The 128,424-nt window shown below is 47.8% G+C and overlaps 6 protein-coding genes across 10 annotated transcripts; 4 read left to right on the top strand and 2 right to left on the bottom strand.

The window, feature by feature from the left end:
• The first annotated feature begins 9,826 nt into the window (after window positions 1-9,826).
• Window positions 9,827-17,082, top strand: LOC131559390 (uncharacterized). The gene is made up of 12 exons (XM_058807716.1): window positions 9,827-9,941; window positions 10,183-10,288; window positions 10,780-10,902; window positions 11,396-11,651; window positions 12,570-12,593; window positions 13,386-13,508; window positions 14,052-14,239; window positions 14,966-15,165; window positions 15,463-15,554; window positions 15,863-15,917; window positions 16,599-16,696; window positions 16,832-17,082. The coding sequence occupies exons 1-12, from the start codon at window positions 9,835-9,837 to the stop codon at window positions 17,044-17,046; spliced, it is 1,587 nt and encodes a 528-aa protein (XP_058663699.1). The 5' UTR covers window positions 9,827-9,834; the 3' UTR covers window positions 17,047-17,082.
• An 822-nt stretch (window positions 17,083-17,904) lies between these two features.
• GSTZ1 (glutathione S-transferase zeta 1) lies at window positions 17,905-26,405 on the bottom strand. 4 transcript variants are annotated; one of them, XM_058807185.1, is made up of 9 exons: window positions 26,295-26,374; window positions 23,963-24,012; window positions 23,351-23,418; window positions 22,450-22,530; window positions 21,874-21,999; window positions 21,230-21,305; window positions 20,391-20,443; window positions 19,082-19,131; window positions 17,905-18,331 (listed from the first exon to the last, which is right to left on the bottom strand). In XM_058807185.1, the coding sequence occupies exons 1-9, from the start codon at window positions 26,372-26,374 to the stop codon at window positions 18,205-18,207; spliced, it is 711 nt and encodes a 236-aa protein (XP_058663168.1). In that variant the 3' UTR covers window positions 17,905-18,204. The 4 variants fall into 4 exon arrangements, with proteins under 4 accessions (XP_058663168.1, XP_058663167.1, XP_058663164.1 ...); XM_058807181.1 differs by having other exon boundaries at window positions 17,907-18,331; window positions 23,963-24,014; window positions 26,290-26,405; XM_058807182.1 differs by lacking the exon at window positions 26,295-26,374 and adding an exon at window positions 24,546-24,641 and having other exon boundaries at window positions 17,907-18,331; window positions 23,963-24,014.
• A 139-nt stretch (window positions 26,406-26,544) lies between these two features.
• On the top strand, window positions 26,545-54,243 carry POMT2 (protein O-mannosyltransferase 2). The gene is made up of 21 exons (XM_058806684.1): window positions 26,545-26,611; window positions 27,185-27,269; window positions 28,056-28,160; window positions 29,306-29,414; window positions 30,286-30,394; window positions 31,825-31,984; window positions 34,462-34,568; window positions 35,475-35,557; window positions 36,495-36,604; window positions 38,565-38,631; window positions 39,438-39,510; window positions 40,925-41,003; window positions 41,760-41,911; window positions 43,522-43,613; window positions 44,715-44,791; window positions 45,926-45,997; window positions 46,204-46,263; window positions 46,441-46,546; window positions 47,521-47,661; window positions 48,348-48,462; window positions 49,009-54,243. Exons 2-21 carry the CDS (start codon window positions 27,210-27,212, stop codon window positions 49,112-49,114), a joined length of 1,983 nt encoding a protein of 660 aa, XP_058662667.1. The 5' UTR covers window positions 26,545-26,611; window positions 27,185-27,209; the 3' UTR covers window positions 49,115-54,243.
• Window positions 54,244-55,671: 1,428 nt separating this feature from the next.
• On the top strand, window positions 55,672-64,897 carry NGB (neuroglobin). 2 transcript variants are annotated; one of them, XM_058807766.1, is made up of 4 exons: window positions 55,672-55,844; window positions 61,698-61,809; window positions 63,312-63,431; window positions 64,572-64,897. In XM_058807766.1, the coding sequence occupies exons 1-4, from the start codon at window positions 55,759-55,761 to the stop codon at window positions 64,716-64,718; spliced, it is 465 nt and encodes a 154-aa protein (XP_058663749.1). In that variant the 5' UTR covers window positions 55,672-55,758; the 3' UTR covers window positions 64,719-64,897. The 2 variants fall into 2 exon arrangements, with proteins under 2 accessions (XP_058663749.1, XP_058663748.1); XM_058807765.1 differs by lacking the exon at window positions 55,672-55,844 and adding an exon at window positions 60,319-60,425.
• Window positions 64,898-68,901: 4,004 nt separating this feature from the next.
• Window positions 68,902-100,754, bottom strand: TMEM63C (transmembrane protein 63C). Its single transcript, XM_058806906.1, has 24 exons — window positions 100,674-100,754; window positions 82,530-82,643; window positions 82,034-82,254; window positions 81,496-81,575; window positions 80,298-80,385; window positions 78,374-78,411; window positions 77,814-77,956; window positions 77,454-77,505; window positions 76,922-77,030; window positions 76,416-76,489; window positions 76,231-76,311; window positions 75,974-76,094; window positions 75,724-75,857; window positions 75,383-75,505; window positions 74,689-74,842; window positions 74,068-74,174; window positions 73,221-73,307; window positions 72,636-72,701; window positions 72,349-72,511; window positions 72,027-72,132; window positions 71,660-71,827; window positions 71,270-71,385; window positions 71,051-71,122; window positions 68,902-70,970 (listed from the first exon to the last, which is right to left on the bottom strand). The coding sequence occupies exons 3-24, from the start codon at window positions 82,229-82,231 to the stop codon at window positions 70,758-70,760; spliced, it is 2,493 nt and encodes an 830-aa protein (XP_058662889.1). The 5' UTR covers window positions 82,232-82,254; window positions 82,530-82,643; window positions 100,674-100,754; the 3' UTR covers window positions 68,902-70,757.
• Window positions 100,755-116,568: 15,814 nt separating this feature from the next.
• On the top strand, window positions 116,569-123,469 carry ZDHHC22 (zinc finger DHHC-type palmitoyltransferase 22). Its single transcript, XM_058807624.1, has 2 exons — window positions 116,569-117,127; window positions 121,229-123,469. The coding sequence occupies exons 1-2, from the start codon at window positions 116,569-116,571 to the stop codon at window positions 121,492-121,494; spliced, it is 825 nt and encodes a 274-aa protein (XP_058663607.1). The 3' UTR covers window positions 121,495-123,469.
• The last annotated feature ends 4,955 nt before the right edge of the window (window positions 123,470-128,424 follow it).

The raw sequence follows: 128,424 nt of genomic DNA, 5'->3' as shown, positions 1-128,424 counted from the left end.
AGGTCGAGCACAGGGAGACAGAACAGTAGGGCTTGGTATCTGTCAGAGCAAGTGCTCTTTCAGGTAGCAGCTTGGAGAGGGCTATTCCTTCCTTTAACCTCTCATGGATGAAATGAAGAACCATCCTGTGGCCTTTCTACAGCACTTGAATCAGGCCTGAGCAATTTAGCTAAGGTGTTTGGGTTTTTTCATCCTTTGTCTATCAAGTTCCTAGATAATGCTGATGGAGTGACACTCTTCACTTCTAACAGAGAAGCAGTAGTATGTTTGCTGATAGAAAACATCAATTTACAACATTTCATAGTTGATGTGTTTTGTATAGACTAGGGAATGAGAGGTTGGAGAGCAGCACTGCAGAAAGGGACCAGGAGCTTCTGGTTGATGGCAAGTTGAACCTGAGCCAGCAGTGCCCTGGCAGCCAGGAGGGCCAGCCCTGCCCTGGGGTGCATCAGGCACAGCATCAGCAGCCAGGCAAGGCAGGGGATTGTCCTGCTCTGCTCTGGGGCAGCCTCACCTCCAGGGCTGGGGGCAGTTTTGGGTGCCACAATATACAAAAGACATTAAGCCATTAAAGACCATCCAAAGGAGAGCCCCAAGGATGGTGAAGGATCTGGAGGGGAAGCCATAGGAGGAGTGGCTGAGATCACTTGGTCTCAGCCACTTTCCAGTTCAGACTGGAAAAGAGGAGACTGAGGGGAGACCTCATTGCAGTTACAGCTTCCTCATGAGAGGCAGGCACTGATCTCTTCAATCTTGTGACCAGTGACAGGACTCAAGGAAGTGGCCTGAAGCTGAGTCAGGGGAGGTTTAGGGTGGGTCTATGGAAAACGTTTTTCACGCAGATGGTGGTTGAGCACTGGAACAGGCTCCCCAGGGAAGTGATCACAGCACCAAGCCTGACAGAGGTCAAGGAGTGTTTGGACAACACTCTCAAGCACATGTTCTGATTGTTGGGGTGTCCTGAGAGAGGAGCTGGACTCCATGATCGTGATGGACCTCTTCCAACTCAACATACTCTATGATTCTATGAGCCTTTTGTACCAAGTCACTGGAAAACACCTTAAAACACAGAAAACACTATGGTCCAATGCCAGAAGAAAAGTTGCACATAAAATACAGAAGTTGGTCATGTCCCAGAGTAATAAGATGAGCCACATACATGTGTGGTCAATGCCAGGGTTCTTCAGGCTGTTCTGCAACCTCTGGGAAAACAGGGTGGTGTTGAAACTCAGTGGTGAAGTTCTGCAAGACTGTTGAAGGAAATAAAAAATAGGAATTATATTTTTCTTAGAGGTTTCACTAGGTTGTTCGTTACATTATTTTTTACGTTGTTAATTTGGAAAAAATGCTTTCGTTCATCACTCAATGCTTGTCAGGGAAGTGTTTTTGTAAAAGTGGGTACAATCTATGAACTCCAACTGTGAAATTGTCCAAATTCCAAGTTTATGGAATTTCACTTAGATCCATTACCTAAAAGACTGCATCAGATAGAATCTTACAGTAGAGGATTAGACTAATAATTTTCTTCAAACAGATGATGTAGGAAGTAAAAGATACCAACAACAGGGAAAGGGCAAGTTTATTTAGTAAATTCTTTAACAACACAAGCCAGTCTCTGAAAATAAGGTCAGTACTGGAATTAACTGTCCCAAATTGTCAGGAGATGGGACTGTACTTCTTTTCCAGCTTCAGTGGGTCCTACAACATAGAGGGAGAAGGGTCTGTGTAGCCTTACAAATTATGGTCTATCCATCTGATACACACAATAATTCACATTCAGACAGAAATTTCAGAAATTCTCAAAAATCTTCAGGCTCTTCAGGCCTTTAGACTCAGAAAAATAACTGGTTTTAAGAAATGAGGTCTTTTTCATGGGCTGTTTTATAAAAAGAAACAAACATTTCATTAAAAGCTTACTGAAACTGTCATTGCTAATGAAATCTGAATTATTGAAACCTCTAGAAACACTCTAAACACAGTAACAGTTTCATTGTATTTTGGACAACTCTTCATAGCCATATAGTAAAGTATTTCCTTAAAAAGCTGATAACCACGTCCAGCAGTAGCAGTTGAGTATTATGAAGGCACTTCTGCAGCTCAGGCCACCTGAGTTACTAATCACATTCTGCAATTGACAGTATCCTTTCATAATTTCATAACATCCCTTCTGGTTTAAAGGAGAGTTGAGTTAAAAAAGCAAATCATAAGCAAATATGTTTGGGATTTTACTCCCCCACCCTTTTTAAAGTATTGGTTTGTGAGTAACAAAAGTTGCTGATTAAAAATGTAACAAAGAGATTAATGAAGCATCCATCAGAAGGCAGGCATCAGTCCTGTCAGTCAGCTCACACACATATGGTACAAAATACTGGACAGACAAGGCCTGTGCAGCAGGGCTGTGCCAGGACCATCAGACAGGATGGTGACACGGCTGCAGCGTGCGGCTCCTGCAGTGTATGGAGTACAGTACACCTGGGCTCAGGGAGCACTGCATGCAGCAGGAACTGGAGCATGCCCAGCTCTCCCCACATGTTCTAAAGGCTGCTCTCATCCCCCACTCAGGTCAGTGCTGTGATCCAGGTGTAATCCATCTCCTGCACACACACAGCAGCACAGGTACAGCAGCCCAGCACGTGTAGCCTGTCTCCCACACAACCCTGCAGGTACAGCAGCCTGGTCTAGTTGAAGGTGTCCCTGCCTAAGGGAAAGGAGTTGGAACTGAATGATATATAAGGTCCTCTTCCAATCCAAACCATTCTATGGTTTTGTGAGTAAATGTGACAATAATTTAACAAGACATGATGGCAAGGTATACTTAGCTGTTCACTGCAGAGAGGACAGGGTCAGACAAACTGTCAGGCAGACCCTCTGCTGAGTCATGAGGTTCAGAAAGGACCTACTTATTTTTTAAACTCCTTTCTTAAGGGAAATTTAGGTGTGTCTGGATCCAGACTTAGTCCCAGACTTGGCCAGCAATTTACATCTAAAGGATTATGTGCACAGTCAATCTTGTATCTCAGCTGAGATTTCAGTTTTGTATGCTATTAAGCACTTGGTGAGAATTCCTGAGCAAGGGATCTCAGCCTCAAGAAGTTAACTCACCCTAGTTGAGTGGAGATGCTGGGGTACAGCCTTCTGCCATGCAGGAGAGGGTAAAGAGGCCCTGGACTGTCCACTACTTAGAGTAATATGATTGACTTACAGTCATATTTCCATATAGGCTGTATTCTGGTTTTCCTTGTGCCCAACTGGCCCTAAGCTGATGAGCAAGACTTATGGCCCTTAACTATTGTGTTCTTATCTGTCTTCTCAGAGTCCAGCTTAAGCCAGATACAGTCCTCCTGCCCACCACTGGTGGCTGGCTATTGCTCAGGCAGAAGTGGGAGGGGAGAGCACACTGTCACCTGAGGCACTAAAGAGAAGAAGATGGAATAAACCCTTCAGTGTGACCACAATGTCAGCATTGTTGGTCCTTGGATGTGAGATCTGCAGAACCCTGTGTGTGTGTGCTGGTTAACATGTGATGTACTATTTGGCACCTACTCCACCTTCTAATTAGGATTTATTTCTGTTGAAGGGAACTCTGACCTGTATGTACACGAGATATTCCAGAATTATGGATCCTCAGCTGCACAGCTTGTTGCATGCTAGTGGGTTATCTCCATTTAAAAATACACTGTGGTTTTGATCACAAAACCTGCCTTACAACCAGTTTTGATCACTTCCTGACACATAGATAGTATGTCCCAGTTTTCAAGCCATTAGTTAATGGTTTTTGTTAAGATAAATTGCACTGTAGATGGAAAACCTATATTCAGTTCTTGCTTTCTGAAATGTGGACCAATCTTTAATAAGGCTGGGGTCACTCTTTTGGAACTGTGCCCATCTACCTGGTCTCATTGATTTGAGCCCAAAAGCAGCATTGAATGTGGAATGTCATCCCAATGAGTATGTGCCCAGCCTGCAAATGCAGCCTGCCCACAGACAGGCCTGCTGCAGTGGAACTGAGAGTATTTGGTGCGTGTTGTTTCACTGCTTATGTTTCCCAGAAGTATCCGATATCTTTTATGAACACAGGATAGTTTTAGGAACATTTGATCTTCAGGAAAGCTTCACAGTTGTACAGGATAATTCCTCTTTTTGTTTATTTTCTCACATTATACAAGTATGTTGTTTCTCAGGTATTCAACTAGCATTCATTATCAAAGTGACAACTTCTTTTTGGAAGGATACACAGTTTTTATTAGTTCTCTGATAAACAGCTTGGCTGTGTGGCTAGTGATTAACAGCAGCCATTCCTGTTCAATATCCAACCCATAGTTGTTTCAAAGAAAAAATCTTGTTTTGCATGTGTATTTTTTCAGTTTGGTATATTTCTTGGATTTGTATTTAATCTTGCTAGCTGGCTTGGGCATTTATGGAAATCCTTCTTATTTAAATAGAGATCTTTGGTATTAGACCTTGGGTCAAAAAAGAAAAATAAAGTTTAAATGCAGCTGCACTTCAGAGAGGGAAATTAATCCTCAGGAAAGGAAAATTTTTTTGTTTCTGTGGAAGGAAGATTTCAAATAGGTTTTTAATATATGTTTCCTTTTCCTCTAAATTGTCTCTCGAAATTCAGAAAGCTAAATCAAGAAAGAAGCTTCTTTTGCATTTTGGGCTTGCTTTTGTGAAAGCACATAATTGTTTTCCATTTTGTTTTGAATATAATTTAGGTCTAAATAAAATTTACATGTTCAGTCAGAGATATATCCTTTAGCAAAGGACCTGTATAAAAATTACCTTGGATAAGTGTTTAGTTATGATAATGGTATTAATCTGCTGGACATTTTTCATGTGAGAGAAGGTAATAAGCTCTCCATTGTTTCCTCTTTTTGCTTTAGGTGTAATGTAGCAGCAGAAGTTTAAAATGTATGTGTTTTATTGAGAACAGAGAGTTAAAATTGCTTACATCAAGGACCACTACTGGTACTGCTTACATTTACTCAGACGCTTTGGAGGCCTGTAATGCATGTTCTCAGGAAGGGTTACTGGTGTCAGACACAGGCTTGTAGCAAATTAATGCTTGAGACCCATTTAATATGCACAAACAAGTAAGATGAAAATGTGTTGAGGGGAAGAGCTTAGCTACCCGACTTCAGGTGCTGGGAAAGTCAGGTTACTGTGCACTGAGTCTGGAAGGCAGCCACATGCCTCTCTGTGTGGCTGTACCCAGTCAGCTTATCTCCTTGTACCTGTGTGTGCATGGAACCTCCATCTGTGGCCTGCACTGGGTCAGCTGCTGTGGAGCTGGACCTGCTGAGGTGAATTTGAGGTAAATCTTATTACAGGTCTAGCTGCTGAAAGACTTTGTTGTTCTTGTGGGGAATTAAGGGAGAGAATGAATCCCTAAATGAGTTCACTTTCATCCCCACTGCTTATACTCTTCCTTCTTGTCTCACTACCCCTATAAAAGCCACTCTACAGAGGATTTATCACAAGGTGCCTTAGGAACAAACAGCATGTCTGAAATGAGAACCATAGGTGTCATTAATACAAGAGGTTTCTTCTTATTTCACTGCCCATTTGGGTAGGGGATGGTCCTTGCTAAGGTCAGGCAGGGAGAGCCCCTCTAGGCTGTTGCTGGAGATCTAGTCTGTTCATAGACCACCTTGTTGCTGTAAGATTAGTAGTACAATGGTATTTGAATTTCCTGGTGCCATACATTCTTTGCCTTCATATGCTGCTGTCAGATGTCTAGGAACACCAGAGGACTGCTCCTTTTGATATGCTGACACTAAACCCAAGGACCAGAGGAACACTAGATAGACGTAGAAGAGTGTTTCTTATGGCCATTCATCATTTTCTCTAAGAGTGTTGAAATCCAGAGTTGAGAGTGTTGTGTGCTTATGCGTATTGAGTATGGATGAGAGACCAAAGCAACAAGTTTTTTGTTTAGGGTTTTTTTATATCTACAAGTGTAAAAGAAAAAAGAATTTCTCTTTCTCTCACGTCTGGGAAAATATTGGATGTGACAATATCATATAGATGAATGAGGACTTCACAACTGGCAGAATTAAAAACTGGGAACTGATTATGTTAAATACATTGCTAATTAGACTGTGAAAGAAGGCAGGAGTTTAGCAGGAGTCAAAGTGCTATGGCATTTATCTAAAGAAGTTGATTTTTAGTAAATATCAATTAAGTAAAGTTTTAAAAGGTACATAAAACACCAGACTTCAAATGTATATTACAAGGAGGAGAGTGTTCTGGGGGGATAGTCCACATTTGCCTGGAGTGAGTCTCTGGCTACTTATTCCCAAACTGTGGTGCTGTTGCAGCTGAAGGTGCATCAGTACAGGTGGATGGTGGATCTGAGTCCCCTTGACTTCTCTGGGTTCCATTCTGGATTTTACATGTTGCTCTCTCAGAATCATCATACATTAAATGTAGCCTTTATTGGGAAGGGAGAGAGGAAGAATTTTCTGATCCATCAGTGAGGGTTATTTGTTTCAAACCCATCTGGATTGGTGAGTCAAATCCCTTGGGCAAGAAGCAGGATGCCAGCCACAAAATTCAGAGCTAAGAAGACCTTGCCAAGTAATGACCTTGATGTTTAGCAGCTATGTTTGGAAATGATAAATAGCTGGAGATGACCACCCTGCAACCTCCAAGATGCCCTGGGAACAGCTCTCCTCAGAGGGAAGCAGGCTGCTTTCCACTCACAGCTCCAAACCATTAGCACTTTCAATGGGGAGCACCCTGTAGCTTGTCATAACTTTTTCAGACCTATGTTCTTGTGAACTGTGATGGTTGTTTGTCAGTCCTTATCTCTGTGATGTGAACATTTTTGATGTCCTGTGATTTCAAAATTGAGTTCTCAGTGCCAGCTGTTTGCTTTCCATGTGCTCACCAAGAGGTGAGTTTAAAATGCTGAAGAGGATATTTTAACAAAATGTGTCACTGGACTCTTTCTGAAGGGCACGTATGAAGGCTATATTTATAGTGTGCTTGCATTCCTTCTACAACTGGTTTGTATTGTTTATATTTGATGTATTGTGGTTGATTTGTAATAATATATTGGAACTTACTCCCTTTAAATAAACTTCACTATGCAACCAAGAATTTTGTCTTCTGTTTAAAGCAACTGAATATCTTGATATGAAAAATTCAACTACAGACCTTCCAACAAAACAAGAATGCAGTTAGTTCTAGGAGCAAAGAAGAAGCAAATATGCAAAATATACTTTGCAATGTACAGGAGATTCTGATGCAAACAAATAGGAAAATGCTCTGTTATCAGCTCATGATGATGATGGTTCCAGCCAGGAAATCTTTTGTCTATTAAAATGACTCACTGGAATATTTTTCTTGAGATTGTACTGAATGCTTGAGGAATTTGAGAGGAACAAGCAAGTAGCCAAGCTCATATAATGGACATAGGTAGAGTCTGAATACTTTACCCTCCAGTTTTTCATACTGGTACTTGTCACCTCCATTTGCAGAGATCCCCTCACTCCTTTGTTACTTTGGCTTTCAATCTGGAGGATTTAGAAACATCTCTTGATTACCAGGTACTCATTAAATTGTCTACAGAAAAGTGTTTGCCCTTCACAGCTCCTCACAGCTGCTTTGCCCCTCAGCTTTATCATACTACAAAGGTTCTACTTACATGTCCTGAGAGAAGCACTTGCTGGTCAAAATGAGGAATGATGGCTGTAGCAGGAGTCATCTTCTCTCACCTATCTCATTTCAAGTTTGGTAGGACAAATGCTGCAGAGGTTCAATTCTCTGTTCTAGTCCCTTGGAACACTTTTATAAACTAATTGATGGGCAGGAGCAATCATAAACCAAGCTGATCCAAAGGATAGATGATTCTGCCAAGTTAAAGATGTTTCATTGCATTTTAAGACCACCAAAGAGAAACAGTGCTACAGGTACTTTATTATGATGCATTCACAATACATCCTTGTGCTTGGCTTGGGTGTATGGCCAAGAGGAAAATTAAGGAAAACAGTGGGGATGCAGGGCAGTGGTGCAAAATTTCACATTAGTTCTTCCCATCTCTGGAAGTTCCACCCCCACTCTGCCACTCCCCCCTTCTCTAACTTTTGTGCATGGACTGCAGCAGAAACACTTATTATGAGGTGCACTGTGAAGGCCTTGCAGCAGGCTTTGTTGCCTCTGCCAGGGAAGTGGCTCTTCCCTGTTTCAGGTGAATAGGGGGAATATTGTAGTTTGGCCGCTGAAGTCCTGTCACTGCTTTTAGTAGTCCTTGATTACCAACAGCAGTTTTAAGCTTAGCAGAGCTACTCATTGTTATACAGGTGGTATCAGTTACCCAGTGGAGCCTCTGTAGTAACACACACACACACACACACACACACACACACACACACACACACACACACACACACATGTAATTACTGTTTAAGGAGTATGTGCCACCATCCTACCTTCAATATGAGCCCTGACTGCAGAGTAAGAGAAGCAAGGTTCATACCTGCTCTTTTTCATGAAGGCTACAAGAAATGTGTACAGATACCATCATTTAGGAATTGGAAAGCAAATTATCCCTCTCTGGAAAGGGTCATGTGGCTTGGGCTCTAGAAATGGTGACTGTCTGGAACACAAGTTCTTTAAGGAGCAGCTGAGGGAGCTGGGGTTGTCTAGGCTGCAGAAGAGAAGCCTCAGGGGAGACTTACCACTCTCTACAACTACCTGAAAGGAGGTTGTAGGCAAGTAGGAATTGGCCTCCTAACCCAGGCAGCCAGTGACAGGACAAGAGGACATAGTCTCAATCTGTGCTAGGGCAGGTTTAGGTTGGACATTAGAAGGAATTTCTTCACAGAAAGGGTGATTATATACTGGAATGGACTGCACGGGGAGGTGGTGGAGTCACCATCCTTGGAGCTGTCTAAGGAAGGACTGGATGTGTAGTGCCCATGTCTAGTTGACATGCTGAAGTTCGGTCACTGGCTCTTCTCGATGATCTCAGAGGTCTTTTCCAACCAAATTAATTCTGTGATTCTACAGAGGCTGATTTGGTACGAGGCAAGGCTGGTCCCGGCTTCGGAGGGCCGGAGCAGCGGGCCCTAGTGCCCTGACCTCCTCCGGCCTTGGCAGGGCTGCCGCCGCCCGGGCCCCTAACGGGGATGGCCGGGCCCCTAACGGGAACGGCCGCGCCCCGGGCGCTCCCACCGCGGGCAGGGCGGGTCCGGCCGGGCCCCTCCGCAGCTGTGGGGCCGGGCCGGGCCGGGGGATGCCGGGGCCGCCCCCGCCGCGCCGCGCTGCTCAAATTGCGGCCCCGGCAGCCCGGGCCGTTCACCAGGGGCCATGCTGCGCGCCCGCCGCCGGGGCTGGCCGGGGCCCGCGGGCAGCGCCCGGCACGGCGGCCTCGCCTTCTACGTGCTGTGGGCTCTGCGGGAGCCGCCGCGGCGGCTCGGCAGGTGGGGCCCGGCCCCGCTCCGGCGCTGTGCGGGTGTGGCCGGGCCCTGTCGGGGCTGGGCTCCCCACGGGCCGGGCACCCCCACGCCGTGCTTTGGCCCGCTCTGGAAACGCCGCTGCCCGCGTCGCTGAGCTGCTCCAGCCCCTGGCGGCTCTCCCTTCCCACCGATTATCTCCTTGCCTGCATCCTTGCATGGTTTCATCTTTAAATGACACAAGCCCTCTGCTTTCACCATTTCCCAACATAAAAGTGTTTTCAGAAGTTTTCATATAATTTTTTCACCTTTTATTTTACTCCTCGATTACTATTTATCGCTTTTCTTCCCTCCCCTTTGCAGCCATTCCAGCCAGATGGCTTTCCAGGCTTGGCTTCCCCTGCCATTGCCGAAGCAGCTGGTGGTGTTCGGGATGGGCGACTGGAGCTGTTACTCTGCGGACACGAGCATCGCCGTGGATGTGCTGGTGTCCTCAGGCATTGCCCCACAGCGGGTCGGCAGGCTGGAGCCCACCCGCAGGTCACAGCAGGAGGGGCATCCTAGAAAAGCTTTCTGATCTCTGGTGCTGCCTGGTTCTGCTGCTGTTACCCAAATCCTGCTGGTCCTCCACCATGGTGTTTCCCTCTAGTGGTGGTTCCTTTTGGCTGCTTTCAGGACTGGATCTCTTATGGCTTTGGGCTGTTATCATCTAGTATGGGAGCAGGAATTTCGTCCTGGTCAGTGTCACTTGTGGGCTGAAAAGCCATGGTCCCTTGTGCAGGTCTCTGGTGTGGGAAGGCGACTGGAGAACAGATCTTTTCATGGCCTCGTTGAAAGAGATGGACAAAGGCAACCCTGTGAGGCTTGTTCTGACTGTCAATGGACAGGTAAAAGAACTGACACTCCTCTCTTCCTGTCCAAGGTCCCAAATGCCACTTCTCAGCCCCAGAATCTCCTTTTTTGCTCTCCTTTTCCTTCTCTACTACTCCAAAGTAGAGCTGACATACATGAATCTGTTAATGCATGTCTGTGCTGAGCCTGAAAGCTCTGTGATGCTCCAGGCCTATCCTCTGAACACAGTTTTGCCAGAACACCTTGCAGAAGACAGGAGACAGGCAGCCAACAGCTGTTCACTTCCAGTCTCACTCTCTCCTGGGTCTTTGGCACTTACATAGTTGTTTTACCTTGAGCTGAAGCCACTGGATTTAGCATCTTACAGTGCCTGGCTTTTCTTCTCCTTGCTTGTTTTGTTGGTGTGGGAGATGAAAGGCAGATTATTCATTGCAGAGAATCTGTCCCTTGCAGGACATGATTTTGCTCATCCTTTGTGTGGCTGGAGGATAACATGCTAAGGGTTCTGTTGCTGTTTCTGCTGCAGCTGCTCCGAGGTGTCTCCAGCAGTACACCTGTCCATCCCTTCCTTGTACCAGAGACCAGCCAGTCACCAGTGCTTCCAGCAGATGATAGGACCCTTGGCCAGGACCTGGAGGATCCTACTGAGGTATGGCTATTTTGGAGTCACTTTTCACTTTTTTCTTAGTGTTTTCTCCCTCACCAGTAGTGATTCAGTTCATGTCTAGCTGAAACATTTGCTGCCGTTTTTTTTTGGTGGAGATGTGGATAAGCAAGTTCTGGAGCCAAAGTTTCTCTTGTGCTGAAGAAAGATATATTCTCCATTGAAATGCCTTTTTAAATGTTGAATATAGTAATCCTTGGTGGGATGGTCAACCAGCCCCTTCATTCCTAGTACAGATAGGCTTTTTGCCCTTCCATGTTTTAGCTGTGCCCAGCAGCCAGCAGTCTGAAAGCTGACTACAGCACAGAGCAGCAGATAGCTGCACTGCTCAGCATCTGTTTGGCAGCTAATACTGATGTCATGTTCACCCTTAAAGCTCAATGGGAAGATGAGCCTAAGCACAGTTACCACATCTCTGGCCCAGTAAGATGCAATTCACAGTAGCCTCAGGTATCTTTCTTTGGGGCTGATTTGGCAGGGGCTCATGTCACAGGTTAAGAGTCAGAGCTCAGAGGTGGCTGCCAGAGCATCCAGGGCTGTGAAGGAGGACATCCGGCCACCGCTGAGGACCATGGTGGTACCCTGTGCTCTGAAGCCCCCAGCTGGAAAGGTGGAATCCAATGAGGCCTGGAAGAAGAGTCCTGACCAAGGAACATCACCAAGAGTCCACTTCAAAAAGCCCAGAAAGGTTTTATTTGAACCCGCAGCATCTGAAAGAGATCTTGATGAAGAAGGTAATTCTGGTAGCTTCCAACTTTATTTTACAGATCTTGTCTGAATGATCTATCAATGCTGCTGGGCTGCACCTTCCCATTCCATTTCTCTATGCACCTCCAAGGCATGATGGGCTTGTATGTCTGGCTTTGAAATACTAAGAATGCATTTTATTTATTTAGCTGCTCAATGAGTTTTTGCCTGCTGGGAAAAGGCTAGAAATGGAACATGGGGTATAACATCTTAGTGCCACCACTTTTTACTCTGACATAATGCCTATGTTTTCATACAAGTAAAAGTCTTTTATAAACTAAGGCAAATATTGTATCCCTGCTAATAGCATACCACTTGGTGTATGGAAGACACTGGTTATTATTATAGTATAGAGAATATGAAAAGGAAAATAAATAAATAAATATATATGTAATTAGTGTAATTGCACTAGCTTTTGAGTAGTGAGAAGGTAACTGCCAAAGGGTTTGGAAACAAAACCTTAGGCTTCTGGAGTGGGAATTCCAAGTCAACTCCTGAGTATGACCAAGTTTATGTGTAAAGGTTTGGCTATAACTTAGTGGTTCCCATAAGAAATTACTTATTAGGACTTGCCTTGCTTGTCATAAAGGTAAATATAGCTTCATCATGAAGTTTTTTCTGCTGCAGGCAGTGTGAGAAGGGGGGAAATGATCTATCAGAGGGGTAAAATGCAAAGGTGACAGTATTTGGCAGTCAGAGGAAGTGTGCCCTGCTCTCACCTATTTTCTTCAGATGAGACTTAATTCATGATTCTTGGTCTTGCACCTTGTTTGTTGCAGTGAGGTAGCTTTGTGCTGGAGGTTGGAGGAAGGAAGGTCAAAGGGCTCTTACACAGTGGAGCTGAGCACTTTTTACAGTATGTCTGCTGGCTGCTTTATGGGGCCATCTCTGTGTTCCCTCTGCAGATCTGGCAGTGAAGGAGTTGGAAGGTGAGGATTTGGTTCCTAGACCCTGGTTTGTCTTATCAGTCACTTAGTGATGATATTTCTTCCCTTCAACATCAGAAGCCTCCCATGTTTCATCCTGTATCTCCCCAGTGATCAAGAATAACAAGTAGGTCATGTGTATATACTGTTCCTCTTCATGTAATTGCCATCAGTGCTTCCAGTACTGTCAGGCTCTCAAATATGTTTCTTTAGCCCCTCTGAATCTCAGGCACACCTCTGGGTACATAGCTCTTTGAGGAAAAAAGGTAAGATATGAAATAGACTTCGATTTTAAAAGTGTTTTTTTAGCTTGCTCAGCCAACTGCAGGGGCCTGGGAGAGGAAGGGAGGAGGAACAGAGCAGTACAAGGAATACCTCTGGAAGCAGCTCCAGGCTTCTGATTGTTCTGTCTTAGGCACTGATGAGCTGTCCCTGGGTAGCCCTCCCTCACAAGGTGCAGGGTGGGTAGCACAACTGAGATACCCACTTCTGGAGGTGGGGTAGTAAATGGCGACATCCAAGCCTGTCTGAAGTGGCAGCCTGAATGCATCCTACATCCAGCTGCTCCTTGCTCCTGAGGTCTCTCTAAGTACAGCAACTATTCCCCCAAGCCAACTGAAAATATTCCTCAGGGAGGTATGTCTTTCTCCCCTGCAGAGGGCAGGGAGCAGGGGCCCCTGTCTTACCTTTTTCCCCCTGTGGGCATTCAGGTGGCTTGTTCTCCCCAGCAGGGAAGGGAGGCAGCTGAGGGTGTGCTGTCTGACTGCTCACAGGCCTGTGCTCTTCCCTCCCCAGGCAGTCCCAGCCCTCGGTGGTGCCATGCCATGTGCCTCAGTGACCTGGGGACAGCTGTTCTCATTGGTGGAGAAGGTGTCAATCAACAGTCCTGCAGGGATGCTCTCTGGAAGCTGGAAATTGGTGGGGACTTTAGGGGACTTTAGACTTTGTGAAAAGCAATGGGGACAGTGGGACTCAAGGATAGCTCATGCAGATGGGAGGGGGTACTTGGGCATCTGTGCATATAGAGGGGACAGCAAAGGCATCACATCTGGTGTGTCACCAGGCAGAGCTGACAGCATAGAGTGCCTTATGAGATTCTGGGATTATACTTGAGAGCACTCTAGGAGCTAAGGTACAAGTTCTGGAAAGAGTTGGAATTTTAAGGGGTAAAAGCAACAGTGCAGTTTGCAGTCTGTGTGTGGTGACTGGTGGAAAAGTGTGAGATAGAATTCCAGTGCCTTGTGTCTTTCTGCACCTCACTGGTCTTCTCTTTCACCTTGCTATTCCCCATCATTCCTTACAGAAACCATTCTGTAGGAGTTCCCTCTAGCTCCGAATCAAAGGAGAGGAGGAAGCAAAAGGAGCAACATTTTGAGTAAAGATTTTATGGCATATTCTTTAAATCTAGAGCGATCAAGGACATTTTTGAACTCTCACACTGTGTCTGCTGTTGTTCCACAGACAGTGATTTATGGCTTCCAGTGGGTCTCCAGCTACAGAATGCCATGCCATTGTGCTTGCATGGTCACACAGCCACCTACGACCCTGACACCAAGCGGATCTACATCTTTGGGGGCGTAAGGGAGGACAAAGACTACAGCAGCATTTACATTCTGGACACAGTCACCTGGAAATGGCTCTTTGTGGCTGTGAGTACTGCATCTCTTCCAAGACAAAAGTGCAGGAGTAGTGGCAGGTTCTGCCTGAATGTGACAGTCCATGTGCACGTTTCCTTAGTCCAGTGGTCTTGGTCCACTGTTGGTGCATGCTGTCTGAGGTGCATAGCTGGGTTTGACAGGTATTAGGAGGCTGTGTTGCAAAGCCACATGCTGAACAGAAACCAGGAGCTGTGCCTACAGTGAATGAAGCAATGGGGAAAAAATGGCTGCTGCAGAGGGCTCTGCCTGACCAAGGTCAATGGTGGGAGGTACTGTACAAGTAGTGGAGGGAAATGGCCTCTCATTTTATATGGTGTAATTGAGGGCAGCACCAGATGCTGAGGTGCAGAGCCAGTCTTCTCAAATCAGGAACTGCCCTGAGTACAGCAGAATTCTGAGCCCTTGTCAGCATGGGACTGTCTCTTTCCTGGTAAAGCACAAAATGGCTTTTACAGAGTAAGCCTGGATGAGATCTTTCTGTTCCCTGACATCTTCTGAGGAAGGTGTGGGAGGCTGACTTCCTTTTCTTATCAGAGCATTCTGGTGCAAAGAATGCAAAGAATGTACTGTCTGCCTGTGCAGCAAAGATCTGGCAGGGGGGCCAATATAGTGAAAACTGAGACTTGTCAAACTCATTGCATGATGTGAGCCCCTTTCCTATGGGTCATGCAGCAAATAATGCACTTCTTGTAACAAAAACATATTCAATCTTTCTAGGCTAAAGGGAGGATACCAGTGCTCGCCTACCACAGTGCAACTATCTACAACAAGGAGCTCTTTGTTTTTGGAGGAACTTTCCCCAGAAAGGCATCGCTGGCAGTTGCACCCTGCAGCAATATGCTCTATGTCTTCAATCCAGAGCATGAAATTTGGTATCAGCCCATTTCAGAAGGGGAGAAGCCTCTTCCTAGACTTGGGTGAGAGTGCTTTAATTCCAGCTATCCAAAATAGTGCAGGAAACCTCTACTTATCTTCCCTCCCACACCAGTGTGATTTCTTAAATATTAGGTGATTGCTCTCCACCATGTATTCTTTAAGATAGGGCTGTGTTTAGAGCAATGGGATTTTTAGTACCTCTTGTTGTGAATCCTGATGAGATTTTGTCCCAGGTGTAGACTGAAGCTGTGGCAGCCCAGTAGAAGAGGCCAAGGCTAAAATGGAAGTTTTGGGAACTTGCTGAAGATGTTTTATTAATTTGCTTGCTCTCTGCCCAGGCATTCAGCTACTCTATTGAAAAACAAGCTGGTGATTTTTGGGGGTCAGAGGACTTCTGTCTACCTCAGTGACATGCACATTCTGGATCTGGGTAAGAAAGTCTGTGCCTCGAGAAGGTCTGTTCCAAGACAGGTACTTGGGAGTGAGGTGTGCTCAATGGGAAAATAGCAAGAGCATTATACAAACTCCTGTCTAGGCAATGGAGATGAAAAACTGGGGGTTAAAAAAAAACCTTTCTGGGGCAATAAGGGAGGGAAAGAAAAAACAATGGCTTTTTTGGAAGAAGTTGGGTAACAGATAAGGCAGAGGCACTGTTGATGTGGCAGAGTATCTAAGTTTTTGTCTACTTATGAGGCTGAGGTTTTTGGACATTTCACCTGCCTTTTCTCTGTCTGTCAGGTTTCATGGAGTACACATCAGTCCCCCTCCTGGCAGGACAGCCTTCTGCACGTAGGTAAGACTCTCTTGCAGACCCAGGAGTTATCTTCTGTCATTTCTCTTTGAAGCCAGGTTTAAACAGTACTTGTAATCAGACCCAGCTGCATATCTCTGTTCCACTAGTCAAAATACAGTGGATCTTCTCTCCACTGTGGGGCCAGGAGTTCCTGTGCTGTTGGTGCCTGTATGGTGTGCAGGGATATTCCATAGTCTCCCTGGAAATCTCTCTTTCAGGCTAGGGTAAGGTTTCTGCTGTGTGCTAGTAAACTGTATGGCCTGCTGTTTGGTCTTCACAGTGCCTGGACAGGTGTTGTGCCACACAGAGGAAGAAGCTCCTGTACCAGGACTATGTTGTTCCTAAAGGGACAGAATTGCTCACTAGAACAATGATCTAAATCTGTGCAGAGCCTAGCTACCCTGCTACCTCACCCCACAGAGCAAAGCATAGGAGTTTTGATAGCTCCTTCTGAGATAATGAATTGCTATTCAGACCTGATTGTGGCCTGACCTGCAGAGGCAAACATCTCTCTTTTAGGGTTATTCTGCAAGTCAGGGTTGAGAGAAGCAGAAGTCAACTTTGTTCCTGCAGCTTAAGCCCCCAACCTCCTAATCAAGTTGCCAATCCCTGCCCATTGCTGACTGAGGCCATCCCAGCAGGTTTTGTTGCAGTCACCTTTTGACTTTGCTTTGGTCACAGCTTTCATGCAGCTCTGGCTGTGTCAGACCAGAAGGTTCTGATCAGTGGAGGCTGCAATGCCAGAGGAGCCTTGCAAGATGCCTTTGTCTTCCACCTAGGTGAGTGACTCTCCTGCACTGTTTTGATAGCTCTGGGGCTGCAGTGGTGTTTCTGAACACCTAGCCTAGTCCATTTGTCTCATCCCTTGCACTAGGAATGGGCTTGTCAGTATTGATATCCCCTTTCCACTTCAGACACTCTTTCATGGAGCACAGTGATCCACCACGACCTCTGCTCTGTTCCCCGAGCTGGCCACACACTGCTTGACCTGACTCCTGCCCACGTGATGGATATGGACAAGGAGAACAAAGAGGAGCAGAAGCTGCACACGGTGTTGGTCTTTGGGGGCTCCAACAGTGCTGGGACCTTTTATAACAGCACCCTCAAGATCCAGCTGGACCTAGGGTAATGCATGATTCACAGAATGAGCCTGAACAGCAAGGCTCTTCGCCAGCCTAGATACAGATATGGATGGCAATAAATGAGTCCAAGCAACTTGGCAGTCCAGGTATCTGTATGTAGGTGAATGGCACCTTGGTACAAGAGACTGTGGGTCTATAAGGTCTGAATGCCATGGGTATTGTTTTCCTAGGGTGCCTGTATACAGTATCTGGGCTCAGGTGCCAAAACATTCAGTGGGATCTGAGCTGACTCTGCACAAGAACACAGACAAAGGTTATGGGTTCCTTTTTTGCCCTACAGGTTTTTAGCTGGAATTCCCAGGGCGCTTTCAGCTTTGTGGGTGACTTAAGTGTTTGGTTTCATTTGGGATGAGTGAAATGGTATTTATTGCTGCTATTTTACAGTAAAAACACAGGCATGGTTCTGGTTTGGAGGGAATCTGGGGTGGGATTTCCTTGGGCAACAGTCTGCAGCTGAAGGCCAGGAAACCACCTAGAGCAGTATCTGAGGATGAGAAAAAGAAGAGAACATAATTTTCATTGTAGGGAAGAGAGCTGGTTGTGCCTTGCTGTCTAAGGCACCATCACCTAGCTTTGCTCTAGGCAGACCTTTTATAAAATCCATGTGACTGCTTTTATTATTGCAAGGGGTGACAGAGCTGCCAACTTGGCTCTTTCAAGACCCCAACAAGGGTTAAGCTATCTTCCAGCAGAGATTAGATCTGATTTATATCCACGGAGCTGATGACTGTGCTGTGGCTCTGAGGCAGCTCCAAGGATAAGCACACTGTGTATACTCATTCCCTGATGCTCTTTCTGTAGATGGTAGGAAGAAGTAGCCCCTGTGGGGAATATAGAATTGACTCAATGCCTCACAGTTGTTTGTGGTCACATTCCCCAGCACAAAGCCATACAGAGGGAACTGCTGATCATTATGGATACTTCTGCTTTAATCTGCTTCATGGAGATAGACTGCATAGAAAAAACTAGTAGCTGCACGTATTCCAGCACACGCATAGCTCCTGTAAGTCATCCACACTATTTCCAGGTCCTCTGTCCTTCCCACTCAGATGAAAGGGAAGGCACTGGCACTAAAGTCATACTCAGCCTGTAGGTGTTGTCTTCTTTATCATGGCAGCTTTGTAGATGTAATGAGCAGAAAGGCTTCAAGCTCGCAGCTCTGCAGGAGTATCTGGCTGCCGGGAAGGGTGGCTTGTTTTGAAGGCCTCTAACTCCAAGAGAGCTTTATTTATTCTGGTTATTGTGGGATATGGACCCATGTCCACTTTGAATCTGTAAAAGGAAAAGAATTTGTGAAGTACTAGGAGTTGGAGAGGCAGTGCAGCAGTGCGCAGAAGTGCAGAGCAGTGTGATAGGCCTGCCTAGTATGGGAGAATCTCACAGGCATGTACACTAACAGAAAAGGTTCATCCTTGTAGGTTCACAAATAAATGCTAGAGAGATTAATTAGTGCCTGGAGAGGTTGTAAAGTTTCCTTCTCTAGAGATACTCAAAACCAAGCTGGATGCAATCCTGTGCCACTTCCTCTAGCAGGGAAATTGGACTGGGTGACCTCCAAAATTCCCTTCCAACCCAAATGATTCTGTGATTGTGTGATTTTCACCAGATTTTTACATAATGTGCAGGACAAGGTAGGAAGACCCTGCTTTTCCTGGGAATCATGCAGCCTACTTGTATGGGTTTAAGGCTTTATTTAAAGTCTGATTAATCTCTTCTTCCTGTGTGCAGTGTAAGAATAAAGGAAACAGGTACAGAGAACATGGAGTGTGGGCAACCTCAGCTTTTCTAAGGCCATAGATCAGGTTTCCCCAGGGGCCTCTAAAAGGAGACCACAATTCATTACTTCCAAAAGACACAGTATTTATGAAGTAGGAAAATTTGTAGAGAGAAGAAACAGAGGTGGATAGGGCAGGCAGGAGGGATACTTTCTAACAGGCATAAGGAGCAGCAGAAGGTAAGCTCTATCTTAAGCCCAGCATAAGTAGGTGTGTTGAAGAATATCTCAAACTCAGCCTTAATTACCTTTCAGCATTGGCAACTTGAGGCGCTAAACACAGATCAGCCATGGAAACCTGCAAATATAGCAGAGAAAAGAGGTTAGAATAACTCACAGCCTGTCCCCCTCACACTGCCCAGTGGTGGCAGACTTTAAGACCAGGACAGGAATTATTTTATCAGCCAGTACAGAGGAGTTGTCATGATGATCTAATTATTTAATTCAGCATTAATACTACAGCAACAGTACAAGAAAAAGAACTTCATTGCAGTTACTAGGAGAAGCCATAAGCTTTTAGGGAGCTTTATATTTACCAGCTGATCATTATGACCTCAAGGACACTGTGCTTCTATGGCAACTACCTCTAAGCAAACACATCTGCTGGCAAGCTGCAGAGGGAGGTGATGGAGGGAGAGGGGTGTTTGCATGGCTGGAAAAAGTTAAATAAATTTTGCTTGTTTGCACTGCAGGAGTATAAAGCAGGTCCTGCCAATGTCAAGACTTGATATGTGATAGGGCCTCTGTACACAGGCTCAGAGACTTGCAATCTGAAAGGAAGACTTAATGGCAGTGCTGCTGTCTGCACAGAGGCAGCTGCTCCCACCCTTCTCCCCAGGTCACAAGGCCCTGGGTAACTCTCAAAGCACATGTTATTCTCCAACATTAGATCTTGTACGTACCCTTTGCCTACCAAGGGCTCCATAAGGCTGCTGCTATACAATTCTCTGCATCCCACAATAATGCAGGAGCCTTCCTTTTTTCTAAGGCTTTTATAGGGAAGATCTTTTGCCTGGCAGCAGAACTAATAAATGGAAAAGGCCTGAGATACCTCTAGTTTGGTAAGGGTCAGAACAGCTTTTATGTGAGCTCTGTGAAATCTGTCCATGTTAAAACTGGATGATCAGAGCAGAAAAATACAAATTGGTTAAAGGTTCCATAGAGCACAGCTAAGAACTGAACCAAGTTTCTTGAGCCAAGCTTTGTCTGTATGACAGGACATGTTGAAGTTCAAATCCCATAAAGATGAAATTATAGATGATCTTTTTCCACATCCTCTAGTACCCCAACCATATCCTAGATACAGCTGCAGAATCTGGCCACCAGCAGGTTATAGGCAGGGACAAGTAAACATCTCCACAACTCTCTGCCAGTCAGTAATGGCCTAACTAGCATCCATGCAGCTGTTCTTTGTTATGGTGAAGGCACTACATGTAATTCTAGGCACTGGATGGGGTTGTGCTCTTGTCTCATCAACTAATTTTCTTTCCTCATTTAGGGGAAGGTACTGGGCTTTTCAGTCCTGCAGTAGCACACAGGGCTCTCTCAGATACTTACTTCATCCCCCACACAGTAGCGTCCAGCAGTGTTCTGCAGAATCTGCTCCAGTGCTGTTAAGAGAGGTGGTACACTGGAATGAGTCAATTGAAAGGGACACCAAAAACTTTCTAGACTGGGAATTAAGTACAAGGGCATCTTAACCCCGAGCACAGTATGAAAAAGGAGTCTTTTGGGAGAAACTAGAAGGAACGGAAATCTTATGGGAGTCTTTAGGGTTCTTCAGCTTTTTTGGACCCACGGTGCTTTCAGCTGCTTTAGACAATGCACTTGAAATAGTAGGAGATTAATGTAGACATACATGATTGGGGAAGGGAAAAATGCAAAGGTTCAGTCAGTTTGTGTCTGTCAGGAAACAAAGATGGGCTTGTCATTGTGGCACGTGGGGGAAAGGATTTTGAGGGAACCAAAAGCACTTTATTTCTCTCAAAAAGGCAAAGAAATACTCTGCTACTTGCTAAACTCTGTGGGAGTTTGCTATTAGGTGTCCAATTATGAAAACCTATCTATGTATATGAAGTACTTTAGAAGTGCTGTGAGCCCTGGTGCTTCAGAATGAATCAACTGCTGCAATGTGCAGGATGGCATCAGGTTCCCCTCTTCCATGTGCAGCAGTGGAAGTGTTCTGGGCACATCTTTCCTCTGAGATTCTGGGGAGCTACCAGTCCTGGACAAGTGACTCTGGGCAGGGAGAGCACTGTCTCTGCCAGCAAGGCAGGACCCCAGCACACCAGCCTAGGCATATCTGTGGTTCTACTTGAAAAAGATGACTAGAATGCCAGGGTGTAGCATTTTGTAAGGTCAGGTGAAATACTGATCATTTTGGATGTGGGATGTACCTTGAAAACCAGACATGATACAGTTCTGAGCCCATTCCATTTTTTTCTCCCCCATTTGTTTCAGGACATTCAGGTTCTGTGAAGGCAAAGCAATCTCTAGGTTAGATAACTACTGCTGGCTGGATCTTACCCACTGTGTCATCCAGTGGAGGAGAGGGGAGATGAGGGGTTGCCAAGGCTGGACTCCTGAGTTCAGGGGTTGCCTGAACTCAGTTGCCAAGGCTGGCCTGTGTTCACTTGGTTGGGTCAGCCCTGACCTCACCTGCACTGAATCATGCACCCTGCTGTATCCTTCTCTTGGCACTACCCTTCTGTAACAGTTGCCAGGGTATCCCTTTGCCTCTTCCCTTTCAGCTGCTCAATTATCTTCTCCCTAAAACATCCTAGACTCAGCAGTAAAACCATATGGCTTCAGCTCTTTTTGGAAAGAACCCTCGGATGCTGTAGTATTTGCTGTATTGGAAATACAGTATTGGTGCCATTGATCTCTAGATCAGGCAGAGGTTAAGCAGATTTTATCTGCTAGCACCCCAGTCTGAAATTCTGACACCTGGTTGGCTGGCAACAATTTAAGGAGACTGAGAATTTCAGAGACAGAAATCCTTTCTGATTTTCTCACTTGCATGGATCTGACATGGCAGTACCTGGAGTGGCTGAATGCCAGAGGCAATGTGATCAGCGATCATTCTGACTTGGGCTCTCTTCTTTGGATCTTGGGGCAGGAGCCTGGGGTTAGGATGTGTCTCTTCTAGGTAATTAATTATAGCTAGCTGTAATGAACAAAGAGATAATGGGAGGTTATTGCAGAGCCAAGGAAAACTTCACATCCTGGACACCTGGGAAAGGGGAGCTGATCCAAGACAATACAACAGCTTTTGAATGCAGTTTGTTACCAACCCAAAGAACAGAATAACCCCTGTGACATCTGCCTGTGACCTTGTCATTTCATCCAGCTGTAATTTCAGGCAAACCATGGAACAGCCATCGAAGTCAGATTACAAACTGCTTAGTGAAAGGTGGAGAATTGAACTTTAATCCTTGACAGTAGTTTCCCATCAGGGAATATGTGCTATTTCTGTTCCCAAGTGGGACCATAAATGCCACCTCTTTTCCCATGTATAGGTGAGAGCTCTGGGGAAAAAGATGGGACAAAGCTATCCCATTCAGATTGGGCAGCAGGCTGGAGTGAAAGGTTAACAGGGATGTGACTCATAACTCACCGACTGAGAAAGGGTGATGCCATCAATTTTCAAGGCTGGGACTTGCTGCATTGGATTCAGTGCCTTGAATTCAGCAGAAAACTGTGGAAACAAACCTGAAATTACTCTACAGCAATAAGAAATTCTTCTTCCTTGTTTTCTTCTCCCAGAACCCAGTTACCAAATTTTTTTTCCTTCTTCTTTTTCTCTCTACCTTTAATATTAATCTTTGCAGTAAATTATGCTGTACTATTAGCCTACTAAGCTCTCACTAGGGCTCAGGGATCACTGCATCCTGGCCCAGACTGCATTATCTCTTGATAAAGCACCACTGCAATGCCCAGTGGTACTGCATCAGTGCCACCATTACTGTCCCAGTTGTCCAACTCTTCCTTAGCCCATACCAGCCCATTGAGCCCATGGTACCACGAGGTGCACAACTCCCTCCTATGGATCCCCAAGCAAGGCCTCAGTGAAGATCTCTTTTGGGAAGCCACCTCTTCCTTTTGCAGGCCCTTTTCAGCCTCCTGCAATATATTTTAGCATCTCTTGGATATCCCTGCCTCCCTGCATCTTCTGTTGCTAATTGAATCAGGCTGAGTCTGTTTAAAGTGTGGGGCAGCTTCTCTGAAGTCTGTGCTTGAGATATATTTAGTTGTATCGTGGTAAGCAAAAGATCTTCAGCCTTAGGGACTCAGTCACAAATGTTTGAGAGAGGAAAAAGCCTCTAGTCTCCTGCAGTCATATTCTCCTCCTGTCTCCCATGGCAGGGAATACTGGCTGAAAGCAACTATTAATTACAAAGAAGTGGTGAGGAATTCAATAACATTGCCTGTGAACTTTCTAGTGCTAATCTCAAGTCTCCTAATGATCCCCAAGTTCAGTAGTACCCTGGAGAGAGCAGTGGTATATTTATCCTTACCTGCTGTCCTCCATCCTTAATGAGGTTCACTGGGACCAGGTCATAAGAAATTCCTTTCAGAGCCAGTGCTAGGGAGAGCAGAGTGTACAGCTTCAGACAGCTACACTGGGACCAGTTTCATTGGTAATGGGCTCAGGAGAATGTTAGCATCTACATTTGGAAAAATGACCCTCACAGTGCTCTGGCACACGAAGGACCAAAGTACTAAAGACCAGTCCTGCCAAAACCACTGCATTTTTCAAAATAAGCTTTGCAACTCTTTGCAGCACAGCCCTTCCTGATTCAGCTTATAGAGGGCAGGACCATGTGCTCAGCTTTAAAACCTTTCTGTCTCAGTACAAGTAAGGGACCATTCCCAACCCTGCTTAGCTCTCATGACCTGGGCAGGCCAGAGTCTGAGGCAGTATCATGAAGCCCTCTTATCTGTTCCCCTCTATTCCACCTGCTGCAGGTAAGATGCTCTCTTCCCCATCCCCCCATGGGGAGATGCCTCACTGTTCCAGGCTCATGTTTGCTGACCTCTCTGTTAATAAGTGATTGATTAATTGGGTAAGTGGAGGATGCTGCAATACTGAGACAAAAAAAAAAAAAGAGATGAACACTGGTTCTTACCGATTCGCACTCTCCAAGAACAGGAACTTCGGAAATAGCTGTAAAGTATTGGCTGGGGAGAGAAAGATAAAAGGTTATATGCTGGGAGCACCAGGGTATTGAATGTAAGGAAAAGAATGCATGAGCAGAAGGCATTTCAGGGACTCAAAGGGGAGAGCAATGTTTGGAGGAGTGGGCTCCTTTCTGAAAGTAACTGCCCCTGATTTGGGCATACAGGTAGCATCACTGTCTCTCATAATAGCCTTCTCATTATCCAGTTGCACCTGATGTTTCCAGCAATGCAGAAATGAGCTTGAAATTAGTCTCTGTAAAGCTTCCCTCTTTGTCCCTATCCAATATTGCTAACTTCTGTCCCATCTTAGATTTCTGAAACAATTTCTGTACTGATTGTGCCAAGCACCTGGGTATTTGTATGATATGAAATAGCTTTTGCAGCCATGCAGGCAAAAGACAGATTTTTTTCCAAACAATAAAACTTTCTGCTGTTTGAGATGAAAGCCATGAAGACAGACAATTCATCTCTACCTGAACTATGAGACTAAGGCAGACTTCCCAGATGCTTCTACCCTGTCCAAACTCTCACCTTTTCAGATGCCATGGTAAGTGTGTGCAGTTGCCTCCACGAAATAAAAACAACCTCTGTGTTTTCCCTTTTAACTCAGCTGGCATGGGGAAAGGCTTCTCTCTTAAAACCAATATAGACTTTGCCCCCAGTCTGTGCCCAGGACACAAAAACCAGCCAATTGGATTCAATCCTGAGTCACTGCAGTCACCCTCTCCCAGCCCTGATATCAAAACCATTAACAAGATTTAAGCTTGGAAGCACATTTGGGAACCATTCTTATTTCCATAGCTTTTCATCCAGAAATAAATAAGGTGTCTGGAGAGCCTCACAAGCTGTCACCAGTTGCCAATGCAGAAATCTAACCCTGGAGAACAAAAAATTAAAACAAAAGCTGCATGCAGAATTTATTTTTCACTAGGGAATGATTGCTAGCTCTGGGAGGACCTTGCTAATGATTTTTTGGCTCAGAAATTCATGTCCTTCACTATGTGTATTTTGGACTCTGGCCTCTCAGCCAGCAGAGACATTTCTCCTGATTCTCTCTGCAGTTCTTTTTGGGTTTTACAGCCTATGCTATCATTTTGAATAAACTGTGCTATACTAATTGCATTGCTCTATAATTTCAAGGCCCTGGGGATTTCACCAAAAAGAACATGGAAACCAACCCATCGTTCAGCTGGGAACTGTGTCCAGAGGCTGGGGCATGGAGTGATCTCTTGAGTTCATGCTATTTTGCTCCTAGCAGCAGGGCAGATCACAGGCAAAAATAATCAGCTAAGTAAAGACTACAGACAACAGAAATGTTTTGTCCTTAGTGGACAGATCCCAGAGCGACACTGTCAGCATTTCCTCTGAGGAAATGCTGAGTATGGTCCAGGGAAGTCTCAGGAAAGAATTTCCTGCATTTTCAACCCCGTGGGATAAAATCCCCAAACCCTGCAGTTTAGCCTGGTTGGAGCTGGGATGATGCGGGAGGACAGAGTTTGCTTGATGTCTACTGAGAGTTCTGGTTTGGTTCTGTTTTCATTTCTGGCAATCAGTGAGGAAACTTTGGGCTTAAATACCAGTCCAGAGTAAAAATTTGGGAAACACACTTCCCTGTTGTGAAAGCCAGAAGAAACGCCCCTAACTTTGTATGTGGACCTCTTAGGTTTTCTGTCTTCTTCAGAGCAGTATGGTCCACTCTGGGTATCACCTCTTTCCAGGCGATATATGGGATGCACTTGGAAAGGCCAAATCTCTCACCTTTCCTGAGACCCACCAAGCCCAGCAGCCTGCACACACACACGGCTCCTTGGGGGCTGCCCTAGGGGACACCTCGGTGCCCGAAAGGCACAGCTTGTCCTCTGCTGGGTTCAAATGGAAAGCAGAAAGAACAGATTTGCTCCTAAATTCTCAGTAACTCTTCAGCAGCAATTGGTGTGAACAGTGCACGCCAATAAAATATGCTAAGTAAGGAGCACGGCTAAAAGCACCAGCACACTGAATCATTTTATTTAGCACGGGGTTAAATTCCTTGCTTTCCACTGCGACAGACACACGGGTGCCGGCCGGGGCAGCGGGGGCGCGCTCCTCCCGGGACCCGCCGTCCCGGCCTTCCCGGGGCACCACAAGCCACAGCCGGCGACGAGGCCGAACCGAGCGAGGCCCGGGCAGGCCGAAGGCGGAGAGCCGCCGCCCCAAGCCCCACTCCCACCGGCCGTCCATCGCCCCCCCGCTCCCCTCCCGCCCGCGGGGAGAGCGCGGAGCCAGCGCCGCGTACCTTGGCGGCGGCGGCGGCGCTCATCGCCGTCCCGGCCTGCGCTCAGGGCTCGACGGCTGCGGGCACCGCACGGCCGGGACTGCATCCCCCGGCGTGCCCCGCGCCCCGCCGCACTCCGGCCCAGCATGCGCCGCGCCCGGCGCGGTGCAGCGCGCGGCGGGTGCCCGCGGATGCCGCCGCGGCAGCGGGAGCCCCGCCGGGGGCCGGGGGTGCCGCCGCGGCCCGCCCCGCCCGCCGCCGCCCGCCCGGCCGCCCTGGCCCTCGTCACCCTCCTCAGCTTCGCCTCCCGCTTCCACCGCCTGCGGGAGCCGCCGCACGTATGGTACGAGCCGGGCGGGGCGTGCGCCTCTCCGGCCGGGCGCTGCCCGGGCCCCGCGGTGCGCATGGGTGCGTGTCCCTTCTGCCGGCCACAGCGGCCGGGACTGCACCCCCGGCAGGTGGGGGACGGCACACGGCAGCGAGGGCCGCAGGGCAGGGCTGCGCTATCCGGCCAGCCCCGGCCGGCCCCCGCGCCCTCCCCGCTGCTCTCGGGCCGTGCTGCAGGAGGGCACCGGGTACCGGGGAGGGCGTCTTGGGGATCTTTGTGCAGCAAGCAGACTTTTAAACCTCGCTAAGGTCAATTTGAAAGCAAAAGGGCAAACCTTTTGGCAAACCTTGGAGGTTTTGCAGTGATAATATAAAACTTAAAAAAAGGACCTTTGCCACAATGGCTGCAGTGCTGTCCATGATTTCCCACTGAGTATAACGCATTGTCTCATATGGAATGTATGACAGTATCCCTCTATACTATAAAAAGCATAAGTAAAAAGATCTTCCTGGATTTTTTTTAAACTCTCTTCAGCATTGTAGGTGATTGGTTATTGTGGTTTGTGTTTTGTTGATGTGTTTTTTCCAGCTGGGATGAAACTCATTTTGGGAAGATGGGAAGTTACTACATTAATCGGACCTTCTTCTTTGATGTCCATCCCCCTTTGGGGAAGGTAAAGTGCTTTTCTGTTGCATGTTTCAGAAGCCACAGGAGTGGGAGTGGGCCAATAAAAGTCTCTGCCTTCTGGCCAAAGGATGTGGTGAACAGCAAAATCCTTCCTAACTGTTGTTGTTGACACCACAGCAATTTGCATTCTGTATCCAGAGCCTCGACTTGCAACTTTTTGTTCTCACAAAAAATGCTTCAGATATAAGAATACCAAACAGTATTGTATGTTGGGTTTTTGAAAGGCTTGACATGAAAAAATCAGTGTGACACTTGGGGGACATATGTAATAGAAGCCTACATTTTAAAGGAAGCAAACAGTTCCTGATAACTTATGAGCAAATGAGATGCCTGCCACAAATGACCCTGAGAGCATTGATTCCTGTTCTGTAAATGAAGTTGTTTTAGCAACAGTGTGTAGTGTGGATGGAGGTGCATCCTCCTGACTTGTCAAAGTTATCTTTCTTTCAGACTGAGTCTCCTGAAACTAAACAGATAGGGATCTATGGGAGACTTAACAGATTCTCTCTGCTCAATTCCACACTTGCTATTTTCCTTGAGCTTGCAGTCAGCCTTATAGTCTGTTGCAAAAAAAAATCTGATTTTGCCTTAAGACGAAGAGCAGTATGGATGTAAATGATTTCTGTAAATAAACTCTTTTTTGGATGATGTGTCTGAATTATTTGTCCTCTGAATCAATGGGCCTTCTATAAAAATTTTACCTGCTGCTGGCCTGGATACTTTTTCCTCCAGTGTGATTTTCCTGACCAGTTTTTTCATGTTTTCTCTTCAGATGCTGATTGGACTTGCTGGCTACATTAGTGGATATGATGGTACATTTCCTTTCCAGAAGCCAGGGGATCGATATGAGCAGCACAACTATGTAGGGATGAGAGGGGTAAGGCTCTGCAGGCTCCTGTCAAGCTGGTTAGCTGTCCTGTGCTTTTCAGTACAGTGTTCCATCATAAGAACAGTTCTCCTCGATCAGGTCAGAGGTCTGTTTAGCCTTGTGCCTTGTCTTTAAGCTCCTTTAAAAGTGTTAGTGGTTCTACTGTGAATAAGTCTTAATGTGTCTCTGAGAGGCCAGGTAAGAAATTAAGGTGAAAATTGAGGGCAGCTCTTCCTGCTAATTAGTGAGACTACACTGCTGCATGGGATGGATACCTTGCCTTGTCTGCAAAGCAAACATTGCTGAGTTTGAGCTTCTCTCACTCCATTGTGCCTGGCTAATCTCCTGGGGAGCCAAGGGTATCAAAAAGCCAGGGTCATCCACTGTCACCTGCACTTTGCCACCACTGGTGACACTAAGCTGAGTATGCTGATGGGGCCTAGGACAGCAGGGCAGAATTCAGAGTTGTATTTGATCTGAAACCCTGGCTCTACTGCTTTTTAGGAAGATGAAGAGCCATATAACTGACAGCACATAAGTCAAAAGGAGAAACAGTGACCAATTGCTACTACCTAGAAAGAAAACTAAAAACTAGGAAGGCATGTTTTCTTAGTTTAGTTTCCAGAAGTTCATGGTTTTACATTTCCCTGAGCCAAAGGTGGGAGAGGTACTAGAAACAGACATTAAAGATAATAAATTCTACTGTGGTCTTGCTTTCTTTTGTTTTGATTTCTTCTCTTTCTCCTCCAACTATCCTTGGTATGATTTGTGTAGGAGAGGGGAATCTGGTCTGCTAAAGATATAAGGTGCAAGTATATTTTGTTCTTAACTTTCATACTCTAGTATCTTGTTAAAAAAGACTGTAATGGATATGTAGTGCACCTACTTGATGCATCCATTTATGAATATCTGGTGTAGTCTAGCAGGAGTGTGACTGGCTGTTGTTACTGACACCACTGCAGAACAGAGTAAGCCTCTGTCCTCTGAGCAGTGTCTTTGTTCAGTTGGCGTTTGTCCAATGTTCTTTGAGACTTGGGTCAGCTGCTGCAACACCTCCTGTTGTTGTAGGCATGGAAGATAAAGGAAAGGAAATGGTGTGAGCTCTTGTCCCACATGGGTGGGGTTATAATTTCTGCTATGATCTTTTCTTGCAGTTTTGTGCATTTCTTGGCTCCTGCCTGGTTCCTTTTGCCTACCTCACAGTGTTGGAACTATCAAAGTCACTGCCCGCGGCCTTACTCACGGCTTTCATCCTTATTTTTGGTAGGTGTTCCTGCTACAGCAAAATTGAGTATCTTAATTGTTCAGATAATTTAATTTCTGCATTAGCACGTGTTACCTAACCAGGGGATATTTGGGTTAATGAGAGACTTTCTCAAAGCAAAGTAATTTCACTTTTTTAAAATGTATATGTGTATGAGGCTTCTTACTTGGTGGTCCCCTTAAGAACTTCACAGTCTTGTATAGTTCATAGGTGTACTTGTGTTATTTGCACAACCACAGAACTGGGTTAGACTGCACCTTATTTTTATAAAGAGGGTGGTCAGGAATGATTTTACCCACCAGTGAAATATTGATGTTTCCTGTATGAATTATAGAGATCTTTAACAGCCCCTGCATTACTTTAGAAGAGTTCACAATAAGAAATTAATAAAGTTCCTTGTTGAATTGAGCCAAGGGGAGAAATTGACCTTGCAAATGAAGTTAACCAAAATAGGAGTTTTGTAAGGACACACAGGTATTGAGAAATGGAGACTTTAAATATCAAAGCCATATTCATTTTTTATAGGTACCATCTGAAAGATGACTTCTCCTCTGGCACTATGGTGATGCCTTAGGTAGATAATTGCTGGCTGTAGTCCTCTGCATCTGAATATGTTATCAGCACTTTCCAAATGGTGTTTCACAGATACTGCTGTACTGCCTTTTGTTCTTATATTTGTTTTTATTTTTGTTTTGTTGGGTTTTTTCCTTTGTTATTCAGGTAAAAGATGAAATGTTATGATCTCCTTCTGTTTCTGAAATTTCCTGCCTTCTTCTTGTCTTGACTACACTGAAGAAGCTGGATTCCCACAATCTAAGTTTCACTTTGGAACTGCAAGTCTTTCTGACATTGCTGTGTGTCTCTTTGCAGATACAGGCTGTATTACATTATCCCAGTATATTCTGCTGGATCCCATTCTAATGTTCTTTCTCATGGGAGCTGTTCTGAGTATGGTGAAATGTAACAGCTGTGCAGACAGGTAAGATAAGGATGATAATTTTGTTAAACTATAGGTATTTAACTTTCACACAGTTAAAGTAATAGCTGCCATTGGTGATGTGTGAGTGTCTGAAATGAGATTATTTCAGGAAATTTGAAGCTGAAAATGACTGTTGGTAGCAGAGAGAAATTTTTACTCTGAGGGTCTGTGTAGTTACAGAGAAAATATTGTGCCTGTAGTACACAAATTTACCTGTGACTGTAAGCACCTTTAAAAGTCCTGCTGTCTGAGGTAAATAGTGTAATTTGTTTGGTTTAGAGCAATGGCTACAAAAACTTAGAGGAAAATATAGCCAGGATGATTCTGAATAAAGTAGTCAAGTTGCTAAGGATATTTGCTATAGACCCATCCAGAAAGGGGGGTGGTTTATAGGTATTGGGATGTGTCAGAGGGCTTCTTTGTGGCTGGGCTGCACAGGGTAGTTTCCTTGAAATGCATACCAAATTCAAAGACATAAAAAGTTGAAATTCTGTGTTATATATGAGCAGTTTTTATTTCATGAAACATTCAAGAACTGATCGTACCCATCTTAGTGTGTCTGCAGTTCGTGTGGCTGAAATGCAGCCTGCAGCATCATGTACAGCTGTCCAAGGCCATCCTTATCTACTGCATATTCCCCAGGAAATGCAAGCACTAAATTACAAGGCAGTGCTTGATCAGCTCTGTGTGCCTTGATGTGAATTTGTTTTTCATATCTTAGAATTAATCCTGTTGTCAAAGTAGTTGATATTCTACAAATTAAAAGCCAACTCTAGCTCTCGTGTTGCTTAGCAGGTCATGGGGATTTTGTCTAGTTGAAATAAAAGTGTCAAGGCATTAGGAATCAGAAGGAAAAAGGTTTTAAATTCTGCTGTCATTTTTTCTCATCTCTTTTCTATGGTTCAGTTTTATGTCAGTTTATAATTTGTTTGCTTTTTGCTGCAGTTTTTGTTTGTGTTTTGGATAGATGTTTTCTGCTAAGGCTTTCTTGCTTTACTACAGTAGGCTGCTCTTTGCCTCTTGTTCTTCCCCGTGTCCCTAAATTTCCGAGAGAAGTAAGTTTGCACTTTATGGAGCAAAGTTCTTGTTTCTGTGTCCAGAACATCCATGTAGTCAGACTTTCTTCACACTAGTATTTTAGCTTGTACCTGCTATCTGTGTTTCCATCCTTGAATGGGAGATCTAGGGTTGCCCCTGGCTTAAGTGTACCTGAAGCCAGTATCAAGGCTTCACAAGCCTCTATCTGAAACCAATATCCTTGTGTGATTCTAAACTAAATGAAAAATTTGTTTTTCCACTTCTTATGGGTTCCTGAGAAGATGGACTGTAATTTTGTGGGGTAACTGATCTGTTACTTATTTTTGTGATCATAGGCTGCCTGTTCATGTAGCCATCATTTTATTTACTGACTCGCTCTACTGGTCCTGCAGGCCATTTTCTGCCTCCTGGTGGTTCTGGCTGAGTCTGACTGGTGTGAGCCTTGCTGGAGCAATGGGGGTAAAATTTGTTGGCCTTTTTGTAGTCCTCTTGGTTGGCTTGAACACAATCTATGACCTATGGGACTTGCTGGGGAACCTCAGCCTGTCACTGGTGAGTTTCAAAGGCTTTTCTTTACTTTAAAGGTTTATTTGTTTTGTTTGCTTGTAATTTTCCTGGTCTTTGACAAGCCTGCAAGTACCCAAACAGAGATACTCTGTCTGCAGCAGAGAGGGGCATCTGATGTGGTGATGAAAAAAGGAAATTAAGGTTATAATGAAAAAATTATTGGCACACTTTTGCAAAAAGCCACATTCCTGAGAGAAACTGTTACCATTCCAGTTGGCTACATTTTCAGTCTAAGCTAAAAATGCTCATTGGGAATGGCTTTACAGTGGCCCAAAGCAAGATGTTGCCCAGCACTGTTACCTGTACTTCCAAGGGGTATGTGCTCCCTGGCAGACAGGTGTGTCTTGCAGCACTTGGTTTGCATAAGCAGCGTGAGCTCAGGCTCTGCTGCCTGAGAGTAAGGGGGCAGAGGCTGCAGAGCAGGAGCATCATGAGTCACAGAAATGCTCTGCAACCTGCAGTATCCATAGCCAGTTGAGAGGATGAAGACAGCCATAGCCTGCTTGATTTCACACACATTTAGTTCTTCTAAGCTTTAAAAAAATTGCTAGTGGGTTTGAGTGTCCTGGTCTAATATATTGCATTTTATGTTTGCCAAGTGTGAAATCTGCCATTTGGAGAAACGCCTTGATGTACCATTTGCTGTCTTGCAACCGGCAGGAAGACAAATTCTTCACTCATATCTTTTAAAAGGTGTTCAGTTCTTCTCTTGTCTCAGCCTCTTTTGAAGCTTGAAAATTCTATTTTTTTCACTTACTGTTTTTGTCTCATTTGTCCTATAAACAGTGGGAGCATGGGAGGGACTTTTTCTATTCCTCCTGTGTGATTTGTTTTCTTTGATTAATGTGAACAATATGGGCTGCAAAGATTCAATGTTCCAACTCCAGAGAAACACTTCTTGAGCAAAGTCAGTTAATTGCATTTGAAACAGAACAAATCCATCATGTCTAAGCTTTGTGCCAGCAGACAGCTGCACAGTGATTTCATTTGTGCTACTGGCAGCAAAGGCAGCAAACCCCCGGGTGTTAGAATATGTAAAGAAATTTACTCCAGAAGGTAGATGCATTCTGAATAGCTGTTTGGCAACCTTGGTGCTTGAGGAGAGGGGGAAAAAAAAGGTGAGGATTAATCTCCTGAAAGCCTGAATAACTTACCTCTGCATTTGTTAGGGAGCTTCTCATGATTATTTATATGCAATTTTTTGGGGACTAAGTTGATTGCTAGAATTCTCAGGTTGTGTTGATCCATTGTTCTGGTTTGCTCACTGCTGTCTTTCACATGCACTTTCTTTTCTTTGACTTTGCATTGAAGTCTTTGAAGTTAAAGAAAACCATTTCATGAAAACTGGAGCATATTGAGGCTTTTCTAAGTAGGGAACTGGAGGGTAGTTCATGTTCCTCTCCACTGCCTATATTTGGTTATGTACCATCAATCACCATTAGTTTCTAAGTGTCCAGTGGTTATTAAGTTCTGCTGAAGTACTTGAACTGAACAGCTCTTTCCTTTGTTGACTTCACTGAGTTTTGCAATGTGCTCAGCTTTTTCCATTCCTTCTGAATTAAGTGGTTCTGTTACTAAAGGATGGAGAATGATCAGCTTAATGATTATATGATAGGTATGTTAAAGAATATGTAGAATAGCAAGTGCATCTGCTTTCATCCACTTTGAAGTTAGTCTGGCCATTTAGCAAACAGTTTTTGCTATTTAATTTTTTTCTTCTTCCACAGCTATTTATTATCCACCCTCTATTTTACATTATTTACTCTACTACCAGCAGTGTCAGTAGGATGTGAAAACGTAATAGCTTCTTTGGCATCTGTTTGCAAAACATATTTTCAATTGGTTGAAATAAAATATTTTGCTTTCATTTTGGGACATCTGAAGAACAGGTTTTGCTGCTGACTTCTCTGTAGTTTCTGGCTGAGCAGCACTAGAAGTTGCAGTGTGAGAGCAAGATGATTTCTGTAAGTGAAGCATATCTAGATCCCCACGATGTTCTGGTTACATTCACATTTGCATAGACTTATTGGGGGAACAAATTTTCATTTTCCCTCTTGCTTAGCTTTGGTAGTTAGTATTTTGGGAGCCATCTCTTTGCTGGGATTTTGGGTCAAGATGTGTACCACTGATAAACTAGTTAAGGTCCTTGCTCTCCAAGTATTTTCAGTGAGGGCTGCCCAACCTCCTTGCCAAAGTTAGAGATGCTCAGCACTTCGGAGCACTAAACTCTCCTATTGCCTATTTTTGTCTTTTTTCCCATGACCCTAAAATTTTGAGGTACCATAGCTCCAGCTTTTGGAGATACACAGCAAGGTCTGCCTCAGCTTTTACCTCTATCTGGGCCTTTCTGAGGTAATTCTACAACCTGGTAAGCTCCAGCCACAGGACTGCTGCTCAGAGTCTTGTGAAATCAGGAGTGAAGTTGTTCCTGCACTGTTTGATGCAGACTGTGTTTGTTACAGGTGATGTTTGGGAAGCATTTACTGGCTCGTGTACTCTGCCTCATCTTCCTCCCGCTTGCCCTCTACACGGCTATGTTTGCTGTTCATTTTACAGTGTTAAATAGAAGGTATTTCACAATGTTTTTTCCAGAAGAATTACTTGGTTTTGCTTTGAATTAAAGGCTATTGGTTATATAGTAGTCCACTTTCAGTGTCAGAAGCACAGCCACAAGCTGTGTCTTTGTTTAATCCCCTTCCCCAACTCTCTGGCCAAGATGACAGTGAAATTGAATTTGAGCTTGAGACTTTCTGAAATGCCAAGCAAGTAACCTAACGAAACTTCCTGTCTTATTTTTTTCCTCTTCTCTTTCTGGGACCTGAAAAATGTCTCAACTCCATTCTTTATCTTTTTGTAATTAAAAAGTCATTGCATTCCTGAAAAATGGCTGTGATTAAAAGAGTCTGAGTGTGCTTGAAGGAAGGGCTTTTTCCTGAATGCTTGCAACCAAGGGATGCTTTTTACAAGGAAAGAGCTAGTAAAATGGCCAAGTAATGTTTTCCATATGCCAGCATTAAAACATGAGGTGAATAAGCATTTCACTGTAGAAAAAGAATAGAAAAATAAATCGGGTAAAGTCTCCTGGTCTTACCACTAACCTCTTAGCAGAAATAACACTACAGGAGTCACAGAGAAAGGCTTTGTTATATCTGTCCTGACAGTGGGTCAGTTTATTTGTTGTAAGCGCACCCCCAAAGACAGTTCTGATGCTTTGTGCAGTGCCAGCATGTACATTTCTGTGACCTCAAGTCCTTGCAGCTCTGGACAATTTCCTGCAAGACTGTCTCTATCTACTGTGATTCCCAACATTAGAGAAGTGTGCCTGTTAAGGGAGCTGCTCCCACTCTTCTTCTTCAGATGCCCAGTCTGGTTATATAATTTTTCTTCTATAAAAACAACTTGGTAATGCATGACAGAGGTATGTATGCTGCTTAGTGAGACCTCTAATTGTCATATTCTTTGCTATCTTTTGTAGTGGTCCTGGGGATGGTTTCTTCAGTTCAGCATTTCAATCTCAGCTGATTGGGAACAATCTTCATAACGTCTCCGTTCCAGAGCGTGAGTGTCCACATGAATAAAGCACTCTGAATGTTGTCAGTGTACATGAGAACTTGAAATGGTGTCCCTGTGACTAAGTGCAGAGCAGTGGGAATTATGCCTTCCATGGTCAAGCTCAGATCCACACTCTTCTTCTGTGCAGTTTTATGAATTGACAGAAAGAAAAAGGCTGAAAATATCACCATGTTCAGTGCATGGTCACTATCTGTTTTTTTCCTGTTCACCTTAGATTTGTGAGTGTTCAATGTGGGATTTGTTTACAAAATATGTGTAAATGGAAACTGTCAACTTTTGTGACACAGCATGCCACTGGTCCAACTTTGTTTTATTCAGAATGCATCTGAATTTAGCAAAAAAGAAGGCTCTGTGGTTGTTCCGTAATCCTCAGGTTGGCTAGGGACTACTGAGCCTTTAAAATGGTTTAGCTTTCTGATTACTTCAGCTTTTTTGTGGCTGTACCCAGCTCCAGAGCTGTCACTGGGGGAATATCAGGTCTGATCTCTCAAGGCCGAGTTGTGTTGGGGGGCTAGGAGGGAAGGTGTCTTAAGCCAGTGTATATCTGCTATCCAGTAGCTGAGCTTGCCTCCCTTCCCTCTTGTCTTGCTGTAGGGGTCAGCAGTGTTATACTCTTAGGGAAAGCTATCTCAAAACTCTCATGTTATTACAAACAAAGGAATGCCTTACCAGGTCTGTTTATGTTAAAACTTAGTGGGAGAGTCTGAAGTGTTTCAGCCAAATGTTACATAACAGTTTCACTGAATCCTGGTTAGGGGTGGGAGATAAGCATGCAATGAGCCCTGTGGAGTAACCTGTCAAACAGGAAACAAAATTCCATCAAAACAATGGGGAGTGTATGCTTAATCCAGCACTGTAGACTAGCTGGGGGAGATACAGGAGAGCTGTCTTATGTCTTTTTTCCTCCCCCTTTCTCATGCAGATTTGGCATATGGGTCAGTGGTGACAATGAAGAACCTTCGGATGGCAGGGGGATACCTGCACTCCCACTGGCACCTCTATCCCGAGGGCGTTGGGGCTCGCCAGCAGCAGGTTGGTGCTCTGGGGTATTGCCTGTGTCTACAACCCTGGGTTACTCCCTTTGTATTTGGCATTAGGGGCCAAACTGGTAGGAGCTGTGTGTTGACTCAGCATCTGTTCCCCACTCAGTCCCACAGCTGTGCACTTGGCTTGAAGAGAGCCTACCACACTGCACCAGAAGAGTGGCTTACAGTAACAAGGCCACCATCCATAAACGGAGTCCAAGAAAACTTCAGAATAGTTTTCCATAATGAAAGTTACCTCAAGGAAGGCTGTAAAACTTTGTTTAAAACAAGTACATTATCTTACAGCTTTTCTGGCTGTATATTAAAAGCAAGGGAATAGAACTGCTTTATATTGTTTTTACTCCAGCCACTGGCCTCTGTGAACTTACATGAATCCCTCTCCTTTTTGCCTTGCTTTCCTCTTCTGTCACCAAAGAATTTGCTCAATAAATGAGATACTGTGCATTTGTAAGCTAATGTAGCCATATGGAAACCATCTGAGCTAAGGGCTTCTCATTAAATGATTAAGCAATAAGTGAAAGTAGAAATCAGAAATCATGTAACTATCTCTAATTAAGAAGTATGAACATTAAGTGGATTTCTTATTTTTGTCCATCATTATCAAGCTTCACAAATCTTTGCTGCTTCTGCACTTTTACCAAGATGTATTTCTGCAGTTTGATTATTGGTGTCTAAAAATTGCTCTGAGATTCTTGAAAGAAAGTTGCCAGAGAAACACAAGTGTTTGGTTTTTAACTCTCTGCTGTCTCTGTGGCTAGGATGAAGTTTTCAGAAGTAAAAACTTTGTCTCAATCTTTTTTCCTGCTGCTTGTCACAATCAGAATTTCTAATACTCTAGCATGACATTAATGTTTATTACAGTGTATGGAGATGCCATGCTAAATTGCCTCAAGCATAGGCAAAATTGGAGTGCAGATCATGCTTTATGACACTATAAGCAGGGAAGGGCAATTTGGAGAGGACACTAATGGGAGTTCCTTGTGGAAAGTGGGAAAGGGTGGAGAGTTCCCTGTCCTGATGGTAGGACAGCAGTAGGGTTCTAGGGTAGTTTCAGGGCTCTGGAGAGGGGAAGAGAATTTAGAGAGGAATTTGGAGGAGATTTGGAGAGGAAAAGTGATTTCTCTGCTTCTACTTTCTCCTCCTCTCCTAATGGCTTGACCCCAAGGTATGAGGTTCTACCTCCAGCTCTCCCTTTTTCCCCATGGTCAGACACTCCTGTGTTCTGCCTCTCACCCACCCCCTGGGCCATCTGCTCCCACCCGAGAGAGAGGCCCAGGTGGGGCACTGGGCTGGGGTTCTACAGAGCAGGGCTTGCTGCTCTCTAAGAGGAGGGTGGGCAAAGGGAGTACAGTTGCACGTGCTCTGGGCAGCAGCAGCCTGGAATGAGATGCTCTCTGTGTCCGTGGTAGCAGTAGGTGCAGCTGCTCTGTGTGAGCTGAGCAGGCTGGCAGGGGTTAGCCGTGTGGCTGTAATGGGTGATCCCTGAATCCTTACCTTGCCTGGATCTTTTGGCAGATGTTGTGGTTGTCACAGTCAGCCTGTTGTCAGCAATCTCTACTGTCTGTAAAGCCAGTGCTGCTTCTGTGTCCTGGTTCAGATAGTGGTCAGTGATTATGCAGGAGCTCTGGTTTGGATATCCTGTTGTTGTAGAAGGAGCCTCTGAAACAGGGTGAGGGGAGGTCAGGCTGTGTTTGGAGGCTCTTGGTGCATGTGAACTGCCATGAAGGGTAGTGCTTCTGAGTGTGGGCTATGCAGTGGCTAAGAGGTGTCATCTGGGTTAAGGAGTGCCCCATAACTGGTTTTCTAGGGGGCACTGTCATAAAGGTAATCTCAGGACTTCTGTGTGGTTGATGCATTCATGTGGGGCTTTGAATTGCTGGTGAATGTGTGACTGCTATCAACAGCTTTTTTCTTGTTATGTAAAATAATGAATCCTGTCATTTCAGGTCACTGCTTACTTACATAAAGATTTGAATAACCTGTGGATCATAAAGAAACATGACTCAGATACAGGTAACAAAAACCAGTTAAGTGCCTTTTATAACTGCTGCTTCTGTTTTTTACATGAATATTCTGAGTTCTTTCCAGGGCAGAGTATCCTTCAAGGATATGAGTAGGAGATGAGGAAGAATGAGGGGAAGCTGTCTCTTGATTTACATTGTGTGTGTGTCTACTGTGCTTTTGGTTCTTCTTCAGATTGTACAGCTGAAGTAAATAAGCTTTTCTTAGCTGAAGGTTGCATTGACAATTTTTCAGCTGTGTAGGGCTGCAAATAACAGCAGAGAGGAAATTTGTCTGAACTGAGTTAATATTTATTGCAATCTGTTATTGTGGCTAAGAGTCTTGGGAAAGCTGGGTCCTGTAACAGTCTGGTACATTGTGTTTGACAGATTTTTGTGGGTGATTGCTTGGGACAAGATAAGAGTACTGAATGTGATTATCTATGGTTTGTGCAGAAAGCTGTTGGTTTAGATCAGGTAGTGTATGTAGCTGAGGCATGCTTGGTCTGGCAGTTTCCTTTTCTTTACTTGATGCATGTGTTTATAAAAATTAACAAGAATTGTCTGAATAGCAAAAAATGTAAATAACGTAGATATATAAGAAAAATTATTATCAGTGTTGCAAGAGTCATTTATAGTTCACATTCTTTGGAGTAGCTCTCAGGATTAGAATTTAGAGCAATGTTTTACATCAGGCTTAGGGTCAACGCAACTTTCTTTGCTTTATTATCTGCTTGAGGCACAAGCATCAGCAAGAAACTTTCTAAGACCCTGGTAAGTTTGTCAGTGCATTGATATGATTAGTTTGTCTTTCTTCAGCAGATCTGTCTGACTCCTCAAGCCCTGTGGAGTTTGTGAGGCATGGAGATATTATTCGTCTGGAACATAAAGAGTAAGGATCGTTTCTGGGATTCAAAGAGATTGTGTGATTGAACAGAACTGGTGGGAGACTTGTCCTGCTAGAGACTGTGGTTAGACAAGCACAAGCAGGCCGTGTGACAGAGGTATCTGTATATCTGAGTTTCCAGTGTGAGGTCTGTAGAGTTTTTCTTCTTAAAAACATCATTTGTGTTTTGAAAAGTGTATATTAAATGAGAAACTTTAGAGAGAACCACTCAACTTTATTAGAACTACCTGCCTAAGCAGCAGGGAGATTTCTTCAGTTGTGTGAGGTGCAATAATCAGGGTAATTCTTCCAGAGAAGCAATTTCAAAACCCTCATTCTGTTGCCTGTCTCCATGCTGGATTTTCTAGACAAAAGAATATAGAGGTTTTTTTCAGTGTACTGCAAGTATCCTGTCTCTATGTTCATAGGAGGTACCCACCTGCTGAAGTTCTCAACAGCACTGAGATCATAGCAGTTAAACACTTTGAATGGAAGTGGAAGCTGATCCCTTCCCTTTCTGCAGGGAATAGCTAAGAGGAAGCAGGGTAACCGTAGTGACTTGATATTTAGTCTTTATCTAGTGTAATGTTAGCTTTGATCTCTTAACACAACCTCTAACTCCTGTGCCAGGAAATCATGTTGTACTGTATTCAGTATGGTGTATGCACAAACCATTGCTTAGGCTTCCAAAACGATTGTAAGACTTATTTTTTTAAATTTTGAATTTAGGAGTTTACTATCAAATATGTGGTAATGAGGATGATAACATCTTGATTAGGCAAAATGGGTTAAGGGCTGCTGAGGTCCCTGGCACGGCAGTGAATCGGTGGTGCTGGGGAAGGATCCGGCAGGCGGCACGTGGGGCTGGACTGTGGCACATCCCATGGGACAGCAGTGTCCCTGCAGCTGGGCAGCAGCAGCAGCACAATGGGTACTGTCCACAGCATTTTTGGCAAGGACTGACAGGCTGTGGCCAGGTTTCTCTGCTTGCCTCAGCTGGCAGACCCTGCCAGCGTGGGAGGCTCACAGGTCTGCACTGTGCTGGTCCTAAGTGGTGGCTACTGATTTCCACCTAAATGGTACAATCTTTCCCTGCAAAAGCAAAACTGATAATCACAAAAGGTCAGGATCTTGCTTTTCTTCTTTCCAATCTCTTTTCCTTTTAGTGATGGTAATCGTATTTTGAGGGTTGGATTTATTTATGCCGTCATCCTTTTTCGTCACTGCCCAGTGTGGCATAAGCTCAGAGTCATGTGCTGGAAAGTGACAGTTCCACTCCATCCCGTTAAGGCTGCATCCTGCTGTGCCCTCAGCTGGAATTCAGTGGTTAGAGTACTGGCAGATCTCTGAATGGCTCAAACCAATGTTTTTATCACAAATTGACAAGGGTTCAAAGGTTTGACTTTTAATTTCATTTCAGAACTTCTAGAAATCTGCACAGTCACCAGCATGAGGCTCCCCTGACAAGGAAGCATTTTCAGGTCACTGGCTATGGAATAGTAAGTGAAGGGAAGACAAAGCAAAAGCTTCTTTTGGGAAGAGTTCATATCATGCCAAGGGAATTTATTGTTGCTTTTTTTAGTTTGTTAGCCAGGATGATAGATGGACATCTGCCATCCTCAAGGAAAAAACTGATGTAGTATGAAATGCCTTCTCTCATATTTAAGGTCTATTTAATGTGAACACAGATAAAAAAATAATTTAAACTTTTACTGTCAGTCTAGCTTTGGCAGCATTCAACTCCAGAAATGACAAACTGAGCAACCTTGAAGTTGCTCTGACAAGTATTATTTTATGTATTTGGCCTTGTCACATAGACAAGAGTTTTTTTGACAGAATGATGACAGAATTTCGAATCACAAAGATGGAATATGCTTTGAGGGCTGAATTTCTAAATGCAGAGATCTGTTGCCTAAACCCCTTTTGTGTAGCAGCCAAGTTGCCCCTGTTTATGCTGTAACTCTGAGCTACAGTCAAGAATGAATTGAAAGCAAACAAAATTAAAGTTGGCAAGATAGAGATGTGTTTGTGAGTAGTTGCTTATGTCTAGAATGGTGTCTTCCTGATGGGGAATCTCTTCTGTGAAGTGTGAGTGAGGCTGGTCTGGGTGAGTTTTTTTGGCTTTGCACCCAGTGGAGTTTCAGAATTTCCTATTTGCAGTGCTTCAGTTCTGTGTGTCTTCTAGTTTGGGCATTGTTTCGTTTCTGCTTTCTATTTTTGTAATTATTTTTCTCGAATGGCATGTTTGCTGATAGAATGGAACAGGAGACTCCAATGACTTCTGGAGGATTGAGGTGGTGGGCAGAAGGACTGGGCAGCTCATCAAAGTCCTACGCAGCCAGGTCCGGCTAACCCACGTGGCCACAGGCTGTGTATTGGGATCTTCTGGAAAGACTCTGCCAAAATGGTAAATATCCACCCTCTGCAGGCCTTTGAGATGCCATGTTCCTTTACTCAATGGTACTTTTAGACTAAGCAATAAGTACCTTTCTTCCATTTCTATAAGAGAATAAAAATGTAAGTAGCAGGTATAGGAGTATGGCCAGAGGGGAAAATCTGGGTTAGGATTATGCAGTCTGTTACAGTGAAGGTATGCAGCTCTGAAAAATAATATCCCTTACTAAGAGATCCAAAAGTGGTATGGACATAGATCTTGTCCTCTGGTAAGGCCAGGAGGGGATGATAGCTGTGTTATTTAGCATTCTATTTATCCTTGGGGTTTGCAAAAAGCACTGGAAACTGGGGCAGTTAATGCTGTTCTGTACCACAATCTTGAAAATTGCTTTCTGTTGGTATTAATCTTGTGATTAGAAGATCTTTGCTATTTTTGCATGCAGTATCTAAAGCAAGGCAGTGGTTACAAACTGCTATTAGCAGGTGTTGGCGTTTTATATGTCCTTGAATTATGCATCTTCATCATTCAGATGAGGTGTATGCAGAGACATCCAGGCTGATGGAAGCAAGCTGCCCTCTCTGTAAAGCTGCACCATGGGGGATGCTGACATGGATCCTGAGGCAGAGGTGTGCACTCATGTTGCTGCTGTTTTGAGAGCTGCCTCCCTAGGTTTCCCTAGGAAACACTAGGTTGTGGTAAAACCAGATTCTAAAGAATCCTATGGATGCTGAATCACAGAGCAGGCAACTGCCTGGCCAGGAGTGCAAATGCCAGTTAGACATCACCATAAAGCTGGGCTCATGGACACATAATGGGTTCAGTTAACAAAAAAGGCAACCTCCATCAAGAGCATTCAGAAAACATTGTAGATTGGATTTCTTCTTTTTTTTCCCCCACTAACAGTTTGCTATGTGAATGGAAGTTATTGTCACAAAATGTTCATGATAGTAACAGCTGAGGGCAAAAAAATACTTGTTAACTGCAAATAAAGATGGTTAGACTACATTTTATATTTTTATAAAAATGAATTTACTAAATTAATGAAATTTTAAAATTTCATTAATTAAGTAATGGATTACTTAATTAATGAAATTTGCTAAGTAGTGATTGACAGAAAATTCCCTATTCATCTGTCATATTTCTGTCAGATTTGATGCACTTTCTCCCAAAGTCTTTGATGTGACCTGCTAGACATAGGGTGACAGACTAAAGAACAGTTATTAGTATCCTCTAAGGTAGTTGTTTTGTTTCTGTATTGCAGTTCTTGTAGATATGGATTGACTTAAATTCACGATGGTGATTTTCTTTGGAGGCACTGTAAGCGTTGATATGGACATAGATTCTTTCTTGTTGGCAAGGTGCATAATTTTCAAAAACCCACATATCCACCTAGGGCTTTTTAGGTGAGAAAGTGAGAAATGTGGTTCAACTTTTCCGTAGAATTTTGGTGTCAGCTGCCTTGCAGATCTGTTTTGGTTTCTACATGGTTCCTATAGCATGTAAGAATGCAACTGCTGAAGCATTATGGAGAAATATAAAGCTAAATGGGCAAAAACTAAACACAAAATGGAAATATTGAGTGTTCCTGTGGGGTGGTGGTGAACTGCTCTGCTGATCCTCAGGGGCTGGGAACAAGTAGAAGTGACCTGCACACCATACCTGAAGGAGACACCCAATTCCCTCTGGAACTTTGAAGATCATATTAACCCTAAATGTAAGTAATTGATTTCCTTTTTGATAGAGAGTGCATCTTGGCTTACTGTTTAAAAGAAGGGATGAGCTATCAGATAGCAGTAACTGGCATTCTGCATTTGAAATGTATGTGTTCTTTCCCAGCCAAAGTGCAAACTTGCTGAACTTGAGTGTGTGCAGGGATGCAGAGCCCTTTTCTATTTCACTGTTTCTACTGGAAGCTGGTGGTAATGCTTGAAGTGTAGTGGAAATATAAAGACTTTCTTAAAGATTTTGAGATTTTAATGTGTTACAGAAGTGTGAAGCACTCCAATACAGGCTGTTATTTCTAACATTGTTTATTTGGGAATTGTTGTCATTGATATGAGTATGTCATATATATTTCAATGATTTTTAAAAAAAGCTTAGATCCAGTCTGTTCTGGTGTATTTTTTCCTTCTCCTGCTGGGGGTGTGCTAAATGATGGCTTCGTAGTACCATCAAGAAATTAATAGTGTGTGACAGAGATCTGAGTTTGCCAGTAATGGCAGGTGGGCCTTGCAGGCTTATCCAGAAGTTATGCTTGTTTCACAGGCTCATCTGGCTTGGGCTGTTCAACACAATCTTCATCCCATGAATTTCTGGTGACTTGGGCTGAGTTCTGAGTTATTAGAACACTTACTGTTCTTCCTCCTGTGAGAGCAACTGTGTGCAAACCAAAGGAGAGAAATCCTGGGCTGTTGACTTGGTAGAATTTCTTCTGTTGTAATGCATTTTATATTCCCATACTTATGGCTCATTTACAGATAAACAGCAACCTATGAAGCCTGTGTCTCTTAATAGCAGCCAGAAATACAAATCTATTTATTTCATGTTCTTCTATATATTTCTGTTGCTCCTGGAAGTAAAGGAGGAAATTTAGAAGTACAACAGTAGTAAAGTTCACTGGGGGATACTTCTGACTGCAAGCCACTGTGTTTAGAGTATGAATGAATTGCATAGAGAATTAAAAGAGGTTCTGGAAGCAGATTTGTTGTAGGAGGAGAGAGTTTAGTTTATTATGAAAAAGGTAAATAAAAAGAAAGCATACAAACTTATAATCTATTTTTCTCCTTTTTTTTTTTTTTTTTTTCTTTTTTTTTAGTGCCCAATATCAGCCTGGATGTTTTGAAGCCTTCTTTTGCAGAAATTCTGCTAGAATCCCACATGGTTATGATCCGGGTATGATATAACTGATTCTAGATTATCATTTTCTTCCTCCTCTCTCTTGCATTCAAAAACAAACAGCACTTTCAGAGAGATCTGGGTGATGGCTGCATGCTAGGGCAGAATTTGCATGCCCAAGCAACCTACTTGAATTTATACTTAGAATAAAGGATGATCTTGGAGCTAAATCTTCCAAGTCCAAGTTTGGAAGCCCTGTGCTTAGTGCCTGGCTCTCCTGTTGGTGTGATCTAGCTACAGCCTAGTTATGTAATGTTTTCCCTACCTTCCTGTAAGGCTTTAAAGGAAATTTAGTGTTTGTAAGGGAGGAGGATATTACTGTGGTCAAAATAAGGAATATCAGCTAAACAGACACTTAAAAAACTAGTAAGTGTTTGGATTGAAAATGGAAAACTTCTGATTTTTTTCAAGTTCATCAAGAAGCTGTGATTTCTGGTTTCCTTTTTATCTCTGAATATATACTTTTTCTAAAAAGCGGATTTAATATTTGCAAGGTGGACAGCTCTTGTAGTCTTTTCCTATGCTTGCTCTTTGTACTCTTGGCCACAGCCCTTCTACCTCCAGCTCCTCAATGAGAATGAAGAAGGAGAAGTTAATATTTTGAGAAAGGAGTCTAGGGTTTTCTTTGCTATTGTTTGTGAAGCTCTTCTCAGATTTTAAAGAGGAAAAAGTAGTCAAGCACGTTATTGTTAGTACTTGTAAAGTGTTTTTGTTAAGTGTTTCCATGGCAATCAGTGATAATGCTGTCTCAGGTAAGGAAGCACCTGCATGAGTTTCCATGGAAATAATCTTTGAGGCTTTTTTTATGTAGTGGAGAGAAACCTGTCATAGCAGTCGCTTAATGAAAAAAGGTCTTGCTTATGCAACATGTATCCTTAGTGACAGAAAGCTGGAGAAATGAAAGAATACTGCTTCTTTTGCTACCCAAAACCCATTTTCACTTGCATAATAGTAGTAGAACATTCAGAGTCCTAATTGTGACCATTGTGGATGATGATGTGTTTATGTAGGTCAAAAAGGAACTTTCACTCAGGAAGGGTATTGATGTATGTTTTTGTACACAGACATTTCTGGGTAGACATTGCAGCATACCTGCCTGCTCATTTAAATTTTATGTTCATTTATCTGTAGGGAAACAGTGGCCTCAAACCAAAGGACAATGAAGTCACATCCAAACCTTGGCACTGGCCCATCAATTACCAGGTATATTCATCAATCCATATTCCTTTCTATTTTCAAGTGCTTTTGCAGTGCCTTTTGAAGCACACCACCTTGTAATTGCATTGAAGATGTTGTCAGCTTTCTTTTGGAGCACCTGAGATGGGAATTTGTCTCACCTTAGATGCTGTGCAGAATACAAACTGGACTGATGAATATCCCTGTTTTTCTCCCTTCTGATCTCTCCTCAGGGACTGCGTTTTTCTGGTGTCAATGAGACAGATTATCGGGTTTATTTGCTTGGAAACCCGGTAAGTTGGAGTGAGAGGTTCCAAGCCAATGTCTTTAACAAACTTTAGCTTAGTCTTTCTTCTGCCAGTTCTCTTCCTTCTCTTTTGGACTGTCTCTCTAATTGTACTCTTTATGTTTGCATGTCATGTGCACACACCCAGCATAAAGTCCCAAATCTTTCTTTTTCTCCTGTGTAGGTGATTTGGTGGCTGAATCTGGTCACTATTGGGTTATATCTTCTGATAACAGTTGCCACTGCAGTGGCACTGAAGAGAGGTGTCCAACTGACATCTGAACTCAAAGGTGAGGTCAGTCTTCCTTTTCATAGATGCCTTTTGCAGGAACCTTAAAAGTGTGTGGATGGCAAGACTTGGTGTGTCAAGGGTGGGAAACCATTGAGCTTGGATTATCAAGCAGTGTCCACAGGGAAAAGCATGGGAAATCATAGCTGTAGTTTAATAGTGAACACCACAGATCTGCTACAACAATAGTGCATGGCTATCTACATTGGCTACAAGGGATACAGGCCAATTAATCAATACCCTGCTGTCAAGCTCTGCATGTGCTCGGTAGTTTGCACAGTGTCTTAAGACAAGAAATGTTTTCTGATATTTATGCAAAGCAAATGACAAATACAAGAGATAATAATGATCCTTTATTATGTCCATTGCCAAGGTTTTGAAGCTTTTCACAAGCCCTAATTAGTCATACTTTCATCATTCCTGTTTAAATCAAGGGTTGCTTCATTTTTTAGATCTCCTTATGGGAAGTCAGTTCTAAAATGTGATGGGAAACCACTCAATTATACAATAAGTTATTGGCTAAGCTGTATACAGACACCAGAGCTCTTTGTCCCTTCCCCAGGCTCTGAAAGCTAGGCACCACTTCTTTCCAGGAAGGGCTGACAAAGTGGTCATCCGGATGGCTCTCATTGCAGAGACAATGAAAATCTTCAGAAACCAGAATCAACTGATTGGTCTGATGCACAGATGGAGAAACTGCATGTTTGGTCTTTAAATTTAGAGCATGGCCAACCTCCTGCCATGCCTTGAGCCTTAGGACTTTGTATATCTTTTCTGGCAGCTGTTCTCCTGAAGAGTGCTTGTATGTTTATGAAGAATGCAGCTAGGATGTTGCAGAGGCTTGAAGCAATTCCAGACCAATTCATGGCTTCCTGAAAAGATCATTCCTGTTGAGTTTACTTAGTGGTTTAAGGTTTGCAAATGGGAACTGTAGCTGAGTTTTTCTCTGCTGAGGTGTGTTTATTTGTGTTCCAGAACTGTCCAGAGTGGTGCTACGTGCTGGAGGGCAGATCGCACTGGGCTGGCTCCTTCATTACCTCCCTTTTTTTATGATGGGACGAGTTCTCTACTTCCACCACTACTTTCCTGCCATGCTTTTTTCCAGCATGTTGACAGGTAAATACTAGAGTCTTGGAGAAGACAAGGTAGGGAAAAAGGTGATACTCTGTTAAACTGAATGCTTTTCAGCCTAAAAGGTTTATTATTTTTATAGGCTTTGTTTGCTTGTGTGAAGTGCTTGAAAGCATTGACTTACTCAAAACTTTTTTCACAAAGCAGCTTGCGGTGCAAATTTTTTGTTTGTCTGTTTGGTTTTGGTTTTTTGGTGGTGGTTGGTTGGTTTTCTGTTTAAAAATTTTTTTGTTAATTTTGTTAAAAAGTCAACCTGAAGAGGCAGTCATGTCTAGTGCTTACGGCATTTAAATTTAGAGATGGGATTCCTGGTCTCTGCTATTTCACTGTTCTTATATATTCTTGTATATAAGTTACTTCCCTCTTTGTTTGCTGCCAACACCATTCTGTCATGTCTGTTTATAATTTGGCTTTGGTCATTTTTCCTGTGAATTTATACCAACTTCATTAGCATCTGGCACCCAGATCTCTTTTGCATTTATTCAAATGGAAAGGTAGGGCAAAAAGAACCTTTCTGATACAAAACAATTAACCTTCTGTGGTTCAGAAGGTTACCAAGGTAAATGAATTCAAAAGTTGACATGGTCTTTTGGTGTTAACAGAGTTTTGTCAGCCTAGTCTGTGAACACAGCACCTCTGTTCTTCTGATTTCTACCTCTTCCTTCTCCTAGGAATCACCTGGGATGCACTACTGAAGTTCTGTGCTGGGTTCTTGTCACCCAGCACTACAGCAAGAAAGGTATATGGAGGTGGATTCCTGGCTCTGGTTCTGCTCATCCTGTACAGGTGAGTACAGCTGAACTTTTCATGAATGGAGTGTGTGACAATTGCCATCTCAATAGAAACTTTGCTGCCTGTTAATTATCCTTAGCATTTGTTCCCTTTTTCCTTCTCTGCTGATTTGTTAGACATCCTCAAGCCTAATCCTAAACCTTCAAATTTGTTTAGATTCAGCATCTGTGTCCCTGTAATGCATTATAGAGCATCTTTCCATTGCAGGGAATCTGTCTTTTGTTGCAGCACACAGTGTGAGTACTCTGTTCTCCTCCAAACCTCCCAATCAGTGGTTTGTGGTTCTATTCCCAACGATGGTGACATATTCCTCAAATACAGGCAAATTGTTCATTATTGTAGCTTTTTTCAGATTCTAAGAGAAAATACCACGTGATAAAACTATGTGCTAGGTATATATTGGATTCAGCAGAGATTAGAAGGTTCCCAGTAAAACTTAGAGCAGTCCAAAGACAAAGGTCCCATAGGCGGGAATTTCTTGAGACGGAAAACTGTGCTGTGTTTGATTTCTTTCTTTCTGCATTTGGTATCTTTCCACAGCTTCTACCTCTTCCATCCCCTCTCCTATGGGATGATAGGACCCATGGCCTCCCACCCGAGCAGCCCCATGGCAGGGCTCCGGTGGATGGACTCCTGGGAATTCTAGAGCAAAGGAAGCTTGGGAACATGGATCACAAACATGGGATCTGCTGCATGCCAGGCTGATTCTGGTGCTTTGAGGACGTGACTGTAAAAGGCCTCTCTGGAGGACTCTGGGTATCGTAACCCTGTTGCTTTGGCATTTGTTTGCACTGCCTGCATTGGAAGATGCAGAGGATGACAAGGTCCCCTTAAATTAAAAGACTCATGTCCTGAATCCTTAGGTTGTATTAATGGACAGCTGGCTGCCTGAATGCCAGTTCCTTGAAGCAGTATGTGTCAATCCAACAGCAGTGGCATTCCAGCAGCCAGACCAGTACAAGTTGGAGGCTGTCTGCAGTTGCATGTGCACTCTGTGCATATGTGTGTCTTCCTTCTTGTCATCTAAGCACCACTACAGTTTGAAGCACTATAGGACTTCTAGCAAGATTAACAACCTTTCTTATGATAAGGTTTTTGAAAGCTTACTGTAAGTACCTGGGGACTTCATTCTACCTGCCTTGGCTGTCTAAAGGTTTGTTTGTTCTGACCCTGGATTTTTAAAATTTGACTGAAATTTGTCTGTTTGAAATCTCCTGAGCCATTGTGCCTTGCCTGTCTCCCAGGCCCATTGCAGAGATGGAAATTGTTTATTTCTATGTACTGCCTTTCTCTCTGGTCACCTTTAATCAGTTCTACAACTCATCTAGCAGGCCTGTTTTCAGGGCCAGACTGTTCCAGCTCAGCTCTTTGTAGCTTCTTTCAGTTCTGTCTGAAGGTGCCAAGGAAATTACAGTAGAAATGACAGGTGGTTTATTTTGAGTCCCAGTATGCTGTGGAGACCAGCATGAGGATGTACTGGAGACTGTAATGATCGCTTGGAAACCTTACAGACAGCTGTCATTCAGCTTTTGTTCCCAGCTATTTCAGTGCCAGTGCCTGTGCTTTCAGGGGAAGGCTGCATCTCAATGCATGTGGCATCTGCAAAACGGGCTGCTGGTGCCAAAGTATCTGCTCAGTGTTCCCAAATTGAACACGTTCCTTCTCTAGACTGCTGAACATCAAATTACAAGGAAATTTGAGGCCAGGCAAAAATTCTTTGTCTGTGAAGTGTCAAGAGCCATTGAATGTAAAATCCACCCCTTCCAAGAAAGTGGAATTTGATTTATCAGGTGCCTTTGTCCTGTGTTAGGTCTATTTCTGTCTGTGTTTCTTTTATTCCATTTCCTACTCTTCATCCAATGTCAATTTCTTTTTACAGTTCAAGTTGCTACCTTGTAGTATCCAATGTGAATGACACTTAGATCACAGCTGTATTCCTGTCTCAGGAAATAATTGAAAAACTCTTTTATGTATGTTTCAATGAACTCATGCCTTTCATTTCAGAGTTCTTGCTTTGCTTCACAGCCTTGCATCAAAATTACAGGTAGAGGGAGAGTAAGAGGTAGGTGTGTCTGCTGTTAAAAGTGGACTGTGCATTTATTTCTCTTACCAAATCTGGGATTCCAATCCATTTCCTACCACATGGATGGCCTGCATTAGCACAGTTGTTCTGTGTGGGGGACTAGAGTCCAGTCAGACTTGCTTTGGGATCTCTCTAGTAGAGATCCACAGCATTGTTCAGCAAGGCAGCTGCTTTGTAAGGCTCTGGCTTGGTGTGTCACATTACTCCTAGAGATACTAGCTCAGGTAGGATGGACCTGTGCTTTTGATTCTCAAGGTTTTGAGTTGATCACCTGCTACTTATACATGGTGGGAAGCCATTGCAATAATTAGCTCCTGGGTTTGATGATTTTTTTCCACTTGTTATTGCAGGAAGTGCTCCTACCTGCATGAGCCAGGAATTCACAGAGGTGATATATAGGCAAGAAGGATGTGGGAGAAGGCTGCAGACTTCTTCAGAGCCTGCCAGATGTGACAGCAGCAGCAAATTGTTAACTGTTGGCAATGTGGAAGGCAGACAGCACAGTGCTGCCTTGTAACAATGTGATCCACCAATCTCTTGGTGAGATTATTGACTTAATACATTGCTGTCCTCAATATGAGCTTTCCCTAAGGGAATCCCATTGTCATGGGGAGGATTTGCCAGAAGAGCTGGCAAAAGCTATGATTTAAAGTGCATTTTTTTCCAGCACATACAATTACACACTTCCCCTTAGCATTAGCAACAAAAAAAAACCCAAAAATCTAAGAAGCTTGTGTTTTGGAATTACTGTTTGTAACACCTTTATTCATCATATTAAACCTTGGGAGTGCAAAAATTGAGTCAATAACCTTGGTTTCTTCAGTTATTATTAAGGGGTCAGTTTTGTAGGAGTTGCCTGAGGAAGATGAACTAGTCTGTTTCTTGGCTAGGATTCTTCCATCCTTTATTAGTAATAATCTTTTGGATGTGGATTGGCAGCTGAGTGCTGAAGGTGGCAAATTTAGTGCTCTCATCCCACTTTCCTATGCACAAATCCAGCTTCTCTTTCAACACAGACAAAAGGTTTATTTTTCTTCAGGATTGTCACTTCAGAAATTTTCTTGAGAGCATTTGATTGACATTGAGACTGTTTCTTAGGTCTTGTGTGCTGGTAAGTGGTTGGAGGCATACAGTGAAGAAAAATCTAGCTATTCCACAAGAGGGAGCAAGTTCCAGCAGAATTTTTATTTTTGATCTGGAGTTTAAAGGATGGAAAGGTCTACATTGAAGACTAGAGGGCAGACATTTCCTCTGCACTCTCTGGACTCCAAGGGTTGGGTTTTCAAGTAAGTGTACATTGATGTAGCTCTGTCTTCATTCAGGAGAAAAATTACTCCCATTGGAATTTGACCTTCAGTATTTGCTTCTTAAAACAAAATCTGTCAGGCCATTACTGAAACATAATAGTAACTGATATTTTATGAGGTCAGTAAAATACAATAATTTGGACTCCCTTCCTGACTCTGTCTTGAAATGTCTAAGTGGTACAGACATGAGGCAGTGGGTGCAAGGCACTCTTTGTTTTTGGGATGGAATTTGGGCTGCTTTGGCTCAGTTTTACCCATTGTGCTTGTGGAATGATTTCAGGTTCTTTTTGAGAGCTGCTCATTAGTCCTCTTCTCCAGTCACATGGAAATAGCTAATGGTGCTTTCTGGGGCCAGAGGTGCTGTGCTCTGGAGCAGCTGCTCTCTTTGAACCCTGCTTGACAGGGCTCGTTTTATCACTGACAAAGTATTTCATCAAACTGTATCCATGGATTCAAATCACAAAAAGCCGCAGGCTGCCACGTTCCCTGCTTCAAATTCTTTTTTGTATGTAAACTCTATTTTCAGCTCTTCAGTCTCTGAAGGATAGATAGAGGGGCTCTGGGCTCATCTAGCTTTATCCTAGGCAATCCATCCATCTTAAAAGGTTTCTGCTAATAGTTGCTTCAGGACATCAATAGGCACACATCTATTCCAGCAGCAGGGCCTGGCCTATTTCCAGGAACTGGACCACTCATGCTATGAGACACAGATGTGACTGTGAGGAGGATTTGAATGGAGATTTCTGTGCCAAGGTTGCCCTTGGTCCAGGTGGAGGACTCTGTGTCACCCCTGTTTACCACCATTGTTTGCAGCCCTGGGAGCCACCACCACTCTTTATTCTGCACAGGGTTTTCTTTTTGCATCTTGATTGGAAAGGCTGATTGCTGCACAAAGGGCATTGACAGAATATACTTTTTTATATCTTCCTTCTTCCTTCTGGTTCTTGAGGAATGCCCAAAGTACAGGACATGTCTTTGCTTCCCCTAATTTTTGGGCTTTGCATCCATTTCATACAGGTGCCTGGACAAGGGGTAGGACAGGACATCTTCCTCTCAGACCTGTCATGTGTTCTGAGAGGAAAACCAGAACCTTGTTAGGGAAAGGTAAACAAATGTGTTATGTGATAGTTCCCTCCTGTCCCTCCTGAATCCTTCAGAGATTGTTTTTAAGGGGCTTGAGAGCAAACCAGCTGCTATTGTGGAAACACAAGGCATTTACCTGAAATTCTGCATTGCCACTCTTAGCAGCTTCCCTTCCATGCTGTGACTGAGTAACCCTCTGGGCTGGCACCGTGTGCACAAGCACTGATTCCTCCTCTCAGGATCCTGCTGGCAATGTGAAAACCTCCTTAGCAGTGCCCTGTGTCTCTGCCAGCTGGGGAATGGAGGTAAGATATTTATTTTTCTCCTTTACAGCAAGTGACCCCATGACCCCACACATGGGCAAATGTGTCATAAAGCAAAAATGTGGGGACTGTTAGAACAACATAAGGCTCTTCCCTGCTGGGAAAGGAAGGCTGAGGGTAAGAACACCCCCCCTCATAGCATACTTTCTTTGGGACAGGGCTGTTGGCTGCAAGCAGTCAGAACTGAAAATTCTCTGTCTTCTTTAAAGTACTAAGACCTTAGTTGTGTGGTTGGTTGCAAGTAGCTTCACTTTTTGTAAACTTTTTTATGCTCTTTACTTGAATGTCAAGGGCTATGGTTAACACAAATAATATCTGTGGCTATCACATGCTAGCATAGATAGCACTCCTGCTGAATTTGTAATTGATTCTAAAACTTTGCCAGGTGAGCTTACTGTGTTTTACAAGAGACAAGGTTCAGAGCCATCCTTGAAGAGCTTGCTTCTGGCTAAGCAAGAGTTTGGAGCAGCAGTGAGAGGGGTTCTTTGGTAATTCTGTTCTGTATCCTGAACCTTTCTTACTAATGCGGGGGGATGTGTGTGCATCTGTCTGAACTGAACTCTTTTAACTACAATGGTGCAATTACTGTACCATATGGTGTGGATGGGAGAATGTTCCCTTGAGCTATAAATGCGTTTTGTACAGGTGATAATGGAAAATGAGGTAGAATTTGGAATTTAATTTTATAATAAATATCTCTTTGAAGCAATCTCTTTGTGTCCAGATTTTGGGGTGGGTTTTTCCCCCCTTTCATTTATTCCTCACGAAGTAACAATATGAACTTTAAATGGGCCCATTGGAGAATTTAATCTAGGATAGTGATGATGTACAACAGCTTTTAGCACACAAGTATTGCTGGACTGCAATTCTAGGAGATCAGATTTTACTGCAATCCAAGCAATGTATTGGTAAGCACAACAGGAAGGGAAACATACATTTGGACAAGAATAAAGTACTGTCTGTCGAAGCAGGTTTACACTTTGGAGTTGTTTTCTAATACACCATCACTGACTGTGCTCTAGGCCATGTAATGCATGCTCTGGAAGTAGAAAGTTTGTGCTTTATAGAATGGGTGTAAGTCTGACAAGCATTATAATTGTTGTAAATTGCTTTTCCATTTTTATCCTTCTTGCAGTCATTGCTTTTTCTCTATATTGCGTCCAAAACCTGTCATCTTGTTGTCATGCAGCTGACAAAAGGTAATCTTAAGGCTTCATTCACCTGACCTATTTTTTTCACCATGTATTTTAGGATGAGGTGGTTCTTAAGTACCTGGGTTTCTCCATTGACCAGAATGGGAGTTTAGATTATGTGTCCTTATGAAAGCATCTGTGTTGGATCAGCTGAGTCACACCCTGGCAGTGTGCTGGTGCCTTGCAGTGCTTTAGGGACAATAACTGTTCCATTACAAGGTGGAGAATGGAAGCAGCTGAGGAAGGGGGGAGCATCAGTTGAGAATGTGAACATGCATTAAGGTGGTACATTCTTAACATGCATCAGAAACAGTGTGGCCAAGCAGGACCAAAACAATGATTGTCCCCTTCTCAGCACTCACACCTCAAATCGTGTGTTCACTTTTGGGATCCCTCACTGCAAGAAAGACATTGAGGTACTGGAGCGTGTCCAGAGAAGGGCAACAGAGCTGGTAAAGGATCTGGAGCACAGCTCTGATGAGAAGCAGCTGGCAGAGCTGGGGATGTGTAGCCTGGAGAAGAAGAAGAAGCTCAGGGGAGACCTTATCTCTCCCTACAAGTACCTGGAAGGGAACTGCAGCAAGGTGGGGATCAGTTTCCTCTCAAGTCACAAGTGACAGGATGAGAGGAAATGTCTCAAGTTGTATCAGGACAGGTTTAGATTGAATATGAGGAAAAAATTCTTCATTCAGAAGGTGGCCAGGCATTGGAACAGCCTGCCCAGGGAAGTGGTGGAATTACAATACCTTAAAGTGTACAAAAACCACATAGATGTGACACTTGGGGACATGGTTTAGTGGTGAACCTAGCAGTGCGGTTTGCAGGTGAAAAATTAATCACTGAACAGGAGAATTATTTTTGACAAAGCCTCAAAGCTTTAATGGCTTAGGTGAGGAGGAGAAGGTCTCAAGCCAGAAGTGTCTCACACACAGAAGGAATAATACAGGGGGTTTGCTTTGAGACCAGATGGCTGAGTGCAAAGCTGAAATGTGGGAATGCTGGCACAGCCCTGACATGAAGGAATGGGTGCAGTGAAATACACAATCTTTGTTTTAATAGATCATATCCAAGATGCTATTCCTGGAGACAACTGCTGTAGGTCAAACATTTATCAGAGATGGCCTAATCAATAGTGTCAATTAAAACTGCAAGGAGGGAGAGAACAAAGAGAGTTGAGATCAGAGAGAAGACGATCGATGACCGCTTGAGAGACCAACAGTGCTTCTGAAACAAGAAATCCAGGGGGGAAACTACAGAGGAGACTCCACAATGAATAAAGCACTCTTTTACAAGTTTTTGCCATGATGTTTCAGCAGCTGAAGGATGAGCCAGTCCAGATGCATAAGGACAATTGGAGGAAAATCCAAGACCATGTGCATCATCCCAGGTAGGACAGAAGCCAGGTAACTGTGCTAACACAATGCTTGCCAAGTTGCCAGGCACATTAGCTAGAGCACCATGTTGAGCTAATGAGGCTGCAGAGCTTTTGCTTGCATCCCACCAGCCTGGGGTGCACACAGCTGCATAGCCATGTCTTATGACCAAATTCAGCTTGTGTGTCAAGACTGACATGGTCTTGAACTCTTTGAACTCACTTTGGCAGAGTGCCTTACAAAAGGCAGAGGTTGCTTCTTGGAAGAAACATGTTGGTGTTGGGTTATCACTGTGCTCGGGAGCCCAAGGTAAATAACATCTGGGGTAAGGTCTGAGCATCTGCAAGTGCCAGACCTGGTCCAACAGCTCCGTGTGATCCCCTTTACTTTTCTCTCCATTTTGTGTCTGGTCATCCTATGACTGTTTTCACCTGTCTGTACAAATATTCCCTAGCTGGCCACAGGATATTCAGGATAAAGCTGGGGACGTCTAGCAAATGGAATTCAAAAGAAGTTTTCATTATATTCTACTGTTGAATCCCCATCTGCCTGTCCCTGTCCTCTTAGCCCAGATCCCCATCACTGAGGGTGTAGTGCTGCCCTGTTCTCTCCACAGGCATGGTGACAGCAAGCAAGCTCTGCAGCTCATCTAAATAATGTTATGGACAAGACTATCACCTCCTGCATCACTTTTGATTCTTGTTATGCAACCATATTTCATGGCTGGCTTTGCTACTGAGCTGTGCTGCACCATGGCCTGAGGCGTTGCTTGAGAAGAATTCTGGGAACCTTGCATGACTTTTGCCCCCACCTGAGGATGGGATGGGAGGTGAAGGGAGTCTGGGAAAAAGAGAATTTGTCATAATCTGGCTTTGAGACTGGGGAAAAGGGGAAACAAAGGGGATTAGCCAAGCCCAGGAGTCTGTATCCTAAGTGAGCAGGGAGCCTGAGGCAGATAGATCAGAGTGTCATTATTTATGAACACTCACAGATGCAGAATTGGAAATGAGCAAGAGTTCAAAGGGAGATATGGGTTTGTTAGTGCAGCAGCTGGGATGAGAACTGATGGTGCCACAGCAGCACAGGCAGAGCAGTCATCCCTGGGCCAGGCACACAGGGCCTTCCTGGGCAGGAAGGGTTGTTCTTCAGGGGCTGTGAACCCTGAGTGCTGGGCTAGGGACTGGGCTCACTTTGTGAGCTTACTACTAGTTCTCTCACTCTGTTTTATGAGATTGGGCAACTTTCTTTCCCTGTGGGTAAACCGAGGCACTGAGCAAGTAAAGCTGACACTTGGCAAGGAGGTTAAGAGTGTTGGTACTGTAATTCGAAGTGGGTGTAGATTACAATAATGAAACCCAGTGCAAACTAAAAATACGATAAATTTGTGTTCTCCCAAAGCACAAAAGAGCATTATCATTCTCTGCATCTCAGTGAATTTCTCCAAAAACCTCCCTCCCCTTTCTTCGAGAGGCCTACAGATGGAGCAGTCTGTGCTGCTGACCTGGTTGTTCTTCACTCCTGAGAGCTCCAGGGACAGTCTTGCAGGAATCCAAGAGGAGCTCAGAAAAGAGCTGAACTGCCGGTTAGGTACATGGAGCCAAGGGAGCTGGGAACCATCACAGGAAACCCTCAGACCTCAGAGCATTGCAGTGCTCAACCTCTTGCTGAGATTCTCATGCTTGAAGGCTCACAAAACATTTGGAACAAGAAGAAAGGTTTTCTTGTTTGCTTCCTTGAACTTGAAATCCTCTCTAGACCTGTGCTCTCAGCACCTTGGTGCTGTGACAGGAGGAGCTCTGACAGCCACATAACTGCAAGGGAGAAGCTGCTTTGCACACAGGCAAGAGCGCTGTCTGTCCCAAACCCTCGCTCTTTTCAATCCTTTGAGTGGTGCTTTGAACATTTCTTATCCCTGAGCTCTCCCTGTCTCCCTTCTCAAGTCCCTCCTTGCAGCTCCTTCTACCTGTGCTGGAAGACCTATGCTGTCACAGGGGAAAAAATACTGGGCTTTTCAGGAGAGTGGGGATGTATCAGTGCCAGAAGGCAGCAAAGGGGTGGATTCACTGTTCAGACAGTCAGGGGAGATGGGGAAACTGCTCCTGAATGTATACTGCCCAGAAGGAGCTGTTGCTGGTGGGCAGGGAAGAGTTCTTGGACTCTACTGTGTGTCATACCTGTATAGGGTTTGGATGCCAGTCTGGGTACCAACAGGTGGGTGGGGATATGGCCAGACCATTGCCCCTTTCTTCAGCTGAGGCACTCCTGTTTTCCATGGAAGGAAGGCATATCAGTCTCAGCCCTCTCATTGCTGCCCTTATATCTGATCTGTTCCGACACTTGTGCCTTGCCTATAAGTGTTCTGCTGCTACCTGCAGAACAGAGCGAAGGTGCAGGGACATAATTTTGGACAAGAGCCACCGTTTTCTTTTGCCATCCCAGCTTCACTGCTATTGTCTGAGACACCCTTTCTGTCAGAAACAACGGCTGAACCTGTACTTTGTTCTTGCCCTGGGATAGGGTAGCTGATAGGGTGCCCTATATGGATGGGAGCAAAAGTGTCCCACATCCCAAAAAATCTTCAGGAACTGATCATTCTTAACTACAACTTGCTTTTGTGAAGTTTCTCCTCCTTCACTATCAGCCAGCTCCAATGTATTAAAAATGTTCTTAAGCAAGTAATCAGCCTTGGTTGCTGCTGTGACTGCACATATGTACTTCAGCTCTGCTCCTCAGCACCCTGTGGCCTGGGATGACTCTCCATGCTCCTTTCCAGCCCGCTGGCACCACGCCACTGCCTGTCTGTTCTACCTTTATTGTTAGCAGGGCCGGACTGAACCGTCCAGCCAGGCTCTGTGGAGCTCCGTGCCTGTGACAGGTGGCTGGGATGTCAGAGTACCTTGCTCAGAGGACCAAGGATGACACTTGGGGCTCGTTGCTGGCTCGCTCCCGCAGCCGCAGGACAGCTGAAGGTTCATGTTCACGGTGTTGCTGCCGGGCTGCTCTCCGCCCTGCTCGGGTTAACCCTGCAGCTCCCAGCTGCCCTCTCGGGCTCCTTGCCGCTTCAGCGGTTATCACGGCAGTGATTTATCATCAGCCCCTGGTGGGAAGATGCCCTTTGAAACCACACAGCCAAGAGGCTGTTTTAGCAGACTCCTCAGTCCCATCAGTTCTGACTCAAGTGTCCAATTTTAGGACAGGATTCTTTAGCTTCCTTTAACACATGTGGAGCTTTTCCTGCACAGCATCTCGTCTGGTCTGTGCTGAGAATGTGAGGTCTCAAAATCCTGAGAAAACAGGTAATTTATCCTGGCACTTGCAGAGCCATCTCAGGTGGCTTCCTGCTGTCACTTCAGTCGGTGCTGTCACTCCAGCTCTGTAGGAGAAAGGCCCCTGGGAGACAAGCTGGGGCTGAAAACATAACATTGAGCCTTTGAACTTGTCTCCTCCCAGGGCATGTTCTCAATTCTCCCACAAGAAGAGCCTCCTTTGTGCCTACACTTAGTCAATGTGCCTCTGGGATGGGTCGGAGGCTTCTGTCTTTTCTCCTGATTACCAGAAATAAGTCTGATGTACAGAAGCAGAACTTGTAATAAGATCAGCACAATTGTCATTTTGGTGCAGACTGTGATGGTTTCAGTAATAGTTGCACTTTTGTATTGCTCTCTCCTTCTGAAACCTTAACTTTCCTGACTTCCCTTGTGCTGCTTGGGACCTCATTTGCCATTTCTTGCTTTGTTTCCTCTGTTCTGCGTAAATCCTGCGGCCAAATTAAGCAGTGTCTGAACAGCAAAGAGAGTCTGTGCATCCTGAGCACATTTGACAAAGATGTCATATCTTCTCATCCATTATTAACAACTTTGCCTGCTTCAGCTGGCATAATTAGCCTTAAATTAGACACGTACCTTGCAGTGTCTAGACTGCATCTGCCTGTGGAGACAGCAGGTGGCTGTGTGGCATCCAGGGTCTCAGTGGAAGTGGCCAAAAGCAAGAGGATGCTGTGGAGCATCGCTGGGGCCCTCCCAGGCAAAGTTTCGCTCAGACGGAGCTGTGCTGGTGGTGAGCGAAGGTGGACAGGTCCCGGTGGTCTTCTCGCTCGTACGGCTCTGCCCTGCTGCTTCACTTGTAAAATCAGGACGACGGAAAATGTCAGCCGTGAACCAGCTGCACTTTCTGCTCTGCCCCGCGGGCCCGGGATAGGGAAGTTCGGGCATTTCGAATTTCTTTTTTCTTCCTTCCATCCCTCCTTCCTTCCTTGTCCCGAGTGAGAAGCACTCGGTGCGAGGTGAGCTCTCCCTTCCCGGCGGGGCGGCGCGGCTGGAGCGGGCTCGGCGGTGCCGGCGGGCGGAGCGCGGCTGCGGCCGTGGCGGGGGCGCGGGGGCAGCGCTGCCGCTCCCGGCGGAGCGAGCGAGGGCGGCCGCGGCTCTCCGGCCCCTCCGCCCGCGGAGCCAGCGCCTCGCCTCGGGGCAGGGGCAGCGCCCCCGGCCCGCCATGGAGAGCGGGATGCCGCTGTCGGGCGGGCAGCGAGCGCTGATCCGGGAGAGCTGGCGGCGGCTGAGCGGCAGCCCCGAGCAGCACGGCCTCGTCCTCTTCAGCAGGTGAGCGGCGCGATGCGCCCCCCGCACCCGGCCCCGGCCGCGCCGACCCGTGCGGGAGGGATGGACGGGCTCCGCTCCTCGGGAGGAACGCTTCCCTGCGCTCGGCACGGCTCCGGCCCGCTCCCGGCCCGGCCCCTGTCCCCTGTCCCCTGTCCCCTGTCCCCTGTCCCCTCCCGCGGGGAGCCGCAGGTGCCGTGGGCAGCGGGTGGGGCAGGGCCCGGGGGCTCCGCTCCGCGCTGCTGTCCTGCCTTGCCCGTCCCTCGCCAGGGAGAACTTTCCCAGCCGAGACGGAGAGCGAGAGAGGCGGCGGGCGGGCTCTGTGCGCTCCTGCCGCTGATCCCCCGCCCTGACACCGCCACTCCTGCTCTCCGAGGGGCTGCGAACCAGGGAAGGGCCGTGCGGCCCCAGGAACGGACCCGGCCGCCAGGGAGGGATTCAGTCGCAGGGCCGAGGAAATGGTGTGCCGGATGGAATGGCTGATACCCAGCTTCTTGCCTCTCCCCAGCAGATTAATGTATTAATTATGTGAAGAGAAAAAAGGAAAAATCAATGAAAAGTCGTTTAAAAAGGGCAACTGGAAAGTTGATGAGCAGCTTTTGGAGCGAGAGGGATCCAAATCTCCCAGAGCAGGACTAGGGCAGTGACAAGAATGTGGGGGAGAGGGGTGCAGTAGTTTAATGTGCAGGATAAGGAGAAGACAGATGTGCCTGAATTACTGGTGGCCAGTTGTATCTACCTGGGTGGCTGCTAATGAGTCCCTTTTGTGCCTGACGCACCCTAGCAAGGGAGATGGGGCAGGGGGAGAGGACATGGGAGCTGGTAATGGTGCTGGGCAGTGGGGCATCAGCTGAGTTTGTACATTCCTCCCTTGGTCCAGATGGCTGCTGGAGCTTCCCCGATTTGGGAGCTTTTGGGTTCAAGAGCATCAGAAAGTGGGAATGGGAATAGTTGAGATAACAGCCAACTCTTTGAGGATCAGAGCCAGGCTGGAAGACACTGCAGAGGGTTGGGCGTCAGTTCTCAAGTGCCATAAATACCTGTCTGAGAGCTGGGGTTATGGGCTAGAGAAACAGAAAGGTTTTTGTCTATAGGCAGTCTGGATTGCCCCAACTAAAACTTTTCAGAACTTTTGGACCTTTTACAGATGGAGATGGACCAGTAGGTGGGAAGAGAGGCAGAAGTAGGCTGTGAGTGTGCTGCTGATGGGGTGAGTGGCACTTTAAATAAAGCCAAGGAAGTAAGAAGATGGGGTGTTCTTTCTTGCTTTTGCAGGCTGTTTGACTTGGATCCTGACCTGCTGCCCCTTTTCCAGTACAACTGCAAGCAGTTTGCCAGCCCTCAGGAGTGCCTCTCTGCCCCTGAGTTCCTGGATCACATCAGGAAGGTGAGAGAGGGGCTGAGGCATGGCTGGAGCACAGCCTCCACGGAGGATGAAACCCTTAGGCAATGATTTGGGACTGTAGTGTGTCTGACGACATGGAAGTCTCCTCCTGAGATGGTAACTGCAGGGGTTACTCATGCTAGCAGAAGGCCAGGACAAAGTGCCCTACAACAGTGGGGAGGGAATGAGAATGCAGGTCATGGTGACTAAGAGGCACCATCCTGATTTCCATGCCCATCTGAGAGTGGATTGCTTCCTGTGAAAGCTGAAAGAATCCTTCTGCTACTGTGGAGGTTCCTCGGGAGCTCACCTGTGTCCAGATGAGGAGTGAAGCTCCCTGCTTGGCCCACACTGAGCAGGAGCTGGCACAGACCTGGGCAGTGGGCCAGGCCACCCTGGGCCTGCTGCTGTGGAGGGGCTGCTGGTGCAGCTGCAGGGCCAGCAGGCCCACAGCACCTCTGAGGGGGTGCTGCAGGGCACATTCCCCTCCTCCCAAACACAGAAAGGAGCAGTGCTGGGGAGAGGCTCTTGCATGCACAGCGCACCTGGTGCAACACAGACCCTTTGCTGAGCCCTGAAGAGAAGCCACACTGGGACAAAGCACAGCCTTGGCTTGCAGATGCCTTCATAAACTGCCTGGCTCCATCTTTAAACCACTTTGGTGCTTTGCTTGCCTGTCTTTATTCCTTGTTAAGAGGCTGTTTCAGGACTGAGCTCCTCTGATAGCTGAATCTTTTTGTTATTTTCCAGCCTCTCTTTATTGGCAACGTTAAGATTATTGCCTTGAGCTGAAATAGTTTTTTGCTCTTGTTGGAGATGAATGGCCTGTTGAAATTACAGTGCACAATTCTATCACCTCTTGGCTTTGCCAAGATAACCATGCCCTGGCTTTAATCTCTTCTTCTAATTTGTTGTGTCTGTTCCCTTCATCTTTCATTAAATCTTTTCTGTCCTGTTTCCATTTGACTCTTAATGGTCCTGGGAGACTATGGTATGTGTTTTACCACACCAGGTCAAGAGACCTGGCTGTACTCCCCATCCCATCTCTTCAAAGTAGCTTGGCTGATCTTAGAACTGAAGTGGCCTTATTCACAAGTGCACCATTTTGGCAACTTCTAATTGGAAACTCTGGTCCTGGCAGCTTCTGGGGTTCCCATGCAGTTGTCCTGGGGTCATGGGAGTTCTAGTGACTGCATCAGCATTAGGTCTTAACCTGCAAGTGCTCTGCTGTGTGGCTGTTTATCCCCTCTGGGACAGGGTGGTCAGCAGTGCTGCTTGCTGTGCAGCCCTGGTGGTGTCCCATGGAAGGATGTGGTGTGTGCTGCTGCCAGCCTCACTGATGGGACACATGGATCACAGCAGAGCAAAGAAAAGCTCAGAGGGCATCTGGCCTGGGAGGGGGTCAGGCTGACAAGGGTGAAGTAGAGGATCAGACACTTTGTTTCCTCTGGGAAGGAAGCTGAACCTTTCTGTAACGCCATTCTGCCTTTCTGCTCCTGTGCTAGGTGATGCTGGTGATTGATGCTGCTGTGAGCCACCTGGAGAACTTGTCCTGCCTGGAAGAGTATCTCTGCAACCTTGGCAAGAAGCACCAGGCAGTTGGTGTGAAGGTTGAGTCTTTCTCGGTGAGGTGTTCTCCCTTGTCTCGCTGTGGCTGTGTTTGCTCACCCCTGCCTGCAGCCCTCAGCTGCCCCATCCTTCCTCTGGCTTCAGCTGTCTGGAGAGAGCTGATGGCTCAGGGCAGCCTGTCCAAGGTGCTGATAGCAATGTAGTGCCACTGCCCCAGTGAGGGAAACCTTTGAGCTCCCCTTGTTTTCTGCCCTTGCCCAGTAAGCCCAGGCAGAAAGGATAGATGGGAGCAAAGCATTTCCACTATTTGAAGAGGGCCATGGTTTAGGACACTGCAGTCTCTCCTGTGCCACAGGGCTGCAGGCTCAGCCTTTGCCCTGGATCCTTTGCATCTGATGCTCTGGGCAAACCTCACCCCACCTGGAAAAGGGAGCATCCACCTCTCTGTGTCTTCACTGGGATGGGGTTGCTGCACCTCAGCCCCTGCTTCCTCCATGCCAGTAACACCCAAGCATCTTCCATATTAAACCCTTGATCACTCCTCTCCTGCTGTCAAGCATGGACAGAAATGCAGTGGGAAAGGGTGGGCTGAAGAAAAGCTTTCTAACCCACACCTGGCTCGTTCCTATTGCTAGCTTGTGTTCTCTTCAGAGGCAGCAGGGTCCCTTTTGTTTGGGGCAGTGATGCCCACCAGCCCTGACTCTGGGAGGGTGCTCCTGCGTGGGGCTGCTCCCAGCTCTGTGAGGAGCAGTGCCCTGTGGAGAAGCCTGAGGCGCTGAGACATGCCCTAAGCATCCAGTATGGAGTCTGATCCACTCTCCTGACATCAGGGCACTGCTCAGCTCTGCTGCTCCACAGCTCTGCCAAGGGATGGGGCTAGCTACCTGCACCTGGGAGCCACAGAAACGGGATGTGCACCTCTCCCCTGGCGTTACATGTGCAGTGTCAGCCCTTGTTCCCTGACTTCCACTCCACACTCATCCATGGTGAGGGCCAGCACAGGGCAGGGAAGAGGATGGCATGAGCTGGTTCTGGGCCCCCTCTGATGAGCCAGGGACTGGAGGGGCCTGGTACTGTTGGTGGAAGAGGAGCAGGCGCCCTGCAACTGTAGAAGTCAAAAAAGGTGGCAAAGTGAGACAAGAGACTGAATGTCATCCTCTGGTGCTGAGCTTGACACCTCCTTGTTTGGTTTGCAGACTGTCGGCGAGTCCTTGCTGTACATGCTGGAGAAATGCCTTGGTGCTGCCTTCAGCCCAGAGGTGCAGGAAGCTTGGAGCAAACTCTACAGTGCTGTGGTGAAAGCCATGCAACGTGGCTGGGAGAGCCTCCCAGAAGGGGACTAGGTCCTGCCAGCCATCCCTGTCCCTGACCATGCGGCGCTCCTGAGCACGGGGAGTCTCACACCACACTCGCTGCCTCTCGCCACCTCTGTCTTGCTGTGTGCCCCAGCCCATGGCTGTCTCTGCCACTCACACTGCTGCAGGGCTCTCACCTGGTTCCATCCTGCTTCAACACAAGCGTGTGTCTGCCTTTGCTCAGGGCTGGTAGGGCATGTCCCTGCAGAAAGCCTGGCAGTGCCGCAGCACAGGTATGCCACCCTGCCCCAAGTTCCTTCAGGAGCACCAACACCCAGGTACCTACTCTGGGTTTTAGCTTGCTCATCTTCCCTCCTCTTGCTACCCCAGGTAGGTGACAGCTGGCACAGGCCTCTTGGGCTTATTTGCCCAAAATCCCATTTGCTGTGCTTCACCTGCCAGGTCTGACATGCTCAGTCCTCCTGTGCTGCTGTACTTGGTTCAGCTGTGGCAGTGACAGATTTGGCTCCATCCAGGTCAAAAGGCAGCAAGAGAGCAAGGCTGGTCACACCGTGTGGCTGTCCTCAAACCTTGCAGAGAGTTTTACCCCTCTCCCATCATCAATATATCCATACCAGATGGTTGATCCTGGTGCTTTTTTCTTCCTTGCCTCTGACCTGGATGGGTTCCCTGGCTTTTCCCTGTGTCAGGTTGGCCACAACCCAGTAGGTTTCCTAGGAGTGCTTCAGGCAATGGTGTCACATTAATCCCAAGGTGAGACTACTTTTGGCAGGGTTGGGCTGTCAGCTGAAAGGCTTTGTGTTGATTTGGCTGGCTGGTTTAACCTTAGAGCCATCTGAAATGCAGCAACAGCAGCAGTAGCAATGTCTGTTTACTGCTTGTGTTTAGGAAAATAAAATAAATTCAAGGAAAAGATGTCTTTAAAATGAAGGTTGCAATCGTGTCATAGCAACAGCTTCCAGAAATTCTGGCTCTTGGCCAGAGGAAGCAGAGCTGGAATCTTTCTGCCGATGCTGTCAGAATCTGGAGCGCTCCCCAGCTGCTCACAGTGCCCATCTGCAGAGTTCCTCATGCTTACAGCAATGAGGAGACAGCATCTGCTAGAAGAAATCTCAGAAAACTGCTGAGAGGCAGCACCTGAAGGCTTTGTGAAGGGGCTGAACTTGAGCACGTTGAGGAAGAGTTCATCTTTATGGGGAAGTCACTGTGGAATATGCAGAACAATGTTTCTGGCCACTGTTAGCCCCAGACAAGGACATGGAGCAATTATTCAGTTACAGGCACTCTTTTTTCTGCTTCTTCTTCAGGGCAGGAGGAGCCCAGTGTTGAGGTCTGAGATGCTCCTGTTCTGAAGACACATTCCTCCTGTTCTCAGATGTCCTCCACTCTGGGGCAGGAGAAAGCTGCTTGCTCAATGTAACTGAGGTCTCCTAGGCCCCTGCCATGGAGGGGATGATGAGGTGCCCTGTAAGATGGGTCTCTAGTGCAGTGCCATAGGCTGCCATCAAAAACCCCCCCAAGGTGTGTTTGGAGGAAAGTTAACAGGTGTTGTGAAACAGGCAGAGTTCCTTGTCCTCCCCATGGTACCATGTTCTGCCCCTGCAGCCCTGCAGTGTGGTGGTGTCCTGCCCATCCTGGCCCATGACTCTCTCCATCAGCTGAGTCAGGTGGAGTTCTCCCCATTCTTGCACCCAGTAGTGAGGGATGGAGGAGCTGGGGCTTTGATGGCACTGTAGGGGGCACGAGGGTTTGGGAATGTCCTCTTTGCAAACCTGTTATGGGGCATCAGCCTTCAGCATCATGGGACACCTCCTGGCTCCATGTGACAAGTAGGCAGCTCTGTGATGGGTGGGATATGGGTGTTACTACCCAAACCATCCCTGCTCCCTCTAGCTTTCCCAGCTCCTTGACGTCTGCTCTTCTGTGCCACATTTTATGTAACTCCCAAGAGAACTGGTTTGTGTGCCTCTTATACCCAGCTGTACTGTTTATTAAAAAACAACAGTGAGTCTTCGCCTTTTCTGATGCCTTGTGTTTATTTTAATATAAAAGCCCCAAGCAGACCAGGAAAAAAGAATGACAGAGGGGAGTTTCTTGTTGATTCTAGCTTTGGAGATATTGGTCACTGGGAGCGCTTGTGTAGTGCAGCTTGACTGACATGAGAAGGCATCCACCAGCAAAAGCATTTTGGGAGCTTTTGTGCCTGGTAATTCAGCGGGTGAGCAGTGGAGGTGCTACCAGAGACACCCTGCTACTGATTGCTCAGACCCTTCAAGTCTGATAATCTCTAAGGGAATCAGAATTTTAAGCAATCAGCCTAAAATTCCCTTTTCCGTTGTTCAGATACTGCTTTTTTTGTTTTGTCATAGCACAGGCTCACCTGTTGCTGGTCACCTGCCATTGGTCACCCAGTGCTGGTCATCATCAGCAGCAGAGCATGGACTTCATAATGAAGTCCTGTCTGGTTCCATGGAGCATCATCCACTCTGCCATAACTGGATTGCAGAGTCATTCCAGCAGCCCTGCCCAGAGAGCAGCTGGTGAGGATGCAGGAGGTTCTGTCTTCTAGCATGTTCTAGCTTTGACATGAAGGGTTTCCAGCCCTGTGAGAGTTGGGCACTTGATGCTGGAAGAATGGTGCCTAGAGTGGGGAAGCCAGGCCAGGGTCTGTAATAGCATCTTCCAAAGGCTGGAAATCCCAGCCCTGGCACAGGAGAGAAGGAAAAACATCCTGAGAGAGCCATGCTGCCCATTTAGGATGGGATTGTTCCAAAAGGCAATGTGTGATGGGCTGTGAAGGGCATGGAGAGCAGCAGAGATCTGAATTTAAAGAAATACCCCCTTTGGGTCATTGATAAAGTTAATTTTCCCACTCTTGGTCTCAGGACTGGTGGTGGGAGCCCAAACCTGGCACTGCAGGGTAGGGCCAGCCTGGCAGGCTCCAGCAGCACTCCCATCTTTGGCTGCCTGTGCCAGCAGGGAGTTTTGCTAAGCTCCCACAGACTCCCCTTTGCTGTGGCTGCTGCCCAGTGGGGACGGTCCTGTCACTGCCTGCCAGCAGCTGGCACAGTGGGAGACTCCATGCCATTGCTGGGCCTGGCTGTGAGGGATTCTGAGTGCAGGCTGCCCTCAGGGAGCGGGGTGTGAGTGGGGTTCAGGGCAGAGTGCAGTGTGACAGGGCTGACACCCTCAGCAGGCCCTGGGAAGCTTCCCGGTGTGAGGCCTGGGGAAGCTGCAGCCAGGGGCCATCCCAGCTCCCAGCCAGAGCCCCTGCGAGCTCCCCAGCACAGCACTGCCCTGTGTTAACTCTGTTTACCTCTCCTTACCAACGTGGGGGGTCTCTGTAGGGGCATGCGATGGGTTTTACATTTCCCAGGTGTTCACCCAAAGGGAAGCTGTCCCCATGCCTCCTGCCCTGTGCCATTAACCAGAGTGGCAGGGCTCACTCCAGGAAAGCTGAGGAGGAGCCAGCAGGAGGAACCTGCTGAAACCAGAGGCAAATCATTCAAGTAGGAATTGAGGTAAAAAATAGTGTGTATTTTGGGAGGGAGGAAGGCAGAAAAGAACATCGTTCTCTCAAAATCTAGAGAAGGACTTCCAAAATGGTGTTCACCCCCTTCCCTGGGACTTGCTGGTGGGTAGTTCAACTTTGGGTACACCGCTCCATCCTCAGATGGGATGGGTTCCTCCTGTCCCTGACCCTTGCTGTGGTCCCAGAGGGGCTCCAGGCCACCCTTGTGCTACCCTCAAGCAGCATCTGCACCTTTGGTGGTGTTCTGAGCCAGCTCTGCCAATGGAGTGACTGCTGACAGAAGGTGGGCAAGAAAGGCACACGAGTGTCCCAGCCCACCCTCAATGGGGGGATGGTGCCAAGGGCTGTGCCAGTCTATCTGGGACAGTGAGGTGCCCTCCCACTCCTGAAACTTTGCTGCTTCTGCCCATATGTTGGGGTTTGTTTTTATGGAGATCATAGTGGGCATAGTGTGATCATAGATCACACAGTCTGGAGGTGGGGATGTGTCCAAGCAGTCTCCTTGCCACTGAAGCATGTGCAGGATGTCCCAGGCAGGGTCAAAAGCAGCCCACAGGTGGGAAAAGGCTCCAGTGGCAAGGGTTCCCCCTAAACCAGTGCCAGGAGGACGCATGGGGGCGACGACGCCAGGCAGCAGCTGGGTGAAGTCATTTTATTCAAGGCACGGTCATAGCAATAAATCACAAGAAGGTACAGACCTCTGGCACATTCCTGCAGAGGGGCAGCTAAGGGCAATCAGACCAGCAGCCCGAGCTCCCGAGGACACAGTGCCACTAGCAGGCACTTGCTTCCACCCTCAGAGAGGCCACCAGCATCCCCGTGCCCTGCCCGGGGCTGCCTCTGGAGCAGGCAGTGAGGGGAGCAGCTGAGCTGTGGGCAGCCACGGGGGCACCTGGGCAGGAGGCCACAACCCCCCAGGGAACTTTTTGGGATTAGAAGGGTGTGTCTGACCTCAAGGCTCCCCCGAGGCAGCCCCTTTGTGGCTAGGGTGCCACAGCCACCGCCCCAGCGTGCAGGAGCGCGGGTGGGACGGGGGCCATGGGACTGCCAGCCGGCTGAGCTGAGATCCACCAGCCCCACAGGAACGTCCTAAGGGCCCCCTTAATGCTCTCACTGCTGGGCTGCCTCTTAACCTCCCCCGAGCCCAGAGCTGGCACACTACCCCTCCTCCCAGCGGCACTGCTAATGCTAACCGGTGCCAAGGAGCATCTGCCTTCACACAACAGCACTCGGCATGCCAGCAGCCCTGGTGCTGGCAGAGCTGTGCCTTCCTCCCTTCCCTCCCTGCACTGCCCTGGGACGATGCAACTCTGGCTGCTCTGAAGCTAGCAGGAGAATCAGGGGCAGGAAAATCAGCCCTGAGGCCAAAGCAGGGCTGAGTGAGGAGCCAGCATGCCCAGGTGGGTTATGGTGGGAGAGGAGCTGAGGAGAATGAGGATAAACCTTCATCCCCAGAGGCCACCACAGGTACTCTGGATGAGCTGGAAAACTCCAGGGATGCTGTCTGGGCAGGTAATGGCACATTTACACTAATCACAGCAGGACTCACACTTGAGAGGCAGTGTGGCTACTGGGGGAGCATCCCACAGCTGCAGCTTGTAGACAAGGACAGGCAGGCAGGATGTGGTGGACCAGGAGGACCTGGAAGCCCAGGTCCTGCCAGCCTCCACCTGTCCCCCCTGTTCTGCTGCATTAGGACAGAGCTATTCTGGGTCCCATGGGCAGCCCCAGTGAGAGCATGAGCACGATGGGCGCTGCCAGGGAAGAGGATTGAAAAGGAGCTGCCCTCAAAGCCATTAAACACACTTGTCTCTTGACCTTCCACTTCTCCTCAAGAGCCCAAGGGCACAGGCATTGTGCAACAAGATGGGGGGGATGGGGTGGGAGGTTGAGGAAGAGTTGGGCTTGCATTTGATGCCTACCTTGGTGCAGGGCTGTTGGTGCTCATGTAGGGGCTCTGGTGGCAGATGCAGGAACACTCACCTCCTCCACCAAAACACAGGCATGTCAGCAGTCCCTGCTGAAATGGGCAAAGAGGGGCAGGCAGCAGCCTGCAGGCCAGCAGCAGGGGAGGCAGCAGCTGCCTGAGCAGTGGATGGCTGGGGTGAGATGCAAGGGTTACAGGTGGCTGTCCCCTGCCACTGAGGACCCAGAGGACAGCGTGGTGGCAGGCACATTCATCTGGGCTGTCTGGGCTGCTTCCTCCTCTCAGAGGGGACAGGGCCTCCCTCCTGCCCCCAAAAGCATGGCCTCTCAGAGAGACCCTCTCCCTATTCTGCTGCACCCCCTCTTCCCCATGTGTGCTGGAAGAGGAAGATGGGGACAGGGGGGCACTAGGGGGCTCAGCCAGTGCAGGCAACAGGAAGGACCATCAGACCCTCCTGCCACTGCCCATGCAATGGGGTCTCTCCCTCACATCAGTCTTGTCATCCCCTGCCCCATCAGCAAGGTGGCCCCACCAGTGCAGGGAAGGCTCCTCCTGCCCCAGGGCACATCCTCCGCTCCCAGCACAGTCTCAGCTGTGGCAGGGATGCTCACTGGTAGCGAGCCTGGCTCTCCATCACGGGGCCGCTCCTGTACTCGCCCTCCACGGTCTCCAGCTCTGTCTCGAAGCTCTGCAGCCCCCCATCCTCCCCATCCTCTGCTGGCTCCAGGTGGTTGCCCATGGTGCCATAGGACTGGTGTGCCGGAGAGGCTGCCGGCGTCAGGCTCAGCTCAGGCTCCTGCAGGACAGTGGCCACAAAGAGCTGCCCCGGGGGGCAGGGGGCCATCAGGACCAGGGGAGCGAGAGCAGACGGCCACAGCAGGGCTGGGAAGGGGTACTCACATTGGAGTTAGGGGTGGAGGAAACGCTGCTCCGCTCCACGTCATTGAAGGCGCCCTCAGACTGGTCAGACATCTGAGGAGAAGGAGGCCATGAGGAAATCATGGTTTGGAGGGCCCAGCTTTGGTAGGGACAGCCAGGTGCTATCTCAGATTCCCCAGGGCAAGCCAGGAGGGGATGCACTGGGGTGAAGGAACAGAGCAGGTGGCTGGCTGCGCTCACCTGGTAGCTTGAGGGTTTCCGTGGCTGCAGCTTCTTCAGGCAGAGGCCAAAGAAGGAGAAGATGATGCAGGAAAGGAGGACCACAAAGGTGAAGAGGGTGACAGGCCGGGTGGGACCTAGAGCACAGAGACACTGGGGCAGCACATAAGTCTCCAAGAACCTGCTGCACGTCCAGCTGAGCCCCAGGCTGGTGCCTGCTTTGGGTTTTACAAGCTCTCAACCCCCTTCCCAAAATACAAGCTGACACCTCCTTCATCTGCCAGGTCTTCACACCACCCTTATCACCCTCCATGCCACGTCTAACTCAAGGGTGACACCAGTGGCTCATCACCCCCAAACATCAGACAGGACCCTCAGCAGTGGCAGGGCGCAGCCCCAGGCTCTCCCTACCGAGGCGCAGGACGGAGAAGAAGAGCAGCCAGAACATGCAGAGGATGGGGGCCACCACAACTTGGCTGATGGCGGCGACGTGGAGGCGCTGGTTCAGTTTGGTGGGGATGTACACATAGTAAATGTTGTACCGGTCAACCATGTGCTTGAGCAGCATATAGAGCAACCCTGGTGGGACGAGAGGAGCCATTTGGATGGAGGGCAGTGGGGACAGCCAGGCCACAGGGAGAGCAGGGCAGGCCCTGGGAATGATGCCCAAGGGTGCCCTTTGTACCATGCAGGAAGCCTGCACTCCCGTGCTGCTGCCGGTGGCTGTGACAGGCTGTTCTTGGCATGGCTGGGACCATGGGCATGGGATCATACTCACCAAAGGGGACGATGATAGGGCAGGTGATGCTGTAGGTCATGACAACAGAGAAGATACAGCAGGTCCAGGCATACTCTAGTCCAAACTGGAACTGGTAAGCTTGACTCTGGGGCACAACCAACAGAGTAATTGCCACCTCTGTCACTGCAAAGCCTGCACTTGCAGCCTGGCCCACAGGACTGCCTCACCCCCACTAGCCCCCAAGGGGCCTGAAGAAATCCCCATAAGCATCCCCACAGAACCACGACAGCCTGAGTTTGCAGGGAGTGCATCTCTGCTGCACTGGGGTCACGAAGGCTCCCAGGTGACCAGAGCCACATACCCGCTTGACATGGAGCCGCTCGGGCTCGGACTTGGCGAAGCAGAGGCGAGCAGTGTAGACGAGGAGGCCTGGGATGCGCAGCAGCTCCATGGCCGTCCCAATCAGGCTGGAGGTCACTACATAGTTGACGAAGAAGGCGCCATTGTCTGGGAGGAAAACGCACCTGCCCCGGGGACAGAGAGGTGACACAGTGAGAGAATGCTCAGGCAGGAGCTGCAAGAGCTGCTGGCGGTGGACAACAGGTGCTCCCGCTTGCCTGGGAAGTTTGGGAGCTTCCTGCTACTCACTGGAACTTGACTTCAGCCTCATCCAGAAAGTGGGTGTCGAAGAGCCAGCGGAAAAACAGGTCCAGGCTGGAGGGGATACAAGAGGAGCAGCTCAGACAGAGGGGGAGCTACAGAGCAATGTGAGAGACACCCAGCAGGAACGTGCTTTTTTCCCTGTCCTGAATGGGCAAAACCCTCTGCACCCTACACTGCCAGGGCAGCCCCTTCTGCCACACGAGACCACTGTGGAGCGTGTGCTCGCCTCCTGAATGGCCGCCAGGATTACTGTAGCTGGAGCTATGCAGGACCTGACCAGGTCATTTTAGGGTCTGCTGAACCCAAGCATCAGCTGATCACTGCCACCAGCCCCCTTGGGTCAGCTGTGTCAGCCTGGTAAGCTGCTCTGCTCCACTCCTCTGCAGGGAAGGTTTCCATCTGTGACCATGTATGAGTGGCTCAGCACTGCTAAAGAAGTGTTTTCCTCCCCAGAGATCACCGTGTTTCGGTGGGCAATGGGATCTTAGCCCTTTGGGGCTGGATTGCAGGGCCTAGGTGTGATCCTGGCAGCTTAGGAGCAGGGGGAGCAGCATGGCAGGGTGTCTGTACCTGCTCAGACCCAGCGAGGGCAGGATGATAACCATGAACACCAGGAAGAAGAAGCACTTGTGCATGGTGATCTGATTTTCACTTGACCTGCAGAGAGGGAAGACAAGAAAAGAACATTGCACTTTTTTGGGAAAGGGCAGAAGGTGGGGTGCGGGGCTGGGCTTGGTCTCGCTTTTCACCAAGGAGTTACTCCCTGCTTCACAAAGCTGTGTGCATTTGGTCTGTACATCCACTGGGGCCTTGCAAAGACTCTCCCAGGCTAGGGTGTGTCACCATGAGGAATCTGCTGCAGCCTCTCCTCTCCTTCATCTTTGCCCTCTCCTACCATCCCTGCTGGTATAGACACCCAATAAGAGGCAGATGTCTAACGTGAATTCATGACCTGTTTCCCCCAGAAAAAGGAAGGGAGGTGGTGACAAAGCTCCTGCAAGGACTTACCAGATGAGGCACAGGGTTTGGGGTTGATGGAGGGTCAAGACAAAGAGAGCTCCTTGTAGGAGCTGGGCAGTTTCCCCTACTTTAAGCATCTTGAACCCATACCTCCGCCTTGGACTGGAAGCATGCCTGGGATGGCCCTGCTGCTGCCAGTCCACCATCACACCGTCCCTCTTACAAACTTCTTCCATCTTTAAGATCCATCTTAAAACCAACTGACTTTGTCAGTAGTCTGAAAGTGTTGAGGACTTTGGGAAGCAAATGGCTCCTTTGTGCATGGACCCAGGGGGCTCTGCTCCACTGGGGGGGTCTGCTGCTCACTGCCTGCCTCCCTGCAGGCTGGGTTCCCCTTTCCACTGCAGTTCCTCCCATCTGTGGCAGCCCTGGGGGCTGTGGGGACCAGCCCCATTACCTTGTCCAGTGAGACTCGAAGAATGCTGAGTAGTAGACAAGGAAGGGCAGGAAGACAGAGAAGGCCCAGAGCAGCAGCGTGGGGAAAAACTGGGTGATGATGGGGTTCTGCAGGAAGAGAGAGGCCAAACACCCCCTCAGCAACCCACCATAGCACAGCCAGGCTGGAGACTGCACACAATGGTCTGTGTGGCGGGTGGGCTGGAGCATCCCCTCCCTGAGCAGGGGCATTTGTTTCAGGAAATAAGAACTTGAGACCAACCAAGGGCACCACAGCCATGTTCTGAGCCCCAGTGCCCACCCAAAAGCTCACAGGTCAATGAGCAAGAAGGGGCTGTGCTGCTGGCAGCTCCTGACATCTCCTGAGCTCTTTCCAAACCTTTCTTTTTGAATAGACAGCAAACTGCCTGCCCCCATGGAGGCATCAGCACCAAAGCTCAGGTGCTGCCCCAGGGCTCTGCCACTGGAAACACAACGAGAAGGGGATGGACTTTGTTTCCCATCAATACCCATCCTGGTGATGGCTCATCTTAGGACAGTGTAGAGCTGGTGCCCTCCACCTGTCACAGATAAGCCTGGAAATTACAGACTTTCAGGAAAATTGGCATGGGTTAGGGACTACCTTGAGGCTCTCCACAGGGTGTGTGACATTGAACATGTCCATAGTGTTGACAATGATGGCTGGCGTTGTGAGGAAGAAAAGAAGGAGGAACAGGCAGATATTAAGCAGAATGAATCGCACCCACCACGATGTGCCGCGGACTGATAAATTCTCCCTGTAAGAGGAAAACACAACTTGAACATGATGAGGATGAGGCCCCTGTGTCCTGGGCCTCCCATCATAGCTTCATGAAGCTCTGCCTCCTGCTATCTGCACCAACCATCCTGGCAGACACTGTTCTGAGCTCGCCCTCTTCCCCTCCCCACGGTGCTTTGCTGTCATATGCAGAGCCCCTCAAACCAGAGAATAGCCACAGTGGAGGCTCATACCATCAGGAGCCTTTGGAACCAGGCCAGAGAAATCACAGTCTGGCAATCTAATCTCAGCTGGCTGGGCCCTGCCACCTTTGGGAGGATCACCCCAATTGCTCCTGCTGACTTCTGCTGTGGCAATAGGAGGGATTTTCAGCCCCCATCACCCTTGGAAAGTGTCCTACAGATACAGACACAGGTTTCCTACAGCTATTTGGGCTCCCTACAGCTATGGGCATAGTCTCCTTATAGCTAGGTACGTGGGCTCCTTATAGGTATGGACATGGGCTTCCCCATATCTGCTTGTTCCCCCTGCCTCCCTCCCTCCTGCCATGGGGGTTCACCAGATGATATCACTGGGTGAAGGGGCATAGCAAACACCCCAGTGGTGTGACTTGACCACGGTGGTGACAGAGGACTGCTGGGGGTGCTTGCGGCAGTGGATGTGGCTGTAGTCCTTCAAAATCCTGCAGGAAGAGGGAGCCAGGGGTCAGGGCTCACTTCTCGTGAGACGCTTCCCACAGCCTAAACAGGGCAGGCAATGCCACAGATGGCAGAGGCAAAGAAGAGACCAACCCACTGCCTGGCTTTGGTGGGAAAAGCTGGCAAGGTGCCCCAGCTCCCCGGCAGTGGTGGCCAACAGGCTGATGGACATCCCCATGGCCTGTGCATGAGGGGCACTCACACAGCTGTCATCCGCTCGTCCTGGAAGGTGACGAAGGCCATATCAAGCCGCTTGAGTGTGATGCGGTTGCGCTCTGCATTGAACTCATCTGTGAGCTTCTCCTCCAGCTCCCCGTAATACTGCTCAGCATCCACCTGTGGGAGCAGCCAGGGCTGTGCTGTGCACGGGGCTGGGGCAGGGGCAAGCTGTCATGCTCTGCCTTGCCCGTGGTGCAGGTGTGCTGCCTGCAGCCCTGCCTGCAGCCTCCCACCTCATCAAAGCCACAGAAGTGGCAGCAGAAGATGCGGGCGCAGGGGTGAGTTTTGATCATAATCTTCCCCTCCTTCTGTGCCTTGGTGGTGAAATAAAGCCGCCCCTTCATTGCTTTGCGCCTGCCAGGAAGCCGATAGCAAAGGTCATGTGGGGAGCATCAGACAGACAAACATAAAGCCAGACTGGGTGCCTTGGTGTGGTGGGCAGGAGCAGCACACCCTCCCAGAGAGGCCACATGGACATGCATGCACTCACCTCTCTGCATCCAGCTTCATCAGCTTGCGCACGTCAAAGCAAAACTGGACATTGGTGACGGTGCAGCTGGGATAAGCCTCGCTGCAAGCACAGGGACATGGTGGCACCAGCAGCCAGGGGACAGGGACACTCCCTGCCACCTGCCTGCCACCCACCCAGCAAGGCTGTGGCACATGGCTACTCACTGGAAATGCTTGATGATAAGTGAAGGGTCTGTGATCTCCTTGGGGATGTGGGTAACCATCAGCGTCCGAGCGACCTTGCGGAAGAGAAGAGGCAATGGGATCTGCAGGATGGATCTGCAGGATGGAGCTGCAGGACAGAATGCTGCCATCCTGTCCATCCAGCAGCGAGCTGAGCCACCAGCTGCCACCCCAGAGGAAAGTCAGCACAGATCTCCTCAATGCCCAGTCCCAAACCCTGAGGGCACAGCCAGACAATGCCATATCCCAGACAGATGAATACAGCAGGACTTCAGTCTCAAGATACAAGACAAGAGAGAGAGATTTGCCTCCAGGCTGTCACTTTATCCAGAAGCTGGTGAAAAACAGCCACACCTTTCCCTGCCAGCCTAGTTTCATACTGTTCCTGAAAACCTCCGTAACTACTGGGACCAGCATTTGTGCAAAGCAAGAAGTTAGCCATTAGCAGCACTGAACAAGGCAGGGTTGGAGGAGAGGTGGTTTCTCACCTTCTCATTCTCTCTGTATTCCAGGTGCACAGAGTGGTGAGCCATACAAAGGACGGTGAAGATAAAATAGATTAGGGCGAAGATGCTGTGCAGCCACAGAAGACGGTCTCTGCAAGAGAGGAAGTGGGGAGCAGTGAACACTGTGGTGAGCATGTGGCACAAGGACCAGCCTGGCACTCAGCATCTCACTCATGGCCACCCCTTCCACCCAGCAGGACCCCCCAGTGCCAGCTCTCAGACACTCACCCCAGGAACTTGAGGGGCAGCACCCAGGCTCTTGATTGAGATACTACAGAGATGCAGCTACACAACATCCCCAAGAGCACTTCTGCCAGCAGTGGGGTGCAAGAGCAGTGCCACTGGCTTGGCTGCCCTAACTGTGCTCATGTAGTACAGAGAGACAGGAGAGCCAGTGTGAGTGGTGTGAGGCTCACATGGACCTGTCCCTGTCGCCACCACAGGGCTGTGGTGAGTACTGTGCCTAGGTGCTCCCAGCAGCACACACAGCCCCCCTGCCTGTGGGAGCACCTACTGAGTTGGGATGTTGGCGATGGTTGTCCGGCCAAAGTGGGTAGGATTGTGTCCTGCAGAGGAAGAGGAGAAGCAGAAGGTTAAGAGAACACAGTGCAGTGTGCATGTCCATATTGCAGTTATTGGCTGTGGTCTTTGGTCCCTTCTTTCCCATCTCCCAGATCCCCAAGTTCCCACTGCCCTGAATTTCCCAGCCTCTTATGCTCCTCTGTCACCCAGCTGAGGGTGAGCTCCTGCTCACATGGGGGCTTCTGAGAGAGGGGTTTTTTTCTCCTTCTTTCCCAGAGGCACAATGTTTGTCCAAAGGCTCAGAAGCTTGCATGGCACCCCTGAGTCATCCTGTGACTAGGGAAGCACCTACCCAGGAGGTCCCCAGAGAAGTTGACAGGCAGGATGACAGCCACGGAGAGCACACAAACCAGCATCAGCAGGACCAGGAGGTGCCGCTGGAAGGAGAGGTAGGTGGTGGCATCGATCCCACACTTGCTCTGAATCTCCTCATCCCTGGAGAGAGGCAGGTGGGGGTCAGTGCTGGTGGTTCCTCCCTACCACCTCCTGTCATGGGGACACTGGCTTGCTCCAGTTTCCCACAACCCACAGCAACTCATGACAGCCTGACAGTGGCACAAAGGATTTGAGCACAGAGGAAATGAGGGACCCAAGCAGCCCTCCAACTGCATCTCATTACACAATTGGTGTACAGGAGAGGTTGAAGCCCTTTTCTTTGGGATAGGATCTAGGGACCAGAAGGAAATGCAGAGGTGAGCTCTCTGCTCTCTCTTCAGAGAGGATGTTTTAAGAGGGCTCTCCTCTGCCACTGCTCCCAGCAGCTCCTGGTGATGGGCCACCACCTGTGGGCACTAGTTCCCCATGGGTGGGCAGTGGTGGGGCAAGAACATAATGCCAAGCACACACACTTACTTCATCTGGTAGATAGAAAGTAGCCAGGAACAGAATCCCTAGAAGGAAAAAGAGTCAGGATGAGACAAGGACAATCACCCCCACCTCCCTAGTGAGGGACCAAGTCACAACATGTGCTGGGGAAACACGCAGAGGCAGTGCAGTGCCTGTGGCCTTGAGCAAATGGAGGCAGTGCCCAAGACAGCTCAGCAGTGCTCAACCCAATGGCAAAGGCAGCTGCCTCAGGAGAAGCAAGGAAAACACACTCCAAAGAGCTGATGGGAAGCTGAGCACAACCTCTCTTCCAGCCCTGATAGACCATGTGACTTTCCTGAAAGCAGTGATAAGATAATTTCTGTGAGTGGGAACAAGGAGTCTGCTGGGGCAGGGGTATAAAGGGACAGGGAAGTCTCTCTACAAACATCAACCATCCTGATGGATGTCAGCTGCATACTGTTGGCTGCAGGAGGATTTGCAGAAGCTGAAGTCAAGCATTAACCCAGTGTTTCAGGGGTGACTTGCTGGACTTCAGCTTCCTCTGAACATTAAGGAGCATCACTGCAACAGGCTCCTGCTTCCAGAGCTCCCTCCTCTTCCCCTTCCATGACAGTCCCTAACATTCAATGCATGTTTTTTGCCACTAGCAAGTGCTGAGGTGGCACTGCTGCAGAGTGCTACATGAGAACCTAAGTTCTTGTGCCCTAACTAGCTTATTCCCTGTCACTGTGTACACACATGGGTTTTCAGACATTCCCCTGGTGAAGGAGGACTGGGTTAGAAAACACCTAAGCACACCTGACATCCACAAGTCTGTGGGCTCTGACAGGGTGCATTCTGAGAGAGCTGGTGGACACCACAGCAAGGCAGCTCATGATCATCTTTGAAAGGCCGTGGTGATCAGGAAAGATGCCTGAGGACTGGAAGAAAGCACCATGCACTGTAACAGATTGCCCAGAGAGGTTGTGGAGTCTCCTTCACTGGAGATACTGAAGATACAATCCTGTGCCATGTGCTGTAAGATGACTCTGCTTGAACAAGGAGGTTGGACCAGATGACCCTGTTGGTTCCTCTCAACTCTGCCCATTCTGTGATTTTGTGATTCTGGACTTTTTACGCTCTCTACAAATTTCTCCTCAAAACTGCTCTTCTCCCCTCTTAGTGTATCCTACATCTAACCTGGCAGAGTTGAGATTTTCCTCATTTGTGAACAGTTTGATTTTTCAAAGGATGTCTTCTTGCTTCTAATAATCTCCTTTAATCTGCTCTTTAGTGTGCTGGCTTTCCCTGTAGTCTTTCTCACTTATTTTTTGATGAGCAATACACATTTGCCCAGAGCACCTGGTACAGAGCCTTTAAAGAGGCCTCCTGCCACCTTGCAAGGATTTTGTGTCTTTTGCTTCTTTCCTACCTATATTTTTTAATAAGTCATGACATTTTATCACAGTCGTACCAGTGACTGATTTTCGAGTTTTGCTGCCAAAAAAGAAAGAGACAGCAAGAAATGTCAGTCTTTGTTTGTTTCCAGGAAAGCCTGATGTGCTAGAGAGAAGGAGATTTTACTTTAAAGCCCCACCATGCTGGCAGAGGAGGAAATATGGTGTGGGGGACTTGATCCTGAGGGGTGGGAAAGATTCTTGCAGCCATGCAGCTGGGCTCTGGCCATGCATCATACTGGATCCACACAGCTGCAAGGAGAGCCATGCAGCTGGGAGATGCTGGCCAACAGGGGCATCCCCTCCAAACTGCCATTCAAAATAGATGCCTCAAAGAATCCAGGACAAAAAACCCTCCAGCTTCCAGGAACTCCCCACTGCTGAAGAGTGTTGGGCAGGAGATTTAATTTCCCACACTTAACTTCTGACCAGGGTTTCTGATGAAGAACAGGACAGGCTGGGCTGGGACAAGCCCAGCCCAGGTTCCCACAGCCACAGCCACTGGCACTCACCACATCCTTGTTGTCAGCATCCAGAGGGCTGCTCTCTGATGGGGACTTCTCCTTCTCGCTCTGCTCTCCATAGAAAAGCGACGTCAGGCTTTGCAGCGAGGGGAGGAGCAGAGGGGTGAGGCAGAAGTGAAGCAGCAGACATGAGAGGATAAGCACCCTTGGAGAAGTCCTTCCTAGCACAGCAGTCCAAGAAATCTCTCCCCCCCTTCCCACATTCTACACTGGGGCTGGTACAGTGATTACCTCTGGGCTTGGGACAAAGGGGTTGCATCTTGCTGCCTCCACACCAACACATTCTCCCCAGCTTCTTTGTGGCCTGACCCATGATGAGCTCATGGAGATGGAGCTGCAGCTCCATTACAAGGGACTGTTGAACCAGATATTTTCTATTCCACTGCTTTCAGATGTCTCAATTGGTTTTACAGTAAAAAGGAATCTAATCAGAGCTTGCATTTTAAATCCTGATTGCCCTTTGATCTTACTGGTTAAGGGAAAACATCACATATTCATCATCAGACTCAGCTCCAGATTCAGAGGCCAAAAGGAACTGGAGGGGAGAAGGCAGAAGAAGGACTTTAACAGATCTTACTCTTGTGGGCTGCCCAGACTTGCACAGACCCCTCCTGTGTGCACCAGCCTGTGCAAGGAAAGATGCTTTGCTGCCTAAGGTGAGCTGCGCTCTGGCAGGCAAGCTGTTGTATGTAGTACAGCCCACCTGGAAATATGGTCTGGGCTCTACTTTTACCACAAAACTGCTTATTTTTGTGGAATTCTGCACCTAGCCCAGAGGATGGTCCAGGAAGTTGCTGTGGTGACATGAGGAACAGTGTTATTGCTGTGTGTCTCCCTCTGCCCCCTCCACCACACAGTCCCGTTCATCCCAAGAGAATGGCAGGAGAAGAGGCAGCAGCACAGTCTCCACTGAAAAACAGCTCTTTGTCCTTCCCAGAACAGTGCCCCCAATGGCACCAAGAACACTGTCAACAAATGTTAGAGGGAATGAAAGCTGGCCTGGGCTTTCCCTCTCCCTGTAGCAGATGGTGGCTGTGTCTCCATGGGAAATGGGGGCACCAGGCCATTCCCAGTAGGAAGGAGGGACACCTGCTGAACTCTGTGTCATGCCACAGTGCTGGCCTTTCTTCCAGCCCTCTTGAAGAGAATGGAGCCATCACCTGCAGCAGCTCTGCATCCTACTCACCTGTCATTGTCCATCAGCAGTGCCAGGCGCCCGTAGTCCCAAGCTGCTTTCCGAAGACATGAGAAGACCAGAAGGAGAAGCTGCAAGAAGAAAGAGAAGTGTTTTGCTGCAAGGTCTCACCCCACTGGATCTCCTCATATCTCCTTTGTGCTTTCCCACTCATGAGCCCAAGCAAAACTCTTACCCCAAACTGCTCCTGCTCTGTGACCTCACCAATGCTGCCCAAGTGTCCTTTGCTTCCCCCCTCAGCCAGGTGCACCAGTGTACTCTTCCCTGTTTCCCCTCAGACAGGTGCACCAGTGCACTCACCCCTGTTCCCTGGTTTTCCAGGTGCACCAGTGCACTCATCCCTGTTCCCTGGTTTTCCAGGTGCACCAGTGCACTCATCCCTGTTCCCTGGTTTGCCAGGTGCACCAGTGCACTCATCCCTGTTCCCTGGTTTGCCAGGTGCACCACTGCACAGGCTGACTTGTGTGTGGCTGTCAGTACCTGCAGGGGCTGCAGAGCCCCTAGAAATGCCCCCCTGCTGGCCCCTCACCAGCCAGAGGATGAAGTTGATGGCGAGCACGGTGGGCACGCCTCCGAAGGGCAGCCCCTCCAGGACGGTGCTGCGGGAGCGGGCGCTGAAGCACTGCTCCTCCGTGCTGTTCACCGGCGCCTCCAGGAAGAGGAGCACGTCCAGCGAGGTGAGGCCAGCACCATCCGGTGCTGGCTCCGTGGAGGACGTGCTCTCCATCGACACCGCTGTGAGGTCCCACCCTGCAACACAGAGGCACAAGTGAGGATGGAGAAGCCTTTGTTTGAAAAGAAGCCATGGCTTCTCCAGGTCCCTTCCATCAAGGTCTGAAGGGCTCACTAAGGGTAGAGAGGGGAGAGGACTGGTTGGTGGTCTCAGAGCTTCCCCAGTCCCAGTCTCTCTCAGGGACAGGTTGTTGGATGCAAGGCAGAGGGTGTTGCTGAAGAAATCTCACAGCTACTTCCTGCCCTTTCCCCACCCCATTAAACCCCATGCTATTTGGTTGTCTCTGTCATACCTGAGACGGGTCTCTCACCACCTCTGCTCCTAGTCCTGGAAGCTGGGTTGAGTCATGGCCACCCTGGTGTTGTCAGCAGGCAGGAATGAGAAGCTGAAGCATTTGTTTGAATTTCTGAAAAAAATCAGCAATGATAATATTGACAACTGGGTTGCTGGGGCTGCACTTGCTTCTCTCCTCACAGACAGGTATTTATTTCCTATGGAATATCCCTGAGCCTGCTGTCCTGCTCCAGCACCATGATCTGTGTGACTCAGGAGTTAGAGGACTTCCCTTCCATCTTTCCACCCAAGCAGAATTGCTACTCCCAAGATATCTTGATCTCTTCTGAAGAGTTAGCTTCTTAAAAGAGTTAGCTTCCCACTACCTTCCCCAGGAGCCGATACCATAGGTTACAGTCCTCACTGGCAGGAGACACTTAAAGGCCATTAATGGCCAACACTGTGGCTTTTTTCCAAAAGCTTTCCTACCACCATGCTTTAGGTAGGAGAGGATCCTCTCCAAATCTGCCTGGACCCCCTGAGAAGGAGCACCCTGCAGCAGCCAGCATGGCAGTCTGTTACTCATGGGGATGCCACAGGAGAGTACCAAACAGCTGCTGCACCCACCATTCAAAGATCAGGAGAGAGAACCAGCACAGCAAACACTAACAAACATGGGGTAGGGACAAGGGGGACAGAGTCTCATGTCCTCATGTGCCTGTCCTGCCTCTGTGCTTTGGAGTCACCCTTAACACCTTTAGCCAGCTGCTTCTCATGCCTGAAGAGCTGCATGGCCTTCAGAGAAGAACAGCTGTCTGTGGTGAGATGATCCAGTCTTTGGAGACCTTGAGCAGCCAAATATTTCCTGGCCTGGGCCCTGAGCAAGAGCTTTTATCAATGACCTCCAAGGGGGCCCCTCCAACCACAATTATTCTACATCCCTATTCTCAGGACCTTGTGCACCTGACAAGAACATTTTCAGGCCTGCCTGAAGTTTATAAGGAGCTATATAAGTGCCTTGCCTTGCAGACATGGTGGGCACAATATATTGAAGTCAGTATATTGTGACCAGTGGAAAGGCTATGTGAAAACTCAAGAGTGGTTTACAACATGTACTTCTGGGAGGTTTGCATTCAAGCCACTGAGCATTCATTCCTCTCTTTCCTTTTCATCAATATTCCAGCCACAACTGAGACCCTGCTACAGCCCCTGCAGTCACCCAGCACCAGATAATCCCTGCTGGAGGCTGCTCAAAGCCCACATGAACAGGGTGGAGGAAGAGAAACAGGACCCAGGGTTTGATTAAGCAGTGGAGGAGAATGCAAACAAAGACAGATGGGACCTCCAGGGATGTGGAGACACAAAGTGTTTATGGCAGTTTTTGTCACCAAGACCAAACAAGATCAAATCTTCAACACTAAAGGAAACCTAATTGAGAAGTCCTTGGGGAGCAGAGACAGCACACAGAAAATTACTTGGCTTAGAAAGGAGGTATTCCAAAGCTCTACACAGATTTCCTCTTGTTGGGAAACATTTACTTGTGCTGTGTCAGTGTGATAGATGGGGGACTACAGTAGCACCTGATTTTATATGCATGGCTGTGGCCTCAGCCTCTCTCTCGTAGACCTTGCAGTTTGCTGCTTGAAGAATCGTGCCCTAAAGTTCACGAGAAGGAGATTAGTCCTGTCCTAAAGTTCATGAGGAGCCCATGAGGAACCCTCAACCCTCAGCTGACCAGAGTGGGCAGGACAGGAGTGCTGGTGCAGGAGCTGACATATGTTACATGCCTGAGAGACTGACTCTCTTTAACCTCCTCATCCAGGGAAAGAAAAAACTGAGGAAGAGGGAGGTTTACAATTTTAGGCTGGCATCTGACTACCTGCATAGATGTCTTGAAGGGGTGTCAGAAGCTGCTGAGCTACAGGCACCAAGTTCCCCAGGACATGCAGACATGTGGCAGTCCCTTTTCCTGTGCATATGGTGAAATGTCACCTGAGCCATAGGCTTCAGTGTCTGCTACAGACCTGCCCATGCTGCATCTTCAGTTCTCCTTGGAGGTCCCTATCCATATACAAAGATACACATCCATCTGTCCAGACTATGATGTCTGGAGACATCACTGCCCAAGTGAGGACAGCTGAACATTAGTGTGACACTCAAAAGAACTGCCAGGTCACTTGGGATATGCTGATACTTCTCCAAAGGGAATCCCAGTAGACTTGGGGTTGATACATCCGCCCCATAGGTGGAGGATGGATGGATGGATGGATGGATGGATGGATGGATGGATGGATGGATGGGGCTGGCAAAGCCTCCCTGTAGTGCCCTCAGTCACAGCCTGTGTCTCAGCCATGGCTGGCAGTCCTGTACTTCAAGTCCCAGCGTGGTCCCATCAGGGTAATGACCCCTGACAAGGGACCTCTACAAGAGACCTATAAGAAGTGAGGGAGCTACTCTGGCAAGCAGCAGCTGTTTGCCCTGGCTTGCCTGCCTCCTGCTCGTCACCTGGGCCACCAGGACCTCTAGCCAGGGTGTGCTCTTTGCTATGGCAATGCTCTCAATCTGTTCCTCACCATGTGCATGTCTCTCTCTCCCCTCCTCCTGTAAGCAGCAGAGCCACTGCCATCTGGCATTTTCAGCTGCTAAATAATTCACTGCCTTTTTGTTAACAAGGAGAGCTGTCTCTGACCAAGGGAGATGTTAGACCATCAGCAAACAAACAAGGAGACCCTTAGCAACTTCAGAGTCCTTTCTCTGTCACCACCACTCCACTACACAGGAATAAGATCCTGCAGCTTGTTTCTAGGCACCGGCTTCACGCTTGTAGGAGGAACATCCTGTCAGGGATGGTAGGGTGAGGGGCATTTTCACAGGGATCTGTACAAGTTGTGTTTCTCTATCAAGTCCTTGTTGCCATCCCTTTCTTTTTCACATCAGATATTTTGCTCTTGGTGGCCAAAAGCAATGGGTTCCTCGTGGAGATGGTGTTAGTATCTCCTGCTCCCAGCTCTCCTGCCCAGAAAGCTCCCAAACGCAAGCCTTCACCCTTCCAGCCCAACCAGCTCATTTATGTGCACACAGCACTGCCCATAAAATGCCAGACTGCACAGACAAATTTCAGGAGCAGAAGATACTTGAAGACCCAATCCAGCTCTGTCCCCTCTCTCTTAAGCACCTCCAACTCCAAAGGAGCTCAAAGGAGCCATCATGTCCTGCTCAGGCTCTAAACACAGATTTTGCACTGTATCACAGCTCCTCTGAACCTGATCTCAAGCCACCCTCCTGCCCTTTTGCTGCTCCTTTCATCCCCAGATAGCTACAGGAAGTCTCCTCTACATACCCAAATCACTACTTTTCTAGATCATTTGTTTCAGCTAGTCTCACCTTTTATGGTGCTGCTCTCAGAAAAGCTTATGCAAATTATATAGCTGCAATGTTACCATTAAAATAACTATTGGGGGCAACCAGCTAAAAGTAAATCATGTATATGTTCTAGGAACAGCATGCAGCAGAAACAGCAAGAGGAGATTTCTGCTCACATGCACCAAGAACAACTTAAACTCAGACCTATAGAACATGTTCAAACTCCCTCTGGTTGGAGAGGCAAATTTTTTGGTATACAGAATGAGAAATCACAGGGACACTGCAGGTCATTAAAGTCATTGTTGAAATGCCTAAGCTAAATTTTCACATCAAAAAAATGAGAAAATTCAGCATTTTGAAATATTCAGTTGAAGGCACTTTGCAATAGTATCTGAAATATTCAACAAAACAAACAGCATCACCAAATCAGTTCCTGTTCCCTGGTACATCACTGCCACTGTGCTTCTCCCAATCCTTACGGGCCAAAGGAACAAATACTGTTGTGAATAACAGAGCTGGATGGGTGTCACCTCCAGAAGGTGTCAGGACAGCTTCCCATTAGCTGTGTATGAGGCAGGGCCTCTAGATGCCAACCACAGACAGATGTCCTTCAGAGCAGCCACAGTCCTGGAGAAGTGACAGCAATGGACTAATCAAGAAACAGGGGTGTACAGGATTGCAGGTGGGAAAATGAAACAATAAGACAAAGGCAGAAATTTTTTTATATGGTCTGTCCATTATAGGTCTTACTTAGAGGGAAGATACTAAAACAGGGTCAGAAAAAGTCAGAAAACATGTAGAGCAATTCCTTCTCCTCCTTGTGGCCTGTGAATGCACAGTGAATGCATGAGATCTGCCACTGAAACTGATTTGCTCGATAATTTCTATGAAACATTTTCAGTGCATGCAAGCTTTGCCTTGAATATTCAGTGCCCTCTTTGTTTTGTTGATACATCAGCATATGTTTCTTCTCTCCGGTTGGGTGGGCACTGATCCAGAGAATCAGATTTCCAATTAAAAATAAGGCATGTCTTTTATGTGAATGCAATTTTTCATAATTTGTCTTTCCCTTGAAGCATCCTGCCAGCAAACTCATTTGCTAAGGGATTCACAGACAGCTGGAGTAGCAAAACATCAAAACAGTCTTGGGAGCACTGAGATGACTAAGCTGGGTTTCCCAGCATGCCTACGCTCATCTAGCCTCAGCATCCTCTTCTGGAACAGGTGGGATTACTGACTCTGGCTGGCCAGAGGGCAGCCAGGCCATGGGGCTGTTGCTGGAGTGTTTCTGTGTGTGGCCACACAGAAAAGCCAGGCTGAGGAGCCAGACCTAGAAAACAAACATCTGTGCTACTTGACTGCCTCTACATCCTTCTTCCATTACAAGTAGATAGTGGCGGGCTGTGGAAGGGAAAATCAAGGACTGCTGAAACAGGGAGATCAGGTTCATGTCCTGGTGTGCAGGACCAGGCAGACAGGAAACCTCCAGCATCCCACTCTGCAGGACTGCAGTGACCGACCTTGCAGGACTGCAGTGACAGGGAGGGCAGGAAACTTGAGCCACTGCCACTTACTCAGCATGGCTAACCAAGTACCTCAGGACTTCAGGGAAAAGGCTCATCAACAGTCTGCACTGAGCTCAGCACACACCCCAGCAGTTTTGGCACCACAGGGCATGGTGACGTCTCCATTCCTGTAGCTTGGCGCATGGGAGAACAGGCACACCATGGGCTACATGTGTCCCCAAGGGGTATGAACACAGAGGGGATAAGACCAGGGACACAGCCCTCCAAAACCCCACAGAGGCCCAAGGCATTCCTCCCTAGCTCTCCTTTCAACCTTCCCTCTTAAGATTAATGGCCTCGAGATCCAAAAAGCAAAGTGAGGATCTGGCTGCTCCTGGTCTGTGAGGTGAGCGCCTGTGGGGCAGCAGCATCCCTGGGCAGGGCTCATTGACACTGGTGTGAACGCTGTGCTCACATCCTGTCAGGGTACGAGACAAACAACCCTCCAGCAGAAGACCCTATTCTATCACCAGCAGGACATGGACATACAGCAGCCTACTCTATTAGCCTGTTACAAATCAGATACATCTTTCAAACAAGAAGGACCATACAAGGCTTGCGGGCTATGGAGGGTGGGTTGGTAAGGTTTGGAGGCAAAGAACCATTCTGCAGCAACAGATGACCCCTAACAGGTAAAAAAAACACCTGCTCATATATTAATTTTGTCATTGCCAATGAAGATATGATCACTTGGAAAGGTCATGAGGACTCATGTTTCATTGATTCTACTCCATCTCTCACACATACCCACCACTCAATGAGAAAATGAATGTGAGTGCATGACTGCTTAAGAAAAACCTGCTTAAAAATGGTACAGACAAACTTCATCTTCCCTATCAGTAAGCTCTGGCACTGCTCTCTCACTGAGGAGTACAAAGCCAGGCTCACTGCCAGCCAGGCCAGGAAGGCTGGGGAAAGAGCCAACCCATGAGCCCATCCAGGCCCAGGGGGTGCAAACCCCACAGTGAGGTTCCTTCCCCTCACTGGTGAGCCTGCCTTTGGCACTGCTGCTCCTACCCCCAATGCTTCACCATTCCCAATCTGCCCTGCCAACACTGCTCATCTAAATAACATAATGCACTAGGAGTCTGAGACTGACCCCATTTTGGGGAGCTAAACAAGTTTTTCTGCACTTAGGATTGGCAGGTTGCCACTACCTTCAGGAAACCCTGTGCAGGGTCATGCTGCGCCAGGGACTCACCTGAAACCAACACATCCCCCTCCCCTGCTATGTGCCCCTGCGGTGGCTGCCACATCATCCACAGCTCCCTGCCCTCCCCTTCTTCCACAGCACCACCACGCAGGGCAGGTTTGTGGCACTTAGACAGACTAAGTTCCATGAAGTTTTTGAATGAGAAAGCATCACAGTCCCCTTGGGACTCTCTGCAGGACAATGGTTGTGGCCTTCCAAAGAGCCACCTGCATAAACCCCTCCTCCTGCAGGTGTGCTGAGGACTAAGCAGACCAACGCTGGCTTGCTGCAGTGCTCCTTGGCAGAATAAAGCCAAACCCCAGGCAACCATGAGCAAACAGTGCTTACAGAGAGATCTAAGCCAGGGAGATTTGCAGGGGCCAGTGCGTGGGAGATGCTGTGCAGGGAGCAGTGCTTCTCCAGCCTCCTCCACACATGTGCAAGCCAGCGGCTGCTGGAGCCAGCACACTGAGGTAGGGAAGGAAGAATCGGAGCGGAATTTATTTATTCCACCCCCAGCCATTTTTGCCACATTTGACTAAGCTGCCAGCGCAGGTTGGCTCTAACCCATGTTTGGTTTGCATTTCACTTTCCTGCTGTGCACACAGCCCCTCACACCACACTTTGTGTGTGCAGTGCACCAACCAAACATGAGCTAATGGGGCTGCAAGCTCCCCAGAGAATCATGCACCCTTTGTCCTCTGATAAAACCTAAATCAACACTCCTCAGCATAAGGATTACCTGGACCAGGACCAACCCAAGCAGAGAGCAGGGTGCTGCTGGTAGGTGATGGCTGGGAGTAGAGAGATAGGAAAGGGGCCTTAGAATAAAGATGGGAACAGGCTTTTAAACAGACCTTGTAGTGACATAGTTTTAAACTAAAAGAGGGTAGATGCAGACTAGATACAAGAAAGAAATTTTCCAAGTTGAGGATGGTGAAACACTGGTACAAGTTGCCCACATAGGCAGCAGATGCCCCATCCCTGTAAACCTTCAAGGTCAGGTTGGACAGGGCCGTGGGCAATCTCTTCAAGTTGAAGATGTCCATGCTCATTGCAGGGGCATTGGACTAGAAGACATTTAAAGGTCCTTTTCAACCCAAAATTTTGTGTGATACTATGACAAAGCCAGAGTTGACTTCAGGGAATGGAGACCCAGTTAGCTCACATGTGGGAAAGAGAAAGGGTACCATCCCAGGGTTCCCAGTTAACCTACACACATGCACACACACATCCACATCCATTCAGAAAAACAGTATTTCAGGAAAACAGTAAAGAGACACCCTGGTGTCATCAGATCCCTGCTCCAGGCTGGGCTGCTGCATGCTTTTCAGAGCCCCCAGAGCAAGCCCTGCACTTGCAACTAATTAATGATGATACATGCAGATGAGAACAACTCCCAGCCCCTGCTGCCTATGACTGAGGGACATGGCAGCAGCCAGACCTAGAGAAGGGCTTGAACTTTCCTGCAAAGGGTATCTCTGGGTTCCTTACTGCCTGCCAGCTCCAAGACCACAGCATGTGCCCCCATGCACAGCCCACTTTGCAGAGGCAGCTCCCATTTGGCACTGAAGACCAAGGAAGATACCTTTCAGCAAGGCTGCAACAGTGGTGGGATGTCAGGCATTACAGGCAGATTGCTTCTTCTGCCACCCAGGTTAAAGTGCTCACATAGGATTTTAAGGTCTTTGTGAAGGAAAAGTGCCACCTTTACTGGGAAAAGCACTCCCTTGTGGAAACCTGTACAGAAACCAGGAATATCTGTGCCTTGGGCAGGGCTCAGACTGAAGCTGTCACCATGAGTCACAGGCATCTTTCACAATGCCACAAGGTGCCAGGTGCACTTTGGTTCCTGGAGATGGGGAACAACACAGGATGGAAATAGGAAAAAGGCAGCTCTCTCTTCCCCAAGTCCCTTCCACTGTTTGGGGAGCAGGGAGCTATAGGAGGCTCATCTGATGCCTTTGATAAAGCCACCTGCTGCAGAGACTGTCAGCCATGGGAGCAGCCAGCTCAGCTGGAGCCATCAGCCAGGGAACTCCAGCTGAGGGCAGAGGGAAGGAGACTGGCAAGGAGAGGAGTTGGATTGTGCATGAAAGGGATGCAGACTGGGAAGCTCAACACCACACTGCTTGGGCCAGGCAGTTCTGGTGGCTTTGCACCCCAGTGTCTGGCCTGGCCAGGACAGCATGACACTCCTGGGAATGGCAGGGACCTCACTGCTGGGTTGGTGGAGAAAGCAGGCACGTTCCAAGCCCTTGTGCAGCTGCTCTCAGCTGCTGAGCTCCAGCCAGTCCTCCTCACAGCTGATGCCCATCAGCCTGCTGTGCTGTGTGGAGTGAGCACACATGGTGTGCTACCAAGGGCCTGGTGCTCATGCTGGGCACAGCTCTGCTCCATTCCAGCCTGCTGCTGCCTGACAGGGACCTGGGAGCACCCTCCCACCAAGCCCCCTCATCACACAGCTTCCTAGGGGCCAATGGGCAGTGCTATGATTATCCTGATCCCCTTCTCCTGGATCCAGATGTGCACCTTCCTCCACACTGCTCTGCAGGATGCCCTGGTGCCTGGCTGCCCCCAGCCTCTCCACCCTTCACCCCTCCCCATCTTCAAGCAGTCACAACATCCTCCATAGCTGACTCTGCTGCAGAAGCAAAGAAACACTCCTGCCCTGCCAAGCTCCCCTCTCTGCAAGTACAGGAACTTCTTCCTGAGAGCAGTGTATTATAACACTACACACACACACACACACACAAAATACGATTTTAGAGCATCTAAAATCTAGAGCAGAGCTACGACATTTCTATTGGCTGTGCTTGGTGCCAAGAGCAGAGTAAGGTTTGGACTGTAGCAGGAGCCCGTAAGTGTAACCACTGGCCTTGCACATGCCTAAGCATAATCTTGGCCTTGACAAGGCTTTCCTCCCACCTCTGCCCAGCTTCCTAACAGATTTGGGTGCCACCATGTGACTGGGATGAATCACACTGCCCTGTGAGCATGGGAGCTGGCAGGAGTGCACTGCACAAGTGGGGATGGCCCCAGCAGCTGCTGTGCCAGTCACATCCAGCCATGCTCACTGCATCCAGCTGTGCCAGAGGGATTAGCACTCAGCACATTGCTTTGAGTCAATAGTGCATCAAAGGGAAGGGAAAGCTTTTGATGGTGTACACCATGCAGGGCAAGGCTGGGGAAGTGGAGGGAGCAAGCAGTCACTCTCCTCCAATCACTGGGGCACTCATGCAGCTGTCTCTGCAGCCCACACAGCTTTTGGGGGAGATGACAGGAAAGCAGCTGCTGTAGCCAGGAAGGAAAGCAGCTCTTCGAGGCACATGTGGAGCTGCAGACATGTGGCTCTGCAAAGCATGACTGTTTCAACCTTCTTCCAGTGTGACAGGTGCTCTTGTATGGTGACCTGTCCCCATAACTTGCATTTTCACAAGGAGTTCCCCTTGCCCACAACACCTAAGCACAGCTACAATCATGTACCTGCTGCAGGGCACAGTTGAGCCAAGCAGAGCAGAGCAGACAGCCCATCACACCCACCAGCATGTTCTCATCTCCTCCATGGAAAGGATCTGGGGAGTCAAATGGCTCTGGAGCACCAGAGGTAGGAAGGAAATCATAGGACTTTTGGGACAAGAACTGGGGTCCATGATGCCCCCCCCAATTCACACCTATCACAGGCAGGTGGCCCAGCACAGGGGATGAATGGGACACAGATGCTCAGCAAACAGCCTCTGTAGTGCCAGTGCTGCAGGCTGGCACCGCCTGCACCCACTGCGCTGCTGTCCTGCCCTGTTCTGCCCATACCCACTGGCCAGCAGCTGCCCACACCAGCGTAAGGCACGCTGGGAGTGACAGACGGGATGGAGAAAAACACAAGAAATGGGTTTTTTCCCTTCAGGCAGAGAAGGAAGTGTCACATCTGGACATGTACAGCAGCCAGGCTGGGAAAGGGACAAGGCACTGGGAGAAGAGAAGCCGTGGGCTGGGAGGCACAGCATGGCCCAGAGGATGTGAGACAGATGGCAGTTTTGGCAGGGGTGGTCACAGAGCGACCTGCAAGCGTTTTGTGCTGCAAGAGCACACAACACAGCACTGTGTAGGGGCTGCCAGCCCAGCCTGGCAGGTTGGCTGGGGGGGCTACATCCTTTCAAACAGGCTGCATCCAAAAGGCACCATCAGAGATGCTTCATGGGCAATTCAGCCTTGGAAAAAGGCTGTCTACGATCAGGGAAGGCAGAGACATTGTCCCTGACTTCACAAGCCTACTTTCCCTGCACACAGGGCCTCACAAGCAGCTCAGGGAAGGGCTGGCACCCCCTGTGCTGATTTGTCCACTCTGCCAGCAGTACAGGGTCCTCAGGCAGCCACCCCCTGCCCTCCACATAAACACTGCTCACATGGACCAGTAAAGAAGGGCAAATTAAACATGAGGCACTGCAGAAGATGGCTGCAAAACAAACCTCCCCAAGTTCATGCCTCCTTTTCCTTCCAGGGTGGTTTGGGTACAGCAGAGCCAGCACTAGGAATACAGCTGGATGAAGAGATTTGGGGACCCAGTGCCCTCACCCTGCAGGGATTAGTGTCCCAGCAAGAGCCACTGTAAGCCTCTCCACAGCCCAGAAGCTCTTAAGGCTCTGTCACAACTAGGAATCAGACAGGCTCTGTGTCCATTTTGGAAGAGATGTTTGGGGATGCAGCATTGAAATGGAGGTGTTTGTGGAATGGCTGGGTATCCTGGCCCAATCCCAGACAAGGCTCCTGCTTTATGCCTGGCTTTGTATATGCTGTTCTCCCTTCCTGCATCCCCACCCAGCACATCCCAGCTTGCCACCATGTACTGTGGCTCTGCACTGAGCACCCTGAGAACCTGATCCCACATTCAGCCTTTGCAGTACTAACAAGGTATTTACTAAATGAGTGAGGGTCTCCACCTCCTCATACACTATGTGACTGACATAAGGGGCACTTTGGTGCTCACTGTGCTTCATAGCTGCTGTCCCTGCTTTGGGAAGGATCTTCCCACCTGGAAACACCTCCAGCCAGTTTGGGAAAATGCAAAGTGTGAATGCATGAGGCCTCAGCACAGCTGCCACCTCCCTGGAGCAACCAGCACTTCCAGTAAAGCATGAACACATCCTGCAGTGAAATACCCCTCTGCTCCACTACTGCCAGCAGCACACCTGCACTAACTAGAGACAGAAATCTGTACAGCCATAGATGCTATGGAAGTTCTGGCTCATCCCAACATCCCTGTGCCAACCACAGCTCTTGGAGGGTGAGAAGAGCTCTGAACAGGCAGCCCAAAGTGGTGGGCACCAACATTTAAGTGAAGCTGAACCCCACACTGCTGCTCTTTCTCTGAGAATACACTGATACCTGTAGGACACACTGGTCTCCAAACCCTGCCCAGCTGCTTTCCATGCTTCTCCTGGCAGCACAGCTCTGTCACAGGGCACATGAATGTCATGCTGGAGGGAGGGGACCAAGAAGTAACAAAAGCCAGGTGTGAGGAGCCGCAGAAGAACACTGGAAAGGCTCCTCCTAATGCTCACCATGTCACAGAGGGATCCAGTGCTAAATGAGCTGCAGGACCAGAATGAACCCGAGAGCTCCAACAGTGCTGCTGTGCAGAGCACCAGGCTGGCCACACAGAGGGCATGGCCACAAAACCCAGCTCCCCCCCAGCTTAGCTCTGTTCAATCAGGGGGGAGATACCTGCTGGAACAAACACTCTCCCTGCTTTCTACCTCTCAGACAAGGTGAGCTCTGAGGCACAGAGAGCTTTCCTCAGGGTGCTCAGGGAGCACACCAGCCTGCAGCACTGAGAGCAGCACTGGAGCCAAGGGTAAGCAGGGTCCCATCAAATGGCTGTGCAGCTCTTCTCCTGCCCCAGGGGTGGACAGGACACAGCACTGGCACAAAGGACTCCCATGGGCAGCTGGGGAAGTGGATGGATACCAAGCATTGCTCCCAGCTTGGACTTTTAAGGCTACAAGTGTACAGAAATTTATGCTACCTCCAGGATATCTTCCACAAAACAAAACCAAAACAAACAAAATAAAAAACAACAACAAAAACCAAACTTCCTATTAAAAGCAAACAAACAAAATGACACATACACACACAAAAACCCAAACAAAACCAAACAAAAAATCCATACAAAAACACCCCTAAAAAGGCAAAAAAAACAAAGTCCAAAGAAATGTGGAGTGACATCTTGCCTCTGCTGAAAAAAACTGCAACATGCCTTTTAGGAGGGCTGGAAATTCACCTTCCCATAATGGAGGGAATGAAACTCCTCAAGTTTAACTCTGTGCAGGGACTGTCCAAATAAACAGCTGGTCCTTCAGACTTAGCTGCCAGGATGAAGGAATCCTGAAACCTGGAGCAGACATAGAGCTATAGTCATCCATGTGTATGTATGTACCTAAGACAAGACCAAGGGCATGGTTTCTCTCAGTTACTAAAGTTTTCCACAGCTAGCTTTTTCCAGCCCAATGTGTAGGGTATCAGAGGACTGTATTTGCAAAGCCATCCATCCTCTGACTCCTGAAATGACTGAACAAAATATGAAAGTCTCTAAAATGCATCATTCTCAGGAGGTTACAGCCACTAACACAATTATTATTAATATTCCCTTTGTTTGTTTTTAAAGAAGGAAGAAATTGTTGAAATTTTATGGAAGAAAACAGAAGTAATTAAAAACTTGGATAAAAGAAAATTAAGCTTGATGAAAACCTCCCAACGGAAAAATCAAGTGAAACTGCTTGATGAGAAGATTACCAGCAATAATATGAAAGGAAAAAGCAATAAGGAAGACTTGGAACCAGAACAAATAAAAGAATTATGGCTCTTGGAAACATACACCTGACTGAAAAGTAATCAGATTTTGTCTGAACTAAAAACTTTTTAAATTAAAAAGACAGCCAATTTAAAACTGGAAGTTCTTAAAACCTACATGATAAGACCTCAGATCCCTCTCATCGGTGAAAAATAAGTCACCAGAAATTCATGCAGTATGTCCTTGCTGCCAGATCTGCTCAGTGGCTGAGAACCTGGAGCTAAAGCCTGATGAACTGCAAAAGTGGCTCTGACAGCCACAACCTTTCTTGAAAGTAGAGGGGGAAAAACGTTTCTATTAACTTAGTACACGGATTCGTTTAGTAAAAGTTCTGAAAAATTACTGCAGGTTAATGCAAGAAAGCCTGGTTCCCTTTCAAAGCCTAATGAAGATGAACTATGAGAGGATAATCTCTACTAGTACTGAATTCTTAAATGTCAAAAATAATCAGATTATATCACTGGCTATATTTTGTATCTCCTATAATAAAATTTTGTTTCTATGACACGGTATTATAATAATACAATATAGTATAGCAGTATAGTATTGTTAAATTCACTACAGATATAAAAATGTCTTTATAAACTTATTCTCTTTTCTTTTGTGGACTCATACATTTTAAGCAGTTTTATTTAACCAAGTAGAAACCACCTTTTAAATGCTCACATTCTGTATTTTCAATTGGACTGCATTTTCCGTCAAAATACAGCTGGACCAAATTTATAATAAATATTTAAGTGATATCTAGTAAGAAATGCATCACTCACCATTTTGTAATGTAAGAAATATAGACATTAAGTATTTAAAAAACCATATGTTAGCTATAAACCCACCCACTTAAGCACAGTGCGGCCTCCTGCTCAGCCCTAAGCATCACAGCATGCTCATCAGTGAGAGTCAACTTGTCCTTAGGAAAAGAGCAGAAGTGCACAAACACAGCAAGATTAAAAACAGGTACTTGGGTCGTGGCTTTCTGATCATTAACTTAGTCCTGACTTTAATTCATCCATCCTCTTCAGCAGCAGGTCAAGAGCCAAACAAGGCACAGACCAAGACTGCTCTGAAGTCTATAAAGTTTGGTTCATTTTTCTGTCCTCTTTGCCATTACACTTCCACGTGGTTCTGCCCTCCCTGAGAAAAGCAGCCCAGAAACACAATGAACAGTGCACGTCCTCAGTCGGGAGCCTGCAAGCCCTGGCAGTCTCCTAGTCTTGTAGAAAACTCCAAAATGCTGCCTGCAGACAAAGGGAAGCTAGGCAAACTTCAGCTTCTGGTCATTTCTCCAATGCTGCCTTGGGGGTTACCCCACAGTGACTGAATTTGTCAGAAGACAGGACAAATAAGCTCAGAAGCACTGAGGATGAAGGGAGGGCATGTAGTCCTGCCTTCCTTCTCAAAGTACTGTGAGCTAGAAGAGGTTCCTCAGAGCTGTGTCCAGGCAGGTTTTGAGTATCTCAAAGAATGAATATTCTGCTCCAAACCACAGCCATGCTAAAAAGATCATCCCAACCTGCTGTTGGAGCCAGATCCTCCAGCCAGGTGTGTCCCAAGCCCCATGTTCCTAGAGGCTGTCCCAGTGCTGGCTGGGATCCTAGCTGCACACGTGTCTGTGGTCCCTGGCCAGCCACTTTTCATGGCTCAGGAGTCACCCCCCAGCTTGCCAGCCCCCACACGATCTCAGTCCCTCAGCCTGTGCCACCTCCCTGGTGTGTCACCTTACTGTGGACACCCTGCTGCGTGGGTGAGAGCATTCCTCTGACAGGGTCACCTTGGCTTGGCCAATGCAGAGGCCCCAGAGCTTGGCCCAGGATACCACAGGCTTACTTTGGGCAACAGCTGGGAGCCACTCCCCAGCTACATTTCCAAAACTGTTCTTTGCCCTAACTCCCGCATCCCCAGCTTCTCTGAATTTTGGCCTCCCTTTGCCCATCCAACACAGCACATTAATGGGCTCATGGTCTCAATCTCCATCACCTCCTGCCCCAGCTGTCTCCTACCACCAACTCCCAGCGTTTTCCAGTGAAGCAGGGCCAGAGCACTTTCCTATCTCTGTTAGAGGAACTCAAAATTACATTATGACATATTTTTCCACCTCTCACAAGCTGCCTTTTTTCACTTGGGGGTGCAGTGGAGCTTGTCTTTGTTCAGATCCTGCCTTCTTCTTTGCTCACCCACAAATCCGTGGATGACAAGACACAAGACTGGTGCTGGGGAGGGGGGATCAGGTCACCCAAAGTATTCACACAGCTCCCACTGAACAGGAGCACTGAATTTCCCTGCTCCGGTACTCCATTTTAAACACATCTTTATTTAAGATCAAACTATGACTGCAAGAAGCCCTTCCTTGGTCAAAATGGTAACCCCAGCTTCTCATGGGGATTCTGCTTGGAACTAAACAACTGATTTCAGTGTTGGAATGTTTCTATACAATGGTGTTCATGCTCCTCAGAGACTGAACAACATTATGTTAGGTGAGGGTGACATAGGGACAGGGGCAGCAGGCTGGGAGAGGTAAATCCGTGCCCCTCACCAAGCTACTCTGCAGAGAGACCCGGGAGGACTTGCCCTTTCTCACCCATTAACCAGCAACAATAGTGCCCCGTGATGGGAAGGCTGTGCACAGCTCTCTGTCTGTCCCATTGTTGCAGTAATAGCCTGAGCAAACTGCTGACATTGTCCACACCTAATACCAAGGTGTGACCACAGCCTAATTACTAGTCTCAGACACAGTTGCAGCAGTAACTTCAAACAAGCTTTGAAAGATATTTAGGCACCTCAAAGTGCAGGTAGATGCCAAGTGGGATCTTTTAAGCTCTAAATTCTCTTGTCATACCTGGTTAGGGACTGAATGTGTTCCAGCCATAGTTCCTGAAGGAAATCAGGACTGGGGCTGCTTCTCCTGAAATAATCTCAAAGCAAACCTGCTTTTGCTCTGAGCACAGTGCATCAGCAATTCAACATTTTCTTCGATCTTAGGGCTAAGTACACAAAATATATTTACAGCAACTAATTGTAAGTAAGAAACACAGGAGTGACAATAGTAGAAGGCTTTGGTGTTTGTAGGACTCGTGGAGGAGTCAAGCATTTGCACAGCACTCTGATGTTTGCCAAGGAGCTTAGGTGATTGATTAGTTTAATATCAATTGAATTCACTTGTGGGTGTTAAAAACATTTCTTCATCTTCTTTGTGTTTTCGGAAAGCTCTCGAAGTCTCTTACGAGTATTTCCTGCAAGGAATATTTTAAAGCAGAGACACTCATCCTTTTACAACTGTGCAGATGCAGGCTCTCAAGCTGTGCTGAAATCTGCCTTATGTTCCCATGGGCCAGAAGGCTCTGCATGGAAAGAGGACAGTATTTACCTGCAAGGGCCTACACACTCCCCTGATCAGCATCCCCAGCAGGCACTGCTATTTCTGTCCCGCACAGGACCACCCTATGCTTACCATTGTCAGCAGCCACCAAACCAGAGATGAAATAGTTAACCTCAGGGAAAGCTCTGAAGAGGAGAGTCATTACAGAGCAATTCAAATGTTATCATAAAATGAAATTTAAAAATAAAATTAAAAAAAAATTTAAAAGGAGCTGAAAGGCATTGGAAAGGAGTTTCAGGAGCCAGGCTCGAGCCATGGGAAGAAGGCAGGGGTTTAAGCTCACAAGGAAGCCAGGAAAGCCCATATGTGCTATGGAGTCAGAGGCTGCAGGGTGCTGGTGGCCTCCCTGCTTTTATTTATTACTTATTTGTTTGCCAGTGGCTCTTTGCCAGGACACTTTCGACAAATCCTTCCTGAAGGAGCTGCTTCTGCTTCCCTCTCCATCTGTTGCCCAGCCTTGACCACCACTTTGCAGGGCAGCAGGGAAGGCAGCGAGGCCAAGGCTCTGGTTTGGTATCAGAGTCAGTCTTTCTGCTTCCTATTTCTCCCACTTTCTCCCCTCTCCTCTCTGAATAAATACTGCAAACCACCACAACAGCACCTTTTCTCCCAAACAGCATATTTTGCTGTCTCTCTTCTGCGCAGACAGGCAATCTGACCAGTTCTACAGAATTGTAAATCTCCACACGGGGCAAAGTGCTTTCTCATACCTCGTTTCCCCACCCAGTTTTCCCTCCACACCCTGCTCCCCCATGAACCCTCTGAAAGGGGGAAAGGCTGGCATGTACCTCAGTCCTGGAGATGGTGGCTAAACAGTTAAAAGGAAAAAGATGTTCACACAGAAATAACATCTGTCAGCCAGACAAAGGTCTCTCTCTCTCATTCTCCTGGAAAACACTCCTTCTGTTCAGAAGGTTTCTGAATAGCAAACCCACTGTGCTGCTAGTGAGAATGGGGAGGCAAGCAAGGCAGAGGGCAGGGCCTTCATCCATGGACAAATCTGGATGAAGTTGAAAACTGTGGGAGAGCAGCTTGGCCAGAGCATTAGAATGAGCTACCAGCCCTCTCAAAATCATCAGTATAACAAAACTGGAGGGAGAAATGGGGGGAGGCTCCCCCTCCTCCCCCCTGCCAGCACAAAGCACATCTAACACCCTCAGACGTAGCTCCCAGAAGGAGAGTTCTGTGGCCAGGATGACGAGGGGATGAGCACAAACCATGACATGACACAGCGTTGGAGTGATATTTTATCTCCCATCACAGGCCAGTGGCGTAGGCCAGTGCATTGAGAGAGGGACTCTGAGGGGCTGGGGCTCGCTCCCTGCTTCTGCCACCAAATTGTTCCAGCAGCCCAAGGAAGCCCCCGTGCCGTGCTGGGCCTCAGCCACACATCAGGCTGGCAGACACAAGCATTAGTTACAAACACTTTGGTACATGGTCCAAGATAAAGGCGGGCAAACAGTGTCTGAACAGAGCCAAGTCCCCAGAAATCTCCCGCAACACCGACCCAAGCCCGTCCGTGCCTCCCGGAGCCGCAGAACGGCCCTGGCGAGCCGTCCCAGGGCTGCCCGAGGAGGTGCTGCCTTACCCGCCCAGCGAGCATCCCCCGCCGCAGTCGCACCCGGCAGGCGCAGCTCGGCGTGGGCAGGCCCGGCCCGGTCCCACGCACGCTTCCCGCCCACCGCATCCACCGCACCGCCGGCTCCTGCCCCGCGTCCGTCCGGCCCCCAGTCCCACTCGCTGGAGCCCCGCCGCCCCGGGGCCGAGCCCCGCAGCCCGGACCGCGGCTCCCGTCCTGCCGCCGCCTCCCGCCCCGCACTGACCTGCAGGGGGGCACCGGCCCCGCTCGCTCCGGGCCCTGCGCCCGCCGCCTCCCTCCTCCCCTCCCCGCGGTCGCCTCGGGCTGCCGGCAGCGGCCCGGGCCCGGCACAGGCACCGGCAGGGGAAGGGGCCGGGGCCGCCGCCGCCCCGCCCCCCGCCCGCCCGCCCCGCTGCGGCGGAGAGGCCGCGGTCCGCGGGCTGCGGAGCCCGGGCGCTCCCCCGCCTCACCGCGCCGGGCCCGGGCCTGTGCCGGGAGCCGCAGCCGCCCCCGGCCCGAGACGGGTCGGGCAGCCCCCGCCGCTGTGCGTACCGTGCGCCCCGCGGCATCCGTGCGGGGAGGAGCGGGCGAGGCGGCGGCCCCGGCTCTCGGAGCGGGGAGCGGGCGGGGAGCTGCCGGCACAACGCCTGGGTGCGGGGTCTGCGCGTCTCAGGCTATTTCTGGGTGTGAGTGAGGCTGTGCCCGCCGCAGCCGCCGCTCCGAGCCGCTCCCGCGGCGCTCGGGCTCCTCGGGAAGGCCGCCCTGCGTGTGCCCGGGGCGAGCGGAACGGGCCTCAGGGGACATCAGCCACGGCTCTTGGGGCACACGGGGGCAGCCCACGGTGGTAGGGGCAGGTGGGTGGGTACATTTGAATCCTCAACACCGTTTGCAGAACCTCTCCCCTTGATGAAGCATTGCTCAGATGCTTGGCAGAGGTGGCAGCAGGGGCGGTGGCTAAGAAACTTCCTAGGAGTCCTGTTCCCGCAGAAGGTCTCTCCCTTCGTCAGGAATGACCGGCGAGTGAGAGAGGAACCTGACCCACCAAGTGTAAAGGGACACTGAGAACCTTGTTTTCCATGAGCATCCCAGCCTGCTCCCCATTTCTCCAATCCGTCAGAATGCAGGCAGTGCACTCTGTGCTGGAGAAACCACCTGCAGTACCCTCAGGGCTGCAGTATTGGGGGTCTTGCACGGCCAGCACTGTTCCCAGGTGATGGTCAGAGACACATCTGCAGTGGGCTACCAGGGAACAGTCACCAGAAAGTTACTGAGGAGAAGTCTCAATGACATGCCAAGTGCTTCATTGCTCCCACCTGGTATGGGGGACCTGGGGGTCCCACATCTGTGACTTCTCCAGATGCTGAGTAAATAGTGTTCTTCTGCAGCATCCTCTGAAGGCTTGTTTTGGCTCATTTAATCTCTTTTGGGCTGAAGAAGCACAGTCTAGTGGGTAAAGTCCAGCCATTAGGCCAAAAAAGGATCTTCCAGTCTCACAAGCACAGCTGTGAAAATCACCAGGAGAAGCATCAGGAAATGAACATAATATAACAGCTGCCAGCAAGGAATCTTTGTTCATACTGCTAGTGAAAATGGCTGGCGCAGCTCACACACCATGAGGAACCAAGGGGTGAAAGCCTGGTGTCCCCTATAGTGTCTTTCATTTTTAAGGCTCCCCAAGGCTGAGGTAGCACTCAGCTGACTTCTGGTCTGCTGGAGCATGGTGCAGAGAACAGGCTGGCTACAACATGATGTCTTTTGATAAAACTTCAATTTCATGTATATGAATCTTGCATCAATGAGATCTTTATCTCCAACCAGGAGCTACCATAGCCCAATCAACACATACCTGAAACTTCAAGGAAGAGCTGAGTAAAAATAAATTTCCCAATCTCTTTCACTGGTATCTTTAGCCATATGTATGATGAGCAGGAGCCAGACAGCTTGCCCTCTCACTCCAGACCAGCCAGTGCCAGTCCTACAGCATCACTGAGGCTTGGAGACCTTGACTGCTGCTGTGCATCAGGAGACACTGTCTACCTCAGGAGAGAGCAGAGACCACCATGCCAGCTTAGTAATGGAAGCTTGTGGGAGAAACAAATCCATGGGGATTTTCTAGAATGCCTGATGACTGGGTCCCCAATATTTGATCCCCTGCTTCTGAGCATTGAAGAAGCATGGCTTCTCTGACTTACTGAACTGGAAGCCAATACGTTTCATCGCTTAAACTGGCAAACACTGCTGGGAAATGTTGACTTCTGAGCAGATCTGGCAACCTTGTTGCTGGTGAGCTGCCCCAGTCCCAAAGGAACACCCTCTCCCCTTCCTTTGGCCTGACAAGACATTGGGGATCACACAAAGCTGGACAAACCTTGCCCGTGTGTAAGTCATTCCCTGGAGATACCTGTTTCTCCCTGCCTCTGGCCCAGTCTGTGCCTAGTTGGAATAGAATAGACTGGCATAGAATAGAATAGAATTATAAGCAAAAATGGAAGTACAGAGCAGCCCCAAAAGGGAGAAAAACTCCTTCATTTTCTGTTTTATACCGGGCTCAGTGGCCATGGTTTTGGCCCAAGAACAGCCTTACAGGTGTGGTCTCACAAGGGCTCATTGTTTTTAAATCCTCCACATGTCTGAGAACCATGAGTGGTGTGTGGCTCAGCTCCAGCTCTGTGTGTGAAGGAGCACAATACCTCCTTCCTGCATTGCTTATAACCCTGCAGCAGTGGGGGACAGACCTGGAGCTGCAGCCAGAGGCAGCAGGAGGATGAGGCACAGGGAGCTGTTGGGCAGCTGGGACTCCAGCACTGCATCCTGCTGTCTGTATGAATGTCCCAACTGTAATTCCTCTTTTCCATCATTTATGGCTTTAGTATTTATGCTGATTTTCTCCAGGCAGACTGAGGGACTCAGGCTGAATTTGTCCAGACACATTTCGAGCAAGATGGTGCAAATGTTCCTTAGAATGACATCTGTAGAAAAAGGCTATTGTGTCTATGTTTTTAAAAAAGCTGTTGGTTTATCCTTGGGCAGCACCAGTATTCTCTGAGCTTCAGAGAATAAATAAATGGTAAATAAATACTGGCAGAGGTGTGGCCTTTAGCTGGAGATGTGCCTTTGAATACTCCTATGGAGCTGATGCTGGTGAAACTGGAAAACTGTAATTTGCCCAGACCGGTGGCAAATTTGAAGGGTCAGGCAATGAAAACATCCTTTAGTCCTTGATCCCTGCACCTGGAGCCAGCTAGACCATGTTTGTGTCCCAGGCTGACAGCCCAGCTTGGCACGGCACATGGCTCTGCCAGGACATCCCCATGCCAGCTGCCCCTCACCAGCATGAGTGGGCCAGCTGGAGTGTGGTGAGCACAGCATGCCAGCCCGTGGCAAATGGTTGCCTGCAGGCAAACATCAAAGGGAGCCCTGATCTCCCTGGTGCAGGGGCGGGAGCCAGTGCAGGGCTCCATGGGGCTCTGCAGAGTGGGCAGCCCTGGATACAGAACCTGAGAGATGAGACTTGAAATGGGCACAAAATGGCATTGCACAGTCCTGCATGCGGCCCCTGAGTTTCTTATCTGCAAACTGCTTCTAGGAGAGAATTACTTATTTCCTTGGAGGGCTGATAGAATCATTACATTATTTTCATGCTTCAAAAGCAGGAATTAATTTCTCCTTATCCCTGGACAAGTGGGGGATTACCCCCTGGGAAGAGATGGAAGCTCACACCTGCGGAGGTCGGAACTACGCTCTCCCCTGCGTGGTTGGATTGCCCTGGCACGGCCCTGCAGCGTTTCCGTGCCCGCTCCAGTCCCGGCCGTGGGCGCCCGGCATTCCTCGATCAGGACTGCGGGGCCCCGGGCGGACACCCGGGACACGGTGTGAGGGGCTGGTGAAGCCCGGGCCCCTCCAGGGCTGCCTCCCCCCAGAGCTGCCGGCCTTTCCTAGCTCTGCCTGCCTCCTTCCCGGAATATCTCCTGCCTGCCGTAACTAAGGAAACGCAGCTCCTGTCGGCAGCAGCTCCTGGCGGTGCGCGCATCGCAGGGCGGGGGAGATGCGGGTACCGCCCCGGGCCGAGGCAGCCTCAGCCCCAGCCCGGCCGGGGAACGCCGGGCTGCCCCAGCCCACTGCCAGAGCCCGAATGAGGGGCAGCAGGTCCCGCACAGCCGCGACATCGGGCAGGGCTCTGTGCCGCACAAGCGCAGCCCCCTGCGCCGGGAGGGCTCTGTGCCCTCCACTGGGGAACCCCCTGGCTCCAAGGAAGCGTCTCCCTTCCCACAGGAGACCGTGGGACTTAAGCTGTGCAAAAGGAGAAGCTAGAAGAGCTCCAGCAGAGGCTGAGCCACCATCACACCCCCCACCTCAGTTCCGTTAATTAAAAAAGTTAATTTCTTAATTTTCAAGTGCTCACCCCGGACCTTCTCAGGGCTCTTTGAAGGCAGCTTGCCATTGGGAATAGCTGAGAAACTGGGGCCGCAGCTACTATGCTGGGAAATCGTCTTTCCCCCTGCCAGCTCCCTTGGGGTTTGGTGTCTGCATGCTTATAATTTCAAATCTGCTTCAAAAATCACCCACCACCCAGGCTGCGTGACCACGCACTAATCAGTTGCATTAAAATATGCTAATTGGCTCTTCCCAATCGCCAGTCAGGTGGGACAGTGTGGTTCAGTACTTGCAGGCACAGGATTTCTCTGAGATTCTGTTTCTGTTCCTTGGCTGACCTGGGTAAGTGAGATGTTCCCATGGTGCTGCCCATTCACCACCAGCCCTCCTCGTGTCTGCTCTCAAAGCCTAGGACGTGCCATGTCACTTCCCTGGGGAGGTGGACACAGAAAGGGACATGGCTTCATTTACTCTGTGTAAAATTCATCTCCCTCTCTTAGACAAATGGGTATGAGAGAGAAACAAAATAAATACCTGGCTATATGGAGCTTGAAATGGAGGTCATGGGTCAGAGTGAAATGTTTTCTGGAAATCACAGGAAAATGACCCCTCTGCTTCAAGAGGTGCAACTGGTAATTCCTGACATAGGAGAAAAAGATCCAAGCTGAGCACTTGACCTTCTGAAGCAGTAAATGACATTTTTATGATGTTTAGAGCAATGAAAGACTGATTGCAGATAGATGAGGGAAAAGTGGTGGTAGTTTTAATGAGAATGACAGTGGAATATAGGGGAAAGATGTAAGCTAACAGGCTGAGCTAGGAGAGGCAGTGAGGAAGATGCACATCATGTAATGAACCATACTGTTCTGGCCGAATGGGGCTCTGCATGCAGGCTGTGTCTCTGCCCACATGCCAGCCTTCCTGGGAGCAAACACTCCATGCACTGATGCTCTCCCTGGCTAGAACAGCTGCCAGCAGCGCAGCTAGCTAATGCACAGTGGCACAGTCCTTTGTCAGAGTCATTAACTCTAAATAGGCTGTCTCATAAAAAAAGTATTCCACAAAAACTTCTTTTTTATGTAGCTCATTGCCCCTTCTTCTATGTAAAGAATAGTGCCAGAATAATAATAATAAAAAAAATTAAATTAAAAAAAAAAGAGGGAGGGCTGTTTTAGGTCAGAAAACAGGTGTGTGTAGCTATCATTCTGTTTCTGGAAGTGGCTGGCAGCAAACACCTTGACAAGAGCATAATAACAGAGCAGGTGGATGATGCTTCTTTAGTGTCCTCTCCCATCACCAGCAAATACATTGTTTTTGAAAGAGATTCAGAAGCATATAAAATGTGGATATCCACAGCACTCTGCAGCAAGATATTCCCTGGTGAAGCCACATATTGTATGAAGGACACAACGTCTCCCTGTGCCTCTTCTGACCCACTGACAAGCTACTTTCACCCATTTCTCTGTCTGGAACATGTGGTCAACATTTGAGCCTAGTTGACATCAAATAATTATTTACTAATTTCCCTGCTCATGCTGTTGGCTTTACCTATATTTTTACTGTGTGTATAATTTATCACATTCAACTTCATTCATCTTCTGTGAAGATGGGCTGATAGAATTGGGGTTGTTCAGACTGGAAAAGATAAGGTTCCAGGGAGAGCTTACAGCAGCCTTCCAGGACCTAAAGGCAGCATACAAGAGAGGTGGAAAGGGACTCTGACAGGAGCATGTAGTGATAGGACAAGGGGCAGTGGCTTCAAACTGAAAGAATGAAGGTTTAGATTTAATATTAGGAAGAATTTTTTACTGTGAGGGTAGTCAGGCACTGGACCAAGTTGAGCAGAGAAACTGTGGTGGCCCCATCTCTGAAAATACTCAAGGCCAAGGCTGGGTGTGGCTTTGACCACTTGTAGTGGAAGGTGTCCCTGCTGACGGCAGGACATTGGAACTAGATAATGTAGAAAATTCCTTCCAATGCAAACCACTCTGATTCTGTGGTTCTATTCTTTGCACCTCTTTTATCCCTCCCTTCCTTTCCATGTGCACTGAAATGAAGGGACCACTCAGGTGGAGATAATATGGAGTTTATCAGGCTGGAGTTACACCTGGCAGAAGCTGGGAATGCTTAACTGAACTGAAACCAGAAGGGAAATGTGAATGAATGAGAAACAACTCATGGCTAATAAAGCCACCCCACGACAAGGAGAGCATTGTTGGTCACTGCTGATCACAGCCCTACATCTCTCTGGTCCCTCATCCTCCTTCCCAGGTAGCTCAGGAACTGGCAGCTCTGCCATTGCCACTTCTTCAGCAGATCTGCTGGTGTCGCAGGGAGAGCTCCACCATCCTCTGGGGCAAGGCAGATGCAGCAGCTCTTTTGCTCTCTGCTGGTGACCAATGTAGTATGTGGCATAACAAAAAAGGAGAAAGCACTGCACCTCCCAGGCAAAAGCTTGGAGGACTCCTGGAGCATATTTAGCCATGTTGCAAAAGAACATCCCACTGCAGCAGGTAGGATTCACATCTGATGTATCTTTTATCCTTCTGTACTGAGGATGGCAATCCTGACCAGTGGCAATTTGGGGAGCTGTGCCTGGGGGGGGTGCTGCTCTGCATGTGGGTCCTGCTCGGGAGGAAAGAGCTGCCCTCACAAGGCTGATCCCTGCTACATGGCTGGGGGCTCCCCAGCGGAGCTGGAGAGGGAGACAGGGCAGAGATTTCTCTTGGGGGATGATAGATGGATGGTGATGGCACGAAACAGGTGTATAGCTCCCACCCCACATCCACAAACGTCCTCGCCCGGTGAGACCGCTGAGACCGCCACGCGCTCCTTCTCCGCGCATCTCCTTCCTCTGCTCCCTCCTCCCGCAGCTCCCCGCGGGTTCCCGGCGCCATCTGCCGGCCCGGCCCGGCATCCCTGCCACGCCCAGAGCCGTGCCGCGCCGTGCCGGGCCGTGCAGCTGTGTCTCCATGTGCCAGCCTGTCCCCAGCACCCCGCCGGTCGTTCCCCAGGATGTGACAGACTCACCTGTCACCCGTGGCTCCGCAGCTCCTCCCCGGCTGTGTCGGAGCGGGGCCAGCAGCAGCTGGAAAGCGGGCAGGGGCCGGGTGCCCCAGGAGGTTTGGCGAGGAGGGTGGTGCCGGAAGGGTGCCTGGGAAGTGCCTGGGAAGCAGTGCCCCCTGACCCTCTCATCCCGGCCATCACTCCAGCCTCTCTGCTGGATCATTCTGATCCCAGCCGCCCATCTTCTTTCCAGCTTTCGCATCACACCAAAATCCCCTCCATCCCCCTATCTTCATCTCTTCCATTCTTGTTTCCCAGCTCCTTTATGATCTGTCCTCCACCTCATGCCTGAATTTCCTCTGCCTGAGCTCTCCACAGGGCTCTTCTTGGCCCTGGTCCCCTTGAACCTCCGAAAAAGTGACCTTGTCCTTGCTGTCCAGTATACAACCACTGCAGAAGATGCCTCCACCCGCTCCAGTCCTTTGGGATAGCTCCCTTTCCCAAGCTGTGAGTGAAGCAGATTCTGGCTTCTGCTTCTGGCATGCATTTTGGAAACCTAGCTGCTGGCTGTGCTTACCTCAAATCCAGCAGACAGGAATCTGAGAGAAGCAAGTGAAGACAAGTCTGGAGACAGTCCCAGTCTCACTGTTATGGAACTTCTCCCTTATATTTACTCCTCATTTTTCTATTTCCTCCCTTAGCTCCTCAGTGGGTCTCCAGGTAGGTATAATTCCCCCTTCTTCTTGCTATTTACACTGTGATCCTCAGTAGTTATCCCCTACAGTCCTCCCCTGAGGAGAGCCACTGCTTCTCCAGTGAAGTCCTCTGGTTTTCCTCACTCAGTCACTACCTCTGCAAGTAGGGAGAATATGACTGAAGCTGTTGTTCCACAGGAGACACCACAGTGGCTCTGAAGTCCTTGGACTACCATTGGCCTTTGGATGTACCCTGAAGCTTGGGGATAAGGGAAATTACTATCTGACCATCTGACACATGCATGCTCTTTCTTCTGGCAGACTCATATGAAGCTGACCTTGTTGCAGTGCCATTAGCTTAACCTTAGTCTTACTCAAAGCAGTGCTAAGGTCTTCATTAGTTTGATACTGAATACACCAGGAGATTCCTGGAAACTGCCAAACCCATGATCAAATCATGGCTTTCTTTTCCTACAGCTGAGAAAAGAAAGTCACATCTCAATTATTTTTCCTTGGCTCATCTAGGCAGTAGATATTCCTAGAACAAGGTTTACCCTGCAGCCCTGCCTAGCCCAGAGGTGATATTGGCCTCAGGGGCCTGGGCTTTGCTCCCAGCGTTTGTAGGGATAGCTTGCCCATCCCCACCCCCATAATTCTGGCACAGAGAAAGAGTTGCCTCCCCTGAAAGTCCAGGTCACATGGGGGCTGGGAAAAGGTGAGCATGGGGCTGCCTCCAGCCTCCTGAGAAGAGGACATAGTTCTGCCTCTTCTTCCTAAACAGTACTTTGAATTTCTTCTCTTAAAGTAAGCAGATTGGCTCCAGGGAAAGATGCTATTCCTCACCAGAGGGACAGAGAGCTGCCCAGAGCATGCCCTGGCTGGTGATGGCACTGAACAGGTACCTAGCTCAGAGCTGCACAGAATGCACCTTGACTAGGGGATCAGAGTGGGAATCCCCTCCTTATGGGCACCTGACTGGCAGAGATAATGGCCCTTCTTCTGCACCAAATCTGGGGCTTATATGTGTGCTTGGAAAGTGAAGTGCCTGGGCTCAGGTCCTCCTAAATCTGCCATGGTTTGAACTCAGTGTCTTTCATAGCAAAGGATGCGATGGGATAGGATGGGATGGGACCATTTCCTTCAATGGAGCTGGGCAAGTTTATGTGTTGCACATGGGGACAAAGAAAGCCAAGAAACAAGATGGTTTGACTTGGCATTGAGTGGCTGATGGCCTGATCTCTGCTCCCAGTGCTGCTAGTGCATCTTTTGTAAGAGATCATAAATGAAATCTGCAGCCACTGGGATGGGTGGAAATGAAGCGGGCAGAGTCTGGCCCTCTGTGCAGCAACAGTAAAAATCAGTCAGTTAAAATCATTTTCAGCTGCAGTGTGGCTGGGTGGCGGTCATGTGCAGTACACCTAGTGCACTGGCTGCTAGCTACCATTTTTGACGAGCAAAAATAATTGAGGAACTGCTTTTACAGACCCAGTGGAGGGGCATCTTGATAGCAGAGGCAGCAGCCATGTGACAGTGGGGAGAGAGATTGCTTCTCCCAAGAGCACTGCTGCAGCAGGCAGGAGGATTAATCCAAGTCTATTTTCTGGAATTGATTTAACACTGTGTTCATTTATCTGCAGCTCTGCTGAAACATTTCATATTTCAGATCTGATTTCAATGTTTCCAAGGCTGAAAGGCTTTTTTCTCTAGGGAGGAGCAGTTCTACAAGAGAACAACAAGTAGGAGCCCTAGGGAAGCAGCAGAGGGAAGGAATATTTTATCTTTAGTAACTGGTCATTTCCATTTTGGAGGCAGTGAAAGAAGAACCATCTGGTGTGTGCTGAATATTCACTACTTAAACAATGACTTGGTTATGAATATGTGCATGTGTTATTGTTATTTATTATTATAGGATTCCCTAGGTGTGCTTGATACTTCTCAAGCAGAAAGGAAGACCAGGGCTCCTGCATCTTGATGTGCCCAGTATAAATTTAACACAATGCTCAAAGCATCCAGTGATGGCAGACAAGGGTTGGACAGCCAGCTGGGGATGAGAAGGAAGATGCCAGACCTGTGACAAAGGGCAGTGCACAATTTATGGAGCAGTAGCTGCTTCTACTGACAGAAGATTGCTTCAGAAGGCCGTCCTCACATATTAATGCCTGTTAGTTTGGGGCTTAATCCTCCCTTGCAATGAACACCATTTACATTTATTCATTTCATTTTCTACTCCTTAAGAGCTCTGCTCCTGCAATGTCCTGCCTGGAAATGATGCAGAATGTCAGGAACCTTGCTCCAATAACTTTCCATGATAGTTACCTTGGAGTGATGGGTCTGCTCAGTTGGCTTGAGCATTATGGCTCAGGAGCTCCAAATCAGTCAGCTGAGACAAATGTTTTTAGAGATGTTTTATTGTGTACTTTACCTGATAGCAAGAAGAGTCTCATCAAGTGGCACCATGACACCTTGTTGTCAGGATATGACATCTGGTGCTGAGGATGTTGGGAATTCGAGATGACCCTGACACCTGGAGAGGATGCTCAGAGTTTTGCAGGAACAAAATGCCTGAAGTACTTCCCCCTCTCTTGTCCTTCTTTTTCTTTCCACTACTGGAGCTTTTCCATAGGGTGTTTTGCCACAGCATTCAGCCATTCCTCTGGTGCTGAGACAGTATTATGGGCAGGGTTTGGTGGAGGGAGCAGCTGTAGGCACTGGAAGGGAAGAACCTTGATTCTCTTAGGGGAAGAATTCCCACACTATTATGAGGACAGAGTTCAGGGGCATTTGCAAGGCCAGGGGGATGGAGGAGAGAATGGACCACAGTCAGGGACAACAACCCTGGCCTGGGTTTGGGCCCAGGAGTGCCTTCCCTCCCACAACACTCCCTTCCCACCTATCATCAACATTTTCTCTTCCTGCTGTTGTGCTCTGGCACACTGAAATTTACTTGACTGCAAAAATTTGTTTCCTGACGCCATCAACAAGCAGCAAATGAATGAATGAATGTTGATTTTTGCAACAGCTTTCCTCACACAGCAGGGCACACCGTAAATTGTGGCTTAGAGCCCTTTTGTCACACAGGCTGTTTCTCCATTGCATGGGCCAGCTAGAATGGACCAGAGCATCATGAACAATGTGGTATCCCAACTCCTTGGAAATGTGTTACCATCTCTTCCTTTGTTAATGAACATCCTCCCTCAGCACAACTGAAGCAGCTCAATGAGCAATCTACATAATTTAAAACCCAGCTGCCTAAAACCACACTGTTGGTCTGCCTGAGCTCGGTGCTGGATGCCCCTCTCAGGTGCTTGTACAGCAGGATCAATATCCCAGGACCTTTGCTCTTTCTTTCAGAGGTTTTTGAACACAATCCAAGTAGTACTATTTAAGGACTTGGATGGCTTCATCCAAGGAAGACATGATAGCCACTTTCAAGTCTGTAAGAGACTGCAGTGAGGAAAGGATTTTTCTTTCTCTGAACCTACTGGGATAAGGACTAAGACCTTAGACTGCTGCAAGGGAGTGCCACATTATGCATAGAATGAATAAGAAGAAAGTCTGAATGAATAAGAAGTAGCTGAATGGAATGCCTGGATGTGGTGGAGAATCTCCATCATTTGAGATCTTCAGGACTTTATCAGACTTTGTCTGCAAAGGACAGCTAAACTTGAAACAAGGGTATGGAAAATTGGGAAAGACGATTGAGTTGGTCTCTGAAGGCCATTTCTCACTATGAGTAGAAGCTTAGCGTTAGATTCGCGTTTATGGAAGATCAGATCCTGAAAACCTGTGTAGTATAACCCAGAACTGAATGGGGAAAGGGCTGAGCACCCTTTTGCTCCCAGCATTCATGCCTCCACCTAGGCAGGTCAGCATAAAGACATGCTGTATTTATTGTGTTGCTAAAATGAAGACGTTGGGCTGACCCTGTTACTTTTCTTGGCCATTCAGCTTTACCTAAAAAGAGGAAACCTCTCCAGACACTGTGGGTATTCAGATTTTGAAGGCAAACTACCCAGAAAATGAAAAATCAAACCAAACAAGAAACTACTTCATAAAACTTGCAGTTAAGTGATAATTTAAATCAAGAAGCACCTGGTTTACCACAGAGAGAACTCATTTCTTTGAAAATGACACAACAAATAGCAGAGGTTAAATTACTCATTCCAGAGAAAAATCACTATCAGACTGTATCTTGAAAAATAAACTAATGATGTAGGCTAAGGCAAGGCACCTTTTGAGATGGAAGAAATGATACATAATTTGGGATGCAATTTAAAGTGAAACCTTCAAAAATGTTGGGCAGACTGTACCAGAGTGTGGCATCAACTGGAACAGTATTTTATTCTGTTTGAAATCTCTGAGCACAAAGAATTAGAAGATCTGGGTACAAAGCTATGAAAACTGTCATCTGCCAGTCATTATCAAGTGTAGCCCAGATGATTGAATGGGAGGATGGAATCACCAGCTGGCTGACAACTGATAGATTCTGTCAGTGGTTTCCTACCCTGCTTGCTAAAGGGACATATTGGGAAAGAATCCACAGTAGGGAAAGTCCCTCCACACAATTGGCCAGCAGGGAAGAGTGGAGTGGTGACACAGAATCACCAAGGCTGGGGTGAGAGAGGGTCTGGCTGTGGTATGCTGTGCTAATTTCTGGAGAAGTCTGCACAGTAGGTAATGAGAACAATAAACTGTTCTCACATGTGTTTCTTATGCCCAGCTGCCAAGTTCTTCCAGACAAAGGCAGATAGCATAACCCTTGCCATACTCAAAAGACAAGAAAATCTTGACACATGGGTGAAGTGATTTTACTTACGGTTGAAAAGCAGAATGGGGAAATACTCCATCTCCTGGATCACAACCAGACCCAGAGAAGAAAAAGGGAGAAAATATTTTTGAGTGTCACACACCCAAGTTGTCTCATGTGTTGATTTTACAGCAGGAGAAAACCCAGTTCATGCAGTACATGTTGTTACTTTTAAATCCCTGCTCCAAATTAACTACTGTTCCCATTTTTTGCCTACTTCCTGTGCTAATCTCCTTGTTTACCCATCTCTCTCTTATATACACATGCATAGGCAAATTCATCCCCAGTCAACTTCTCCCCCATTCTGCAAACAGCTCATAATATCAACACAACAGCACTGAAAGAGGATATTTTGCTATATTGTTAAATATGAATCCACTATTTTGACAAATCATAAGCATCAATGTGCAGAAGAATTTTAATGAGAGTGTGGGGAATAATCTGCCTCACATCTTCCATTCCAGTGGAAACCAGATTCCCTTCCCTTCCCTTCCCTTCCCTTCCCTTCCCTTCCCTTCCCTTCCCTTCCCTTCCCTTCCCTTCCCTTCCCTTCCCTTCCCTTCCCTTCCCTTCCCTTCCCTTCCCTTCCCTTCCCCGTTTTGGCTACAGCTTTGATGTTCCCTATGCAGGCAGGCTTAATGTCTTTCATGAGATGCAGTCCTCTCAGTCGAGAGTCTTTCATGACATGAAAAGACTTCTCTGTAATTTTCTTTTTTTATTATTATTTTGATGTAAGCTGTTAAAATATGGAGAAAACACTGTCTGATTATTTAAAGATAAAACTAGACTGGGTCATGTATCTCTATTGCAAGGCTCAGTCTACTTTAAATTGATGAGTTGAGGGAATATTGGAGGATTTTTATTCTCAGTAGTCGTGACAGGAGAATGAGGGAGGTGGGAGTGAAAACTAGATCTGCTCTGAGCAGCTTCCCCTTCAGTTCTGCCAGAGGTGTCTCTTAGCTGCTCATCACTGCAGATCCAGTGCCTACAGGATTGGTTTGCACTTGCTTGTGTTATTGCCACTGCTTTTCTCAGAAATGTCGAACCATTAAGGTTACCTGGGAGAAAAGTTATTTCTAATGAAGAGCCCTTGAGCACTTGGTTGCTGTCATCACCTTCCACGCTGGTGCACGTGCAGGAGACAGGCACAGCCGCTCTCTTCTCCAGTCTTCTCTCCCTAGAAACTGAGACGTGAAACACACTTTCATTTTGCCCTGAACCTTCAGGCAAAGGGAGAGTCTCTTATGGAGTTGCAGAGTCTGTGCTGAGGGACTGGCCAGTATACCTAGGACCTAAGATTATATAAAATGCATTTTTCTTTGACTTTTCACCAGTGCAGAGTTTGTCTCCAGGGACACAGCTGCAGCCCAATAGCCCTCTTCTCCCCCCTTCTCCTGTCATAGGTGGCTTGTCTGTGGAGGGAGACAGGGAGACAGCTCATGAGAGCTGGGAGGGTGCAGCACGTAGGTGTGTAGGAGAAGGAGAGGCCGTGCACAGAGCCTGTGTAGACAGTAAAAGGAGAGCGTGGGTGGGCAGGGGGGTAGAGGGTGTGTAGCTGTCAGAGAGCAAACACGCGTCTGCAAAACTTCTGCCAGCACCAGGCTACTGCCCAGGCACCACCTGCCCACATCAAAGCCTTTCCTGCTTGTGTATAGGGAGGCTTTGAACCTGCAACGACTCCCCCCCACATTTCCCCTTGCCTCCAGTGCTGGTTCCAACTGGGGCAGCTTTGGGGAGGCACAGGGACACAGAAAACTCACCTTGCCTCCCTCACCCACTCTGTGGAGAGGAATGGTGCTCTGCGGGCTGGAGGGGCAGAATGCCTCTTCCCACCCTTCTGCTCTCCACGTGGGAGTTGTGAGAGGCCCAAGAACACCTTTCTCTTCTCCTGGGGCGGGTTGTGCTCGGCGGGAGGCGGACGGAGCTGCTGCAGGTGCGGCTGGTGCTGAAGGGACAGCTACGGGGAGCCTGGCCGGGGCAGGAGCACGGGGAGGGTCGGGACGGGAGAGCCCCGGACAGGAACGGGACGCGGGAGGGAGATATGGGGAGGGAGGGAGAAGGAGAAGTCCGTGGTTGAAAAGCACAGGGACAAGGACAGGAACAGGGAGGGACACAAGGCACTGGACGGAGAGAGACAGACAGAGGGCAGGGGCAGAGAAAAGAGGGACAGGAGAAGAGCAGGAAGGGAGAGGAAGAACAGGGCAGACTCCGGGCGCACTCCGGCTCGGCTGCCGCGGGGATCTCACTCGGCATGGCCGGCTGTAGGAGCGGCTCCGCCGGCGCCACACACGCCGGTACCGGGCGGCTCCCGGCGCGCCTGGGGACAAGGGGACTGCAAGGTGGCAGCGGGCAGCCCGCAGCGCCGCGGGGCCGAGTGGGTCCGGGCCGCCGGGGCTCTGCAGACACCGGCGCTGGGGACTCCTTGCGGCTGCCGGCGCGGGCGTGCTCGGGGCACCCGCACCGCCACCCAGCTCGCTGCCCGCCGCCTGTGCCCCCCGGGCTGCCCTGCGCCCCGAGCCTGCAGGCTGAGCCCCGCGGCCGGGGTGACCGCCTGCCCGGCGGGGATGCGTCCTGCCCGGCCACAGCTGCGGCTGCAGCTGCGGGGCTGCTCCGGCTCGGCAGCCGAGCGCCGCAGGTTGCATCCGGACAGCACTTGACCAGCTGTTTTGTATATTTTCTAATTTCGTGCAGAACGGGGCAGCGGTCGTAGAGGTAATCTGTAGATCCGTGGCTTTAAGGGATAAATTAGAGCACTGGATTTGATCCGTATTGCAGTGGATTAGAGCAACCTCTCCCCCCTCCCCTTCTCCTCCTCCCACCCCTCCTTTCCAATTCACTCCCCCCTCCTCCAGCACCACCTTTTTTCCTCTCATGCAATACCAAAACTGACCCTGCCTGGCAGAGAGACTGCTAGGCGAACAGAGCGGTGCTCGCATCGCCGGCACACCGCGGGAGCCGCCTCTCCCCTGCAGCCGCTGCAGCCCCTCCGGGGCACCGCTGCCGCAAGTTCCCCCGAGGCTGGCGCCGGGGCCGGACTGTCTCCTCCGGGAGCCGGGGAGCGGTCGCTGCCCACGGGCTGTCCCTTTGCCCCGGCCCGGCGGGGGCCGTGGGGCGGCGGCGAGGGAGAGCGGCCCCCGGAGGGCATTTCCCGAAGGCAGCGGGGCCGGGACCCGGCAGGAAATGGAAGGATGAAGTGTGCAGCCGGAGCGGTGATGTTCCTTCTCTCCTTGCTTTCCCCTGCAGGAACGTAATCCGCAATGCTAGTTCTCAGGTTGCTCAATGTTGTCGCTCCAGCCTACTTCTTGTGCATCTCCCTAGTGACCTTCGTCCTCCAGATCTTTGTCTTCATCCCCAGCATGTTCAGAGACCCTTCCACCACCCCACTTTTCTCGCCTGCTCTGCTGCATGGGGCCCTCTTCCTCTTCCTCTCAGCTAATGCCCTGGGCAACTACGTCCTTGTGATCCAGAACTCCCCCGAGGACTTGGGCAAGGACTTTAACTTGGGCAAAGGAGCCGAAGTGGCAGACTGGCTGGATGGAAGCAGGTCCCCTGGCTCAGCCTTGCCCGGCACTCACTTCTGTAGACTGTGTTCCAGAGTCACCCAGAGGCATGACCACCACTGTTTCTTCACAGGGAACTGCATCGGGAGCAGGAACATGCGAAACTTCATCATGTTCTGCCTCTACACCTCCCTGGCTTGCCTTGACTCCCTGGTGGCAGGCATGGCTTACATTTCTGCTACACTTTCCATGTCCTTTGCGGACCCACTGGCCTTCCTCACTCTTCTGCCTCACTCCATCAGCCAGTTCTTCTCAGGTAAGGACTCCTTGCTCAGAGATGAGGAGCATGTTCCTCCTCCAGGGCTCCTGGGATGGGGGGACCTGATCTTCCTTGGATAGTCATCTGTGTGGAGGTGTGGTATGGAAATGGGCCAGAGGGGCAATTGGCCTTCTTAGGAGGCTACAGCCAGCCTTTCCAAAAGACTTCACCTGAAATAGAAGCTGGGACCTGCTCCAGGTTACATCCATAGCTACATTCCCAATGCATTAGGCTCTGGAATATGCCTCATAACCAGCTTGGTGGTGATAGAATAGAGCTATCTGTTGTTCAGGACATGTGTTGTAATTAGACAGAGGAGATGGATTTTATTGCAGGTATGAGGGATCTTTTGCCTGTCCTACAGGTAGAGGTGGGGGTGGTCCTGTAGACTTTTGTGCCCTACAAATCTGCAGGTTCCCCATATCCCAGCAGGTATATCTTATCCAGGTCTACTCACTCCCTCCACTGTCACCCACCTCCTGCCTCCTGGCAGTGCAAACTTACTGAGATCTTTTCATCCTTCCAGCACAGGAGAATTGGGGTTTAGGCAACAGAAACCAAGAGAGGAGTTGATGTGACATGATTAGGTACCTGTCTTGTGACCCCAGTCTGAGACACAAGTCCACAGAGAGCCATGGGAAATTCTCTGTGCTGCTTTTTGCAAAGGCTCCACACCAAAAGCAAATACATCCTTCTCCTTGCTTCCATTCCTTACCCTTCTTTCTACTTCTTCCCCCTCTCTCCCTGCCTTTCTGTAAATCTCCACAACCCTTCTCCTTCCCTCTCCTAATTTTGCTCCCATAACTCATCCTCTGTTCTTGCAGAGCAAGAAGCCTTGGCTCTTCACCTTTCACAGACCTTCAAACTCTCCAGCCTCAACCCTTTCTTTGTCCAAACCCAAGAGTTAGACAGATCCTAACCTCAGAGAAGGGATTATGCAGACAGCCTAGACTGCTACTCTGCCCTGAGAGCGGCTGCAGAAAATTTTTGTCTCCCATCTATGAGCTCCAGCCTCATGCACTTACATCAGCTTTTACTAGACTAAAATAGGTAGCCCATATATTTTAGCTTTGCAGGTTCAGCTGAACTCTGTAAGAAGGGAGTCTGTTTTGGCTTGTGCATTGTCACCAGAAGTGTTGATTAAGATCTGAGTGCGAAGACTCCAGTGCTGGGAATACAGGAGCCAGAGAGGCCCTAGCTTGCTTTTCAGATTCCAGGCTGGAATGCCATCTGAAAACAAACAAATATCTCTCTGCTTGGCAAATTTGCAGATTTGTCATGGTAATCACTGAAAGACAATAAACAAGAAATCCTGCCATGACACTTTTATGGAATAGTTTTTCCAACTAGAAGAATTTTTTGTAAATAATATTGCATGAGCTTTACTAGCATTAAAAACACTGGGAATGATTTTCCCGTGTGCCTAAGCTCTGCTCAGCACAGCACTCTGGGAGGGGGAGCAGGGATATGGGAGGAGATTATCAAGGAATTAGTTCTCTCTGACTCTGAGGGCTTGTCTGCACAGTGATGGGTCCTGGCACATATTTGCAGAGACACTGAAGCACCCCAGCTCTGGTGGCAGCAGCTGTGGCGCCAATACAGCCCGTGGACAGTGTTTGAGTGGGACACAATGGGTCTGGATGCAGAGCTAAGAGCCAGAACACCCTTGAGAGGCAGCAGCTTCCAGCAGCTCCCACCAAACCCCCAGTTTTGCTGAGAACTGCTGCCTCACACAGCAAGATACAGGCATGTGGTGTCTTGATTGCTTGGGAGGAAGGGCCCACTGGGTTTCTACCAGTACATTTAACCTCCATTTCAGGAGAGAAAATCACAGTCTTGAACAGTTACCTGGAAGGGTTGCTCACACAGTATTTTTCAGCTAATGTTATTGTTACTTAAGGGTTGTTGTATCATCCAAACAGAGAACTGTGACAGCAGGGAAAAAACTTTATCTTTCTTCTTCTCCATCATGCCCACTGTACTGCAGAAGTAGTAAAGGAGGATGAAGGGTTAATCTGCTGGTTTTATGTCAACTAAGTGTTCCTGCTTTCATGCTGGGAAAGTTTTCAGCTGGCTCATTCTGCCCAGACTGTACTCAGGCGTGGATTTCAGAATCTGACCCAAAGTCGATAACTACAGCCTACAATACAGCTTTTCTGGCATGGATAGTATAAGGCAATATAACCTTGAGATCAGACTGGATCACTTAGAGAAAAAAAGAATCCAAGGCTAAAAGAGACTGTGGGGATCAGGGGCAAATGGAGAGCACTATTGTAAACACATTGTATTGGACCACACAAAATAAATTATAGAAGATGCTTTATGTAGGTAGCCTGAAGAAATGGTTTAAAAAATGCTGTCTCTGGAAAGGATGGCTCAGAGATGCTTAATATTTTCAAAGGGAAACAGGGATAATTACTTCCTGAATGTTGAATTTCATCAAGTCAGATAAATAAAGCCTACAGGTGCCTTGCAAAGGATCTAAAGAAAAGGTCTCTCCCCATATCCCATCTGGGTATCAGCTGTAGGAAAAAATAAATATCTGTCACACTCTGGTCCAGTATAAGATGAACAAAGAATCCAGTATTTGGCTCTGGGCTTCTTACCTGGTAGATTAAGTTATTCTGACAGAATTGGTATGAGGATTTGTCATTATCCTAAGGGGCTTGTTCTTCTCTCACTGTGTTGCATACGGAGCCCACTGAGCTGAATGGGATCTAATAAGAAGGGAAAGATGACATTGCATTTAGGGAGAAAATGGAATGATTCCTGCACCTTTTTCAAGTGAAGACAGTCTTTGAAAGCTTGAGGCTGTAGTCAGTGTCCTTACAAATTATCCTCAGAGGAGCCTGCCCCAATCTCTCACTTACAGCACTGCCAGGTGGAAAAGATGGGACTCTCAGATTGCAAAACTAGGTGATACCACCTAATCCAGCCTTCTGCATATCCAGTGACCCTTCTGTTGAACTTAAAACCTGAAGCACCCATGTACCTCTTTTGGGCAGCACACCTCTATTGTCCAGGCAATCCCTGCTCTATCACAGCTAGTCTTATGAGGCTCATGGTCTTCCAGAGGAACAGAAGCATGTGAGAGTTTTTTTATTTCTAAACCTTATAGGAACCAGTGAAAAGATATCAGCTATTTATACCAGTATTGATACACATTTCATTTCCTTTGTGTAAATAGGCCTGTGTGTAAATATGGGTGTTTAATAATATACCAATATGCACAAAATACGTGCATAAACATCATATGGGCACACAGAGAATTTTATATTAATGGGTTTAGCTCTGCTTACACACTGAAAGGTCACTCAGTGACACCTGCTGTTATACTAATATTTTCCAGAAGGAGTTCTAAAATCATTGTAGAGGAAAGGGCCTACAGAATATTTTTATTCAAATATATTCATCACCAACATATACTAAAACCCCCCAGTTGGATTAGGAGCTTCAGATATTCAAAGTATTTTGAGTATTCTAGCAGCAGCTAATGAAAGGAATTTGGAATGTATTTTAGAAAGGTTTCTGTTTCTTTCTTGTATTCACATGAAAACTGCCTTGTTCCAAAGGTAGGAAAGCCATTATTGATTTATTTTTCTATTTTAACATTTTATAGAGAGAGAGAAAAAGAGAAATCCAGAATATTTCTGCCTTGTGTTAATACAAACAGTAAGGCTTCTTAGAAGGATCAACATGCTGTAGGGTCCACTTGTCTTTTCAAAATCCTAGAAATCTCTGATGAGTAGGTAAGTCCTTAAATAAATTAATTATTGTTCAGAATAGTGCTGAAGTCTTACAAATATGCTTTACTTCTGGCTGAATTTGTCCCTGTAATCTAGATCCACACATAAACAACAAAAGAAGAAGTGTACAAGAGACCACTGTCATTTGAGTATTTCTGGGGCAGGTCCATTAATCAGACACTATGAAGGAAATAATTTAATACAGTTAGAGCCACCAGCCTGTCTTGTTCCTACCTCCCCACTTGTGGCCAGAGGAAACGGCTGGTTTGTTGGTTCCTGGGGCTGTGTTAACTGCTTGTGGGGTGTGTCTAAGCACTTTCTTTTATTGTCCTCCCTCCCTCCTGGTTTTCAGGAGCTCTCCTTAGCTCTGAGATGTTTGTGATCCTCATGCTCTACCTCTGGCTTGGGATTGGACTGGCGTGCGCCGGCTTCTGCTGCCACCAGCTGCTGCTGATCCTGCGCGGACAGACGCGGTACCAGGTGCGGAAGGGAATGCTGGTGAGAGCCCGGCCCTGGAGGGACAACCTGCAAGAAGTCTTTGGCAAGAAGTGGCTGCTTGGACTTCTCATCCCTGTGCAGAATGTGGAGAGTAGCTACCGTAGGCAGAAAGAGAAATAAAATCCCCGTGTGTGTGTGCATCCCACGCACACAACACCTTCCCTGCTCTCTCCCACTGTCTCCTGGATCACTACAGAGCTGGGCTACTCCATCTCTTGGGATTGCAGTCGCTGTGGGAGGAAAGGATGGGCTATCAAACAGAATAAATTAAGCATATTTACATGGAAATCACAAACCATGTAGATGAGATGCTCCAGCTTAGTAGTCACATCACTGCACCTGCATAGGTGGCAACAGCCTTTGAACTAGCAGAAAACTTAGTCAGACCCTCCTGTGGCTTCCTGTCAGAATCCCTCAGTCCCCAGCCCTATTAGTTACCCTATATAGTCTTAAAAAACTGCATCAGGAGCCTGGGTTGTTGTGGAAGACTGTAAAAATGGTGTCTAGTCTTAGGGAGGTTTTTGTGGAGTGGCTCTTTGGCACTTATATACATTAGGTAACTTCACATGAGAGCATCATTGCAGAATTGTTTGGACAGTGATCTCAGGTACATGGTGCCGTTCTCAAGATTGTCCTATTCGGGGCAAAGAGCTGGATTTCAATGATCCTTGTGGGTCCCTTCCATCTCAAGATATGATTCTTGATTCACAATACTGACAAGCCCTTAATGACAGAACTGCAATGCAATCAAGTTGTCCTAGGAACAGGCTATGAACATGGTTAATGCATCAGATAAACCTGCTCTCCACAGGCTAGAAAATAAGGAGAAAAACAAAAAGAAATGGACAATTTCTCATTTCTGTTATTGACCTGTTCCCTATACAATGATAGGTCAAGACTGTAGCTGTGCTGCTTATTTTTAGCAATTCTTTGTCCAATGACAGAGTCTGGGAAAAGCTGCCCTTCTGACAGGGAGCAGCAAGCAGATAAATCATGGTCAGATGGAGGGACAAGGAGAGGAAACCACAAAGGTGAATGAAAATGTGGTGTTTGAGAAGCTGTGTGATGAGACAGGCTATGCATACCTGTGAGAGAGACAGAGGGAAGCGTGGCCACACAGCAAGCACTTGGGAGGGTGCCAGGAGCGTTGCTGCTGTGTCAGAGCCCTGATGCATCACCCTCTCACAGGGAACACCTGCACCATTAGGGCTGTGAAGTGTTCAAAATTCCAGAAAACAAGGCAGTTTTCCAACCCATCAGGGCACTTCATTTTGCACTAAAACAAACAGAAAAATGCTTTTCTCAGACATCCCTGCCACACTTTAGTTACAGGCTCTCCAGGGCAATTCCCTCTCGCATTGCTGCAGAGGGGTAAAATTATCCATGTTATAACTCCATTAAGGGTGTTAATAGAATTACTACAGGGATTAATCAACTTCATGTGTCTGCTGCTTTTTAGCTGCAGCAGCAGCCCATTAGATCAGTGCTGAGATCCTGTGCTTACAGATGTCTTAACAAAGGATACCACAACATCTCTACCAGGGTCAGAGCACTGGATTCCCCAGCAGCTGCAAGAGAGAAGCCTCTGCTTTGGCAAACTGCATCAGCTTATGTGGGCTGGGTAGGAATCCATTGCTTCTCTTTAATAGGCTGAATGGGAGTATGCTGACAAGCCATGAAAAATGTTATTTTTCCCTCAGAAAGGCTCTTGGTGCGTTCCTGGTAGTGGAATGCCCCTTGCTTTTTATCCTTGAGTTTCTCACAGGCCAGAATGGAGTCACTCATTTCTATAGGCTTTGTAACCATCTTTGACTACTTTACACTTGAATACACGTTTGAATCAATAACAAACAAAGTATATTGTGATGAGCAGAATAACCTTGAAAATATACTGGAAAAACCCTTAGCTAGATAACTAAAACACGGAGGATATACATCCTTCCACACTGTGTGTGTTCGCATGAACACACAATTGTTTCTGTGGGTAATATGATGTATTTTCTCTAACAGTGAAAAATAAAAGGTATTCTGATTTTTTACATGAGCTGTATTGTGCTCTTTGACAGTTAGCTGTCATTAGCTGTCTCTATACATTTGTTACAGCATACACACAGATGTGTCAAAGGAAGAAATTAGGATTTGTTTATTGGCTTTGCCAGTAATTCATCATGTGATTTTTGACAAGTCCTTTCATCCTCCCTACTTTAATGTAATGACCAATCTAAAAACGCATCTAATAACCAATTTGCAGATCTATTCTAATTTCTATTTAAAAATTACACTACCAAAATCATGCCTTGTCAACTCAAAGCTATGGGAAAATTAAGCTATTATCATCACCCACAAACAACATCTCAGCATAAATTTTTCCTTCCTGTCAATTGGTGTCAAGGTGAGCAGACAGTCACCTAGACACTGGAACCAGAGCCATCTCATGCCATACACTTTGTCTTGGAAGGATTATTCTTGTTCCACAGACTCGCTGATCCAACTTCTCCCCTTTTGTAGACTTAATGACAATAAGCTTTCAACATTTCAGCTAGAAGCCACCTTCCACCAGCAGAAATTATGTTTTGACATCTCTGCCCTCTGCTTTTGGCTTTTGAGGGACACTGCAGTCTTGGGCAGCTTATGGCACTTGGCACCTGCTGCCACAGTGCCTGGGCTGTAAAGCTCCTTAGGGCTGCACACTGAGAAGGGCAAAACAACTCAGGTTTCAGTGGGCCACTCTGCAAGGACAGATTCTATCCCCTACAACATTAGTTGCCCATGAAGCCTGCTGCCTCTTCACATCAGGGCTGGATCATACCTGGCCCGTGTCAGGGTTACAGCTGTCTGCCCTTACCACAGAATTTCAGTCCTTGCAGAAGCACAGACAGATCCCAGTTTGAGTCACTGCAGCACAGTCATGCACAGCTATGCTTCGTGTCAGACACCTGTGTTACTGGCTGGAAATTGCTGCATCACCATTTTATGCAGCTAAATGGTTCATTTGCAGCAAACTACTGGATTTCAGCAGTTGTGGTGGGACTTTCAGATGGCCACATCCTTTACAGTTAATATCCTCTGGGATGGAAAGAGCTATAAAAATGTAACACTAGATCGGCCCTGTATATTGGCTTATTACTCTGCTTATTCCAAAGTGTGCAAACTGCCCTGCTTGGGGTAGTGGTCCTGCAGGAACAGTTAAGAGTATTCTTTAAAATAAGTCAGCTGCCTGACATCCCTTTCTTGTCATACTTCTCTATACCTACATAAATCCTTGGTAAGAGAATGTAACAGGGCTCAACAACTGTGAATAGAACCTTTGCTCCTAGCCATGATTTATTAAATGAAGGCTGAGCTCAATGGCAATGTCACAAATTCTAAATCTGTTCAATGACTCTAAAGTTTTCTAAGGATAAATAATAAAAGCTTCTCATCTTCTGTACTTAAAGAGTCATTACTTACTATTTGCATTTCATAACATAGCAGCTGCAATAGCAAATATATTTTGGAACATGATTTCTTGTGACAATGTCTAAATACTTGCAAAGGTTTTAAAAATAAAGCACTTAGGCTTCTCTGGCTTTGGAAAATCAGATGACCACCAGATTTCTTCTCTGGTAATGCTAGTGGCTGGAGTAAAAGCTCCCTGTTGCTAAAAACCTTGCACAGAAACCACAGACATTTGCTTAGTGGCTTGTCTATTTTTAAGTGGGATTATCTGAAAAAATGGTGTCGCCTCTAAGGTCTCAGAAGTCTTTGCAATGGCAGTATAGAGGAAATGAGGGGATGCAACTCTGAAGTAAACCAGAAATCAGTTCTTATGCACAGTAAGAATCTCATAAAAAGTAAGTAGTGCATGGTGTTCCTCTCCATACTGCACTGCTGGGCAGCCCTGAAGGCCTGCATGCCACAAGGTCTGCATTAGATATCCTCAGAGGATGTAGAGTTAAAATGTAAAAGTAATAAGGCACAGGGAACATAGGAGAAAAGATGACGTGAAATAGCATTTATCTTAAGAAATAGCCAGCTCAAGGGAGATGATCACAGTCTAAAAATACTTTCAAGGAGACCGACTGAATGAATGCGAAGACTCATTAACTGAAGGGATATAGCTGGAGGAGGACAAGCAGTCCTGGACTGAAAGAAAAGCTGAGGTCGAAAGCAATCAGAGAAAGTGGCCCCAGTGAGAGCAGAAGTGATTTGGTGTGCATAGGGATGATGAGAGCCATCAGGCAGTATGAGGTATGACAACAATTTCAAGTTCATTGATTGTTGGCTGAATGGACATAAAGAAAGTTAATCCCTTTCTGATCAAAAAACTTCAAAGCCCCAGCAAAGCCAAAAGGGTTTTTCTTTCTTGAACAGCAGATTATGTTACAAGGAGGACATGCATGGATAAAAACCATAAGCAGCAACAGCAGAGCCCATATAGTTCTCTTTGAGTTATTTAAAGACAAGACAGAGCTATTATAGTTGGAGTAAAGCAATGACCTACTTGTGCAATACAAATGAAGGGAGAAGAAAATTTAAACCTATGTGGAGTCTCTGTGTCCTGCCTGATACTTAAACCTATGGGAACGTGTTAGACCACAAACAGCAAGATGGTCTTTAATAATGACATATCCAGATGTGGGTTTTTTGATTTTCCAGCTCTTTTCTGGAAAGCCTGGGGAATAAAGAATCCTTGCAGATTATACCAAAAGTCAGCAAACATGGACCGAAGAGTGCTTCAGTTCTCTTATGGAGCCGTCCTGGCAGCAGCCTTGTCTTCATTATACCAAAGAACTTTTAGCATTTGTTGTCCTGCTGAATCTAACCGGCGAGTGATGTCAGAGCTCCAGCATGCCAGTCCCATGTCTCTTAAGATTTTTGGGGCCAGATTTTTCTAGTCTCCTTAGATGTTTACAAATAAAAATTTTAAGTTCTCAAGTGTGTAGTGGGTTGATTCTGGCTGGACACCAGGCACCCACCAAAGCCCCTCTATTACTTCCCTCTGCATCTGGACAGGGGAGAGAAAATATAACTAAGAAAGGGTTCATGGGTTGATATAAGGACTTGGAGAGATCACTCACCAATTACTGTCTTGGGTAAAAGAGATTCAAACTGGGAATATTAATTGAATTTATTACTAACAAAATCAGAGCAGGATGATAAGAAGTAAAATAAATTTTAAAAACACCTTCTCCTCACCCCTCTTTTCCCTCCTTCCTGAGATCTACCTCCTCTCCCCCAAAGCAGTGCAGGGAGATGGGAAATGTGGGTTATGGTCAATTCATCACTCGTTATTTCTGCTGCCAACCAGGGACAGGGGTCCCTTCCCTGCTGCAATGTGAGGTCCCTCTCAGGGGAGACAATCCCCCACAAAATTCTCCAGCATAAGTCCATACCATGGGCAACAGTTTTCCATGGACTGCTGCAACATGGGTCCCTCTTCCACAGGATACAGTCCTTTAGGCACAGCCTGCTACAGTGTGGGTCCCCACGAGGTCTCAAGTCCTACCAGCAAACCTGCTCCAGCATGGGCTCCTCTCTCCATGTGTCTGCAGGTCCCTGCCAGGAGCCTGTCCCAGCACAGGCCTCCCACAGGTTCACAGCCTCCAATCAGGCATCCACCTGCTCTGCTGTGGGTCTCTGCCACAGGCTGCAGGTGGATCCCTATAGCCCTATGGCCCTCTGTGGGCTGCCGTGTGACAGCTGCCTCACCATGGTCTTCACATGGGCTACAGGGCAATCTTGGCTCTGGCACCTGCAACACTTCCTCCCTCTGCTCCCCTTGGTGTCTTGCAGAGTCATTCTTGTCATGTATTTTCACCCCACACTTCTCTGACTGCAATTACATCTGCTCAACACCTTTTTTTTCTTCTCAAATATGTTATCCCAGAGATGTTACTGTAATTCCTGATTGGCTCAGCCTTAGTCAGCAGCACATACACCTTGGAGCTAGCTGGCATTGACTCTGCTGGACATGGAGGAAGCTTCTGGCAGTGTCTCACAGAAACCACTCTGTAGCCTCTCCACTACCAAAACCTGGTCCTGCAGACTCAATATACAGTGTCATACACTGTTTGCACAGTGCCTCATTTAACAAGTTACCAGTCACCTTAATAATTGTTCCAGAGTTCCTATCAATTAAAAATAAATGGAGTATGCTGATCAGTTTACTTCACAAGAGGCAAGGCAGGGGCAATAGAGGCAAGGCTGAGCCCTTAAAGATTCTTCAAGGCATGCAAAAATTCCATTCATTAATGAACTGCGATAGATTAGAAGCCATCTGAAATTATTTTAAAAATTTATACTGTCTCAAAAGTCAGTACTTAGAAGTCCTGGTCCTTTTTACCTTAGGCTCTGACAAATCCCAGCATCTCTCCAATAAAATTGTGCAAACTCTGTAAACACATGAAAGCAAGCAGGACAGAAGCTTCATAGATGAAGACAATAATGAAAACACTCAGTCCTGCAGGTAGCAGAGATCTGTATCTCAGACCAGGAGAAAAGATTTGAGCATATTCTTAGCTTCTAGCATAGACATAATCCCATAACTGCAGCTGCATTTCTCACACCCTTCATTTTATTAATGTGTTTTCCAAGTACGCTGGTTAGACTGCAGTAATCAATGACTTCCAGCACTGCATTGAGGGCATTTTTCTGACTTCAAATATTGTATCTTTTTAGATAGAATAATGTGACGTCTGATAAGTCTCCAGGCTTTTGACTCCAGTTTCATATGTAGCATAATTACATTTACATGAAGAGGTTTACATGCTGGAAAGGAAAATTGCATGCATGGGCATAAATTATTACATGATGGAGAGGCACAACAGACATCTGTTTAAACCACAAAAGGTTTTTTTAGTGTCACACACAGCCAGCTATCACCCTATCCTTTCCTCTAACCTTATCAACCTTGAGATATTTATAAATGTTTCCCTGCATAGGCATAGAAGTAGAGATTTTAGTCATCTATATTTTTTCCTTTCAGTTTTCCAAACCATAAGAAAACACTCTCTATACTCACTTGTGGAAATACATTAGGGAAATTAACCCAGTGAGTATGTAGTTTAA

The sequence above is a fragment of the Ammospiza caudacuta genome, chromosome 6, assembly GCF_027887145.1.
Source record: "Ammospiza caudacuta isolate bAmmCau1 chromosome 6, bAmmCau1.pri, whole genome shotgun sequence".
NCBI classification, from domain to species: Eukaryota; Metazoa; Chordata; class Aves; order Passeriformes; family Passerellidae; genus Ammospiza; species Ammospiza caudacuta.
The sequence above is the reverse complement of the archived record's forward strand: the minus strand, read 5'-3'. Positions and strand labels throughout refer to the sequence as shown.

Bases quoted from the DNA above. Each gene is read 5' to 3' on its own strand.
- LOC131559390 (XM_058807716.1), top strand. From the start codon at position 9,835: ATGGGCGACTGGAGCTGTTACTCTGCGGACACGAGCATCGCCGTGGAT. The intron at 15,166-15,462 runs GTGAGAGTGCTT...CTCTCTGCCCAG, and splicing joins AAGCCTCTTCCTAGACTTGG to GCATTCAGCTACTCTATTGA. The intron at 15,555-15,862 runs GTAAGAAAGTCT...TCTGTCTGTCAG, and splicing joins CATGCACATTCTGGATCTGG to GTTTCATGGAGTACACATCA.
- GSTZ1 (XM_058807185.1), bottom strand. From the start codon at position 26,374: ATGCAGTCCCGGCCGTGCGGTGCCCGCAGCCGTCGAGCCCTGAGCGCA. The intron at 22,531-23,350 runs GTAAGGATAAAT...TTGTTTCCACAG, and splicing joins TTAAGGATGGAGGACAGCAG to TTTTCTGCTGAATTCAAGGC. The intron at 18,332-19,081 runs GTAATTAAGGCT...TTCCTTTTACAG, and splicing joins CAAGTTGCCAATGCTGAAAG to ATTCAAAGTGGACATGGGTC.
- POMT2 (XM_058806684.1), top strand. From the start codon at position 27,210: ATGGGAAGTTACTACATTAATCGGACCTTCTTCTTTGATGTCCATCCC. The intron at 27,270-28,055 runs GTAAAGTGCTTT...TTTTCTCTTCAG, and splicing joins TCCATCCCCCTTTGGGGAAG to ATGCTGATTGGACTTGCTGG. The intron at 46,547-47,520 runs GTGAGGTCAGTC...TTTGTGTTCCAG, and splicing joins ACTGACATCTGAACTCAAAG to AACTGTCCAGAGTGGTGCTA.
- TMEM63C (XM_058806906.1), bottom strand. From the start codon at position 82,231: ATGGAGAGCACGTCCTCCACGGAGCCAGCACCGGATGGTGCTGGCCTC. The intron at 74,843-75,382 runs GTGAACCCCCAT...TTCCTCTTACAG, and splicing joins TCACCCAGTGATATCATCTG to GGAGAATTTATCAGTCCGCG. The intron at 71,123-71,269 runs GTGAGCGCAGCC...CCTTCTCCTCAG, and splicing joins GGAAACCCTCAAGCTACCAG to ATGTCTGACCAGTCTGAGGG.
- NGB (XM_058807765.1), top strand. From the start codon at position 60,319: ATGGAGAGCGGGATGCCGCTGTCGGGCGGGCAGCGAGCGCTGATCCGG. The intron at 60,426-61,697 runs GTGAGCGGCGCG...TTGCTTTTGCAG, and splicing joins GGCCTCGTCCTCTTCAGCAG to GCTGTTTGACTTGGATCCTG. The intron at 63,432-64,571 runs GTGAGGTGTTCT...TTTGGTTTGCAG, and splicing joins TGAAGGTTGAGTCTTTCTCG to ACTGTCGGCGAGTCCTTGCT.
- ZDHHC22 (XM_058807624.1), top strand. From the start codon at position 116,569: ATGCTAGTTCTCAGGTTGCTCAATGTTGTCGCTCCAGCCTACTTCTTG. The intron at 117,128-121,228 runs GTAAGGACTCCT...CCTGGTTTTCAG, and splicing joins CATCAGCCAGTTCTTCTCAG to GAGCTCTCCTTAGCTCTGAG.